The sequence below is a fragment of the Tachyglossus aculeatus genome, chromosome 5 (assembly GCF_015852505.1).
Source record: "Tachyglossus aculeatus isolate mTacAcu1 chromosome 5, mTacAcu1.pri, whole genome shotgun sequence".
In the NCBI taxonomy this organism is placed as follows: Eukaryota; Metazoa; Chordata; class Mammalia; order Monotremata; family Tachyglossidae; genus Tachyglossus; species Tachyglossus aculeatus.
In genome coordinates, this window is record NC_052070.1 from 79,831,643 (window position 1) to 79,975,821 (window position 144,179).

At 44.9% G+C, this 144,179-nt stretch overlaps 2 protein-coding genes and 1 non-coding gene across 4 annotated transcripts; all 3 read right to left on the reverse strand.

Moving 5' to 3' along the window:
• Positions 1-32,781: 32,781 nt before the first annotated feature.
• GINS4 (GINS complex subunit 4) lies at positions 32,782-47,183 on the reverse strand. 2 transcript variants are annotated; one of them, XM_038746576.1, is made up of 8 exons: positions 47,096-47,183; positions 46,015-46,162; positions 42,437-42,523; positions 41,912-42,025; positions 40,180-40,277; positions 39,231-39,319; positions 34,711-34,801; positions 32,782-34,607 (listed from the first exon to the last, which is right to left on the reverse strand). In XM_038746576.1, exons 2-8 carry the CDS (start codon positions 46,114-46,116, stop codon positions 34,511-34,513), a joined length of 678 nt encoding a protein of 225 aa, XP_038602504.1. In that variant the 5' UTR covers positions 46,117-46,162; positions 47,096-47,183; the 3' UTR covers positions 32,782-34,510. The 2 variants fall into 2 exon arrangements, with proteins under 2 accessions (XP_038602504.1, XP_038602507.1); XM_038746579.1 differs by having other exon boundaries at positions 46,015-46,119; positions 47,096-47,146.
• A 13,630-nt stretch (positions 47,184-60,813) lies between these two features.
• GOLGA7 (golgin A7) lies at positions 60,814-96,269 on the reverse strand. The gene is made up of 5 exons (XM_038747005.1): positions 96,129-96,269; positions 79,457-79,609; positions 69,312-69,413; positions 67,834-67,897; positions 60,814-62,240 (listed from the first exon to the last, which is right to left on the reverse strand). Exons 1-4 carry the CDS (start codon positions 96,237-96,239, stop codon positions 67,850-67,852), a joined length of 414 nt encoding a protein of 137 aa, XP_038602933.1. The 5' UTR covers positions 96,240-96,269; the 3' UTR covers positions 60,814-62,240; positions 67,834-67,849.
• On the reverse strand, positions 80,299-80,436 carry LOC119929012. Its single transcript, XR_005451156.1, has one exon. It is a non-coding gene; the product is annotated as a small nucleolar RNA SNORA7 (small nucleolar RNA).
• Positions 96,270-144,179: the final 47,910 nt, after the last annotated feature.

The following is a 144,179-nucleotide window of genomic DNA, read 5'->3' on the forward strand; positions in this document are numbered from 1 at the left end:
AAGGGGGAGACAGAGAACAAAACCAAACGTACTAACGAAATAAAATAAATAGGATAGATATGTACAAGTAAAATAAATAAATAAATAGAGTAATAAATATGTAATTATTAATGATTAATAATAATAGTGATAACGACGTAATTATCCCAAGGCATCATCATTCTATCTTTATAAATTATGTTATATAACTCTTTATGTACTTATTTTGTTAATGAGACACATTTGGCTGTAATTAATCATCATCATCATAATAATAATGGCATTTATCATCATCATCAATCGTATTTATTGAGTGCTTACTATGTGCGGAGCACTGTACTAAGCCCTTGGGAAGTTCAAGTTGGCAACATCTAGAGACAGTCCCTACCCAACAGTGGGCTCACAGTCTAAAAGGGGGAGACAGAGAACAAAACCAAACATACTAACAAAATAAAATAAATAGGATAGATACGTACAAGTAAAATAAATAAATAAACAGAGTAATAAATATGTAATTATTAATGATTAATAATAATAGTGATAACGACGTAATTATCCCAAGGCATCATCATTCTAGCTTGATAAATTATGTTATATGACTTTATGTATTTATTTTGTTAATGAGACACATTTGGCTGTAATTAATCATCACAATAATAATAATAATGGCATTTATCATCATCACCATCAATCGTATCTATTGAGCGCTTACTATGTGCAGGGCACTGTACTAAGCGCTTGGGAAGTACAAATTGGCCACATCTAGAGACAGTCCCTACCCAACAGTGGGCTCACAGTCTAAAAGGGGGAGACAGAGAACAAAACCAAACATACTAACAAAATAAAATAAATAGGATAGATATGTACAAGTAAAATAAATAGAGTAATAAATATGTACAAACATATATACATATATTGAGGAGAGGACTGACAGTAGCCAGAACCGTGGCATTTAGGATTGATAATAATAGTGATTAACGATGTAATTATCCCAAGGCATCATCATTCTAGCTTTATAAATTATTATATGACTCTTTATGTATTTATTTTGTTAATGAGACGCATTTGGCTGTAATTAATCATCATCATCATAATAATAATGGCATTTATAATCATCATCAATTGTATCTATTGAGCGCTTACTATGTGCAGAGCACTGTACTAAGCGCTTGGGAAGTACAAATTGGCAACATCTAGAGACAGTCCCTACCCAACTGTGGGCTCACAGTCTAAAAGGGGATTTTATGAATTTCTGAAGCGCTTACTCTATGCAAAGCACTGTTCTAAGCGCTGGGGAGGTTCCAAGGTGATCAGGTTGTCCCTGGTGGGGCTCCCAGTCTTCATCCCCATTTGACAGATGAGGGAACTGAGGCCCAGAGAAGTGAAGTGACTTGCCCAAAGTCACCCAGCTGGCAATTAGGAGGAGATCATTTCGAATCGCATTATCACAATGCATCGTCATTCTAGATTATACGCATTTAGCTGTGATTCTATGCATTCATCACAACATAATTATAATAAGATCTATTATCACAAGGCATCGTCATTCTAGATTTATAAATTATATTATAGAACTACTTATTTTGTGAATGATTTAGCTGTAATTCTGTGTATTCTGACGACTTGACACGATATAATTATGATGAGATCATTTCGAATCGCATTATCACAATGCATCATCATTCTAGATTATACGCATTTAGCTGTAATTCTATACATTCATAACAACATAATTATAATAAGATCTATTATCACAATGCATCGTCATTCTAGATTTATAAATTATATTATAGAACTATTTATGTATTTACTTTGTTAATGAGATGCATTTAGCTGTCATTCTATGTGTGCTGACGACACGATATAATTATGAGATCATTTCGAATCATATTATCACAATGCATCGTCATTCTAGATTATACGCATTTAGCTGTAATTCTATACACTCATAACATAATTATAATAAGATCTATTATCACAATGCATCATCATTCTAGATTTATAAATTATCTTATAGAACTATTGATGTATTTATTTTGTTAATGATTTAGCTGTAATTCTATGTATTCTGACGACACGATATAATTATGAGATCATTTCGAATCATATTATCACAATGCATCGTCATTCTAGATTATACGCATTTAGCTGTAATTCTATACATTCATAACAACATAATTATAATAATATCTATTATCACAATGCAACATCATTCTAGATTTATAAATTATATTATAGAACTATTTATGTATTTACTTTGTTAATGAGACACATTTAGCTGTCATTCTATGTGTGCTGACGACTTGACACAATATAATTATGAGATCATTTCGAATCACAATGCATCATCATTCTAGATTATATGCATTTAGCTGTGATTCTATGTATTCATCACAACATAATAATAAGATCTATTCTCACAACGCATCATCATTCTAGATTTATAAATTATATTACAGAACTATTGATGTATTTATTTTGTTAATGATTTAGCTGTAATTCTATGTATTCTGACGACTTGACACGATATAATTATGATGAGATCATTTCGAATCATATTATCACAATGCATCATCATTCTAGGTTATACGCATTTAGCTGTAATTCTATACATTCATAACAACATAATTATAATAAGATCTATTATCACAATGCATCATCATTCTAGATTTATAAATTATCTTATAGAACTATTGATGTATTCTTGTTAATGATTTAGCTGTAATTCTATGTATTCTGACGACTTGACAATATAATTAGGATGAGATCATTTTGAATCGTATTATCACAATGCATCGTCATTCTAGATTTATAAATTATGTATGTAATGATACGCATTTAGCTGTAATTCTGTGTATTCTGACGACTTGACATGATATAATTATGATGAGATCATTTCGAATCGTATTATCACAATGCACCATCATTCTAGATTTATAAATTATATTATATAATTATTTATGTATTGTATTTATTTTGTTAATGACACGCAGTTAGCTGTAATTCCATGTATTCTGACGACTTGACGCGATATAATTCTGATGAGATCATTTCGAATCGTATTATCACAATGCATCGTCATTCTAGATTTATAAATTATGTATGTATTATATTTATTCTGTTAATGATACACATTTAGCTGTAATTCTGTGTATTCTGACGGCTTGACACGATATAATTATGATAAGATCATTTCTAATCGTATTATCACAATGCATCATCATTCTAGATTTATAGATTATATAATTATTTATGTATTTATGTGTATTTATTCTGTTAATGATACGCATTTAGCTTTAATTCTACGTATTCTGACCACTTGACACGATATAATTATAAGATCATTTCTAATCGTATTATCACAATGTATCATCATTCTATATTTATAAATATTATATAATTATGTATGTATTATATTTATTTTGTTAATGATACGCATTCATCTTTAATTCTATGTATTCTGACGACTTGACACGATATAATTATGATGAGATCATTTCGAATTGTATTATCACAATGCATCATCATTCTAGATTTGTAAATATTATATAATTATGTATGTATTATATTTATTTTGTTAATGATATGCATTTAGCTGTAATTCTATGTATTCTGATGACTTGACACGATATAATTATGATAAGATCATTTCAAATCGTATTATCACAATGCATCATCATTCTAGATTTATAAATTATATTATATAATTATGTATGTATTATATTTATTTTGTTAATGATACGCATTCATCTTTAATTCTATGTATTCTGACGACTTGACACGATATAATTATGAGATCATTTCGAATTGTATTGTCACAATGCATCATCATTCTAGATTTATATTATATAATTATGTATTATATTTATTTTGTTAATAATATGCATTTAGCTGTAATTCTATGTATTCTGATGACTTGACACGATATAATTATGATGAGATCATTTCGAATCGTATTATCACAATGTATCATCATTCTAGATTTATAAATATTGTATAATTATGTCTGTATTATATTTATTTTGTTGATATGCATTTAGCTGTAATTCTATGTATTCTGACGACTTGACACGATATAATTATGATAAGATCATTTCAGATCATATTATCACGATCATTCTAGATTTATAAATTATATAATTATGTATGTATTATATTTATTTTGTTAGTGATATGCATTTAGCTTTAATTCTATGTATTCTGACGACTTGACACCTGTACACATATTTTGTTCTCTCGTCTGTGTCCCCCTTCTAGACCCTGACCCCGCTGTTGGGTAGGGACCGTCTATGTCGCCAACTTGTACTTCCCAAGCGCTTAGTACAGTGCTCTGCACACAGTAAGCGCTCAATAAATACGATTGAATTGAATGAATGAATCAGAAGGTCATGTGTGAATCCATGTGTGGCCACTGTGTCCACAAGATTTGCTTGGATCCGCTCCAGCACTCAGTCCAGAAACCGGCACACAGTAAGCGCTTAACAAATACAGAGAAGCAGCGTGGCATAGTGGCAAGAGCAATCAATCGTATTTATTAAGCGCTTACTGTGTGCAGAGCACTGTACTAAGCGCTTGGGAAGTCCAAGTTGGCAACAGATAGAGACAGTCCCTACCCAACAGTGGGCTCACAGTCTAAAAGCGCTTACTACGTTCTAAGTGCTAGGGTAGTTACACGGTAATCCAGTTGTCCCACGTGGGGATCACAGTCTTAATCCCCATTTTGCAGATGTGGTGACTGAGGCACAGAGAAGTGACTTGACTTGCCCAAGGCCACATAGCGGACAAGTGGAGGAGCGGGCACTAGAACTCAGGTCCTCTGACTCCCATTTCCACTAAGCCACATTGCTTATCTTCCCCGCAACCGCTTCTACCCGTCTCCCCCTTCTAGACTGTGAGCCCACTGTTGGGTAGGGACCGTCTCTATATGTTGCCATTTATTACTCTATTTATTTTACTTGTACATATCTATTCTAGTTATTTTATTTTGTTAATATGTTTGGTTTTGTTCTCTGTCTCCCCCTTCTAGACTGTGAGCCCACTGTTGGGTAGGGACCGTCTCTATATGTTGCCATTTATTACTCTATTTATTTTACTTATACATATCTATCCTATTTATTTTATTTTGTTAATATGTTTGGTTTTGTTCTCTGTCTCCCCCTTCTAGACTATGAGCCCACTGTTGGGTAGGGACTGTCTCTATATGTTGCCAACTTGGACTTCCCAAGCGCTTAGTCCAGTGCTCCGCACACAGTAAGCGCTCAATAAATACAATTGATTGATTCATTCAGTCCTATTTATTGAGCGCTTACTGTGTGCGGAGCACTGGACTAAGCGCTTGGGAGCAGGCCCTACTGAGAGCTCCCCTCCTCCAGGAGGCCTTCCCAGACTGAGCCCCCTCCTTCCTCTCCCCCTCTGCATCCCCCCTGCCTTACCTCCTTCCCTTCCCCACAGCGCCTGTATATATGTTTGGACATATTTATTACTCTATTTATTTTACTTGTACATATCTATTCTGTTTATTTTATTTTGTTAATATGTTTGGTTTTGTTCTCTGTCTCCCCCTTCTAGACTGTAAGCCCACTGTTGGGTAGGGACTGTCTCTATATGTTGCCAACTTGTACGTTCCCAAGCGCTTAGTCCAGTGCTCTGCACACAGTAAGCGCTCAATAAATACGATTGATTGATTGATTGATTTCCCCCAATCTTCACCCGGCAGAGAATCCTAGTCCAAAACTCTGATAATTACGCATTTTTATTTTTTAAAAACTGATGTTAATACAATGAACTCCATGAACAACACCACCCCAAATTCCAGATGGGTGAATACAACAGAATGGAAGAGAAAGGAAGTTCCAATGCAACAGAATGGCAGAGGAAGGACATTCCAGTTGGCATCAGTAAGGTGTAACTAATTAAACCCCGGAACCTGGAAATGTAGTCTAATGCATCTCCAATCATTAATAATAATAATAATTGGCATTTGTTAAGCGCTTACTATGTGCAAAGCACTGTTCTAAGCGCTGGGGAGGATGCAGGGTGATCAGGTTGTCCCACGTGGGGCTCACAGTCTTAATCCCCATTTTACAGATGAGGTAACTGAGGCCCAGAGAAGTTAAGTGACTTGCCCAAGATCACACAGCAGACACGTGGTGGAGTCGGGATTCGAACCCATGACCTCTGACTCCAAAGCCCGTGCTCTTTCCACTGAGCCACGCTGCTTCATTAGCCTGCGATCGGTATGCGTGCACATTACAACTACAGTTATTATTATTTTTATTATAGTTTGGCACGTTGTCTGTCTCCCCCTTCTAGACTGTGAGCCCGTTGTTGGGTAGGGACTGGTTCTAGATGTTGCCAACTTGTACTTCCCAAGCGCTTAGTCCAGTGCTCTGCACACAGTAAGCGCCCAATAAATACGATTGATTGAATGAATGAATGAACTAGGATTATTTTTCCAGTGGTTGCTAAAACCGCAGATCTTGGCCGGAGATCTTCCTCCACCTTTGTCACCTGTGAGCAAATAGAAATATTTTTTGGAGCGTTCACTCTATTCAGGGAGTGGGAGTAGTAGAGAATTTTAAAATTTGTTGGGTTGAGGGTGCACTTAGTAAACCGCAGATCTTGGCCAGAGATCTTCCTCCGCCTTTGTCACCTGTGAGCAAATAGAAATATTTAATATTTTTTGGAGCGTTCACTCTATTCAGGGAGTGGGAGTAGTAGAGAATTTTAAAATTTGTTGGGTTGGGGGGTGCAGTTAGTAAACCGCAGATCTTGGCCGGAGATCTTCCTCCGCCTTTGTCACCTGTGAGCAAGTAGAAATATTTAATATTTTTTGGAGCGTTCACTCTATTCAGGGAGTGGGAGTAGTAGAGAATTTTAAAATTTGTTGGGTTGGGGGTGCATTGTTAGTAAGCCCCCAAGTATTCAACATTGACGTGGCAATCTTTTAGACTGTGAGCCCATTGTTGGGTAGGGACTGTCTCTATATGTTGCCGATTTGTACTTCCCAAGCGCTTAGTACAGTGCTTTGCACATAGTAAGCGCTCAATAAATACGATTGATGATGATGATGATGATGATGTGGCAAGAAACAAAGCCAATTCATTAACGGTATTTTACTGAGCATTTACTTTGTTAGAACACCTTGGGAGAGTACTCTACAGTACTCTCCCAAGGTGTTCTAACAAAGTAAATGCTCAGTAAAATACCGTACTGTAGACACTACTCCTACCTTCAGGAATTTACAATCTAGGAGGGGGGAGACAGACTAAAAAAACAAGTTACACAGGTAAGGGTGTTCCAGGCCAGAAAGAGCATAGGAGCAAGGAGTCATTGAGAGAGATGGGAGTGAGGCACAGTAAGTAGGATGGTATTAATAATGTTGGTATTTGTTAAGCGCTTACTATGTGCGAAGCACTGTTCTAAGCGCTGGGAGGGGGAATACAAGGTGATGAGGTTGTCCCACTTGGGGCTCACGTTCTTAATCCCCATTTTACAGATGAGGGAACTGACGCACAGAGAAGTGAAGTGACTTGCCCGAGTCACTTCAATCACCGAGTCAATCAATCAATCAATCAATCGTATTTATTGAGCGCTTACTATGTGCAGAGCACTGTACTAAGCGCTTGGGAAGTACAAATTGGCAGCACACAGAGACAGTCCCTACCCAACAGTGGGCTCACAGTCTAAAAGGGGGAGACAGAGAACAGAACCAAACATACCAACAAAATAAAATAAATAGGATAGAAATGTACAAGTAAAATAAATAAATAGAGTAATAAATATGTACAACCATATATACATATATATGACCTCTGACTCCCAAGCCCGCGCTCCGTCCACTGAGCCACGCTGCTTCTCTAGAGGAGCAAAGTGTGCAAGCTGGGTTGTAGAGGGAGAAGTTGGCAGGTAGGTAAGGGGGGAGACAGTTGGTCCAGCTTTAAAATCGATAGTGAAGATTTGCGGCTTGACGTGGTGGTGATGGATGGGCTACCGTGGGAAGCTTTTTGAGGAAGGCGGAGATGCGTGCAGAAAGATGTTTTAGAAAAGTGGCTGGGTAGTGGAATGAAATATGGACTGGAGAGGGGAGAGTCTCGAGGCAGGGAGATGACGAGGAGGCTCATGATAAAGCGAGTTTCGAGGCATTTGCCCCTTTGGTTGGAAACAAGGAAGAGGGGTTCTTTAGGAGCCCCAAACAAACCAACAAAAACTAGCCTTGGTGGCTGTGTTTTAGGATTTTAATTATCTTGTCTACTGATTTCCATCGTGCCTGCCAAAATATCAAGCGAGAGGGGCAGGTGATTGGAAATGTTCTTTTCTGGGACCAGGGGACCACGGGAAAGGCGATGGAGCCAGATGGAGCCAGGATGGGGAAGTGCCCAGGAATGAGCCCCTTCCTTCCTCTCCCCCTCGCCCCGCTCTCCATCCCCCATCTTACCTCCTTCCCTTCCCCACAGCACCTGTATATATGTCTGTACATATTTATTACTCTATTTATTTATTTTACTTGTACATATCTATTCTATTTATTTTATTTTGTTAGTATGTTTGGTTTTGTTCTCTGTCTCCCCCTTTTAGACTGTGAGCCCACTGTTGGGTAGGGACTGTCTCTATATGTTGCCATCTTGTACTTCCCAAGCGCTTAGTACAGTGCTCTGCACACAGTAAGCGCTCAATACGATTGATTGATTGATTGATCATCCTATGTCTTCAGTTCCATGGTTCAGCGGTCCCTTCCACATCCACCTCCAGGTTTTAGAAACCAGTATTCGACCTGTTTTTTCACCCCACAGCTTTTCCTCTCCAACTCCTTTTCCATGTCCTCTCCCTCCATTTACACCAGACCACCACTCTCCCCACCTTCACAGCGTCATGAAGGTCCATCGCATCTCCGCCAAGAGGCATTCCAGGGACTGTCTCTATATGTTGCCAATTTGTACTTCCCAAGCGCTTAGTACAGTGCTCCGCACACAGTAAGCACTCAATAAATGCGATTGATGATGATGATGATTCCGTAACTAAGCCCTCTTTTCCCCGGCTCCCTCCCCCTTCTGCGTCATCTATGCACTTGGATCTGTGACCTTTGGCTATTTGGTATTCATCCCATCCTCAATCCCACATCACTTATGTACCTATCTTTAAATTATATATTATAAATTATTTACGTTAACATCTGCCACCCCCTCTAGTCTGCAAGCCGGTTATAGGCAGGAAACGTGTCTGCTAACTCTGTCGTCTTAATGCTTTTTGATGAATGTTTAGTATATGCAGACCACCGTACTAAAAGCGCTTACTGTCCCCAAGTGCTTAGTACAGTGTGCTACACATAAGTGCTCAATAAATACCATTGATTGATTGATTCCTCTCCTTCTTAACTGGAGCTAGCTTGGCGGATGTGCAGAGTGAGGGCATTTCAGCCCAGGCCAGTCACCCATCCTATCCCCACTTGACAAATGCATCACCCTTCTCACTGTCTCCCTCCGTCCCCAGGCTCTCCACCTTCCAGGCCAAACTTCCTTATGCTGCTCAGATCATTTTTCTAAAACGTCGTTCGGTACGCGTCTGTCTACTCCTCAAATACATCAAATGGCTGCCCATTCCTCATCACAACATAAAGCTGAAATTCCTGAACATTAAAACGTTAAGGGCTTTCTTTTGCTCTCCCTTTCCCTTCGGATTCAACAGAACTCGGCCACCCCTGTTTTCAACGCTGCTGAAAGTCGGGGGTCTTGGGTTCTAATCCTAGCTCCGCCACTGGCCTGCTTTATGACCTTGGGCAAGTCGATTGATCTGTGCCCGTTATTTCATCTGTAAAATGGAGAGAAAAGACCCCTCTTAGACTGTGAGCCTCATGTGGAACAGGAACTGTGTCTAAAATGACTGTACTGTATCTAACCCAAGGTTCAGTGCTGTGCTGGGCACATAGTAAGTGTTTAGCACATATCACAGTTATTGCTATCATTACCCTTCTGCAATTTCCTCCAGGAGGCCTTCCCTGATTCATTCCCAACCTCCTCAATTTACATCTTCCCAAATGCCACTGCAGCACTTCTGAAGACGCACCTATACACTTTTCCCAGACTGAGCCCCCTTTTTCCTCTCCTCCTCCCCTCCCCATCACCACCCCTCCCTCCCTCTGCCCTACCCCCTCCCCTCCCCACAGCACTTGTATATATTTGTACAAATTTATTACTCTATTTTACTTGTATATATTTACTACTGTATTTATTTTACTAATTATGTATATATAGCTATAATTCTATTTATTCTGACTGTTCTGACACCTGTCTACACGTTTTGTTTTGTTGTCTGTCTTCCCCTTCTAGACTGTGAGCCCGTTGGTGGGTAGGGACCGTCTCTATATGTTGCCAACTTGTATTTTCCAAGCGCTTAGTACAGTTCCCTGCACACAGTAAGTGCTCAATAAATACGATTGAATGAATGAATGACCTCTTGCAGCCTTTGTGTACCTATTGCACATACCATGTTACTTGTACATATCTATTCTATTTATTTTATTTTGTATGTTTGGTTTTGTTCTCTGTCTCCCCCTTTTAGACTGTGAGCCCACTGTTGGGTAGGGACTGTCTCTATGTGTTGCCAACTTGTACTTCCCAAGCACTTAGTACAGTGCTTTGCACACAGTAAGCGCTCAATAAATACAATTGATTGATTGATTAAGCATATACAGATATCTGTCTATATAAATATTTCCCCTTTTCTAGCTCCTCATCTGTAATTATTTTCATTTCTGTCTCTCCTGGTAGACTGTAAACTTCTCGGGGGCAGGGATCGCGTCTACTAATCCTTTACTACTCTCTCGAGTGTTTAGGACAGTGCTCTACACTCAGTAGGCACTCATTAAATACCGTTACTGGATTGAACCAAAATGTGAACCAAGTCCATTGGCAGAGAATGCTTCAAAGAATACAGTTGATAGCAGGTGCACCCAAAGGGCCTGGCCGCCTTTGGTGACACACACCTTACCAGCTCCTGTAACAAGGTAACAAAAATAGCACCACCCACATTCACAATGAGCAATGACTCCAGACATTCCTGAGATAATTGTGCGGTTATTTTTCCACGACTACACAAAAATGCTTTTCTCATACAAACAACTGCTCCCACTGAGCAAACTCTGACTACCTCTTGGGTCCAGTGAGAAGTTTGGAGTGGACTTTCCGACTCGGGGGCTTCTTCCCTCACTATTCCATGGGCTTCCCGCACCTCATCCACCCATTCCATTTTCATCCTCCTGGACTTGGGATATCACGAGCCGGGGGGGGGGGGCTCGCCATTTCGCCAGCTGACTGGGCCAACAGCTAATCCCTGGCGGCAGAGCTAACGGGTTTTACTTTCCACGAGAAAAGCTTTCTTAGGAAAGGTGCCTTTCTTGCCCCAGTGGAGTTGGGCTCAAATATTATGAGACTGGGAGAGGGAGGAAACTGAGGTGGTAATTTATTTTAGTAGGAGACTGTAAGCTTATTTTCTTTTATATTTTGATGGTATTTAAGTGCTTACTATGTGCCAAGTACTGTACTAAGTGTTGGGGTAGGTGCAAGATAATCAGTTTGTTGTGGGCAGGAAATGTGTCTACCAACTCTGTTGTACTTGCTCGAGCGCTTACGAGAGTGTTCTGCACACAGTACATGCTCAATAAATACCACTGATTGATTGATTGATTGATTGATAGGAGGTCCTAAACCTAGCAATGACAAAAACCTAAAACTCAATATGTCCAAGACTGAGCTCCTTACCTTCCCTCCCAAACCCCGTCCTCTCCCTGACTTTCCCGTCACTGTAGATGGCACTACCATCCTTCCCGTCTCACAAGCCCGCAAACTTGATGTTGTCCTCGACTCCGTTCTCATTCACCCCACACATCCAATCCGTCACCAAAACCTGCCGGTCTCACTTTCCCAACATCGCCAAGATCTGCCCTTTCCTCTTCATCCAAACCACTATCTTGCTGGTTCAATCTCTTGTCCTATCCCGACTGGATTACTGCATCAGCCTTCTTCCTGATCGCTCATCCTCCTGTCTCTCCCCGCTTCAATCTATACTTCACTCTGCTGCCCAGATTATCTTTGTACAGAAACGCTCTGGGCATGTCACTCCCCTCCTTAAAATTATCCAGTGGTTGCCTGTCAACCTACGAATCAAGCAAAAACTCCTCAATTTCGGTTTCAAGGCTGTCCATCACCTCGCCCCCTCCTACCTCACCTCCCTTCTCTCCTTCTCCAGCCCAGCCCGCACTCTCCGTTCCTCGCCGCTAACCTCCTCACTGGGCCGCGTTCTCGCCTGTCCCGCCATCGACCCCCGGCCCACATCCTTCCCCTGGCCTGGAATGCCCTCCCTCCACACATCCGCCAAACTAGCTCTCTTCCTCCTTTCAAAGCCCTACTGAGAGCTCATCTCCTCCAGGAGGCCTTCCCAGACTGAACCTCCCTTTTCCTCTCCCCTTCCTCCCCTCCCCATCACTCCTACTCCCTCCCTCTGCTCTACCCCCTTCCCCTCCCCACAGCACTGGTCTATATTTGTACATATTTATTACTCTATTTTATTAATGATGTGTATATAGCTATAATTGTACTTATTCTGATGGTATTGACACCAGTTTACTTGTTTTGTTGTCTGTCCCTCTCTTCTAGACTGTGAGCCTGTTGTTGAAGGGACCATCTCTGTATGTTGCTGATTTGTACTTCCCAAGCGCTTAGTACAGTGCTCTGCACCCAGTAAGCGCTCAATAAATACGATTGAATGAATTAATTAATTTACAACGCCCTTGAGACTCTTGTCTCGTTATCTGACCTCATTTTAGCTCTTGTCAGTAGTGACATAGAAACTTAGTAGTTGCTAGAGAGTCAGGATGATCCCTAAAGACATGCTCTGCACACAGTAAGCACTCAATAAATACGATTGATTGATTGACAGTAGACTGGCAGTCAGAAGCACCGCTGACTGACCTCCCAGTAAAAGAAAGGCTGCTGGTAGATACACCAACTGGACAGCCCGTTCTCTCACTCAGAATCCACAAGGGATGCATTCACATGTTCCCCATTTTCACAACTGGCACGCATGGCAGAGCAAGCAGGCCGAGGATCAGAAAGTACCAAATTTTATTAAAGTGTGCACAGATGTGAACGAAAATCACTACTGGCAGGAGACGTTTCTTCCAGAAACATCTGTGCATCACTCCGATCCTCAAACTATTGATGGGCCAGGCACACTCTGACTGTGATTTCCAGTTCTTAGTGCAGTAGTTACCAGCATAAGATGTTACAGAAAAAAATACATTATTTACAGTAAAAATAAATTAGCCTGCGGCATTCTCAGGAGGGACCAAAGGTGGAGGAACAGCTACAACATGCTTTTCAGAAGCAGTAGCGGGAGGTAAATGAACTCTTTGGAGGGGAGAGGAGAAAGAAGAAGAAACACCAGGAAAGAGTTGGATAGGGTGTGAAGTATACCCCTAATGCCCTGTCCCTTTTCCTTGCATCCAGAACCACTATGTGCCAGGCTGTTTACATAGTTAAAATGAAATTTTTATTTGAAGCGTTTCGCCTACCTGCCTCCCCGTCTTCCTCCTGAAATCACTCATAGGCAATAGCAGGAGCGGCACCTCCCAAAAAGCGGCTTAACCTTCGGATGCAACCCTCTATAGCCAAAGCTGGAGAGCTAAATAAATACGATTGAATGAATGAAGAGGACTCGGGCTATTCAGCTGTTGCTAGAGATCCCCTATCAATCATTAGATCAATCAGTGGTATTTATTGAGCATGCAGAGTACTATACTAAGCACCTGGAAAAGCACAATTCGTCAGAGACTCGGGGGCTTCTAAGCACTCTGCCTCTGGGGAGGCAGATCTAAGCATATGACTACTGGAGAACCTGTCACAGATTTCAGGGGTACGTTCAAGTCAGTCCCTATGGGAGGCCTGAAGCAGATTGGCTTTGTATCCTTTAAGCACTAGGATACCCCAGCCACACAGCACTTATTTATATACCTTTATTTTTTTGGTATTTGTTAAGCACTTACTTTGTGCCAGGCACTTTACTGAGTGCTGGGGCAGATACAAACTGATCAGGTTGGACACAGTCCATAACCCCTGTGGGGCTCACGGCTTTAATCCCCATTTTGCAGATGTGATAACGGAGGCACAGAGAAGTGAAGTGACTTGCCCAAGGTCACACAGCAAACCAGTGGCAGAGCTAGGATTAGAATCCAGCTCTTTCTGCACCCAAGTCTGTGCTCTCTCCACTAGGCCACGTTGCTTCTCTTCATGTCCTTATACCCTACTTAGATTCCTTATACTTGACTATTTCTCCTATTTGTAATATATTTTAATGTCTGTCCCCCCCTTGTAGACTATAATAATTATGGTTGTGTCTACCAACTCTGATGAATTGTGCTTTTCCAGGTGCTTAGTACAGTACTCTGCATGCTCAATAAATACCACTGATTGATCTAATGATTGATAGGGGATCTCCAGCAACAGCTGAATAGCCCAAGTCCTCTTCATTCATTCAGTCGTATTTATTGAGTGCTTACTGTGCGCAGAGCACTGTACCAAGTGCTTGGGAAAGTACAATTCATTCATTCAATCAATCATATTTATTGAACGCTTACTGTATGCAGAGCACTGTATTAAGCGCTTGGGAAGTACAAGTTGGCAACACATAGAGACGGTCCCTACCGAACAGTGGGCTCAAAGTCTAGAAATACAACAATAAACAATGATAATCCCTGCCCATAATGAGCTCCCTAGGCAGGGAATAAAAACTCTGCCTCATTTGGCCAATCTGCATGAGTGGTGGGGAGGCAAAGACACCATCCTCTCACACCCGGTTTTTTTAATGGCATTTGTGAACTGCTTACTATTTGCCAGGCACTGTATTGAGCCCTGGGGTAGATATAAGGTGATCAGGTTGCTCATTCATTCACTCAACCCTCTCTTGACCCCACCTCCCCTTCTAGTTATCACCCTATCTCCCTCCTACCATTCATTCCTTTCCAAACTCCTTGAACGAGTCGTCTACACGCACTGCCTCGAATTCCTCAATGCCAACTCTCTCCTCAACCCCCTCCAATCTGGCTTCCGTCCCCTACATTCCACGGAAACTGCCCTCTCCAAGGTCACCAGTGACCTCCTGCTTGCCAAATCCAATGGCTCCTACTCTATCTTAATCCTCCTCGACCTCTCAGCTGCCTTCGACACTGTGTACCGCCCCCTTCTCCTCAACACGCTATCCAACCTTGGCTTCACAGACTCCGTCCTCTCCTGGTTCTCCTCTTATCTCTCTGGCCGTTCATTCTCAGTCTCTTTTGCAGACTCCTCCTCCCCCTCCCATCCCCTCACTGTAGGGGTTCCTCAAGGGTCAGTTCTTGGTCCCCTTCTGTTCTCTATCTACACTCACTCCCTTGGTGAACTCATTCGCTCCCACGGCTTCAACTATCATCTCTACGCTGATGACACCCAAATCTATATCTCTGCCCTGGCTCTCTCTCCCTCCCTTCAGGCTCGTGTCTCCTTCTGCCTTCAAGACATCTCCATCTGGATGTCTGCCCGCCACCTAAAACTCAATATGCCCAAGACTGAACTCCTTATCTTCCCTCCCAAATCCTGCCCTCTCCCTGACTTTCCCATCACTGTTGACGGCACTACCATCCTTCCCGTCTCACAAGCCCGCAACCTTGGTGTCGTCCTCGACTCCGCTCTCTCGTTCACCCCTCACATCCAATCCGTCATCAAAACCCGCCGGTCTCACCTCCGCAACATCGCCAAGATCCGCCCTTTCCTCTCCATCCAAACTGCTACCCTGCAGGTTCAATCTCTCATCCTATCCCGACTGGATTACTGCATCAGCCTCCTCTCTGATCTCCCATCCTCCTGTGTCTCCCCACTTCAATCCATACTTCACGCTGCTGCCCGGATCATCTCTGTGCAGAAACGCTCTGGGCATGTTACTCTCCTCCTCAAAAATCTCCAGTGGCTACCAATCAACCTACGCATCAGGCAAAAACTCCTCACTCTCGGCTTCAAGGCTGTCCATCACCTCACCCCCTCCTACCTCACCTCCCTTCTTCCCTTTTACAGCCCAGCCCGCACCCTCTGCTCCTCTGCTGCTAACCTCCTCACTGTGCCTCGTTCTCGCCTGTCCCGCCATCCTCCCACTGGCCTGGAATGCCCTCCCTCCACACATCCGCCAAGCTAGCTCTCTTCCTCCCTTCAAGGCCCTACCGAGAGCTCACCTCCTCTAGGAGGCCTTCCCAGACTGAGCCCCCTCCTTCCTCTCCCCCTCCTCCCCATCCCCCCCGCCTTACCTCCTTCCCCTCCCCACAGCACCTGTATTTGTTTGTACATATTTATTACTCTATTTTACTTGTACATCTTTACTATTCTATTTATTTTATTTTGTTAATATGTTTTGTTTTGTTGTCTGTCTCCCCCTTGTAGACTGTGAGCCCGCTGCTGGGTAGGGACTGTCTCTATATGTTGCCAACTTGTACTTCCCAAGCGCTTAGTACAGTGCTCTGCACATAGTAAGCGCTCAATTGAATTTAACATTGTCCCATGTTGGGCTCACAGTCTTACTCCCCATTTTATGGATGAGGTAACCGAGAGGCCTGGAGAAGTTAGGTGCCTTGCCCAAGGTCACCCAGCAGGCAAGGCCCTGCTGAGAGCTCACCTCCTTCAGGAGGCCTTCCCAGACTGAGCCCCTTCCTTCCTCTCCCCCTCGTCCCCCTCTCCATCCCCCCCATCTTACGTCCTTCCCTTCCCCACAGCACCTGTATATATGTATATATGTTTGTACATATTTATTACTCTATTTATTTATTTATTCTACTTGTACATATCTATTCTATTTATTTTATTTTGTTAGTATGTTTGGTTTTGTTCTCTGTCTCCCCCTTTTAGACTGTGAGCCCACTGTTGGGTAGGGGCCGTCTCTAGATGTTGCCAATTTGTACTTCCCAAGCGCTTAGTACAGTGCTCTGCACATAGTAAGCGCTCAATAAATACGATTGATGATGATGATGACGAAGTGGCAGAGCCGGGATTAGAACTCAGGTTCTCTGACCGTCGGGTCCGTGTTTTCCAGATGAGGCTGGCCTTGATGGTGCCCTGCGGGACTGGGGATGCCCTCTGGCCCGGGCACACCAAAAGGGCCCCCAAGCCGGCCAGCCAAGGGGCTCCAGTTGATAGTTGCGGCCTTGGTTATTGTCCCAGTAGAGGTCCTGGTTGCATGAGCCCACTGTTGGGTAGGGACTGTCTCTATATGTTGCCAACTTGTACTTCCCAAGCGCTTAGTACAGTGCTCTGCACACAGTAAGCGCTCAATAAATACGATTGACTGATTGATTGATTGAAAGGCGATGCGGAACTGGATGGCGCCTCGTGGGCCGGAGAGTCCGTGGGCCAGGGTCACCCGGAAGGCGGAGGATTTGCGTCTGACGGGGGCAAGGCCGGAGATGCGGGCGGTGCGGGGCGGGTCTCGGCAGGAGGCCCCGGAGCTGAAGGTGACGTGCCCCCCTTACGGCCTTGTGCTTGTCCGGGTCCCGCACGCCCACGGTGCCCTCGCGGGGTCGGTGCCGCGTGGCGCTGCGCTGCAGACCCGCGGCCTGGGCCCGCGGCCCTTTCCGCTCCTCTTCTTGGCAGCCGCCCCCGCGGGGAAAGCGGTGCACGGTCGTCAGCGCCAGCCCCCGCGTGTCCGCGAACACCACGCGCTTTTTGGGCCGCCCGGGCTCGGGGCAGGGGCACATGTCTACGGTGGGCATCGGAAGGCCGGCGGACCTGCGAGGGCTGGAGAGGAGCGGGGAGGGATGGGTGAGTTGGAGGTCCGGGCCTGGGCAGGCCTTCCCAGACTGAACCCCCCCTTTTCCTCTCTTTTACTCGTACATATCTATTCTATTTATTTTATTTTGTTAGTATGTTTGGTTTTGTTCTCCGTCTCCCCCTTCTAGACTGTGAGCCCACTGTTGGGTAGGGACTGTCTCTATATGTTGCCAACTTGGACTTCCCAAGCGCTCTGCACACAGTAAGGGCTCAATAAATACGATTGATTGATTGATGTATATACGTTTGTACATATTTATTACTCTATTTGGTTATTTATTTTACTTGTGCATATCTATTCTATTTATTTTATTTTGTTAGTATGTTTGGTTTTGTTCTCCGTCTCCCCCTTCTAGACTGTGAGCCCACTGTTGGGTAGCGACTGTCTCTAGATGTTGCCAACTTGGACTTCCCAAGCGCTCTGCACACAGTAAGGGCTCAATAAATACGATTGATTGATTTATATATGTTTGTACATATTTATTACTCTATTTAGTTATTTATTTTACTTGTACATATCTATTCTATTTATTTTATCTTGTTAGTATGTTTGGTTTTGTTCTCCGTCTCCCCCTTCTAGACTGTGAGCCCACTGTTGGGTAGCGACTGTCTCTAGATGTTGCCAACTTGGACTTCCCAAGCGCTCTGCACACAGTAAGGGCTCAATAAATACGATTGATTGATTGATGTATATATGTTTGTACATATTTATTACTCTATTTGGTTATTTATTTTACTTGTACATATCTATTCTATTTATTTTATTTTGTTAGTATGTTTGGTTTTTTTCTCTGTCTCCCCCTTTTAGACTGTGAGCCTCTCCTCCTCCTCCCCATTGCCCCGACTCCCTCCCTCTGCCCTACCCCCTTCCCCTCCCCACAGCACTTGTGTATATTTGTACATATTTATTACCTTATTTATTTTTACTAATGATGCCTATGTAGCTATAACTATTCCGATGGTATTGACAACTGTCCCGCTTGTTTTGTTGTCTGTCTCCCCCTTCTAATAATAATAATGATGGCATTTGTTCAGCGCTTACTATGTGCCAAGCACTGTTCTAGACACGGGGTGGGGTGGGTAATACAAGGGAATCAGGTTGTCCCACGTGGGGCTCACAGTCTTAACCCCCATTTTCCAGATGAGGGAATTGGGTACACAGAGAAGTGAAGTGACTTGCTCAAGGTCACACAGCTGACAACTGGTGGAGCCGGAATTAGAATCCATGACCTCTGACTCCCAATCCCACGTTCCTTCCACTAAGCCACGCTGTAATTCTATTTATTCTGATGGTATTGACACCTGTCTACTTGTTTTGTTTTTTTCTCTGTCTCTCCCTTCTAATAATAATCAGTCAATCGTATTTATTGAGCACTTACTGTGTGCAGAGCACTGTACTAAGCGCTTGGGAAGTCTAAGTTGGCAACATATAGATACAGTCCCTACCCAACAGTGGGCTCACAGTCTAGAAGGGGGAGACAGAGGACAAAACCAAACGTATTAACAAAATAAAATAACTAGAATAGATATGTACAAGCAAAATAAATAAATAAATAAATAAATAGAGGAATACATATGTACAAACACATATACATGTATATATACACATATATACATGTATATATACACATATATACATGTATATATACACATATATACACATATACACATGTATACATGTACACATATACACATGTATACATACGCATATATACACATATATACATGTATACACATATATACATGCATATATACACATATATACATGCATATATACACATATATACATGCATGTATACACATATATACATGTATATATACATATATATGCATATATACATATATATAAATATATATACACGTATATATAATAATGATGATGATGGTACTTGTTAAGCGCTTACTATGTGTAAAGCACTGTTCTAAGTGCTGGGGGGATACAAGGTGATCAGGTTGTCCCACTTGGGGCTCATAGTCTTAATCCCAATTTTACAGATGAGGAAACTGAGGCACAGGGAAGTTAAGTGACTTGCCCGAAGTCACATAGCTGAGAAGTGGCAGAGCAGGGATTAGAACCCATGACCTCTGATGCTGCTAGACAAGCAGGATGGCTCAGTGGAAAGAGCCCGGGCTTGGGAGTCAGAGGTCATGGGTTCTAATCCCCTCTCCGCCACCTGTCAGCTGTGGGACTTTGGGCAAGTCGCTTCACTGTGCCTCAGTTCCCTCTTCTGTAAAATGGGGATGAAGACTGTGAACCCCACGTGGAACAACCTGATTACCCTGTATCTACCTCAGCGCTTAGAACAGTGCTTTGCACATAGTAAGCGCTTAACAAATGCCATCATTATTATTGCCACCTGGCTACTTGTTTTGTTGTCTGTCTTCCCGTTCTGTTCATTCAGTCGTATTTATTGAGCGCTTACTGTGTGCAGAGCACTGTACTAAGCGCTTGGGAAGTCCAAGTCGGCAACATATAAAGACAGTACTTACCCAATAAAGGGCTCACACTCTAGAAGGGGGAGACGGACAACAAAACAAGGTTAATTACGGTTATGATGATGATGGCATTTATTAAGCGCTTACTATGTGCAAAGCACTGTTCTAAGCGCTGGGGAGGTTACAAGGTGATCAGGTTGTCCCACGGGGGGCTCACAGTCTTCATCCCCATTTTCCAGATGAGGTAACTGAGGCCCAGAGAAGTGAAGTGACTTGCCCAAAGTCACACAGCTGACAAGTGGCAGAGCTGGGATTTGAACCCATGACCTCTGACTCCAAAGCCCGGGCTCTTTCCACTGAGCCACGCTGCTTCCCCTAATAATCATGTTATCCCACATGATTATGCACGTAAGTGCTGTGTGGCTGAGGGAGGGGGGGGATAAAAGGGGCAAATTCATTCATTCAGTCGTATTTATTGAGCACTTACTGTGTGCAGAGCACTGTACTAAGCGCTTGGGAAGTCCAAGTCGGCAACATAGAGAGGCAGTTCCGACTCAACAACGGGCTCACAGTCTAGAAGGGGGAGACAGACAACAAAACAAAACATGGAGACAGGTGTCCAAATCGTCATAACAAATAGAGTTATAGCTATATGTACATCATTAACAAAATAAATAGAATAGTAAATATGTACAAGTAAAATAGTGTCATAAATCTGTACAAATACTGTGAGCCCATTGTGGGGTAGGGACCATCTCTGTTGCCGACTTGTACTTCCCAAGCGCTTAGGACAGTGCTCTGCACGCAGTAAGCGCTCAATAAATACGATTGAATGAATGAATCATTGACGAAATAAATAGAATGGTAAATATGTACAAGTAAAATAAATAGAGTCATAAATCTGTACAAATACTGTGAGCCCATTGTGGGGTAGGGATCGTCTCTGTTGCCGACTTGTACTTCCCAAGCGCTTAGTATAGTGCTCTGCACACAGTAAGAGCTCAATAAATACGATTGAATGAATGAATCATTGACAAAATAAATAGAATGGTAAATATGTACAGGTAAAGTAAATAGAGTCATAAATCTGTACAAATACTGTGAGCCCGTTGTGGGGTAGGGATCGTCTCTGTTGCCGACTTGTACTTCCCAAGCGCATAGTACAGTGCTCTGCACACAGTAAGCGCTCAATAAATACGATTGAATGAATGAATGAATGAACCCCTGACCTCTGACTTCAAAGCCCGGCCTCTTTCCACTGAGCCACGCTGCTTCTCTGAATTTCATTCATTCATACTCTGCATTCATTCATTCATATTTATTGAGCACTTACTGTGCGCAGAGCACTGTACTAAGCGCTTGGGGAGTACAAGTTGGCAACATATAGAGATGGTCCCTACCCAACAGTGGGCTCACAGTCTAGAAGGGGGAGACAGAGAACAAAACAAAACATATTAACAAAATAAAATAAATAGAATATGTACAAGTAAAATAGAGTAATAAATACGTACAAACATATACAGGTGCTGTGGGGAAGGGAAGGGGGGAAGGCGGGGGGGATGGAGATGGGGAGGAGGGGGAGAGGAAGGAGGGGGCTCAGTCTGCACACAGTAAGTGCTCAATAAGTAAGATTGGATGAATGAATGAACCCATGACCTCTGACTCCAAAGCCCGGGCTCTTTCCACTGAGCCACAATGCTTCTCTGAATTTCATTCATTCATACTCTGCACACAGTAAGTGCTCAATAAATACGATTGAATGAATGAATGAACCCCTGACCTCTGGCTCCAAAGCCGGGGCTCTTTCCACTGGGCCACGCTGCTTCTCTGAATTTCATTCATTCATACTCTGCACACAGTAAGCGCTCAATAAATACGATTGAATGAATGAATGAATGAACCCATGACCTCTGACTCCAAAGCCCGGGCTCTTTCCAGTGGGCCACGCTGCTTCTCTGAATTTCATTCATTCATTCAGTCGTATTTATTGAGTGCTTACTGTGTGCAGGGCACTGTACTAAGCGCTTGGGGAGTACAAGTTGGCAACAGATAGAGACGGTCCCTACCCAACAGCGGGCTCACAGTCTAGAAGGGGGAGACAGAGAACAAAACAAAACATATTAACAAAATAAAATAAATGGAATATGTACAAGTAAAATAAATAAAATAATAAATAAGTACAAACATATATACATGTATACAGGTGCTGTGGGGAAGGGAAGGAGGTAAGGCGAGGGGGATGGAGAGGGGGACGAGGGGGAAAGGAAGGAGGGGGCTCAGTCTGCACACAGTGAGCGCTCAATAAATACGATTGAATGAATGAATGAATGAATGAATGAACCCTGACCTCTGGCTCCAAAGCCCGGGCTCTTTCCACTGAGCCACGCTGCTTCTCTGAATTTCATTCATTCATACTCTGCACACAGTAAGCGTTCAATAAATACAATTGAATAAATGAATGAATGAACCCCTGACCTCTGACTCCAAAGCCGGGGCTCTTTCCACTGAGCCACACTGCTTCTCTGAATTTCATTCATTCATACTTTGCACACAGTAAGCTTTCAATAAATACGATTGAATGAATGAATGAATGAATGAATGAACCCCTGACCTCTGACTCCAAAGCCCGGGCTCTTTCCCCTGAGCCACAATGCTTCTCTGAATTTCATTCTTTCATTCAATCGTATTTATTGAGCGCTTACTGTGTGCAGAGCACTGTACTAAGCGCTTGGGGAGTACAAGTTGGCAACAGATAGAGATGGTCCCTACCCAACAGCGGGCTCACTCTACTTATTTATTACTCTATTTATTTATTTATTTTACTTATACATATCTATTCTATTTATTTTATTTGGTTAATATGTTTGGTTTTGTTCTCTGTATCCCCCTTTTAGATTGTGAGCCCACTGTTGGGTAGGGACTGTCTCTATATGTTGCCAATTTGGACTTCCCAAGCGCTTAGTACAGTGCTCTGCACACAGTAAGCGCTCACTAAATACGATTGCTCTGCACACAGTAAGCACTCACTAAATACGATTGCTCTGCACACAGTAAGCGCTCAATAAATACGATTGTTTGATTGATCGATTCATATTTATTACTCTATTTTACTTGTACATATCTGTTCTATTTATTTTATTTTGTTAATATGTTTGGTTTTGTTCTCTGTCTCCCCCTTCTAGACTGTGAGCCCACTGTTGGGTGGGGGCCGTCTCTATATGTTGCCAACTTGGACTTCCCAAGCGCTTAGTCCAGTGCTCTGCACACAGTAAGCGCTCAATAAATACGATTGCTCTGCACACAGTAAGCGCTCAGTAAATACGATGGTTTGATTTATTGATTCATATTTATTACTCTATTTATTTTACTTGTACCTATCTATTCTATTTATTTTATTTTGTTAATATGTTTGGTTTTGTTCTCTGTCTCCCCCTTCTAGACTGTGAGCCCACTGTTGGGTGGGGGCCGTCTCTATATGTTGCCAACTTGGACTTCCCAAGCGCTTAGTCCAGTGCTCTGCACACAGTAAGCACTCACTAAATACGATTGCTCTGCACACAGTAAGCGCTCAGTAAATACGATGGTTTGATTTATTGATTCATATTTATTACTCTATTTATTTTACTTGTACCTATCTATTCTATTTATTTTATTTTGTTAATATGTTTGGTTTTGTTGTCTGTCTCCCCCTTCTACACTGTGAGCCTACTGTTGGGTAGGGACTGTCTCTATATGTTGCCAATTTGGACTTCCCAAGCGCTTAGTACCGTGCTCTGCACACAGTAAGCGCTCACTAAATACGATTGCTCTGCACACAGTAAGCGCTCAATAAATACGACTGTTTGATTGATTGATTGATTCATATTTATTACTCTATTTTACTTGTACATATCTATTCTATTTATTTTGTTAATATGTTTGGTTTTGTTCTCTGTCTCCCCCTTCTAGACTGTGAGCCCACTGTTGGGTGGGGGCCGTCTCTATATGTTGCCACCTTGGACTTCCCAAGCGCTTAGTCCAGTGCTCTGCACACAGTAAGCGCTCAATAAATACGATTGATTGATTACTGAGAGCTCACCTCCTCCAGGAGGCCTTCCCAGACTGAGCCCCTTCCTTCCTCTCCCCCTCATCCCCCTCTCCATCCCATCTTACCTCCTTCCCTTCCCCACAGCACCTGTATATGTTTGTACATATTTATTACTCTATTTTACCTGTACGTATCTATTCCATTTATTTTATTTTGTTAGTATGTTTGGTTTTGTTCTCTGCCACCCCCTTCTAGACTGTGAGCCCACTGTTGGGTAGGGACTGTCTCTACATGTTGCCAACTTGGACTTCCCAAGCGCTTAGTACAGTGCTCTGCACACAGTAAGTGCTCAATAAATACTATTGATTGATTGATTGATTGATTGATGGGGAGAGGAGGGGGCCAACTGACCTGAGCTGGGCTCCTTCTGCCCAGTGGGGCCTCCGGGATCCGGTCCGATCCGGTCTGATCCAGTCCAGTCCGTCCCGGTGGTCGGGCAAATACACGCGAGGCCCCGCCCCCTCCCGCCAGCCAATCAGCGCCGCCGCCGCCGGCGGCAGCAGCCAATCACAGACAGGCGGGACGGGAGGCCTCCACGTTGCCGGGTAAACCGGCTGCCGTCGTCACTCACTCACTCATTCATAATAATGATGGCATTTGTGAAGCGCTTACTACGTGCCAAGCACTGTTCTAAGCGCTGGGGGGATACAATCAATCAATCGTATTTATTGAGCGCTCACTGTGGGCAGAGCACTGGACTAAGCGCTTGGGAAGTCCAAGTTGGCAACATATAGAGACAGTCAATCAATCAATCAGTCGTATTTATTGAGCGCTCGCTGTGGGCAGAGCACTGGACTAAGCGCTTGGGAAGTCCAAGTTGGCAACATATAGAGACAGTCAATCAATCAATCAATCGTATTTATTGAGCGCTCACTGTGGGCAGAGCACTGGACTAAGCGCTTGGGAAGTCCAAGTTGGCAACATATAGACAGTCAATCAATCAATCAATCGTATTTATTGAGCGCTCACTGTGGGCAGAGCACTGGACTAAGCGCTTGGGAAGTCCAAGTTGGCAACATGTAGAGACAGTCAATCAATCAATCAATCGTATTTATTGAGCGCTCACTGTGGGCAGAGCACTGGACTAAGCGCTTGGGAAGTCCAAGTTGGCAACATGTAGAGACAGTCAATCAATCAATCAATGGTATTTATTGAGCGCTCACTGTGTGCAGAGCACTGGACTAAGCGCTTGGGAAGTCCAAGTTGGCAACATATAGAGACAGTCAATCAATCAATCAATCGTATTTATTGAGCGCTCACTGTGGGCAGAGCACTGGACTAAGCGCTTGGGAAGTCCAAGTTGGCAACATGTAGAGACAGTCAATCAATCAATCAATCGTATTTATTGAGCGCTCACTGTGGGCAGAGCACTGGACTAAGCGCTTGGGAAGTCCAAGTTGGCAACATGTAGAGACAGTCAATCAATCAATCAATGGTATTTATTGAGCGCTCACTGTGTGCAGAGCACTGGACTAAGCGCTTGGGAAGTCCAAGTTGGCAACATATAGAGACAGTCAATCAATCAATCAATCGTATTTATTGAGCGCTCACTGTGGGCAGAGCACTGGACTAAGCGCTTGGGAAGTCCAAGTTGGCAACATGTAGAGACAGTCAATCAATCAATCAATCGTATTTATTGAGCGCTCACTGTGGGCAGAGCACTGGACTAAGCGCTTGGGAAGTCCAAGTTGGCAACATGTAGAGACAGTCAATCAATCAATCAATCGTATTTATTGAGCGCTCACTGTGGGCAGAGCACTGGACTAAGCGCTTGGGAAGTCCAAGTTGGCAACATGTAGAGACAGTCAATCAATCAATCAATCGTATTTATTGAGCGCTCACTGTGGGCAGAGCACTGGACTAAGCGCTTGGGAAGTCCAAGTTGGCAACATATAGAGACAGTCAATCAATCAATCAGTCGTATTTATTGAGCGCTCACTGTGGGCAGAGCACTGGACTAAGCGCTTGGGAAGTACAAGTTGGCAACATATAGAGACAGTCCCTACCCAACGGCGGGCTCACGGTCTAAAAGGGGGAGACAGAGAACAAAACCGAACATACTAACAAAATAAAATAAATAGAATAGATGTGTACAAGGAAAATAAATAGAGTAATAAATATGTACAAACATATATACAGGTGCTGTGGGGAAGGGAAGGGGGTAAGATGAGGGGATGGAGAGCGGGGCGAGAGGGAGAGGAAGGAAGGGGCTCAGTCTGGGAAGACCTCCTGGGGGAGGTGAGTTCTCAGTAGGGCCTTGAAGGGAGGAAGACAAGGTGATCAGGTTGTCCCACTTGGGGCTCACAGTCTTAATGCCTATTTGACAGATGAGGCAACTGAGGCTCAGAGAAGTTAAGCGACTTGCCCAAGGTCACAAAGCAGACATGTGGGGGAGTCGGGATTAGAACCCATGACCTGACTCCAAAATCCGGGCTCTTTCCACTGAGCCCCGCTGCTTATCTGAATGGGGTGGGGAGGGGGCCAACTGACCTGGGCTGGGCTCCTTCTGCCCAGTGGGGCCGCCTGGATCCGGTCCCATCCGGTCCGATCCGGTCCAGTCCATCCCGGGGGTAGATACAAGGTGATCAGGTTATCCCACTTGGGTCTCACAGTCTTAATGCTTATTTGACAGATGAGTCAACTGAGGCTCAGAGTCCCCCCCATCTTACCTCCTTCCCTTCCCCACACCAACTGTATATATGTACATATGTTTGTACATATTTATTACTCTATTTATTTATTTATTTTACTTAATAATAATAATAATAGTGGTATTTGTTAAGCGTTTACTATGTGCCAAGCACTGTTCTAAGCGCTGGGGGGGATACAAGGTGATCAGGTTATCCCACTTGGGTCTCACAGTCTTAATGCCTATTTGACAGATGAGTCAACTGAGGCTCAGAGTCCCCCCCATCTTACCTCCTTCCCTTCCCCACACCACCTGTATATATGTACATATGTTTGTACATATTTATTACTCTATTTTTTTATTTTACTTAATAATAATAATAATAATAGTGGCATTTGTTAAGCGCTTACCATGTGCCAAGCACTGTTCTAAGCGCTGGGGTAGATACAAGGTGATCAGGTTATCCCACTTGGGTCTCACAGTCTTAATGCCTATTTGACAGATGAGTCAACTGAGGCTCAGAGTCCCCCCATCTTACCTGCTTCCCTTCCCCACACCACCTGTATATATGTACATATGTTTGTACATATTTATTACTCTATTTATTTTACTTAATAATAATAATAATAGTGGCATTTGTTAAGCGCTTACTATGTGCCAAGCACTGTTCTGAGCGCTGGGGTAGATACAAGGTAAGCAGGTTGTCCCACATGGGGCTCACAGTCTGAATCCCCATTTTCCGGATGAGGTAACTGAGGCACAGAGAAGGGAAGTGACTTGCCCAAAGTCACACAGCTAAGTGGCGGAGGCAGGATTAGAACCCACGACCTCAGACTCCCAAGCCCGTGCTCTTTCCATTGAGCCACGCTGCTTCTGTAGTTAAGTGACTTACCCTACGTCTCACGGTAGGCACGTGGTAGAGCTGGGATTAGACCTCTAGTCATCATCAGTCGTATTTATTGAGCACTTACTGTGTGCAGAGCACTGTGCTAAGCGCTTGGGAAGTACAAGTTAGAGTACAAGTACAAGTTAGAGGACCTCTAGTCCTCTAACTGCCAGGCCCGTGCTCTTTCCACCAGGCCACACTGCTCCTCAATATCTTCTGGAGTGCTAAGGGTGGTAGTTGAGATGATATGACCTAAGGATGTTGTATTAGGAATTATTTCTTGGAAGAAGTAGGTTTTCTGGGGGGTTTTGAGCACATGGTCTGGTGGATTAGAAGGGGGAAGATGTTCCAGGTGGGCGGAGTGGTGACATTGGGTATTTATTAAATACCTGCTGTGTGCAGAGCAGTGTACTAAGCACTAGGAAAGAGTATGCAAGTGGGAATAATAAAATTGTGAGCCCCCCCCATGGGACAACCTGATCACCTTGTAACCTCCCCCGCACTTAGAACAGTGCTTTGCACATCATCATCATCAATCGTATTTATTGAGCGCTTACTATGTGCAGAGCACTGTACTAAGCGCTTGGGAAGTACAAATTGGCAACATATACAATCCCTACCCAACAGTGGGCTCACAGCCTAATAGGGGGAGCGTATAAGCGCTTAACAAGCGCTTAACAAATAGCATTATTATTATTATTATTATTAATAAAACAGGGACCCTGTCCCTCAAAGGGCCTGCAATGCATTTAGCATCCCAAAGTATTTACTCTAACCCACAAGGACCTCTCACCACAAATTTATCTATAATGCTTTTTAAAACTCGATGTTTTCTGTTTGCATAACTTCCGGTGGTATGGTTATTTCCGTATGCCGATCAGCTGCTGTGTGAATCAATTGATTGTATTTATGGAGCGCTCATTGCGTGCACAGCACTGTACTAAGCGCTTGGGAGCGTACAATATAATGGAGTTAGTGGACATGTTCCCTGCCCACATTGAGTTGGTCCAAGGCTATAGGTCATGAGCACCCCAGTGTCTCCTCACCTCCCCACTCCCCCTGGCCTCTATCTCCACTCTCTTATCAATTAATCATATTTATTGAGCGCTTACTGTGTGCAGAGCACTGCACTAAGCGCTTGGGAAGTACAAGTTGGCAACATATAGAGACAGTCCCTACCCAACAGTGGGCTCACAGTCTAAAAGACTTCTCCGCACTCCCACAAAAGGAGATTTGCTGCTTTCAAAATCTATCCACTCCACCTGTGCCTCTGACCCCAACCCTTCGCAAGGTTTAAAAACACTTGAGCTTCTCTTCTTCCCTTCCTAAATGCCATCTTCAACCATTCACTCTCTGGAGGCTCTTTGCCCATAATCTCCCCTCGCCTAAATACCCATTTCTGAACCCCACTTCACCCTCCAGCAGTAAAAATCCCCATTTTCCTGCTCAGGAAACCGAGACACAGAGAAGTGACTTGCCCAGGGTCAGAGCAGGCAAGTGGCAGAGCCAGGACTAGCAACATCTGGAGAACATTCCCTAATTCCCCAGGTTTTATCCAAAAGATGTAATCAAAGCATGCATTATGAAGGAACTGGGTGTATCTTAGGGAAAAGATGAATTTCGGCTTTTTAAACTATTAAACAGGGAGCTCTTCTCGGCCATCCTGTTTTTATGGGCCGATCATCAGAAAGCTAACGTGGGAACAAGCTGGGAGAGAGCCCGGGGATCGAAAAGGCCTGTTATTAAAATGTGAGCAGCTAACTTTGAAAACAAAATAAGCTGATTTATCATTCTATCCATCACTCTTGTGGCATGAGGGAAGAAAAGAGAGACAGGGATCCTGTTAGATGGCCCATTCCAGAACAAAGGACAGGGTGGTATGTCTGTGGTTGGGGGGAGAGGTGTGTTGTAGGTGTGTGTGTAAAAGTAAGGTTTGTAAGCTGACTAAAAACAGCTTTTCTGTTCAGGTGGATAAAGAGCTGAGGCAGGGTGCAGAGCAACAAGCAAACACCTCTAGGGTACCAACGAATGGGTCCTCGTTCACTGGGGATTTCTGGAAAAAGGGGCCCAAAGGACACGAGTTCACTACAAGGTCACAGCAGCAAATACTTTGCACAAGTGCCAGGGACACAAGCATCCCATCCATTGAACCCTCTTCAGGAAGGGCAGGCCCGGTGAGAGCCACCAACATGTTGGGGAACCCAACGGGGCACTGGGGTGAGAAGTAAATCTTCCTCCTTTTTGGAAGAAGTCTTCTGGAGATGACAACATCCTTCCGAGAAAATGAGGGGGGACGGTCGGGGTTTCAGGCCATGCCCCCTCGCTTACGGCTTTCACCATCCTAAACGTTCTCCTCCTTCGCAGGCCGAACCAGGCGCAAAATGAAGACTGCGAGCTCCAATATCATTTCCGATCTGAGCTGGTTTGAAAAGCAACTTCCCCCTTCGTGTAGCGCCGACATGCTCACGCCTTCCATTTCTGATGAAATTCGCAGGAAACAGAGGCGTCACCAAGGGTGTCTTCAGTGGAAATCTTGGCCACATTGGGCTTTTGGTAGATGTGACAGAGGTCCAAAAGGGCTTGGGGTCACGGAAAACACCGCACCTCTCACCTGTTTACTAAAGCATAAACCTCCCAAAATTCTGGGATGCAATTCCAGGGTCCTCTTGGATGTACTTTTTTTTAAAAAAGTATTTGTTGAGTGCTTACTATGTGCCAGGCACTGTGCTAAGCACTGGGTTAGGTCCAAGCTGATCAGGTTAGACACAGTCCCCGTCCTACATGGGGCTCACTGTCTTTATCCCCATTTTTCAGATGAGGTGACTGAAGCACAGAGAAGTTATACTAGTTCCCCAAGGTCACACAGTAGACAAGTGGCAGAGTCAGGGTTAGAACCCAGGCTGGTGCTCTGTCCACTAAGTCATGCTGCAAGCGCTTAGTACAGTGCTCTGCACACAGTAAGCACTCAATAAATACGATTGATTGATTGATTCATATTTATTGCTTTATTTATTTTACTTGTACATATCTATCCTATTTATTTTATTTTAATATGTTTGGTTTTGTTCTCTGTCTCCCCCTTCTAGACTGTGAGCCCACCGTTGGGTAGGGACTATCTCTATATGTTGCCAACTTGTACTTCCCAAGCGCTTAGTACAGTGCTCTGCACACAGTAAGCGCTCAGTACGATTGATTGATTCATATTTATTACTCTATTTTACTTGTACATATCTCTTCCCCCTCTGTTTTGCTCTCTCTATTTCTATTTATTTTATTAATATGTTTGGTTTTGTTCTCTGTCTCCCCCTTCTAGACTGTGAGCCCACTGTTGGGTAGGGACCGTCTCTATATGTTGCCAACTTGTACTTCCCAAGTGCTTAGTACAGTGCTCTGCACACAGTAAGCGCTCAATAAATACGATTGATTGATTGATCTATCCTATTTATTTTATTTTGTTAATATGTTTGGTTTTGTTGTCTGTCTCCCCCTTCTAGACTGTGAGCCCACTGTTGGGTAGGGACTGTCTATGTTGCCAACTTGTACTTCCTAAGCGCTTAGTACAGTGCTCTGCACACAGTAAGCGCTCAATAAATACGATTGCTCTGCTCTGCTCTCTCAATGACTTGTTCATTTCATTTAGAAGAATCAGGAATAGCCACTTGAGGGAGTGTCTTTAATAACACAGGTGGAAATTACTGAAGAACAAGGAAGGCCTAGAGTGAGAATCATACATATTTAGAGGAAACAGCATTCCAAAACCATGTGATCATTTACATTTGGGTAGAACTACAAATGGTCACCCAGGGAGTGGTGGACTATGCCATCATCTCTGAAAAATGACAAACTTTTTTCAAATTGAAATTTTTTTTTAATTTTAAAGTTTATTCTTAGGGAATTTCTCTGTAGGACAGTGACTCTAAGGGAAAAATCCCAAAGTTTTCCACAGCCGAACGATAACGGAGTGCTCGTTACCATTCATCATCAGTGGTCTTGATTGAGTGCTTAGTATTCATTCAGTCATTCAATCGTATTTAATTGAGCGCTTACTGTGTGCAGAGCACTGTACTACGCTCTTGGGAGAGTACAGTTCAGAATACCTTGGGAGATGGTTTAGCAGGATCCGCTCACGAGCTCTCGTTTCCACAAGTAGCGTGGAGGATTTTTTCTAAACTTTGATTTCATCTGTATTTCCTTCTCACGTTGGCGGTTCCAGGCAAAATCCTAAACCTGCCTTTCTTCCTATTACTTCGTTTGGAACAGCAGGCCCAAAACAGTTACATCATCATGAACTGTGGGAGATAGGGGTGATCGCCCCGGCTCAAGGCTAAAACCTTCAGCAGGTACCACGTTCCCCACCTTTTGTGGCCATTTTCTCCGCTCCTCTCTCATCCCTACACCAATGCCTACTGTTTGCTATCCTGTCTTTCCCCACCGACCAGTGTCAAGGCCAAACTTCCCATCTCTGACCATTTTGATGCTAGCGATGCCTGTCTACTTGTTTGGTTTTGTTGTCTGTCTCCCCCTTCTAGACTGTGAGCCCGTTGTTGGGTAGGGATTGTCTCTATCTGTTACCGGATTGTACTTTCCAAGCACTTAGTACAGTGCTCTGCACACAGTAAGCGCTCAATAAATACGATTGAATGACTGAATGAATGAATCTCTGGGCCCTGATTGGCTACTTCTTATTACATCCCTCGTCAAGTACTTGCTCCCTGCTCTCATACCCAAGCAATAAAAAATCCTGCCCGGCTGCAGCTGCAATGGGGGAAGGATGGAAAGAAAGGTGAGGAGGGAGTCCTGAAGTGGCTTTGATAGAGGGAGAGAGAGAGGGAGAGGGAGAGGGAGAGGGAGAGGGAGAGGGAGAGGGAGAGGGAGAGGGAGAGGGAGAGAGAGAGGGAGAGGGAGAGGGAGAGGGAGAGGGAGAAGGAGAAGAAGGAGAAGGAGAGGGAGAGGGAGAGAGGGAGTGCGCTTACCTAACAGGAGGACAGAGAGGAGCAAAAATGGCCCCGGGAGAGGAGCCACAGGGTCAACTGCATTAGAATTTGGGGCTAGGAGGTGAAGGGAAGTGGCTAAGGTGACTAGGGTGTGGAGTAAGGACAGTCTGACTGGACACAATAAGGGGAGGAAGGAGACAAGAGAAGGTCAAGGAGGAAAAAATATCGTACTTTCCCAAGTGCTTCATACAGCGCTCTGCACACAGTAAGCACTCAATAAACCCAAAATGAAGAAGGGAAAAGAGGATGAAGTCCAATAATGTGGATAGCTGAGTTAACGTCACGCAGACGTGACCTTCGTTTACCCGGTGCATTCAATATTTACACTCAGTCCCATCCGACTGGGGAGAGAATGGGGGTAGAGGGTAAAATGAGAGCCAGGTGTCAGCGCTGCAACTGCAGAATACTAACAGGGATATAAGTGAGCAACTCTTATGATATAGTTCAAATGTGAGAAAATTTCTGATCCCTTTATAATGCCGAGCTGGAATTTCATCCGAGATGACTAAAATTAGTGTGCAGGTTGTCACTTAATCACTTCGTGGGGACAGCTGGTTTCCTCTCTCTCCCTCTGCAGCACTTTCCCGTTCCTCCCCTGCAGCATTCAGCTCATCTCCAGCCCCTTCTGATGAGAGACACAGAATGGGGACTACAGCTCCCCTAAGACATGACAGAGGGAGCAGATGCCGCCTTCCCAGGACCTCGTTGTCCAAGTCCTGCCAGGGACTCGGGGCAGACCGCAGACGAGCGCTCAGCATGGTGCCCCTCGTGAGACTGGTGCCAAGAACCGCACGGGAGCTCCTTCTGCTCCAGAACCGGAACGCTCTACTAGTTCTGTTTTTCTTTTGTGTCCGTTCCCAGCCAAGGGTGACGGAAAGCGAGCTTTGGCTTTTCAGCTGGTCCTTATATTCTGTGCCCCAAATGGAATACCGAGGCCCCGTCTCTAAAACAGCCCCCGTCAGCTTTCCTCATGCTAGATAGATTGCTCCCAGCCCGATCAAACGCTTTCTTCCATCAGTTTCCTTACACGGCCAAATAATATTACTTCCCCGCCACGGGCTGTGGTGCTTTGTACGGCTGTATGCGCAATTGCTTTTTCCATCCTATACGCGCCTTTTGGATTTATCCCTAATGTGCACTATTACAGCAGGAGAACGGGCCCCTGGGGAGCTGCATAGACGCTTCTTCTTTTTGGGGTATTCAGTAGATGAAAGTGCAATGGCACCATCTTCTGACCTTAGACAAAAATGAACATTTAATCCGAACCCGAACCCTGCCCACTTAATCTGCAGCATCAGGAAAGATTGTTTCACTCCGCAGGTTTCCGCGGAGGCAGGTTAGAGGGGGGGAAAAAAAGTCAGTCAACCTTTTCACACCCAAAACAACTTAATGCCCTTGTCACAAGTTGGGACGATTCCTTCTGCCTTCTGGAAACTAGTGATTAAAGTCACCAAACTGGGCTTGACCTTCGAAGTTAAACTGAGCCGAGGCTCTCCTGGAAGTGAAGGGGAGGGGGGGTCTTGGTACACGGGAGCCAGCTGGAGAAGGAAGTTCAAGATTCCCACCCTGGAGTCCTCGGCGATGACCGGTTCTCCGAAACGTCCCCGTGAACGGAGTCCACGTCCGCCCTTCTGCGCCTCCTCAGCCTTGTTCCTTCGGACTTTAAATTAGCTGGACGGCTCCAGAGGCGACCAGAGGCGCGATGGTTTTATATCGGATCAGGTGCTGCGAGCCCTCCTCCAGGTCAATTACATACTCACTGAGAGGAGAACCAAATCTGGGTTAGTTGAGGAAAGGGAAAACTCGTGGGCTTCCTCTATCAGGATAAGCACATCCTCCCACGACAGAAGAGGTTGACCTACCTCTGCTCATCCGTCTCGGGCTCCACTAGAATGTTCTCCTGCCGCTCCTTCACCCTCAGGAACACAAATGAGTCCAAATCGGGTTTGGGAACTGTGAAGAGAGCAGCACGGAAGCAAAGATGATGATGATAATGATAGTATTTGTTAAGCACTTGCTATGTGCCAAGCACTGTTCTAAGCGCTAGGGAGGATACAAGATAATCTATTAATCAATCAATCATTTTTATTGAGTGGCTATTGTGCCGGCACTGTTTTAAGCACCTGAAAAAGTACAATACAACTGAGTTCTTAGGCATAATCCTTGCCCATAAAGAGCTTACAGAGTCAAATCCCAGTCTGAGTTAACCTAATAAATGGCGTTTGACGCGAAATGTGACCCTGTAAATCGTGATGGAATCAGCGCCTAAACTGACACGAAATGTGACCCTGTAAATCGTGATGGAATCGGCACCTAAATCCATGAGACCCCTGTGGGACGAGGGCTTCGTCTGACCTGATTTAACTTGTATCTACCCCAGTGATTAGAACAGTGCTTGGCACGTCGTGAGCGCCTAGCAAGTACTAGAGAAGCAGCAGCGTGGCTCAGCGGAAAGAGCCCGGGCTTTGTAGTCAGAGTTCATGGGTTCGAATCCCGGCTCTACCAATTGTCAGCTGGGTGACTTTGGGCTTCTCTGTGCCTCGGTTCCCTCATCTGTAAAATGGGGAATAGGATTGTGAGCCCCCCGTGGGACAAGCTGATCATCTTGTAACCTCCCCAGCGCTTAGAATAGTGCTCTGCACATAGTAAGCACTTACTTAATAAATGCCATTATTATTATTATTAGGTAATCAGGTTGTCCCACGTGGGGCTCACAGGCTTCATCCCCATTTTACAGATGAGGGAACTGAGGCACGGAGAAGCGAAGTGACTTGCCTGAAGTCACACAGCGGACAAGTGGCAGAGTTGGGTAATGGTATGTGTTAAGTGTTTACTACGTGCCAAGTACCCTTTGCAATGCTGGGGTGCATACAACTTAATCAGGATGGACACCGCCCCGTCCCCCATGGGCCTCACAGTCTAAGTAGACAGGGAAGAGGATTTATTGTAAAAGAGTAGGCGAGTGGGAGTAGAGGTCAACCTACATATTTGTCAGAGCAAACTAAAATAAGAAGGAAAAGCAGTGTTTCGTGGCTAGACCACAGTCCTGCGAGTCGGAAGGACCTGGGTTCTAATCCCGGCTCTGCCACTTGTCTGCTGTATGACCTTGATCACTTCACTCCTGTGGGCCTCAGTTACCTCAACTGTAAAATGGGGATTAAGACTGTGAGCCCCATGTAGGACAGGGGCTGTTTCCAACCCAATTTGCTTGTATCCACCCCAGTGCTTAGTACAGTGCCTGGCGCATAGTAAGTGCTTAAGAAATACCACTATTATTATTATTACTGTTATGTGGGACATGGACTGTGCCCAACCTGTTAACTTGTATCTTCCCCTGTGCTTAGTTCAGTAACCTGGTACACAGTAAGTGCTTAAAAAAAAAAAAAAAGAAAAAATGGAACAGCTGCTGGGGTCAATGGGCCCAGCAGCGTGGGGAGCCCCCAATCCAGAACCAGTCTGGGGTAGAGATGGGAGGAGAGGACAAAAAGAGCATGACCTCCTGCTTGCCAAATCCAACGGCTCATACTCTGTCCTAATCCTCCTCGACCTCTCAGCTGCCTTTGACACTGTGGACCACCCCCTTCTCCTCAACACGTTATCTGACCTTGGCTTCACAGACTCCGTCCTCTCCTGGTTCTCCTCTTATCTCCTCTTATCTCTCCGGTCGTTCTTTCTCAGTCTCTTTTGCAGGCTCCTCCTCCCCCTCCCATCCTCTTACTGTGGGGGTTCCCCAAGGTTCAGTGCTTGGTCCCCTTCTGTTCTCAATATACACTCACTCCCTTGGTGACCTCATTCTCTCCCACGGCTTCAACTATCATCTCTACGCTGATGACACCCAGATCTACATCTCTGCCCCTGCTCTCTTCCCCTACCTCCAGGCTCGCATCTCCTCCTGCCTTCAGGACATCTCCATCTGGATGTCCGCCCGCCACCTAAAGCTCAACATGTCGAAGACTGAGCTCCTTGTCTTCCCTCCCAAACCTTGTCCTCTCCCTGACCTTCCCATCTCTGTTGACGGCACTACCATCCTTCCCGTCTCACAAGCCCGCAACCTTGGTGTCATCCTCGACTCCGCTCTCTCATTCACCCATCACATCCAAGCCGTCACCAAAACCTGCCGGTCTCAGCTCCGCAACATTGCCAAGATCCGCCCTTTCCTCTCCATCCAAACCGCTACCCTGCTCATTCAAGCTCTCATCCTATCCCGTCTGGACTACTGCACTAGCCTTCTCTCTGATCTCCCATCCTCGTGTCTCTCTCCACTTCAATCCATACTTCATGCTGCTGCCCGGATTATCTTTGTCCAGAAACGCTCTGGACATATTACTCCCCTCCTCAAAAACCTCCAATGGCTACCGATCAATCTGCGCATCAAGCAGAAATTCCTCACCCTGGGCTTCAAGGCTCTCCATCACCTCGCCCCCTCCTACCTCACCTCCCTTCTCTCCTTCTACTGCCCAGCCCGCACCCTCCGCTCCTCCACCACTAATCTCCTCACTGTACCTCGCTCTCGCCTGTCCCGCCATCGACCCCCGGCCCACGTCATCCCCCGGGCCTGGAATGCCCTCCCTCTGCCCATCCGCCAAGCTAGCTCTCTTCCTCCCTTCAAGGCCCTGCTGAGAGCTCACCTCCTCCAGGAGGCCTTCCCAGACTGAGCCCCTTCTTTCCTCTCCCCCTCGTCCCCCTCTCCATCCCCCCGTCTTACCTCCTTCCCTTCCCCACAGCACCTGTATATATGTATATATGGTTGTACATATTTATTACTCTATTTATTTATTTATTTATTTATTTTACTTGTACATTTCTATCCTACTTATTTTATTTTGTTGGTATGTTTGGTTCTGTTCTCTGTCTCCCCCTTTTAGACTGTGAGCCCACTGTTGGGTAGGGACTGTCTCTATGTGATGCCAATTTGTACTTCCCAAGCGCTTAGTACAGTGCTCTGCACATAGTAAGCGCTCAATAAATACGATTGATTGATTGATTGATTGATTGAAGTGGACAGAGCACAGTCCTGGGAGTCAGAAGATCATGGGTTCTAATCCTGGCTCTGCCACTTGTCTGCTGTGTGACCCAGGGCAAGTCACTTCACCTCTCTGTGCCTCAGTGACCTCATTTGTAAAATGGGGATTAAGACTGTGAGCCCCATGTGGGACAGTGGACTGTGTCCAACTGGATTTTCTGGTATCCAGCCTAGCACTTAATACAGTGCCTGGCACATAGTAAGTGCTTAACAAATGCCATTATTATATATATACATATTATTTAATATATATATTTATATATGTAAATAAATATATATATATATTTAATACATATATTAAATGGTATTTGTTAAGTGCTTACTACATGTGAAACACTGTTCTAAGCGCTGGGGGATACAAGGTGATCAGGTAGTCCCACGTGGGGCTTACAATCCCCATTTTACAGATGAGGTACCTGAGGCCCAGAGAAGTGAAGTTGCTTGCCCAAAGTCACACAGCTGACAAGTGGCGGAGCCGGGATTAGAACCCGTGACCCCTGACTCCCAACCTCGGGCTCTTTCCACTGAGCCACGCTGCTTCAAAAAATAAATAATGGTATTTGTTAAGCACTTACTATGTGCCAAGTAATGTTCTAAGCGCTGGGCTGGTTACCTATGTGGGTATCACAGTCTTAATCCCCATTTTACAGATGAGGGAACCAAGGCCCAGAGAAGTGAAGTGACATGACAAGTACTTCCCAACATGACATGTACTTCCCAAGCACTTAGTACAGTGCTCTGCACACAGTAAGCGCTCAATACGACTGAATGAATGCCCAGACTGAGCCCCTTCCTTCCTCTCCCCCTTATCCCCCCTCCATCCCCCATCTTACCTCCTTCCCTTCCCCACAGCACCTGTATATATGTATATATGTTTGTACACATTTACTACTCTATTTATTTATTTATTTATTTTACTTGTACCTATCTATTCTATTTATTTTATTTTGTTACTATGCTTGGTTTTGTTCCCTGTCTCCCCCTTTTAGACTGTGAGCCCACTGTTGGGTAGGGACTGTCTCTGTATGTTACCAACTTGTACTTCCCAAGCGCTTAGTACAGGGCTCTGCACACAGTAAGTGCTCAACAAATACGATTGATTGATTGATTGATAGAGTCACACAGCTGATAAGTGGCAGAGCCGGGATTAGAACCTACAACCACTGACTCCCAAGCCCGGGCTCTTTCCACTGAGCCCCAAGCCTGGAAAGCAGCGGTACTTCCCCGGCTCCCGTTCCACAATTACTACAATCATTCCAGCATTTTTGGGAAAGAGAAGGCATCTCGGGTCTACTTCGAAGAAACCCGGAGGATCCCTGGAGAGGCACTCGTCGGTTTCTGGAAGAAGAGTTTGCTCACCTGATCTTAGGAGATCCACCTTCTGCAGGTTAGGAGGCATGTGCTTCAGGGCCACAGTTTTCAGATACGTCTCGGTGTTGGCCATGTACCTGAAACACGCAAGCGCTCACTGACGGGCCACCCTTCCCTCCAACGGAAACCCAGAGTTTCCGTCCTTCCCGTCTCACAAGCCCGCAACCTTGGTGTCATCCTCGACTCCGCTCTCTCCTTCACCCCTCACATCCAAGCCGTCACCAAAACCTGCCGGTCTCAGCTCCGCAACATTGCCAAGATCCGCCCTTTCCTCTCCATCCATACTTGTACTTCCCAAGCGCTTAGTACAGTGCTCTGCACATAGTAAGCGCTCAATAAATACGATTGATGATGATGATGATAAGGCACACGACATGGTCCACCTACTGGCATAGCAATCCATCAATTAATCAATCGTATTTATTGAGTGCTTACAGTGTGCAGAGCACTGTACTAAGCGCTTGTGTTCAGAATCTCTGGAGGTTCACGTTTCTGGCACACAAGGGCCAGGGGTTACGAATGGGACAGAACCAGCCCCTTTCCTTGGGTCGTCTATGCACTTCGATCTGTCACCTTTGGACATTGGATATTCAATATTCACCCCACCCCCAATCCCACCGCACTTATGTACATATCTTTAAATTGCATATTATAAGTTACTTATTTATCCATATTAACGTCGGTCTCCCCCTCTAGACTGTAAACTCGTGGGCGGGGAATGTGTCTGCTAATTCTGCTGCATTGTGCTCTTCCAAATGCTTAGTACAGTGCTTGATAGTGAGTGCTCTTTTAGACTGTGAGCCCACTGTTGGGTAGGGACTGTCTCTATATGTTGCCAACTTGTACTTCCCAAGCGCTTAGTGCAGTGCTCTGCGCACAGTAAGCGCTCAATACGATTGATTAATACTAGTGATCGACTGCTCCCCTTTTTACTCACTCTTTGGCAAAGGCAAACTCTTCTGGGGAGAGGTTGGAAGGCTCTCCCTCTGACCGAGTCTTCTCCTTCTCAAGAACATGAGGGAAAAACTTCTCTATCTGCCACAAAGAGAAGAAAAACCAAAAAAAAAAAAAATAAACTGGAAGTCATAGATGTGCCTTCTTCACACTTAGCCTCCACTTACTTAGAGCCTAGTTTAGGTTTCTAGTAAGTAAAGGTTGGTACTTAGCTGCTAAACACCTTTCCTGTAGTTGGGGGCTGGGATTTTAGAGATTTTCAGGGTCAGGTAAGTAAATGTCGGTACTTAGCTGCTAAATACCTTTCCAGGAGTTTTAGAGATTTTCAGGGTCAGAAAAAATCACTGGAATGGGAGTTGGGGACCTGGGTTCTAATCCCGGCTCTGCCAGTTGCTTGCTGTGTGACCTTGGGCCAATCACTTAACTCCTCTGTGCTTCAGTTCTCTTGTTTTCCCTCCTACTCAGACTGTGAGCCCCAAGGGGAACTGGTACTGTGACCAACCCCAGGGCTCAGAACAGTGTTTGTCACATAGCATGCACTTAACGAATACCATAAAAAGCAAACAAGAAACTCGGACTGTTAATCCAATCCAAACAATGTGCTTTCAGACCACCTTTCTCCAACATCCGAATTCCTCCCATTTGAGTTGCTCTGCGAACCCGATCTTTTCTCTCTGCTCTCTCGAGCCTTCGCTTTCTCCTCCAGGAGTCGAGTTTTCCATTTTCAGCAAATAAAACCCCCTCTACAGCTGCCGGATGCATTGCGTGGTAAAGAGAGCGCTAGCTTGGTGGAGCTGCTCCTCTAGAGAGCCACAGGCACAAAAGAGCTCCTTTTCCCAACACTAATGCGCTGGACAGGGAAGTGGTGATGAAGAGCAGACTTGGCAGCCTACACTGAACTAACAGAGAGGCAGGGGTTAGGGTTACCTCAAAAATTTGGCCCATCCACTTGGAATTTTAGTGAATTCTCTTTCATTTGCCCAAGCCCAAAGCAAAATTTACTAAAATTTCAAGTGGAATTTGCCCATTTCAAAATGGAAAACTGGCAGCCCTCTCCCTCCCCCTCCTCACACAATTAAGGAACTATGCAGCAGACACAAAGGAGCAACAAATCTACACGTATGACTTTCCCCTGGCACGGCAGAGTCTCCACCAATCAAGAATGTTAAGAGCTCCGTTTCCAGACCCTTAGTCAAACCACACTCTGGTCAGGTGTTAGTATTATTGTACTCCAAATCAGACAGCTGCTTCCAGGCTGTTTCTGTTAAAGGGCAGCTGCTTCCAGGCTGTTTCTGTTAAAGGGCCTCCTTGGCAATCAAAATTGGGTAGATCTCCTGTCCGGCTTTTAAACGTTTCCCCCTCTTCCTGCCTCAAAAGAGTTTCTTGACCCTCTCAAATAAAGAAAGGACTCACTGTCTTTTTCTTTTGCCCACACAGCAGAGCTACCCACCAACCTTCGCTCCTTTCCTTTCAAAAAAGCAGGCTATTGTGAAGGCAAAGGCCAGTGGGTCCTTTGCACTGGTGGTCAACAAGACATAAAGGGACTGGTAACTTTCCTTTCTCCCAGCGACATTTTCTGGTCCTAAGGACTGCCAGGGGATCCTGGATAACACTTCAACCGACCTTACCCCATTGCACACAGGCACTTCATCAGTCGTATTTATCAATCGTATTTATTGAGCGCTTACTATGCGCAGAGCACTTCAGTGTCTAACCTTCATCAGCCGGCTCCTCAAGTAACTACTGAGGACATAGCGAATTCTCTCGATCTCCATGTGGTGAATGCTGACCTTCAGGTCTCCCTTCTTGGCTCGTCGGAGATTTGCTTCCTAGAGAGGAGAGACCCACGGTAACACAACCTGACTGTGGAAAACTGGAAGCATATCGGGCTCCATCTGGCCGCTTCTGGCTCGCACATAGCTAAAGCGTCCCAGCTAAGCTAAGCATCTTCCTTCCAAGCTGCAGGGAGACCTTGTTCGGGCAAAGAAAATGGAGATACAGTCCAACGGGAATGGGATGTTAAACAATACAGTCACCCTTCTCAAGGACAGCATACTGATATCAAGTGAGGCGCCTCCCAAATCCGCAGCAAAATACATAAAGGAGCAATGCGAAGGGGGGCTTCTAGAAGACCTCCCGGGGAGGGGAAACAGCAAGTAAAAAACAGAAGGGACAGAAAGCTCTTTTGCCCACCTTAATTTCCGCTCGCTCTCTGCCCTTCCCACACTGCAGGCTCTTACCATGTGATCCAGCTGCTCCATGACACATTCGACGATTTCGGATTTGCTCTCCAGGAGTTCAGGGGAAAATTTTTCGTTCAGCCAGGCCTAAGGGACAAAGCAGGACAATAAGGGAAATCCACTGCAATACCTGGAGAAGAGAGAGCTGGTGTGTCCGCCTGGACAGGAAGAAAGTAAATGCTTCTCTATGAGTTCAAATTGTTTAAAATTTGTTGTGTGGATGCCTGCCAGTGTCCTTTCCTCTTCAGTTTTTGCTGGGAACATTCTGCTGATAGGCTACGTCTGACGTACACCAAAATGGTCACTCCTGCCGGTATTTTTATAGTTGGCAATAGCACCTGGATGCAATAAACACACTTTCACCGGACGCTGTCAGCAGGATTTCTATTTCTAGAAAATGTTTATGCCACATATGCGACATTTTGTGACAGTCTGGTACTTACTACAGTATGACCCTGAATTCATTTTTATAATGCTTGTGCTTCTACACATTTCATAGAAGGAGCTCAAAGTGTTTTACAAGCAGCCTTCCACTTTTTCCTCCAAATACCACCAGGAGCCACCAGCATTGTATTTCCACTTTATTGGGGAGAAAAAACAGAGAGGTTAGACCTACGAATGAGTCAAGGGACATGCTGGAAATACGTTCTCTATTTCGAAATCAGGCTACTTCCCTTAATATATGATACAGTATTTGATGTTAGGAGAATCTACAAGGCGATACGAGGGAGCTAGGAAAGGGGACAACAAAATGAGCTAAAAGAGACAAAGACTAATAAAAAGAGGTCATGGGAGTCGGGACATATGAAAGCATAGAAGTAGAACTAAAAACAGCATTCGCTAGCTTCCACTTAAGGGCTAAAAGGCTGCCCCTTTGAGTCAACCTCTTTCTTAGAGAGTGAGAAGGTGGTGAAGATGCATAGCAGCAGTAGTAATAGTATTTATTAAGGGCTTACTGTGTGTCAAACACTGTACTAAATATGGGGAAAGAATACACAGGTGAGAATGAGATGCAGGCTGGTGTGGCGAGAGGGGTTGTGTGTCTATGTGTGTGTATGTGGGTGTTGTTTACAAGGATGGGAGGCAGGGGCACAGTGGTTCTATCCAAATGACTGATTTCTCCATCAGTACTATTTAGTCCATTAAAGTTGCCCAAAGGCTGCGGTTTTTGCTCTTCTTTTACTGCTTCAACAACCAATTGAGGAGCCTGTCCCGAGTCCCTTGATGCCAGCGGGACTTGGTGATTGGAAGATTTTGAGTTTCATGTCAGGATCTTCAAGAAACAATCAATGGATAGCAGTTTTTTCTCTATTGCAGGCAAGATTCTGGCCTGAGGACTCTTAGAGCCACTGCTGAAGAACATCACCCAAATGACCCCCGGGTCAGGCAGCAGACACGATCTGCGCAGGATACCTGATATGGGAAAAGTGCAGGGAATGGCTCCAAGACATGTACACTGTTTTCGTAGACCTTATGAAAACATATGATCCCATCAGTAGTAGATCTGGACTGTGGAAATCAGTTAAAAGTTCACACTGGCGTGGCTGGCTGGGGTGGAGTTGAGTGCCCTATTCAATCCACTTTCCACTGCTAATAGAAAAGCAGGGATGAGAAGTGGGTCTGGTGTTGTTCAATTTATTCTACCCAGCCAAACTGAAAGATGCAACAAAAAAACCCGCAGACAGGTGTTACAGTACACTTCTGCACTCTGGGAATGTCTTTCAACTCAAAAGACTCTAAGCATCACCCAAAGTCCTAGAAACAGCCATTCAAGAGTTGTTGTACTTAGATGACTGTACCCCCCAAAAAGTGACACAAATTGCTGCCCCGAATCAACCACACATTAAGAGCTGATGGTAAGCCTAAAGAAAAATCAATCAACTAATGCTATTTATTGAGTGCTTAAAGTGCAGAACACTTTACTAAGCACTTAGGAGAGGACAATTCAAGAGTTAGAAGATACGTCCCTGCAAACAGCTGTAAAATCAAGGTACCAGTCAAGTACGTACCACTCAAGCAAACACACAACCTGAAAGTTATACTGCAACACAGAGTTTAAAAAGCTAACAATTCTGCTACCTAGGCAACACACTGACCTACAACATAATTGACAACAAAGTGAAAAAAAAAATCAAGAAGGCCAGGATATTCTTTGGAAGACAGTCGCGGTGTTGGGGGGTCGTATTAGCCTTCAGGCCAAACTAAAGGTCTACAGAACTGCTGCCCCTACAAGTTAACCTCTCTCTTCGACGATGTAAGGTTGGTGAAGATGTGTGTGTCTTTGTAAGTAGTTAGTAGTAATAACGATAGTATTTACTATTAGTATGTAATGCTGTTCACCCTTCTCTATAGCTTCCCGGCTGGACATCCTCCAAAATGCTAAATTCAACTAGTTGAACAGTTCCATCAGCCTAACTTATGGTCTCTACTTAACCTCAAACGGCAAGGCAGGATCACGGACAGTGAGTTTCTAGGACAAAGTGGGTCTCCTGGCACTGAAGCGACGCTCCCCTCGCTAAAGCTATGAAAGGTGGGATATATGAGGAGAAGGCTGACAGCAGGATAACCAACAAACCACTTTAGGGTACCCCGAAATTGGGAAACTAAAAGCGAGGCGCAGCGTGATTTAATGGAAAGAGAATGGGGCCGGGAGCCAGAGGATCTGAGTTCTAATGTGGCTCTGCCACTTGTCTGCTGTGTGACCTTGGGCCAGTCACTTCACTTCTCTGTGTCTCCATTGCCTCAACTGTAAAATGGGGATTCAATACCGATTCTCACTTCTACTTAGACTGTGAACGCCATGTGGGGCAGGGACTGTGACTGGTATCTACCCCGGAGCTTAGAACAGTGCTTGACACCTAGTAAGTGCTTAACAAATACCATAACAGTGATGATAATAATAAACAGATCAATCGGTCATATTTATTCATTCATTCAATCGTATTTATTGAGCACTTACAGTGTGCAGAGCACTGTACCAAGCGCTTGGGAAGTACAAATTGGCAACGTATAGAGGCGGTCCCTACCCAACAATGGGCTCACAGTACTGAGCTCTTATACTAAGAGCTTGGTGGATACTTTCCCTGCCTTCAACGAGCTTACAAACAATAATAAACAGATCAATAAGTCATATTTATTCATTCATTCAATCGTATTTATTGAGCACTTACTGTGTGCAGAGCACTGTACTAAGTGCTTGGGAAGTACAAATTGGCAACGTATAGAGGCGGTCCCTACCCAACAACGGGCTCACAGTACTGGGCACTTACTGTGGGCAGAGCACTGTACTAAGAGCTTGGTGGATACTCTCCCTGCCTTCAACGAGTTTACAGTCTAGAGGGAGCTTAGCTGTATAAACTGTGTGCAGAACACTGTTGTAAGTATGTGGGTGAGCACAACAGGGATAGAAGACAACGTCCCTAGGAGGGCAATCGACTGTTTCCCGTTGCAAGACTGAGGGCTTTGCTCTGCGGAGATTAGTTTCGAACTCTGCACCTCTTACTTCTCTTCCTGCTGTCTCCAGATGCGGATTAAATGCAGATGAGGAAGAGAAGCGGATTTTTCTTGCCTGCGCTTACCTGCTCCAGCTGACCGATGAGCTCTGCAGGAGTCAGCACCACCTCGTCCTCCTCGCTCTCTGCCCTGGAGTCCTGTTCCAAGTGGTGGGAGTCCTCAGCCATCCTCTACGGAGGGGGTGGGAAGGAGGAAAATGTCACTCACCAAAACCTGAAACCCAAGGATCTCATTACAACCAGTGCATATCCTACAAAAAACATAGCATTCCATTAAAAAGCAAGTGTGGCCTACAGGAAGGGACCACAGGACTGGGCGTCAGGAGACCGGGGTTCTAATCCCAACTCAACCACTTGTTTGTTGCAGGACCAGTCATTCAATCATCCATTGCATTTATTGAGCACTCAATGTGTGCAGAGTACTGTACTATGCACTTGGGAGAGTACAGTTTAACAATCAGTCAATCAATCGTATTTATTAAGCGCTTACTGTGTGCAGAGCACTGGACTAAGCGCTTGGGAAGGACAAGCTGGCAACATATAGAGGCAGTCCCTACCCAACAGTGGCCTCACAGTCTAGAAGGGGGAGACAGAGAACAAAACCAAACATACTAACAAAATAAATAGAATAGATATGTACAAGTGAGATAAATAAATAGAGTAATAAATCTGTACAAACATATATACATATATACAGGTGCTGTGGGGAAGGGAAGGAGGTAAGATGGGGGGATGGGGAGGGGGACAGGAAGGAAGGGGCTCAGTATGTCCTCTCCCAAGCGCTTAGTAATAATAATAATGTTGGTGTTTGTTAAGCTCTTACTATGTGCAAAGCACTGTTCTAAGCGTTGGGGCAGATACAGGGTAATCAGGTTGTCCCATGGGGGGCTCACAGTCTTCATCCCCATTTTGCAGATGAGGGAACTGAGGCCCAGGGAAGTGAAGTGACTTCAGTGCTGTGCATGTAGTAAAAGCTCAATAAACACAAATGAATGAATGAAAGGATCCAAGCGCTTAGTCCAGTGCTCTGCACACAGTAAGCGCTCAATAAATACGATTGATTGATTGATTGATTGGTGGCCCGGCCTGGCCTAACCTCAGCCTGACCCCTGACCCTTGACCCTTGACCCCCGGGCCTTCCCTTTACCTGGTCACTCCAGGCTCAGTCCGCTTCCCGCGCCCCCGAAGCGCCCCCATGACGTCATCGCATCACGCGAGCCAATCAGCGAATAGGACACAACCACCAATCCCTGGAGGTGGGGCCTCCTACCCCGGCCCGGCCCACCGTGAGCCCTGCGGGGGGAGAGCTCAAACTCTCTATTGTAACAGCATAGTGGAGAGCCAACGCGATTACCAGATCTGTTGCATAATTCTGCTTTAGTTAATAATTAGTATAGTGATTTGCACATAAAGGCTCAGAAAATCCCAGTGATCGATAGAGAAGGAAATTGGAGCTCTGCGCACCCCTACCCCAATGGTAGCGTCTGCACGCAGTGACGTCAGCCAGTCCATCGGGGACCCATTCTTCCTTGCATTTCCTAGCGGGGCCTGGAGAGGGCGCCCGACTCCCGCGGCTCAGGACGGGAGGAGCCTCTCCCGCACTGCCCCCAGCGGCGAAGACGTGAATTCCGTCTCAGGCCCCTCAAAAATTACTGAAACCTCAGAAAAACGGACGCCTTCAGTGATGAAAATATACCACTTCTACTATCATCATCATCAATCGTATTTATTGAGCGCTTACTGTGTGCAGAGCACTGTACTAAGCGCTTGGGAAGTACAAGTTGGCAACATATAGAGACAGTCCCTACCCAACAGTGGGCTCACAGTCTAAAAGACTACTACTTCTACTACTACTACTACTACTACTACTACTACTATGAGAAGCATAGTGGCTTAGTGGAAATTTCACGGGCTTAGGAGTCAGAGGTCATGGGTTCTAATCCCGGCTCCGCCGCTTAACAGCTGTGTGACTTTGGGCAAGTCACACAATAATAATAAGGGCATTTATTAAGCACTTACTATGTGCAAAGCACTGTTCTAAGCGCTGGGGGGATACAAGGTGATCAGGTTGTCCCACGGGGGGCTCACGGTCAATCCCCATTTTCCAGATGAGGTAACTGAGGCACAGAGAAGTGAAGTGACTTGCCCAAGGTCACACAGCTGACAGTTGGCAGAGCAGGGATTTGAACCCATGACCACTGACTCCAAAGCCCGGGCTCTTTCCACTGAGCCACGCTACTTCTCTGTGCCTCAGTTCCCTCATCTGTAAAATGGGGATTAAGGCTGTGAGCCCCACGTGGGACGACCTGATCGCCTTGCATCCTCCCCAGCGCTTAGAACAGTGCTTTGCACTTAACAAATGCCATCATTATAATTATTGGGAGCCAGAGGATGAGGGTTCTAATTCCACCTGCACCACTTAATCAGCTGTGTGACCTTGGGTAAGTCACTTAACTTCTCTGTGCCTCAGTTCCCTCATCTGGAAAACGGGGATTAAGACTGTGAGCCCCACGTGGTACAACCTGATTACCTCGGGTCTACCCCGGCGCATAGAACAGCGCTTGGCACATAGTAAGCGCTTAACAAATACCATCATTAATAATAATAATAATAATAATATTGGTATTTGTTAAGCGCTTACTATGTGCAAAGCACTGTTCTTCTTCTTATTATTACTACTACTACTCACGGCTTAGTGGAAATTATTATTATTATTATTAAATTATTATTATTAAATTATTATTATTATTATTACTACTACTACTCATGGCTTAGTGGAAAGAGCCCGGGCTTGGGAATCAGAGGTTCATTCATTAGGCCCACTGTTGGGTAGGGACTGTCTCTATATGTTGCCAATTTGTACTTGCCAAGCGCTTAGTACAGTGCTCTGCACCTAGTAAGCGCTCAATAAATACGATTGATGATGATATGTTGCCAACTTGTACTTCCCAAGCGCTTAGTACAGTGCTCTGCACACAGTAAGCGCTCAATAAATACGATTGATTGATTGATTGATTATTCAATCGTATTTATTGAGCGCTTACTGTGTGCAGAGCACTGTACTAGGCGCTTGGGAAGTACAAGTCGGCAACATATTGTTGTGAGTTCTAATCCCGACTCCGCCACTCGTCAGCTGTGTGATTTTGGGCGAGTCACTTAACTTCTCTGTGCCTCAGTTACCTCATCTGTAAAATGGGGATCAAGACTGTGAGTCTCACGTGGGACAACCTGATTACCTTGTATCTACCCCAGCGCTTAGAACAGTGCTTGACATATAGTAAATGCTTAAAAATACCATCATTATTATTATTACTACTATTACCAATAATGATAATAAAAACAAGTAATAATAATTGTGCATTTCTTAAGGGCTTCTATCAATAATTGATATTTATTGGGCGCTTACCGTTGAGTAGAGCAGTGTACTAAGCTCTTGGGTGTGTGCAAAGCAGCATTAGCTTAATTAGCAGACACATGGTCACTGCCCGTTACAAATTTACGATCTAGAGGGAGAGACGGATACTAGATGAAAAGATAGGAATTGATTGATTTGGAATAGATGCAAGATCATCTGATCAGACACAGTTCTTATCTCACACAAGCTCACAGTCTAAGGGGGAGGAAGAACAGGTATTGAATCCCCATACACAGTTGAGGAAACTGAGGCACAGAGATGTCAAATGACTTGCCCAAGGTCACTCAGCAGACAAGTGGTAGAGCTGAGGTTTCCTTTCACTGGAAAGAGCACGGGCTCTGGAGTCAGAGGTCATGGGTTCAAATCCCGGCTCCGCCAACTGTCAGCTGTGTGACTTTGGGCAAGTCACTTAACTTCTCTGTGCCTCAGTTGCCTCATCTGTAAAATGGGGATTAAAACTCTGAACCCCCCATGGGACAACCTGATCACCTTGTAACCTCCCCAGCTCTTAGAACAGTGCTTTGCACATAGTAAGTGCTTAACAAATACCATTATTATTATTATTATTATGCTTTCTTTTTCTTTCTTTTTCTTTCTTTCTTTCTTTCCTACTTTCTTTCTTTCTTTCTTTCTTTCTTTCTTTCTTTCCTTCCTTCCTTCCTTTCTTTTCCTTTCTTTTTCTTTCTTTTTCTTCCTTCCTTCCTTCCTTCCTTCCTCTTTCCTTTCCTTTCCTTTCCTTTCCTTTCCTTTCCTTTCCTTTCCTTTCCTTTCCTTTCCTTTCCTTTCCTTTCCTTTCCTTTCCTTCTCTCTTTCCTTTCCTTTCCTTCTCTCTTTCCTTTCCTTTCCTTTCCTTTCTTTCTCTCTTTTCTTTCCTTTCCTTTCCTCTTTTCTTTTCTTTTCTTTTTTTTTCCTTTTCTTTTCTTTTCTTTTCTTTTCTTTTCTTTTCTTTTCTTTTCTTTTCTTTTCTTTTCTTTTCTTTTCTTCTTTTCTTTCCTTTTCTTTTCTTTCCTTTTCTTTCCTCTCCCCCTCTAGCCTGCGAGCTCATTGGGCTGCAGGGAATGGGTCTGTTTATTGTTATATTGTCCTCTCCCAAGCACTTAGTACAGTGTTTTGCACCCAGTAAGCACTCAGTAAATACGATTGGATGAATGAATGAAACCCTGTCACAGTGTTGTTCTGATATTATACGTATTGACCATTTGGCTTATTGTTTTTGACTTTGTAAAATCCTTGTTGGGTAGGGACTGTCTCTATATGTTGCCAACTTGTACTTCCCAAGCGCTTAGTACCGTGCTCTGCACACAGTAAGCGCTCAATAAATACGATTGATTGATTGATTGATTAAAAGAAACGGTCCCAATTCTCATAAACCTTATACTCAAGCAATGCATAAGCATCCTGGGCATGTCCATAGGGCAAAGTATTTCAAAGTACACAAAACCGAAATGCCTGGTCAGTCTACACCAATGTTGTTGGGCTCGCGTGCTCAGGGGAGCCGTGGGGATACCTAATGGCTTTGGGGGAGCAGCCGCAGGATGCACTTTCCTCCCTCCTGAGCAAGGGATAAATTGCAACCCGTCTCTGCCCTTTTCCTGAGTCAAATTTCACTTTTTGTCCGTTTATGGAAAGGTTGTTCTTTCTGCTTTCCACCTTCCTGTGTCAGTTTCACATCGCAGTGGAGATGGGATAGGGTCTCCCATCTGGAACAACCGACGGGCCTCGGTTTGAGGTTTCAGAATTGGGAATCTGAGCTAAAGAATTGATTGTGGTGCATTCTCTCTTCTCCGCCTGTCCCGATCCCATGGGGATATCAAGCTCAGTGAACGAGTAGAAAGGAGGGATACAACACAACGTGCCAAGTGGTGACATTTGTTAAGCACTTACGATGTGCAAAGTCAGTCGTATTTATTGAGCGCTTACTGTGTGCGGAGAACCGTCCTAAGCGCTTGGGAGAATACCGTATAACAATAAACAGACACATTCCCTGCCCACAACGAGCTTCCAGTCTAGAAGGGGAGAGGAAAGAAGCGCTTAGGAAAGTTCAACGAACCCTCAAGGAGTTTACCATCTCAGTGGATGAGCTCACCGTCCTCTTTTTTGTGTTTTAGATGGTATTTGTTACGTGCTTACTGTGTGCCAGGCACTGTACTCGGCACTGGGGTAGATCTACACTAATCAGGTTGAACACAGTCCATGCCCCACATGGGGCTCACACTCTTAATCCCCATTTTACAGATGGAGTTAACTGAGGCCCAGAGAAGTCAAGTGACTCGCCCAAGGTCACCCAGCAGACAAGTGGCAGAGCTGCGATGAGAATCCAGGCCCTTTTGGACTCGCAGGCCCTTGCTCTCTCCACTAGGCCACACTACTTCTTCTTCAGTTTTCTGAAGTATAAAGAATCCATAAATCAATGGTATTCATTGAGTTCTTCCTGTGGGCAGAACACTATAGTAGGCCCTTAGGAGCATTTAGTAGTTCAGTCAACATTAATAATAATAATAATAATAATGATGATGGCATTTGTTAAATGTGCAAAGCACTGTTCTACGCACTGGGGGGGGGATACAAGGTGATCAGGTTGTCCCACGGGGGGCTCCCAGTGTTCACCCCCATTTTACAGATGAGGGAACTGAGGCTCAGAGAAGTTAAGTGACTTGTCCAAGGAGAATCAGTTGTCAATTACCCCGGCTAATGGAGAGGAGAGGCTGTGTTTGGGCCACACAATGGGAAGTCCAAATCAAGGAGGGTGTTTGAACCTCAACCCTAACCCAGGGAACCTTGGAGGACCCAGTTGGATGACAAAGTTCTCCGACCGCGGCTGCTCGGCACCGCAGAAAGTCGGAGGGAGAGTAGGTTTGTGGCTCCTGAGAGTTTAAAAATCTGCCATGGGTAATCAGGAGCTGACTAGACGCTCTTTAATTAGCTCCTTCCATTTCAGAGATTATGCGATTCCAATTCCAGACAGACTCGTTACTTAGGGACCAACCTTGGAATCCAGAAGTTCACTTGTGTCCTGCTGAAACTTTCAGAGGGGTCCGGCGTGACCTAGAGGAAAGAGCACAGGCCCGGGTGTTAGAGAACCTGGGTTCTCATCTTAGCTCGGCCACTTGTCTGCTGGGCGACCTTAGGCAAGTGACTCAACCTCTCTGTACTTCCGTTTCCTCATCGACAATACTTGTTCTCTCTTCAGCTTAGACTGTGAGCCCCACATGGGACAGGACTGTGACTGTGAGCCCGCTGTTGGGTAGGGACCGTCTCTATATGTTGCCAACTTGTACTTCCCAAGCGCTTAGTACAGTGCTCTGCACACAGTAAGCGCTCAATAAATACGATTGAAAATGATGATGATGACTGCGTCTGAACCAATTAGCTTGTTTCTACCCCCCTACTTAGTAGAGTATTTAGCACATAGTAAGCCCTTTAAAAAACTATCCCTATTATTAGTAGTAGTATTAGTAGTAGTAGTGGTAGAGAAGCAGCGTGGCTCCCATCTTACCTCCTTCCCTTCCCCACAGCACCTGTATATATGTATATATCTTTGTACATATTTATTACTCTATTTATTTATTTATTTAATTTGTACATATCTATTCTATTTATTTTATTTTGTTAGTATGTTTGGTTTTGTTCTCTGTCTCCCCCTTTTAGACTGTGAGCCCACTGTTGGGTAGGGACTGTCTCTATATGTTGCCAATTTGTACTTCCCAAGCGCTTAGTACAGTGCTCTGCACATAGTAAGCGCTCAATAAATACGATTGATGATGATGATGATGATGGAAAGAGCCCGGGCTTGGGAGTCAGAGGTCATGGGTTCAAATCCCAGCTCTGCCACATGTCTGCTGTGTGACCTTGGTCAAGTCACTTAACTTCTCTGAGCCTCAGTTCCCTCATCTGTAAAATGGGGATTAAGACTGTGAGCCCCACGTGGGACAACCTGATCACCTTGTATCCCCCCCCAGCGCTTAGAACAGTGCTTTGCACATAGTAAGCGCTTAACAAATGCCATTATTACATATTACATTATTACATTAGTAGTAGTAGTAATACTAATAATAATATATCTTGTGGGACTAAAGTATAACTTAATACCAAAACATTTCTATTTATGACTTGCTCTTCATCCTGGCATCTAGTTCATACTTTAAATTAAAAAACGCTAAGCTTTTTTTCCTAAGTAGTCTTTGGCAGCTCCTATGTTTCTTATTAGAGCTATAGATGAGGGATTCTCTCCCGCACCGCAGTTTACAAACACGAACGTTTTCTTTCCTACAGGGAGCTTCTATTTCACATAAATCGTGTCAGCTGTCCAAACGGCCTACAGAGAATATCGACCTGGGCTGACACGAGAGCTTTTCCATTTCAAGTGTGAATGAAACTTTGAAAGCCTCCTGGCATTTTGACCGGATCTTAGTGCTTGAACCATTCTCCGGGAAATTCTCGGAAACTATTTTAGCATTCCCACCAGAGAGAGTATAGATCACAATTCATTAATTAAGTCCATAATTCATCCTCGAGACGATCCGGAGGAGCTATGAGATGATGGAATGATGAATTCCACTCCTTGTCACATACGGATATCTGATCATTGTGTCACACTAAATCGGTTAAGGACCGATAATATCACAATCTCTTCTGAGGGGCATCCCAAAGAGAGGGAGACAGTTTTCAGGACTTGTTTCAGAAGAGCTTTACAGTTTAAAATACATTCACACTGCAGTCTTGAGGTCGTGTTAATTGGACCCTGGAGTTGGTATCTCACCAAAACAAGGACCAGAGAAATAGTCTAGTGGTTCGAACATTGGCCAGGGAGCTCTAATCCCAACTCCACCGCTTGTCTGTTGGGTGACCTTGAGCAAGTCACTTCACTTCTCAGTACCTCGGCTGCCATATGGGGGGTTTAGATTGGGAGCCCCATGTGGGACAGGGATCGTGAAGATGTTGATGGTACTTGTTGAGCGCTTACTCTTCTAAGCGCTGGGGAGGTTACAAGGTGATCAGGTTGTCCCGGGGGGCGGCTCACATTTTTAATCCCCATTTTGCAGATGAGGTAACTGAGGCACAGAGGAGTTAAGTGACTTGCCCAAAGTCACACAACTATTTGGCGGAGCCGGGATTTGAACCCATGACCTCTGACTCCAAAGCCCGAGCTCTTTCTACTGAGCCCCGCTGCTTCTCTGGTGCCCAACCTGATTACCTTGTAGCTACCTCAGCGCTTAGTACAGTGTCTGGCACATAGTAAGTGCTCACCAAACACCATTGAAAAAAAAGAAAAAAGAAACCCTAGGTCATGTAATATATTGTGGCTTGTCCTGCTGGGAGCAGCTGCCATTCCTTCTTGGAGCTGCTCCCAGCTCGGAGGAATAGAAGTTGGGTGTGTAGCACGTCCCCTGTTGATGCAGGGATGAGAGGATGAAATGCTCCAGCCAAGTTCTCTTATCTAATTTTAGGTGTTGCTCATATTTACGTTATCAGAAATTCAGTCTGTACCTGAACTCTGCTGCCCGGGGCCATTTTAACCATTCAGGACATGTTTCCCCACTCCTCATGAAACTCCAGTGTTTGCCCCTCCATCATCATCATCATCATCATCATCATCATCATCAATCGTATTTATTGAGCGCTTACTATGTGCAGAGCACTGTACTAAGCGCTTGGGAAGTACAAATTGGCAACATATAGAGACAGTCCCTACCCAACAGTGGTCTCACAGTCTAAAAGGGGGAGACAGAGAACAAAACCAAACATACTAACAAAATAAAATAAATAGGGTAGATATGTACAAGTGAAATAAATAAATAAATAGAGTAATAAATATGTACAACCATATATACATATATACAGGTGCTGTGGGGAAGGGAAGGAGGTAAGATGGGGGGGTTGGAGAGGGGGACGAGGGGGAGAGGAAGGAAGGGGCTCAGTTTGGGAAGGCCTCCTGGAGGAGGTGAAGGCCTCCTGGAGGAGGTGAACCTCCACCTTCACATCAAGCAAAAACTCCTCACCAGTGGTTTTAAAGCACTCTATCACCTCACCTCGCTACTCTCTTATAACAACTCAGCCTGCACACTACACTCCTGTAATGCTAATCTTCTCACTGTGCCTCTATCTTGTCTATCTTGCCACCAAGCCCTTGCCCATGTCCTGCCTCTGGCCCTCCCTCCTCAAATAGAATTACTCTCCCCTCCTTCAAAGCCTTTCTGAAGGCACATCTCCTCCAAGAGGCCTTCCCTAAGCCCTCCTTTCCTCTTCTCCCACTCCCTTCTGCGTCCCCCTTATTCCCTTTGTTCTTTCCCCTTCCCAGTCCCACAACACTTACGTACACATCTGTAACGTATTTATGTCAGTCTGTATCCCCTTCTAGAGTGTAAGCTCTTTGTGGGCAGAGAATGTGTCTCTTTATTGTTGCATTGCATTGTCCCAAGCACTTAGTATAGTGCTGTCCACACGGTAAAGTCTTAATAAATATGATCGAATGGATGAGTGAATGACCTCTGTTCTCCAGTTTGGTTTCCACCTCTGGAAGTTTTGCATAGTTTTATTTACAGGATTCCATCCTCACTCCTGCAGGAAGGAGATTCCTATTCCTCCCCCTTTATTTTTCCAAGATTGTCTTTTGGATTAGAATGACAAGAACTCACTGGCCCAGTGGAGCAAAACACCGTCGCCCCAGCCTATAGGCGTGGATCTTTGGGATGCCGAGGCGATGAGCAAGTGGTGCCTCTGGATACACCTCAAAGGGAAATCCCGGGGTGCTGAAGGATGACTATCTCCTCTCAGTGTTTGGACTAATTTAAAAGCACAGCGTGAGGGTAATGAGCATTGTGTTTCTAGAGATTTCATCCTTAGGAACGTGGTACTTGGATTCTGGTCTTTTGAACTAGCAAACAATCCTTTGGTCTGGCCAAATTCCTCTCCCATCTGCCCGAATTCCTCTTGTTGTCTCAATTGCATCTCCCCTCTCGGCCCTCAGCAAGGGAATAGGATTGCCGTGTAACTGACGCGTTTTCCCTGTAAGGCCAATTCATTCTTGGCACCCTGGGCCCCTTCGGAGCACTTTGGGATCCTTCGTTTGAAAGGCTGCCCATGAGCAAGCCATGTACTTTGGGCGGACCTTTTCGTTTTGTAGAAATTGACTTTCAGAATCCTGCTGATTATATCTTCTTGATTGCAGCTTTCTTCGGGAGGGATTTGGTAAAGTTTCCTGTGGCAAGAGGCTCCACTTCCCTCCCTCTGCTGCAGGGTTGGCTATTCATCCCAGATGATGGAAAGTCTGATGCGCTTACTCCCCTAAGTTCGAACCCTAGTTTTCACTGCCAATTGGAAGAATTCGAAACAAAAGATGTCTTATACATAGCGAAGAACAAAAGACGTCTGTCTGTCAGACTGTGAGCTCCTTGTGGGATTGGGTATGACCTACTTATCTTGTATCTACCCCAGAGCTTAGAACAGTGCAGGACACATAGTAAGCACTTACCCAATGCCAAAGTTATTATTTCTTCAGTCTTAGAGAGGATGAAAATGGACTTTTCATCTCATAAACTGGCATCACAGTAACTTCTCATTTTGTAAAGACAGCTTCTGAATGCTGCTTTTACAATGCGAATGTTTCAGCTGCTTAAGACCCTGGGTATGTTTCACGAGTCAATGAAACATTTGTACATTGTATGACGTGCACAGATGTGCAGAGGGTATGCACTCATTCCTCTAATTGAAAAGAAAATGCCATATTGCATACTTGTTTCTGAACCCCCTATATATCACAGGAACCAAGATTCTAGGATTATGTTGTTTGGCAGTTGGTTGCTCCCAAAAGAGTAATCGCAAAAACGTTTTCAGTACAAATTATTACATTCATTTCCTGATAATAAACTGGTCTGTGAAAATATGAGGTAAGGGAATATGTGCAGGAACAGAAATACGAGTTCAAGGATGGCTCATTTAGAGGCGTAGGTTCTTCAAATTTCAGTCTTTTCAGGTCCTTCTTTATTTTTTTCTGAAAGCTTTGTACCAGAAATGAAAAGACATTTTTTCAAGGCAGCAATCAATCATATTTATTGAGCGCTTACTGTGTGCAGAGCACTGTACTAAGCACTTGGGAAGTACAAGTTGGCAACATATAGACAGTCCCTACCCAACAGTGGGCTCACAGTCTAAAAGTGATTTATAAATCTGTAGATTACAGATCCGACCACCAGATTAGAACAGTGCTTGGCACATACCACTGGCTTAACAAATACCATAATGATTATTATTATTGATAGTAAATCCCACAAGTTCAATGAGTTCCCACTTTCGGTTTAAGTCCAAGTATAAAGTCTGTGAGTGCAAATGCAGCCTGGAATGAACCGAAATCAAAACATCCAATCATGAACTAACGGTTGATTTAGAAATGTGTTTGTAAGCCTTTGCGGCCGATCGCTTTGGGGAATTGTCACGGGATGCTTAGAGCTCAACTCCGGGGAAATGAGTCCAAATTTCTCTGGGCTTCTTGATAGTGCCTTCTTTCTAAAATAATCACGATGGCATTTATTAAGCGCTTACTGTGTGCAAAAAAATGCCCCTAATAATAATAATTGTGGTATGACTGTTACTATGTGCCAAGCACTGTACTAAGCACTGGGGTAAATACAAGGTATTCGGGCAGGCCAGAGTCCCTGTTCCAACCAGGGTTCACAGTCTATCATCATCAATCGTATTTATTGAGCGCTTACTGTGTGCAGAGCACTGTACTAAGCGCTTGGGAAGTACAAATTGGCAACATATAGAGACAGTCCCCGCCCAACAGTGGGCTCACAGTCTATGAGGTGGAAAGGGTAGTGGATCCCTGTTTTACAGATGAGGAAACTGAGGCACAGAGAAGTGAAGTGACTTACCCAGGCTCACACAGGAGACGTGGTGGAGCCGGAATTAGAACCCAGGTTCTCTGTCTCCTAAATCCATGCTCTTTCCAGGCAGTCACGCCTGCTTCCCATCTATGTATCCTGGGCTACTCTTCCCATAGGTCTCCACTGAGTTGTAGTTTGCTTGGAGTTTTTCGGGGGATGATTCCTAATGTCAAAGGAAAAAAGCATTTTAAAGTAGCGGACCCAACCAAGAAGGGGCCGAGAAGGCCACAACCTGTGGCGACCGAGGGATGGGGCAGACCTCGCTCCCCTAGGGGATTATAGACAGGCATCATCAGGAGCCCCTTAGAAGTTTTGGACTTGTTTCCTCAGGGCGAGTTTTAATGATTCCCTAAAGCAACCAGAGTCAAAGACATGAAACATTGCTAAATCATAATCAATCGTATTTATTGAGCGCTTACTGTGTGCAGAGCACTGGACTAAGCGCTTGGGAAGTCCAAGTTGGCAACATATAGAGACGGCCCCTACCCAACAGTGGGCTCACAGTCTAAAAGGGCTCACAGTCGAAATCAAACATTAGTTCGTGTTGGGCCGTTTGGGCTGAGCAAACTCCAGACCACACGCACACTTAATGGAGGTCACGGGCCTGAGGTCATGGGTTCTAATCCCGGCTCCGCCACTTGTCAGCTGTGTGACTTTGGGCAAGTCACTTCACTTCTCTGTGCCTCAGTTACCTCATCTGTAATAATAATAATGTTGGTATTTGTTAAGCGCTTACTATGTGCTGTTCTAAGCGCTGGGGGGATACAAGATGATCAGGTTGTCCCACGGGGGGCTCACTGTCTTAATCCCCATTTTACAGATGAGGTAACTGAGGCCCAGAGAAGTTAAGTGACTTGCCCAAAGTCACGCAGCTGACAAGAGGCAGAGCTGGGATTTGAACCCATGACCTTTGACTCCCAAGCCCGTGCTCTTTTCACTGAGCCGCGCTGCCTCTCTGTAAATGGGGATTAAGACTGTGAGTCCCATGTGGGACAACCTGACCACCTTGTATCCCCCTAGCACTGAGAACAGCTCTTCGCACATAGTAAGCACTTAACAAATGCTATCATCAATCGTATTTATTGAGCGCTTACTATGTGCAGAGCACCATTATCTCTATTAACAGTTATCTCTATTAATAATTATCTCTATTAATAATTAGCAGTTATTGTTATTAACTGCTATCACTATTAACAACTGTGGTATTTGTTAAGCCTTACTGTGGGCCCAGCACTGAACTAAGCGTTGGGGAAGATACAGTATAATGCAAATCAGGCATATCCTCTGTCCCACATGGGGCTTGCAGTTTAAGCAGGGAGAACATACATTGAATCCCCACATTCCAGATGAGGCAACTGAGGCACAGAGAAGTCAAACGACTAGCCCAGGTTCACACAGTCGGCAGGTGGCAGAACCGGCATTGGAACCCAGGTCCTCCGACTCCCAGGGTCCCTTCTCTTTCCAATTACTCCATGCCTAAAGTCACACAGCAGACAAGCGGAAGAGCTGGGATTAGCTCCTTCGAGATCTCAACTTTCTAATAAAGTAAAAAAAAAATGAAGTTCTACTGGGGTTAAGTTCCCAAAAGCAACTCAAAAGATTCAGACACATATTTCTAAAAGAATTTTAATCTTCAACCATAGCACGGCAAGGTGGTAACCCGATAAAGGAGTAACGGTGATCTATTTATGGGATGATGAAAAGGCGAAATGAGCTGACAGACTGATGATCGTTCACCTGAGTCGCTGCTAAGGGAGGCTTGAGGTGCCAGCCCCCCAAGAACCGCATTGCTGTCCCCTCGCTGCGGCCGGCTCCCCCATTCCGGACGGAATGGAAACTTCCCTAGGCCCAGGAACTTCCCTTCCACCCTCCGTCCTCGGTCACCGACGTTTCAGAAGCTGAAAAGCCCGTGTTCTCGTGCCTTCTTGAACATCACTTCCACGCACCACGACTCCGATAGTGCATCTGAATGCCTTTAGGATAAGGACAGACTGTATCTCTAGAGCGGAAGCTCGCTGTGGGCAGGGAATGCGTCTCGTTTATTGTTATACTGCATCCTCCCAAGCACTTAGCACAGTGCTCTGCACACAGTAAGCCCTCGATAAATATGCTTGCCTGACTGACTGAGGACATTTAAAGGGCATGATGATGGACATTTGCAGACTGGAACATAAAAAGGTAACAAGATCCTTAAATGAAAGAGGCAGTAAAAAGGCACAGTATGGGCCTGGCCTTATTTTATTTATGAAAACAGCCTGCCAAAGATATTAATCATCTGCTGCAGCCCTGATTTTTTTTCAACGAACAAACCAATCTATCATTACCAGACCGCTTCCTCTACTTGGGTCGCGGACCACTTTCTAGGCACACAGGAAAGGCCCTCTGATTGCTTGATTAGCTTGGAGTACTGATTAAAATGCAAGAAGGAAGTTTCGGAACCCAAATATGTAATTTTCATGATTAACCAGGAAAATAACAGCGTTGGACAAAACTGCCTATCGGCCAAGGTTACTTAATGCCACGTGCCGCCTATAGCCTTCCCCGCTTCCAAGCATGACACAGAAACAATTTATTTAAGAAAAGTTTTACTAATCCGTGACTATTTCAGCAAGTTATTGCAATGGGTGTGAAAGGCAGGCAGACACACTGTGCTACAGGCTATAGAAAAACAAAAGGGTTTTGTACAGTTAAAATGTTAAACAGGCCTCAGGGATTTCACGATGAAAAAGACTAACCGATCTGTAAAAGAAATGAATCTGGAAGATTAGATCCAGTATTAGCACCTACATCACTGAAAGTAGAACTTGAAGTTTTTCCATCCTCCGAGTAAAATCGTTTTCCAGAAGGACAACGCCGCAAATCATAGTGACGGGGAACTTAGAGCCGCATGCAGCACTGTCACCGAGAACATGCGAGAGTGTGTAAGAACACAACGGAAACAAGTACTGAGATGACTTCAATCTGAGGGCTTATACTCGAAACCAAAGTTTTTTACCCTGAACCGATGGCCAGATAGGTGTGCGTCCTGAATACTGCCTACAATAAAGGTCTTTTGATAAATTCCGCCAGTGGAAATAGTTAAAAATGAGGCTATACGGTATTAAACCTGTAAGTTAAGTTCCTATAAATTATATTTATACTAAAACAAAGAGAGAGTTCACCGGGCTTCTTACACATTCAGAGACGGAGCGGGGACATCTAAATAACGTGACAGTTCAGCATCCACTTTATTGTGCTTACGGATTTTAACGCAACGAGTGACACGACACCCTCCGACATTCACGGAAAGGCAACAATGACGGGACGTTCCTCCACGGAGGTGTGAGGGAATTGGAAATCATATTAAATACTGATTCACTTAGAAGAACTGCTACCTAAGGACAGATAGCATTATGCCGTTTTATTTCCAGGGACCTTTAGGGATCTTGTACACATTCTGAGCCACGACCGACAATCCAGGGAGCTCTTGGAGGCCTGGTGAGGCATCTACGGGTCACGGACGGGGCTGACCTCTCACAAGATGCCATGCCCTGGAGAAAAGGCATTTCCCTTTCTTTGGGGGAATCAGATCACCCAGATTGAACGACATCTGCTTTGCTCCGAAGCCACCCGGTGAAGTTGAAGGCCCAGAGCCAAGAGCGACAGGAGCCGTAATAACCGCGGCGGGCATGAACTGGACTTTGCATTGGACTGATTTATGCAGTTCGTTTTTTTATCAAACCGTTCTGAGTTAAAAAAAAAAAAACAACTGCTTCATTGTCTTTTCTCCGAAATTACTACAAAGGTTACAGTTCTATACGGCTGAAAGACACAATGTGGATGCCGAGGAATTTAGCAGGTCGCTCCGGGGGGAGCGGGACATCCGAAAGTCAGTCCTGGGGGTGGATGGCACCGTGGCGCTGGTAGCGGATCCGAAGGAATGACGCTCTGGAGAGGAGGTAGGGGATGCTCTGCGGTTGCCCATTGGTCAGAGGAGAGTCCTGGGTGGAGGAGGGCTTTGAAAAGAAAAAAAACACAGCTTTTCAGAAAGCGGAAAAAGGCTCCAAATCCTGTTTTGATTTTTGTCTTCCTACCCTATGTGTTCAGCTGGACGGTTTACCTTGAGGAGGTCCTCAGCTCGGCACCCTCAGGCCCAGACCCCATGGAGCACAACAACCTGAAAACTCGGAGGCTGAATTCTCCTAGGGACGCCTAGAAAAGTCATTTACCCTGTTTTAAGAAAGGATCTCAGATTTAAAGGGCAACAGTCTGCACCATATTTGTAAAATACCTTAACTAGTGCTTGAAAAAAACGCAAGAGCAAGCGAAATCACTACAAAATGCTTCTCCGCTTAATTCAAGCCCCCCTTGGAGACCATCCTTAATCTGGTTGGACCAGGAATGTATTCCTCTGAATTCAAAATCACATGAAGGCTTTAGGTGGCAGGAGGGTTGGGGAAGGAGGGATAAGGGCAGGAGATGGAAAGGAGGATTGTGGAAGGGAGTTATGGGCTCATCCCAGCAGCCTGAAAAGTCCTCAGCCCACACAGATATCTGCTCTTGACTGAGGTACCACTCTGAGAACACGGCTGGGCCGAAGAAAAATATTTGCCACTTATGAAACTATCCAGAAGTTCCAAACAAAAATCTTGCCCATTTCAAAAATTTCACAGTTGCTTGAACATTCCGAGATTAGCCTCTTGTGTGTAATTGCTCAAAATCCCACATCACCTCAGAAAAACATTCTATTTAGCAATAATAGCTGCAAAATGAGTCATGACAAATGGATTGTGCCAAGTCAGCGCAGCTGCAATTGATAAAAACAAACTTATTCCACTGGTATGTTGCGAAAACCACACAGGAGGTTCCTGACTGCTCACTTTTACAAATATTGGTTTGGAAATTATAAATCAGAAACTGCAGACAAGTACAACGAAATGTGCCTGAACACTCAGCTACCCGGAGTATTTAATTAGAAATAAATATGATGGAAAGACTCATTTGGGCTTTTTTGCTTCCAAAGACTCATGTGCTGCTCCTACTTTCCGAACAGAGAGATTGAGATAGGTCGGTGTCTATATTTGCTACAGAGTGGAAGGAAACTCTACGCTGTGCTTTCCAAAGGCTCTCGGGACCCAACACCAACGAGGAAAGTGATTTTGATATCTTTTAGACTGTGAGCCCACTGTTAGGTAGGGACTGTCTCTATATGTTGCCAACTTGTACTTCCCAAGCGCTTGGTACAGCGCTCTGCACACAGTAAGCGCTCAATAAATACGATTGATGATGATGATGATTTTGAAGACCTTTATTTAATGAACTCTGTAGTATTTCCTGCCCTTTCCAAAGCACTTGTCAGTGGCAGACACCCGAGAGCTCCAATCGACGGTATTTATTGTTTACTACGTGCAGAGCGCTTGGGAGAGTACAACAGAGTTGGTGGGCACATTCCCTGCCCACAACCATGTGCCAGTGACATCCATGTCGCTGATGATGTTGCTGACAGGGAAAGTGCATCCCTGAGCATGAGTTTCTTTGAGAAATAGTCGGTCCCCTTTTCGAGGCCCTTTGCCATTTGGGCGACCACTACTCAACCATGAACAGGTCAGGAGAGTTAGGTTCCTCTTGACCCCAGGCTACGGGCTGGGGTTGTTTTGCCAACAGTGGTGAGGGTTTACGCTTAGCTATCCCTGCTCCCTCGCCCAGCCCTACTGTGCCCGGCAGAATGTGTTGGGAAACAGCTGGGAAGGAAAATGGAATGTAGTCCGCGAGCATAAAACATAATACCTCCGAGACCCCGTCAGCAGCAGCAGTACTTTCCCAAGCGCTTAGTCTCTGCACACAGTAAGCGCCCAATAAATACCACGGACTGAGCGACTGATCTAAGGCGGGGTCGAGTGTGATAATCAAGAGCAGCTTTTTATAGGGTGGGAGGATCAAAAGCCAAGGGAAAGGGAAAAATAAATAAATAACCCAGAAGACAAAAGTAAAGGAGAGCAGAACAATAAGGTATACATTGGTCCTTCTAGACTGTAAGCTTCTTGTGAGCAGGGAACGTGTCTACCAATTCTGTTGAATTGGACTCTCCCAAATGCTTAGTACAGTGCTCTGCAAATACGGCTGGTTGGCTGATTGTTCTATACCCAAATAGACTGGATCCAGTAATCGACGTAAGCAACAGAAAAGGCACGTGTGGGCAATGGGTGAATGTGCCAGGGGCTAGCGCAGCCTCATCAGACTCCTAGGCACTGGCGGATTTGGGCAGTCTGATCCCAGCAATGATCTGACCATCTGATGTGACCTCCCTAAAATCTCCCCTGCTGCTTTCCAGTCCCTCCCTCCTCCTGTCCCTTCTTCAACTCTCCTTCTTTCCCAGCAGGATCTCAAGAGGAGATGTGCCTCCTCTCAAAATCCACCCCCTCCACCTGCACCGTCAGCCCCATATCAAAGCACTTACCCCCTCGTCTTCCCTGCCTGATTGCCATCTTCAACTGTTCACTCTATAGTGGCTTTTTCCCCACTGCTTTCAAACACGCTCATTTCTCCCCTATCCTAAAAATACTCTCCCTTGACCTCATAGGGCCCTCCAGTTATTGCCCCAACCTATCTTCCTCCTACCACTCCTCTCCAAACTCCTTGAGTGAGTTGTCTACACCTGCTGCCTCAAGTTCCTCTCCATCAATTCTCTCCTTTACCCTCTCCAATCTGGCTTCACTTCAGGATAACTGCCCTCTCAGAGGTCACCAATGATCTCCTTTTTGCCAAATCCAATGACCTCTACTGCATCCTAATCCCCCTCGACCTCTCAACTGCCTTTGCCACTGTCAATGACTTCCTTCTCCTGGAAACATCATCCAACCTTGGTTTCACTGACTCATGTCCTCTCCTGGCCTAGACTGTGAGCCCACTGTTGGGTAGGGACTGTCTCTATAAGTTGCCAGCTTGCACTTCCCAAGCGCTTAGTACAGTGCTCTGCACACAGTAAGCGCTCAATAAATACGATTGACTGATTGATTGATTCTCCTATCTCTCTGGCCGCTTATCCTCACTCTCCTTCGTGCGCTCCTCCTCTGCTTCCTACCCACTAACTGTGGGGTTCACTTCTGAGTCTCCTATTTTCCATTTACACCAACTCCCTTGGAAACTCATTCACTCCCATAGCTTCAACTACCATCTCTATGCAGACAATTCCCAAATCTACATCTCCAGCCCTGATCTCTCTCCCTCCCTCGCAGTCTCCCATTTTCTCCTGCCTTCAGGACATCTCTGCTTGGATGTCCTGTCCCGCCGACACCTCAAACTTAACGTTTGAAACGGAACTCCTCATCTTCCACCCAAGTCCTGTCCTCCCCATAACTTTCCCGTCACTATAGAGTGCACCACCATCCTCCCGGCCTCACAAGCTCTGAACACTGGCATTTATCCTTGATACTTCTCTGTCATTCAGCACTCAATTTCAATCTGTCACCAAATCCCAACAGTTCAACCTCTACAAGGCTAAAATCTGCCCCTTCCTCTCCATCCTAACTGCTGCCATGTTAATCCAAGCGCTTATCCTATCCTGCCTCCATTACTGTATCAGACTCCTTGTCAACCTCCCTGCCTTCTGTCTTCCTCGACTCCAGTCCATACTTCACTCTCCTGCACAGATGAACATTTTTCTACAAAAACGGTCAGTCCATGTTTCCCCATTCCTCAAGAACTGCCAGTGGTTGTCCATCCCCCTCCGCATCAAATAGGAACTCCTTTCCATCAGCTTTAAAGCAATGAATCACCTTTCCCTCGTACCTCGCTCCCCTTCTCCTCCTGTGGAGCTCACTCCCCTAGCCCCCAACCCTTGACCCATCTCCAAGGTACACTTCCTCTATTTCTGCATTTATGCTGCCGAGGGCCGCGGGCAGAAATCCAGTCAACTTGGGCCATTTTAAATCCATCCTTCCTTGTTTTAACTGCCCTCTCAAGCACAGCAACATTACTTCTCTGCCCTCACTGACTCCTATGCCCACTGCCCCCACCTATTATTCCAGACCTTTAACTCCCACCTGAAATGCCCCAACCATCCCCAATGGAAGCAGCGTGGCTCAGTGGAAAGAGCCCGGGCTTTGGAGTCAGAGGTCATGGGTTCAAATCCCGACTCCGCCGCTTGTCAGCTGTGTGACTTTGGGCAAGTCACTTCACTTCTCTGGGTCTCAGTTACCTAATCTGGAAAGTGGGGATGAAGACTGTGAGCCCCACGTGGGACAACCTGATCACCTTGCAATCTCCCCAGTGCTTAGAACAGTGCTTTGCACATAGTAAGTGCTTAACAAATGCTATTATTATTATCCCCAACTCTCCCCCGATAACCCTGCCAACTACTTTGTTCACAGAATTGAAACCAACAGGTATGAACTTCCCGATACTCTCTCACCCCTCGACCTTAACTCTCTCTCTAATCCTTCTCAGCCATCTCTAAAGAGGGGATCTCCTGCCTGATTTCAAATGTGTCTCTGTCTCCCTCTCTCCTCACCTTCTATATAAACATTTGCCCCACTTCTCTCTCCTACCGACTGCAGTCTTCGTCGGTTCCTTCCGCACTGCCTCAAGCCCATTCGGGTTTCCCCTATCCTAAAACAAACAACAAAAAAACCAAGCTTGCCGGGGCCCCACTGCAACATTCAGATTTACCCCTGCCATCTCCCTCCATCCCATTCCTGTCCAAATTCCTTGAACAAGTAGTCTACACCGGCTGCCTCCATTTCCTCTCCTCCACCCAAAACAATTTCTGCCCACCACTCCACTGGGACAACTCACTCCTCTATCACCTATGACGTCCTTAATGCTAAATCCAACAGATGGGTTCTACTTTTACAACACTGTTAAAATCCACCCTTTCCTCTCCGTCCAAACTACTACCACGTTGATCCAAGCACTTATCCTATCTCTCCTGGACTACTGCATCAGCCTCCTTGTTGACCTCCCTGTTTCTCCCCACTCCAGTCCATACTTCACTCTGCTGCAGTTTATTTTTCTAAAAAGGTGTTCAGTCCATGTTTCCCCAAACCTCAAGAACCTCCACTGGATGCCCATTCACTTCTGCATCGAACAGAAACTCCTTACCCTTGGGTTTAAAGCACTACCCTTCTTATCTTACCTTGGTGATTTCCTACAACACTGAACCAGCTACTCACTGAACTTCGAACCCGTATACCTCATTGCTGAACCCTTGCCCGTGTCTCTGGCCAGGTACTCCCTCCCCATTCATAACCGACAGATCATCTTCCCCACCTTCAAAGCTTTATTAAAATCACATGTCCTCCAAGACTAACTGACTAAACCCTCATTTCCCCTACTCCCTCTCCCTTCTGCGTCATCCTAGCACTGGGATTTGTACCCTTCATTCATGCCACCCTCAGCCTCACGGCACTTATGTACCTACCCGTAAGTTACGTTAACGTGATTTATGTTATGTTATGCTATGTTTATGTTAACGCTGATTACAGTCTCCCCCTCTAGACTGTAAGCTCCTTGTGGGAAAGGAACACGTCTATCAACTGTTGAGAGCTGGGATGATAAGCTAGGTGTTTCTTCCACTAGGTCATGAGTACCCAATGTAATATTAATATTTACCTCAGATTCCATAGTTTTATCTTCCACTGTTTATGCCTCTGTCTTCGTAAATGGTAATTTCAATCTACGTGCAACAGCTAAGAAAACACACCACAGAATACAATAGGGCAAGAACGTAACTGATCTTCTAACCTTGGGTGCCAGTGCAAATGATCAGACATAACCATTCACCTTTTCTCATTTCGTTTTCCTGTTAATTTTTATTTTCACCTATTCAATTTTGTGGATTTTTATATTTTGAACTGAAAAAAGGTTTTGATTTTTTTTTCCCCAAGAATGATGGACTTAGCTTCGTATCTTGTTCATTTTTTTGAGATTTTCTCTTCCCACATACTTTTTCTCTTCCCACACCCAAGAAGAATTGTTTTTAATGACACACTTTTGTTCCAATTGTGGAAAAAAAAAATCCAGATTATAAAAATAAGAGTAATGTGGAGTGTCTTCTGGATTACAGTGAAATGGCCAAAATTCTATTATTAAACTGGGGGAAAACCAATCCAGTTATCAAACTTAATTACATTTCAATGATCAAACTCAATGCTGTCTATACTGATAATTCGCCAAAAAACACACACAATAAGTCACGGATAATGAAACTATACAACTGTCAGCTGTAAATGATTTAGGCAATATATCAGACGGAGCCCACAGAACAGCAATTCACGTAGAGGATAAGTCCAACCACACACACTCTGAGTTTTTGCATTTCAAAGGGGCTTCGAGTTCAGAGTTCTCTGCAGATGAAGTGATTTAACTCAAACCACTCTGTTATTACTACAAGGTGCCCTCAGAACCACCAAGACAGATGGTAACCAGAATTTTACAATTTCTAAAGAGACTTGCAAAGCAGTCAGCATATAGCACGAAAGCAACTTGCAGAAAGGAGGGGTTTTGAGAGACCTGTACCATCCACAAAAAAATACCGGGAGCTGGCACGGGAACAAAAATAATGGCCTTTAGAGGATGGTACTGCTATTATCATAAACTTTTTTTTAAAAAAGAATGATTTTGGGAGTGCTATTTTTTTAAGTAATAAGGAATGGCTGTGCTCTCATCTACAGTGTAAGCTCATTCTTTAGATTATGCTCATTTTGGGCAGGGAATGTGCCTACTAATTCTGATATACTCTACTCTCCCAAATGCTTAGTACAGTGCTCTGCACACAATAAGCACTCATTGATCGATGAAGAGGAAACTTTGCCTGACACTTTCTGGTATGAATAGCTACTGTCTCCGCAACAGCCAATGAAATCAGTCCTTTCTAGTTCATCAAAGAGGTAAAATGAATGACCTTGTACAGAAGCACTTTAGAAGTTCTACTAGGACGAAATGTTTCTCCACAAATGCAAAAATCAAAGTTTGACTAGTTCCATAATGTCTGGGAGCTATCAACGGGCAAGCGCCCTGCACTCAGTAAGCGCTCGATAATACGACTGACTGACTGACGGACTGAAACGCAGTTTCGATGGAAAGGATACAACTCTCAGTCCTCGTTCGATGGGGTCTGTCAGGAGTAGGCCCTGGGGAGCGTAGATCTTCTCATTCTGTTCCTGAATGAATTTGGTGATCTTCTTCAGAACCTGCCAGAGACAGAAACCCACAAAGATGTTACGACTCTTCTCCTGCTTCCCGTTTTCAGCAGAAGCGCCTGCTGCCACCTCAAACACTCTAGACTAATTCAATATAATTAACTACAGTGTGACATGCAAGAAAATGAAAGTGCTTGAAAATGAAGTTAAAACTCCCTTCCACATGAGATGCTCTATGGGGTGAAGTCGGGTGAGGTCCTCTTTTCTTCCATCATTTCAGCATGACCTGGTGGATAGTGCATGGATCCGGGAGTTAGAAAGACCTGGGTTCTAGTCCTGGTGCAGCCACTTCTGTGCTGTGTGACCTTGGGCAAGTCACTCCACTTCTCTGTGCCTCATCTACCTCATCTGTACAATGGGGATTAAGACTGTCAGCCCCATGTGCGACAAAGAATGCATCCAACCCGATGAGCTTGTATCTACCCCAGTGCTTAGTACAGTGCCTGGTATGTAGTGAGCTCTTAAATACCATATCAAAAAAAAAAAAAAAGGTAATCTGGAGCTTTTGAAATAGCCCTCATTAGACAAAGGAGAACCTACAGAAAGAAAAGCCTTACTGAAAATGCTTCCCAAGTATAACCTTATTAATGAGATGCCTTTCACAGTCAGGAAAATTTTTTTTACTCTTACTCTTCCCATCTTCTCTGCTTTTCAGTCCCTTCTCATCTTCTGATTTTTTTTCCACTAACCAGTATCGGTTATCCTTCTCTCGCTAATGAGACTGCCAGGTTGGCTAGTAATTAGGTAGCACAGCTGGTCTGGGCTTTGTAAAGCTAGGAAGATCGGTTTCTTTGTAATGCCCGTGATGCTTAATTGCCTAGGAAGGGAGACTCCAGTAACTAGAGCCCTTCCACTAATCCCCAAACTGCTCTGGTCATGATGCCACTCCCTCAGGCACCTTAGCCTTTTTTGGTACGTCTCTATTTGTTGTCGCTTTATTTAACCCAGCTGCATTTGTTATGTATCTAATATCAGATATTTTGCTTGGCTATCCACTCAATTGCCTCTTTATATGATTGTGGAATCCCTTCTTTGGAGGCAGGGACATTGTATGCTTTTTTAAAAAGTATTCCAAGAGATTAGTACAGTGCTCTACATATAGGAAAGGTGCTTGATAAATACTGCTGATGACTAAGAACCGCTTGACCTGTTATAAAGATTTGGGCAAGTGCTCATTTTGGGCTCAAGTCATTGCTGATTCATTCATTCATTCAATCGTATTTATTGAGCGCTTACTGTGTGCAGAGCACTGTACTAAGTGCTTGGGAAATACAAGTTGGCAACATATAGAGACGGTACCTACCCAACAGTGGGCTCACAGTCTAGAAGGGGGAGACAGACAACAAAACAAAACATATTAACAAAATAAAATAGAATAGTAAATATGTACAAGTAAAATAGAGTAATAAATCTGTACAAACATATATACAGGTGCTGTGGGGAGGGGAAGGAGGTAGGGAGGGGGGGATGGGGAGGGGGAGAGGAAGGAGGGGGCTCAGTCTGGGAAGGCCTCCTGGAGGAGGTGAGCTCTCAGTAGGGCCTTGAAGGGAGGAAGAGGGCTAGCTTGGCGGATGGGCAGAGGGAGGGCATTGCAGGCCAGGGGGAGGACGTGGGCCGGGGGTCAATGGCGGGACAGGCGAGAACGAGGCACAGTGAGGAGGTTAGCGGCAGAGGAGCGGAGGGTGCGGGCTGGGCTGCAGAAGGAGAGTAGGGAGGTGAGGTAGGAGGGGACGAGGTGATGGACTGCCTTGAAGCCGAGAGAGAGGAGTTTTTGCCTGATGCATAGGTTGACTGGTAGCCACTGGAGATTTTTGAGGAGGGGAGTAACATGCCCAGAGCGTTTCTGCACAAAGATGATCCGGGCAGCAGCATGAAGTATAGACTGGAGTGGGGAGAGATAGGAGGATGGGAGATCAGAGAGGAGGCTGATGTAGTAATCCAGTCGGGATAGGAAGAGAGATTGAACCATCAGGGTAGCGGTTTGGATGGAGAGGAAAGGGCGGATCTTGGCGATGTTGCGGAGCTGAGACCGGCAGGTTTTGATGACGGATTGCATGTGAGGGGTGAACGAGAGAGCGGCGTCGAGGATGACACCAAGGTTGCGGGCTTGTGAGACGGGAAGGATGGTAGTGCCGTCAACAGTGATGGGAAAGTCAGGGAGAGGGCAGGGTTTGGGAAGGAAGATAAGAGTTCGGTCTTGGACACACTGAGTTTTAGATGGCGGGCAGACATCCAGATGGGAGATGTCTTGAAGGCAGGAGGAGACACGAGCCTGAAGGGAGGGAGAGAGAGCAGGGGCAGAGATGTAGATTTGGGTGTCATCAGCATGGCGATGATAGTTGAAGCCGTGGGAGCGAATGAGTTCACCAAGGGAGTGAGTGTGGATAGACAACGGAAGGGGACCAAGAACTGACCCTTGAGGAACCCCTACAGTAAGGGGATGGGAGGGGGAGGAGGAGCCCGCAAAAGAGACTGAGAGTAAATGGCCGGAGAGATAAGAGCCCGCTGTTGGGTAGGGACCGTCTCTATATGTTGCCAACTTGTACTTCCCAAGTGCTTAGTACAGTGCTCTGCACACAGTAAGCACTCAATAAATACGACTGAATGAATGAATAAGAGGAGAACCAGGAGAGGACAGAGTCTGTGAAGCCAAGGTTCAGACCCAGTGAAGTTAATCCTAAAACAGGATTAATGAAAAATGTCGCATCTGGAAACCTAGGAGACGTACATCTTTCTTGGCTCTACACCTATGGTCTACATTAACTACAGTCCGAGCCAAATATTTTCTGGGGGTTTTCAATTTGGTTTTTAAATCAGATTTCCAAACCTCTCATTCTTTCACAAACTCAGTTCTTCCACAGCACATTCATTATGCATTTTGGATAGAACACTTCTCCCTGTGAAGCACTTGTGATTGGATAGAACGGGGGGCAATATCAGGATAATTCGTTGTATGGGTGCATGTGGCAACAGAGCCGGTGGGCATAAAACCAATTTTCTCCTATGCAGGGTTCATCAGGGATATAATCTCCATTTAAGAGAATTTACACATTTCCACAAATTCACTGTTAGCATCCAATATGACCATATATTTAATACACCTATTTAACACTGCCCCCTACACACCTCAGGCTAGATAAATGTGGTATCCTCTCCATTCTCCTCTTCCTGTAATTTGCTTCCCTGCCTCTCTCTTCTTCTAGTCCTAATCTTTCGATGATCTGTCTTTTTTCCTTGTGTTTTCTGTACCTCTTTGTCCCTGCCCTCTTGTTCCTCTACTCAGATCCTCTTATCTCCTCTTTATGCCCCTCAGTTCCCTTCCTCATCTTCCTTTCAACTTGCCATTGGCTTTTCCTATTTCTGGACTCCCTTCTGACCCGCTCCTCTCTTGTTCCTGTGATTGTCTTTTAGACGTCCCTGGACTTTTTCCTCCTTCTACACGGTCTGTCCTCCTTCCCGTCTTTTCAACTGTCCCATGACAGCAAAAAGGATGAACCCAAATGGGTAGCCCTGTCTGGATGTACCCTAGATTGGCCTGGTGCTCCCTGCTCCTATGGTGGGAATCACACTTCAAGACTACACCTTGGCGACTTGCCCTGAGGCATGGCTGTGGTTTCAATAAATACGATTGATTGATTGATTGACTGATTCAAGCTGATTCCTGCCACGCTGAGCATGGAGACAGCAACCAGTCAAGAACACTGACTTGCTAGAAAGAAGATCCTCCCTGTTGTGGGGGCAGGGGGAGACGGACCTTGCATTTCCAGGGCTTGTAGTGGAACAGAGAGGCAGCGAAACACAGTCCTGAAGAGCCTTAAACAAGGGCTTGAGGAGTCCTATATGTTCCTTGGGCAGATAGACACACCTGCCATGACTGTCTCAGCTTTACAGGCATATCCCTGCTGGTGCACGCACTAGACTGTAAGCTCACTGTGGGAAAGGAATGTGACTACTGCTATACGGTACTCTCCCAAGCCTTAGTACAGTGCTCTGCACACAGTGAGTGCCAATAAATATGACTGACTGGGAAATGGTGACCTGGTAGCACTTTACACATATTGAGGAGAGATCACCCCTAGAGAAAGGAAAGGCAGAAATATTTAAAAACAAATCTACGGATTAAGCAATCTTTTTGAGACCCATTACATACTAACCCCAAGTCACTAGAAAACTTTGTCTAAAACACCTCATCTGGACGGAGATTATATGCAGAAATATAATTCCTCTCGGCCCTGGATAAACATCTTCAGAGATCCACTCTTGGAAGGACAGCTACGGTAAATTAATGAAAGGGCAGATGGATGGCAGGGGACAGAATTTACTCTGAAAAAATATTGGAATAGTTCTATTACCTCTAAAGAGTATTTTTTTTTTTTATTTCATCAAAAGAAAGAGAAAGTTCCTTCAGGTTACACAAACTCCTTCAGACTCCCAGGAACCTTAAAACAAAAACACCTTAAATGCATCGCGTCTTTATGAGAACAGTTCTGCCTTCTATCTTTGCATCAGAGTCTGTCAGTCACTCTCAGATAATGAATGGAAGGAAGCAAACCATAAAGATGCCCAGCTCAGGTCTCTCGAACTCTCCAATTTCCTTCTCAGCCCAGCTGCCAGCAATGGAAACTGGAGACTGTCTCCCCTTGCCCCAATCCATTAGTAGTAGAGGAGACTCTCAGAAAATGCCTGCATGACTGATTTCAAAGAAAGGACTGCTTCAATGCAGCGCTCTCTCTTCCCCTCTTCGGGAAAGGCCTGCTACCAGAAAAAATAACACTCCATTATATTCTAATCAAATTTAACTTTTGTTGGACAACATTTTTATTTAAGCTCTAAGAGCAGTAACAGGAACTTGGACACCAACTCAGAAAGAAGATCATAGTTGTATGTGAAATTCCAAATCCTCTTAGGGCACTACTGTCCCCAGCGAGGTATTTTCCAAACCTCTTAGCAAATGCCAGCAAGCACAAAACATTGCTTTTCCTTTCTTCTAGCCTAATAATAATGATAATAATAGTAATAATAAGTGTGGTATTTGTAAAGCGCTTACTAGGTGCCAGGCACTGTTCTAAGTGCTAGGATAGATACTAGCTAATCGGGTGAGGACACAGTCTATGTGGTCCCACGTGGGGCTCACGGTCTGAATCCCCATTTTCTACGTAGATCTTTTCTATATTCCATAAAGGACGCTGAGCCATTCTCATTTCAAGCAAGAGTTCTGTCAGCTTCACCCACTGATCCCAGGCACAACTTTTGGCCCAACACAGTTAAAATAAGCCACAAGGAAAAACTCCTTTCTTCCAACCTTCAATCTAAATCTCAATCCGTACAATCGTCCTAGAGCTTAATGCCTCTCAATCATACTGAGTCTTGACAGCTACTTCCTTCATCGAGCACTAGTACAGTGCTTTGCACACGGTAAGCGCTTAATAAATGCCATCATTATTAGTAAATTGGGGAAAGACTTCATGACCAAACGACTTCACACACTATAGGGTTTACTTAGTCGCAGGCTCCAGGATCCAGTTCGGCTAGCTCTTCAGCTCTCTCTTACACTTTGCTAGGTCCCCGATAACATCCTATCTACTTGGGCAGGGCAGAAAACAACAAAAGTCAGAGGGCTTCGACAAGCCTGTCTATTCCCCATCACTACAAACACCGGGTTGGCGGCATCAGAAAGAAAACACAGGCCTCTTTTTTTCTTTGGAGTCAATGAATAAATTCCATTGTACCATTAAAAGACGAAAAATACACAAGTGTTCTGGTGGATCTGGAAGGTTCTTTACATGCAGAAGTCAGTGCTTCACAAAGTGTGAGGCGCACGGCATACATTACCCCACTAATTCAAGTTTTCAATCTTCCTTAGACCTCCTTATCTCTTGGGGTCTAAGACTGGCCATTAAACTGGGAAAGGCCATGCTGCTGAGTCTTACTCCCTTTAACGAATCAGGTCAGAAGGAGCTGGGACCTAGAAATTCCCGATCCTTACCCAGGGCAAGTGTTCTCCACTTTCCCCCGCCAATAACAGAAACTCATGTAAAAAGTTTTCTTTTTGTTTTAAAAAGAAAAAAATGCAGTCGCTCCCTAACGAGAATGATCCCACTATCCTTCACGTTCCCACATCCGCTTTCTCCAAACTCATCTTTAAAGCACGGCCTGTCTTTATCTACCTCCCGGAAAAGTTTTATTTGCTGTGAGAGAGAGGCCTAGTGAAATTCCAAGTGGGCTCCTCCCTTTTGTAGCCTCAGGTCCTGAGCCCCTAGGCTTAAGTTGGAAAGGGAAAAGGCCAGGTCTGGCAGCTCCCAGGCCATACGTGGCTCCTGGTTTCTCACGGCAGCTGGGCTCCTACCCAAAGCAAGCCCTGGCCAAACTGGAAATGGCCCAGGCCTCCTTTCCCAGTGGCGTGCTAGACCTAAAAGGCAACTTTGCTGCTCAGGACCCCCGGGGACCCCCCCAAAGAGGGATTCCTGAGCCATTTCTGGTTCCACCCAGCTCACTCCCAGGCAGGCCCAGCGCTCACACTGCCAGATTGAAGCAGCGAGGCCTGGTGGATAGAATATGGGTCTGAGAGGCGGGAGGTAATCCTGGCTCCGCCGCTTACCTGCTGGGTGACCTCGGGCAAGTCTCTGAACTTCTCTGTGCTTCAGTTAGCTCATCTGTAAAATGAGGATTAAAGACTGGGAGCCCCATGTGGGACATGGACTGTGTTCGACTTGATGGGCTTGTATCTACCCCTGTGCTCGGTACAGTGCTTAGCATATAGGAAGTGCTTAATGAATACCATTAAAAAATATAAATAAAAGGGGAAAGGGGGGGTCATGCCCGGTCAGCATGGAGAGGGCGGGCCGAGCCAGATCCCAAACGTCCAGTTCCTGGAGGATGCTGGAGTCAAAGAAGCCGCAGACCCTGAATGGGCCATTTCCGAAACCCTGGAGTGTTCGCCGTTGTCAGCCCTGGGCCTGTAGAACTACTCTCTCCACACAGAGGCTAAAGATATCTGGATAAATAATAAAACACTTTATTGCAACCGGGCAAACTTTACTACCAAGTCCAGAGGAGAGAGTAAAAGGGCTCTATTCATGTTGCCGAAACACCACTAATCATGAATAAAATACTTTGGAGGAATGTGTTTTTCCTTCAGCTTGGCAATATTAGATTATCAGACTTCTTTAAACGCCAATCCATGGATGGCCACGTTAATATCTATAAATGCTTTCAGGGTCCCTTCACGTACTAAAAAGTGTGTGCCAATCTAGTTCAAGAGGCATATTCAAAAAGGGGAACAAACCTGCACTAGGACTTTTAGACTGTGAGCCCACTATTGGGTAGGGACTCTCTCTATATGTTGCCAAATTGTACTTCCCAAGCGCTTAGTACAGTGCTCTGCACACAGTAAGCGCTCAATAAATACGATTGATAATGATGATGAGTAGATAGCAACATGCACTATCTCATATGTATCATGGCACTTAAACGGGAGTGAAAACCGCTTGTCTGGTATCAACTAAAACTGAATCTACTTAAGCTAATTAGTGGAATTTAAGCTACACGATTCTCTCAAAATTTCAAGGAGATTATTTTAAACAGCAGAATGGGTTAAAACACCACTAAGAAAATTCAGACATACTTATTTGTTGCGAAAGAAGCCTTGCAGCCTAGTGAATAAAAGCCTGGGAGTCAGAGGACCTGGGTTCTAATTTCAGCTCCGCCACTTGTCTTCTGTGTGACCTTGGGCAAGTCACTTAGCATCTTTGTGACTCAGTTACCTAATCTGAAAAATGGAGATTAAGACTGTGAGCTCCACCTGGGACATGGACTGTGTCTGGCCTGATTATCTTGTATAATAATAATAATGACGGCATTTGTTAAGTGCTTACTATGTGCAAAGCACTGCTCTAAGCGCTGGGGGGGATACAAGGTGATCAGGTTATCCCACGTGGGGCTCACAGTCTTCATCCCCATTTTACAGATGAGGGAACTGAGGTCCAGAGAAGTGAAGTGACTTGCCCAAGGTCACACATCTGACAAATGGCTGAGTCAGGATACGAACCTATGACCGCTGACTCCCAAGCCTGTGCTCTTTCCACCGAGCCACGCTGCTTCTCTTGTATCTACCCGGGGGCTTAGTACAGTGCTTGGCACATAGAAAGTGCTTAAGAAATCCCGTAGAAAATTACATTTTCAGCCAGTACCTAAAAATCACTCATCATCATCATCAATCGTATTTATTGAGCGCTTACTGTGTGCAGAGCACTGGACTAAGTGCTTGGGAAGTACAAATTGGCAACATATAGAGACAGTCCCTACCCAACAGTGGGCTCACAGTCTAAAAGGGGGAGACAGAGAACAAAACCAAACATACTAACAAAATAAAATAAATAGGATATGTACAAGTAAAATAGAGTAATAAATATGTACAAACATATATACATATATACAGGTGCTGTGGGGAAGGGAAGGAGGTAAGATGGGGGGGATGGAGGGGGGGACGAGGGGGAGAGGAAGGAAGGGGCTCAGTCTGGGAAGGCCTCCTGGAGGAGGTGAGCTCTCAGTAGGGCCTTGAAAACTTCCAAAGGCATTTGACTTCAAGAGGCAGTTTAAGGGAGACTCACACACATTTGACTCAGCTGGGAGAATCTGGAGCGTCCTTACAGCCATTCCCTTTACAAACATTTTAAATTCAGGATTAATAATTTACTCACAATCTGTCAATTACAAAGATTCCCTGCCAACCGCCCTACAAAACAAACACGACTTGGTTTGTGGGTGGTTTTCCCTCCTCTAAACTGTAAGCTCGTGGTGGGTAGGGAATGTCGCTGTTTACTGTTGTGCTACATTTTTCCGAGTGCTTAGTACAGTGCTCTGCACACAGTAAGTGCTCAACAAATATGGCTGAATGAATGAATGAATGAATGAATGGTCGCTCCATCTGGAGTCTCTGTTCCTGAAAGCCAGAGCGGGGCCAGCATCAGATATTCAGCTGCTGGCCCCATTCCAAGTGAGGTCACCAATTACTGCTGCATACGTGACATAACGTAACGACATCATACGCTCCCATGGCCGCCCCTCACTCGAACGGCACGGCAGCTCAGCTCCGAGGCCTTGGCTTATGCCCTCTAAGAGAATGCTTCTGTCACGCCACCAATCAGTAAATCAATGGTATGTACTGAGCGCTTACTGTGTGCCGAACACTTTACCAAGCACTTGGGAGAGTTGGCAGACCGGGTCCCTGCCCATAATGGGCTTACAGTCTTGAGAAGGCCAGGTGGTCACCATCTTTGTGAGGTCCCCTTCTGTGTGGCGACTGCTTACTTCATAATGGGGGCATTTGTTAATCAATCAATCGTATTTATTGAGCGCTTACTGTGTGCAGAGCACTGTACTAAGCGCTTGGGAAGTACAAGTTGGCAACATATAGAGACGGTCCCTACCCAACAGTGGGCTCACAGTCTAGAAGGGGGAGACACTTACTGCGTGCCAAGCACCGGGGGAACTACAAGATAAGCAGGTTGGACATGGCCCCTGGCCATACCGAGCTCACAGTCTTAAGAGGGTGTAGGATTTAAATCCCCATTTTACAGATGAGGACACTGAGGCACAGTGAAATGAAGAGACTTGCCCAAAGTCACCCAGCTAACAAGGAGAGGGCTGGGATTAGAAACCAGGCCCTCTGAATCCCAGGCCCATGATCTTTGCACTAGGCCACGCTGCTTCGCTCAATGCTGCTCCTCTTACCACCTGAAGCCGGTCTCCTTTGCCAGAGCGCTTCTTCATAAAGAAGCGCTTCTTCAAGCGCTTAGTACACTGCTCTGCACACAGTAAGCGCTCAATAAATACGATTGATGATGATGATAAACACTTCAGGTACTAAAAACCAAAAGCAAGCTTGAACGGTGTTCCATCAGAAATGTTTTCGAAGAACCATACAATCACAGAGCTTATTTTTCCCAACGCTCACCTTTAAATTGGCCTCCAGTGGAATATCCCAATACCTTAATTTTCTTAAAAACAGATTTTTGTACCGCAGTGACCCTCACCTTCTCGTAATGCGTTTCCATGCACAGGAAGATGGTATATGCTGTCAAACAAGCTAGGCAGCCCTCAAGATAGGACTGCCCCCCAAGCTTCTCCGCCTCGGCATACAGGTTATTCAGAGTGCGAACGGTTTCTTCAAACTGCTGTCGGTCAATCTGAAGAAATATGAAAAACATATCGGGGAAACAGTTACAACTCACTTCTGTGCAGCGTTGAGTTTCTCTGGAGAGCACCTAGAAGAAAAACTGTTAATCTGAGATCTCAGCTAGCGAGTCTGAATATTGGGAACCAGCCTAGTGATCCTTCAATCCCTCCCCCTCTGATCCCTGCCCAATGACAGTAGGCATTTCTACGGCCTCAGGCGGAAGCTTTTTTGCCCTTTACATCTGCTTTTTAAGGTCTTCCATTGATTTACAGTCATTTGTATTTGCTGAGCACGTACTGTGTGCGGAGCACTGTACTAAGCACTTGGGAGAGTACAACATAACACTATAAGATATATTCCCAGCCCACGAGCTCACAAGAGAAGATTATTCTTTTTTCAGAGTCACTGACGAAGTTAGATTTTTTTAAAAAAATGGTATTAAGTGCTTACTATACGCCAGACATGGTTCTACGCACTTGGGTCTTGTCTTTTGTTGTTAAGTCGCTTCCTACCCAAAGCGACTCCACGGACACGTCTCCCCCAGAACAACCCACCCCCATCTGCAGCCGTTTTGGTACCACACAGTTTTCCTGTTAGAAGTACGAAGTGGTTTACCATTGCCTTCTTCCGTGCAGTAAACGTGAGTCTTTGCTCTTGACTCTCTCCCATGCCGCTGCTACCCAACATAGGTGAGTTTTGACTTCGAGCAGATTGCCTTCCACTCACTAGCCACTACCCAAGCTAGGAATGGAATGGGTATGCCTCTGCTTGACTCTCCCTCCCACAGCCGAGACTGGTAGAATACTGGAAACTCTCCAGGTACAATCTTGAGAGGGGAAGATACGGGTTAATCAGGTGAGATACAGCCCCTATCCCACATGGGGCTCACAGTCAAGTAAAAGAACAGGCATCGAATGTCTATTTTGCAGTTGAGGAAACTGAGGCACAGAGAAGTTAGGTGCCTCTCCCAAGGTAACACAGCAGCCGAGTGGTGGAGCCTGGACTAGGACCCAGGTCCTCGGTTTATTCTATAGCCATACTGCTTCTAATTCTTGCGGTCCTTCAAGTTAGTCCTATAGGCACTACTGATAAAAAAAATCATCTGTCCCTGCCTCTGACCACCCTGTTCTCAATCAATCATATTTATTGAGCATTTACTGTGTGCACAGCACTGTACTGAGTGCTTGGGAGAGTACAACAGAACACAGTTGGGAGACACAATTCCCTGCTCACAATAAGGTTACAGTCTAGAGGGGAGGCAGACATTAATGTACATAACTAATTATGGATATGTATATAAGTGCTTTGGAGCTGAGAGGGGTAAATAAGAGGTGAAAATCCCAGTGCAAGGGCGAGGCATATGAGAGTAGGAAAAGAGGAAGTGAGGGTTCAGTCCGGGAAGGCCTCTTCCAAATGCTCTTGGCCATTTTTGGGATCAAATCCCAAATCAATCAATCAGTGGTATTTTTGGAGAGCTTACTGCACTCCTCACTTTTGATTTCAAGGCACTTCATCAATCCCCCTCGGCCTACACCAGTTTAGTCTTTAGCCCATTCCCTCTGTCCAATCTAAGGAAAGGTCCCAACCCGTGTCAGGAGTAAAATCGAATCCAACTCTCCCAAACCCACCCCCGCTTCTCTCCCCTGGCTTCTCAAAATCCACTTTCTCTGTGGAGACTTCTCAAACGTGGAACCCTGCACAGGAAAAAAAAAGCAAACCCACAAAAAACAATTCAGAATTCATCCTTTTAAACTTCAAGATCCCCAAAGGACTTCTGAACACTCTGTTCTGTTGGAGGCTGCCCAGGATTTTGCGGCCATTCAGTCAGCCAGGGAATTTCATAGTGCCCTAGTGACCTGAGAGAGTTAACAGAGCTCCTGGAGTAATCCAGGCACTGGGAGAAAGTGGCTCTAAACGTCGATGGTGATTCTCTCTCAAATTCAGGTTTCAAACTAGTATAAGTTTTTTTCCGCCCCTACTGAACTTACGCAAGAAGAAGCACGCATTAAATGCTATCCGGTAAATCAGTGTCTGAAAAAGTCAATATCAAGAATTACCTCTTCAGATAAATGGACAATGTTCCATTTTTTTTTTATATAAACTTTCCCTAAATTGTCTTGTCTTATCATCATCAATCGTATTTATTGAGCGCTTACTGTGTGCAGAGCACTGTACTAAGCGCTTGGGAAGTACAAATTGGCAACATATAGAGACAGTCCCTACCCAACAGTGGGCTCACAGTCTAAAAGGGGGAGACAAAACCAAACATACTAACAAAATAAAATAAATAGAATAGATATGTACAAGTAAAATAAATACATAAATTATGCCGAGTCGTCTCCGACACATAGCGGCGCCACGGATACACCTCTCCCAGAACGCCTCACCTCCATCTGCCATCGTTCTAGGAAGTGTATCCACTGAGTTTTCTTGGACAAAATACGGAATTGGTTTACCATTGCCTCCTTCCCCGCGGTAAACTTGAGTCTCTGCACCTCGACTCTCTCCCGTGCCGCTGCTACCCAGCCCTGGTGAGTTTTAACTTGTAGTAGATTCCCTTCCACTCGCTAGCCACTGCCCAAGCGGGGAATGGAATGGATATGCCTCTGCTTGATTCTTCTTCCCATAGTCAAGACTGGTAGAGTATCGGAAACTCTCCAGGAGTTACCCTGAGAGGGGTCCCCCAAATTAGCTGGCTTAAAAACATAAAGCAAACATCAAAACCCTTAAGATCTCTCGCTCAGTGTCACTAAACGTAAGTTAAATGCAAATCTAGTGTCATGCTGCGGTTGCACTAGGACTGATGAAAAGGAGGGAGGCAGTAATACATGCATCTGAAAAAAAAACACAACCCATTAACAATGGATGGGTAATAATAAGGAATGGAAAAATAAAGAGTAAGAATTAAGTCGTAGTTGTGCTCTAGTGGAGGAAAAAAAGTCACACGATAGAGATATTTTACTACTTATGTCTAGGTTCCCTCTAAAGGAGTTTATGTTGGTTTGTGCAGTGTCAGAGCTACAAGAGAAGAAGTGAGGAAGGCGCCAGGTAGAAATCTGAATTAAGCAAGACTGAGAAACTTCACAGCACATACCTTCAATGATATATTATAAAGTATTTATTTACATTAACATCTGTCTCCCCCTCCAGACCGTAAACTCGTTGTGGGCAGGGGACGTGTCTGCCGACTCTGTTGTGTTAGACGCTACCGAGTGCTTGGTACAGTGCTCTGCACATAGCAAGCACTCAATAAATACTACTGAGTGAACGAATGAAATAGGAACCACATACGTGGTTGAGCTGATGATGGGATGATAGCAAGCACTCAATAAATACTACTGAGTGAATGAATGAAATAGGAACCACATATGTGGTTGAGCTGATGATGTGATGCAAAGCAAAAAAAAAACGAGGTACTGCATCCTGAGGCATTTAAGAATCCAATGATCTATCTAGATCAAATATTTGGAAAAAATGATTTTTTTTTACTGTGTTTGGAAAGTCATTTTATATATTTCAAATTGTATATGTTTCCCCCGTCCCTATCCAGTACCAAACCAGATTTTGCCTAACCACGACAAAGTCATTCTCTAAGAATTTCTCCAGAAACAATGAAATTCTCAATTATCAAAGTGATATTAACTTTCCAAAGATGGGGGGAAAGTTAACTGATACTGAAAGAAGGAATGCTTCCTCATTCAAAAATTACAAATGTGTTTCTCTAATCTATGAAAATCAAATTCTTTACATTATGCTTACAAGTAGGCCGGAATCCCACATGTTATTTTTTTCCTACATTCCTCTGCCAATTTTGCTGCTTTTTCAGAAGGCAATGACTGCTGAAGAGCAATCAGTGGAATTTTTGGTACAGACATGACAACAACAAAGACAGAAGTCCTTCAATCCCGAGCAAATTAGGGAAAATTTAAAACCTGCAAATTTTCATTTCGTCTTGACACATAAAACACCATCAAAATCTCCTAAAATGTCTGTTTAAAGACTGAGCTAGTATTGTTACGCAAACATTAGAAGAAAAAAAAACCCAAGGCCACCCTTCGGAAGCACTATGCCCCCCATTTCATATTCAGTACTACAAACAGATCCAGGCTACGTGAAGTTAAAGGATTTAAAAGGACTCCAGAATTTTTAAACATTACTTTTTACAGGAATAGGAGAGTTCACTAGACTTTGTGGCTGCAATCAACCTATCAAACGAAGGGTCTGCCACCCAGAGAGACCTGTAAAGTTTAATTCTGATCTTGTGTAAGCACTTCCTAAGGGCTACAAGCAGCATACAGGCCTAGGAAGTCACCAGAACCTAAATTTTAATCCCGGCTCCGCCACTTGTCGGCTGTGTGACCTTGGGCAAGCTTTTTTTTATTTCCAGATGGTATTTGTTAAGCCCCTACTATGTGCCAGGCACTGTACTAGACTGTAGACTTGTCAGATTGGACACAGTCCCTGGCCTGCAAGGGGCTTAGTTTGAATCGCCATTTTACAGAGGAGGTAACTGAAGCACAGACAAGTTAAGCGACTTGCCCAAGGTCACACAGCAGACAAGTGTCCACCTGTCTACGTGTTTTGTTTTGTTGTCTGTCTCCCCCTTCTACACTTTGAACCCGCTGTTGGCTAGGGATCATCTCTATATGTTGCCGACTTGGACTTCCCAAGCGCTTAGTCCAGTGCTCTGCGCACAGTAAGCGCTCAATAAATACAATTGAGTGAATGAACGAAAGTGGTGGAGCCGGGATTAGAACTCAGGTCCTTCTGACGCCCAGGCCTGTGCTCTATCCACTGGGCCACGCTGCTTCTCACGTAACTTCTCTATGGCTCGGTCCATCTCACGGAGATTAAAACTGTAAGCCCCATGGTGGGACGGGTCTGTGTCCTACCCGATTAGCTTGGCTCTACCCCAGTGCTTAGTATGTTGCCTGGCACAATATACACGCTTAACATATATATCATAAAAAAAGTTGATTCCAAAAGTTTGATTTTGAAAGCTGTCAATACGAGACTTGTGACAGAGAAAAAGGAAGGCGTTTCTTCTGCATACTGAAAGTAAAACTGAAATTGAAGGTACATAAATAAGCCACAGTGGATTCACCAAAAGAAGGCTAAAAAACCCAAACAGTCTTCCCACTTTAACGTTAAGTGAAATACATTCAATTTCCTTTAATTACAGGCCTCCCAGTTACCAAACTCCACCGTCTACTTAACCGATCTCTCCCCAATCTCTCTCCATCAAAAGGTAATGCACAACCCTTCAACAGGCAGAAGGTTGGGGGAAAAGTTTAGCTAACCCAGCGCTTGCCAGCATTACTCTAAACCTCATCAGCTAATAGGTCTTCCATAGACTTACACAAGAAAAAACCACCTTCAGTATGTATACGGCATTTCATAAACACCAGTTGGTCAAAAAAGACCTCTATTAAGTGGGAATTACATCTATTTTGTAGAAGAAACAGGCTCTGAGTGCATTTCATAAACACCAGTTAGTCAAAAAAAGACCTCTATTAAGTGGGAATTACGTCTATTTTGTAGAAGAAACAGGTTCTGAGTTAATTTGCTCAAGGCCACAGAGCAAGTGCAAAATGGGGCCAAAATGATAATTGAGGGTTGGTTGGCTTCCCGCCTTTACTGGGGAGGCTGGGCCATACTGGAACACTAATTAAACCTTGAACCACTCCAAGTGACTTCAAAGAACTGCTTCATATAATAATAATAATAATAATAATAATAATAATAATAATAATAATAATAGCATTTATTAAGCGCTTACTATGTGCAAAGCACCGTTCTAAGCACTGGGGAGGCTACAAGGTGATCAGGTTGTCCCACGGGGGGCTCACAGGCTTCATCCCCATTTTACAGATGAGGGAACTGAGGCCCGGAGAAGGGAAGTGACTTGCCCAAAGTCACACGGCTAACAATTGGCGTATTGCTCAAGCATCGTCCAATCTACACCCACTTATCCCCTGACAAACATCCCAGCAGCCTCACGCTTAGGTCGCTCAGGTCCCGTCGAACCACTACCGCGGGCCTCGGATGCCCCTGTCAATCGATGGTACTTACCGAGCGCTTACAATAATAATAATAATAATAATAATGACGGCATTTGTTAAGCGCTTACTATGTGCAAAGCACTGTTCTAAGTGCTGGGGGGAGGGATACGAGGTGATCAGGTTGTCCCGCGTGGGGCTCACAGTCATCACCATTTTACGGATGAGGGAACTGAGGCTCCGAGAAGTTACGTGACTTGCCCAAGGTCACACAGCGGACATGTGGCGGAGTCGGGATTCGAACCCGTGACCTCCGACTCCAAAGCCCGGGCTCTTTCCACTGAGCCACGCGTGCTAGCCGCCTGGGAGGGTACGATGTCGGAGACTCTTGTAAACCTCCTACAAGAGTCCACACACGGGGCTGCTCTCCTTATTGGGATATCCCAGGATGAGAAACTATGCTCTGCTAGGTCAGCTGGTAGACTGGAAGCTCGCTGCGGGCAGGCGATATGTCTGTCTTTATTGTTACGGTGTACTCTCCCCGGCGCTTAGTAGAGTGCTGTGCACACAGTACGCGCTCAACAAATACGACTGAGCAGGCAGAACGGGTCTACCAGTTCTATTGGATGGCATTTCCCCCAAATGCTTAGTACAGTGCTCCGCGTACAGATAAGTGCTCAATCAATCAATCAATCAATTGTATTTATTGAGCACTTACTGTGTGCAGAGCACTGTACTAAGCGCTTGGGAAGAACAAGTTGGCAACATATAAAGACAGTCCCTACCCAACAGTGGGCTCACAGTCTAAAAGGGGGACACAGAGAACAAAACCAAATATAGTAACAAAATAAAATAAATAGAATAGATAGGTACAAGTAAAATAAAGAAATAAATAGAGTAATAAATATGTACAAACATATATACAGGTGCTGTGGGGAAGGGAAGGAGGTAAGATGGGGGGGGATGGAGAGGGGGACGAGGGGGAGAGGAAGGAAGGGGCTGATAAATAAAACTGATAGGTCAGAGGCAAGACCAGCGTGGCTCTGTGGAAAGAGCCCGGGCTTGGGAGTCAGAGGTCATGGGTTCTAATCCCGGCTCCGCCGCTTGTCAGCTGGGTGAGTTTGGGCAAGTCACTTCACCGGGCCTCAGTTTCCTCATTATCATCATGATCATCATCATCAATCGTATTTATTGAGCGCTTACTGTGTGCAGAGCACTGTACTAAGCGCTTGGGAAGTACAAGTTGGTAACATATAGAGATAGTCCCTACCCAGCAGCGGAGTTACAGTCTAAAAGGAGGAGACATCTGTCAAATGGGGATGAAGACTGTCAAGACCCTCATCTGTCAAATGGGGATGAAGACTGCGAGCCCCATGTGGGACAACCCCATCATCATCATCATCATCATCATCAATCATATTTATTGAGCACTTACTGTGTGCAGAGCACTGTACTAAGTGCTTGGGAAGTCCAAGTTGGCAACATATAGAGACAGTCCCTACCCAACAGTGGGCTCACAGTCTAAAAGGGGGAGACGGAGAACAAACCAAACATACTAACAAAATAAAATAAACCCGATCACCTTGTATCCCCCCCCAAGCACATAGAACGGTGCTTGGCACATAGTAAGCGCTTAGCAAATACCATCCTTATTATGGTATTATTAGTTCAGTGCTCAAGCGCTCAATAAATACGATTGAATGATGATGATGTGAGTAGTCTCCCTCCTCCACAAGGGTTCCCCCCCTTTTTTTATTTTTTAATGGTATTTATTAAGCAGAAGCAGCGTGGCTCAATGGAAAGAGCCTGGGCTTGGGAGTGAGAGGTCACGGGTTCAAATCCCGGCCCTGCCAACTGTCAGCTGTGCGGCTTTGGGTAAGTCTCTTCACTTCTCTGGGCCTCAGTTACCTCATCTGTAAAATGGGGATTAAGACTGTGAGCCCCCCGTGGGACAACCTGATCACCTTGTAACCTCCCCTGCACTTAGAACAGTGGTTTGCTTAGTAAGCGCTTAATAAATGCTCTCATTATTATTATTACTTGGCACACAGTAAGAGCTTAATAAATGCCATTATTATTATTATTATTCTCTCATCGGTAAAATGGGGATGAAGACTGTGAGTCCCACGGGAGACAACTTGATTACCTTGTATCTACCCAGTGCTTAGAACAGTACTTTGCACATAGTAAGCACTTAATAAATGCCATTATTATTATTATTATTATTATTCTCTCATCTGTAAAATGGGGATGAAGACTGTGGGCCCCACGTGGGCCAACTTGATTTATTAAGAGCTTAATAAATGCCATTATTATTATTATTATTATTCTCTCATCGGTAAAATGGGGATGAAGACTGTGGGCCCCACGTGGGACAACTTGATTACCTTGTATCCACCCCAGCACTTAGAACAGTGCCTCACACACAGTAAGCGCTTAACAAATACCATTATGATTATCATTATTATTCTTTGAGCCTCAGTTCCCTCAACTGTAAAATGGGGATGAAGACTGGGAGCCCCACGGGGGACAACCTGATGACCTTGTATCTCCCTCAGTGCCTAGAACAGTGCCTGGCACATAGTAAGCGCTAAATAAATGCCATCATTATTATTATTATTCTCTCCTCTGTAAAATGGGGATGAAGACTGTGCGCCCCATGGGTGACAACTTGATCACCTTGTAACCTCCCCAGCGTCTAGAACAGTGCTTGGCACATAGTAAGTGCTAAATACCATTATCATTATTATTACTTTCTCACCTGTAAAATGGGGATGAAGACTGGGAGCCCCCAGTGGGGCAAATTGATTACCTTTTAACCACCCCAGCGCTTGGAACAGTGCCTGGCACATAGTAAGCACTTAATAAATACATTATCACTATTATTCTCTCCTTTGTAAAATAGGGATGAAGACTGGGAGCCCCCCGTGGGACAACCTGATTACCTTTTACGCAACCCAGCGCTAAGAACAGTGCTTGGCACATAGTAAGCGCTAAATAAATACCATTATCATCATTATTATTCTCTCCTCTGTAAAATGGAGGTGAAGGCCGGGAGCCCCAAGGGGGACAATTTGATTACCCTTTAACCACCCCAGCGCTTAGAACAGTGCTTGACACATAGTAAGCGCTAAATAAATACTATTATTATTATTATTATTACTATTATTCTCTCATCTGTAAAATGGGGCTGAAGACTGGGAGCCCCAAGGGGGACAACTTGATTACCTTTTACCCATCCCAGCGCTTAGAACAGTGCCTGGCACATAGTAAGCGCTTAATACCATTATCATTATTGTTATTATCTCATCTGTAAAATGGGGATGAAGACTGGGAGCCCCTAGGGGGACAACTTGATTACCTTTTATCCACCCCAGCGCTTAGAATAATGCTTGGGACACAGTAAGCGCTTAATAAATACCATTATTATCATTATTATTCTCTCCTCTGTAAAATGGGGATGAAGGCCGGGAGCCCCAAGGGGGACAACTTGATTACCTTGTATCCACCCCAGGGCTTGGAACAGTGCTTGGCACATAGTAGGCGCTTAATAAATACCATTATTATCATTATTATTCTCTCATCTGTAAAATGGGGGTGAAGGCCGGAAGCCCCAAGGGGGACAACCTGATTATCTTTTATCCACCCCAGCGCTTGGAACAGTGCCTGGAACATAGTAAGCGCTAAATAAATACTATTATTATTATTATTACTATTATTCTCTCATCTGTAAAATGGGGATGAAGACTGGGAGCCCCAAGGGGGACAACTTGATTACCTTTTATCCACCTCAGCGCTTAGAACAGTGTTTGGCACATAGTAAGCGCTTAATAAATACCATTATTATCATTATTATTCTCTCCTCTGTAAAATGGGGGTGAAGGCTGGGAGCCCCCCGTGGGACAACTTGATTACCTTTTATCCACCCCAGAGCTTGGAACAGTGCTTGGCACGTAGTAAGCGCTTAATAAAATACCATTATCATTATTATTATTCTCTCCTCTGTAAAATGGGGGTGAAGGCCAGGGGCCCCAAGGGGGACAACTTGATTACCTTTTACCCACTCCAGCACTTGGAACAGTGCCTGGAACATAGTAAGCGCTTAATAAATACCATTATCATCATTATTATTCTCTCCTCTGTAAAATGGGGGTGAAGGCCGGGAGCCCCAAGGGGGACAACTTGATTACCTTTTATGCAGGCCAGCGCTTGGAACAGTGCTTGGCACATAGTAAGCGCTTAATAAATACCATTCTTATCATTATTACTCTGTCCTCTGTAAAATGGGGGTAAAGGCCGGGAGCCCCAAGGGGGACAACTTGATTACCTTTTATCCACCCCAGCGCTTAGAACAGTGCTTGCCACACAGTAAGCGCTAAATACCATTATCATTATTACTATTCTCTCATCTGTAAAATGGGGGTGAAGACTGGGAGCCCCAAGGGGGCCAACTTGATTACCTTTTACCCACCCCAGTGCTTGGAACAGTGCTTGGCACATAGTAAGCTCTTAATAAACACCATTATCATCATTATTATTCTCTCCTCTGTAAAATGGGGATGAAGACTGGGAGCCCCAAAGGGGGACAACTTGATTACCTTTTATCCACCTCAGCGCTTAGAACAGTGTTTGGCACATAGTAAGCGCTTAATAAACACCATTATCATCATTATCATTCTCTCCTCTGTAAAATGGGGATGAAGACCGGGAGCCCCAAGGGGGACAACTTGATTACCTTTTACGAAACCCAGCGCTTCGAACAGTGCCTGGCACATAGTAAGCGCTTAATAAACACATTATTATTATTATTATTCTCTCCTCTGTAAAATGGGGGTGAAGGCCGGGAACCCCAAGGGGGACAACTTGGTTACCTTGTATCTCCCCCAGCACTTGGAACAGTAATTGCCACATAGTAAGCGCTTAATAAATACCATTATTATCATTATTACTCTGTCCTCTGTAAAATGGGGGTGAAGGCCGGGAGCCCCAATGGGGACAACTTGATTATCTTTTATCCACCCCAGCGCTTGGAACAGTGCCTGGAACATAGTAAGCGCTAAATAAATACTATTATTATTATTATTCTCTCATCTGTAAAATGGGGATGAAGACTGGGAACCCCAAGGGGGACAACTTGATTACCTTTTATGCAACCCAGCGCTCAGAAGTGCTTGGCACATAGTAAGCGCTTAATAAATACCATTATTATCATTATTATTCTCTCCTCTGTAAAATGGGGGTGAAGGCCGGGAGCCCCAAGGGGGCCAACTTGATTACCTTTTACCCACCCCAGCGCTTGGAACAGTGCTTGGCACATAGTAAGCGCTTAATAAATACTATTATCATTATTATTATTCTCTCCTCTGTAAAATGGGGGTGAAGGCCGGGAGCCCCCAGTGGGACAACTTGATTACTTTTTATGCAACCCAGAGCTTAGAACAGTGCCTGGCACATAGTAAGCGCTAAATAAATACCATTATCATTATTGTTACTCTCTCCTCTGTAAAATGGGGGTGAGGGCCGGGAGCCCCAAGGGGGACAACTTGATTACCTTTTATCCACCCCAGTGCTTAGAACAGTGCCTGGCACATAGTAAGTGCTTAATAAATACCATTATCATTATTATTATTCTCTTTGTAAAAATGGGGATGAAGACTGGGAGCTCCAAGGGGGCCAACTTGATTACCTTTTACGAAACCCAGCGCTTCGAACAGTGCCTGGCACATAGTAAGCGCTTAATAAATACCATTATCATCATTATTATTCTCTCCTCTGTAAAATGGGGGTGAGGGCCGGGAGCCCCAAGGGGGACAACTTGATTATCTTTTATCCACCCCAGCGCTTGGAACAGTGCTTGGCACATAGTAAGCACTTAATAAATACCATTACCATCATTATTATTCTCTCCTCTGTAAAATGGGGGTGAGGGCCGGAAGCCCCAAGGGGGACAACTTGATTATCTTTTATCCACCCCAGCGCTTGGAACTGTGCTTGGCACATAGTAAGCGCTTAATAAACACCATTACCATCATTATTATTCTCTCCTCTGTAAAATGGGGGTGAAGGCCGGGAGCCCCAAGGGGGACAACTTGATTACCTTTTATCCACCTCAGCGCTTAGAACAGTGCCTGGCACATAGTACGCGCTTAATAAATACCATTATCATCATTATTATTCTCTCCTCTGTAAAACGGGGCTGAAGACTGGGAGCCCCAAGGGGGACAACTTGATTACCTTTTACCCACCTCAGCGCTTAGAACAGTGTTTGGCACATAGTAAGCGCTTAATAAACACCATTATCATCACTATCATTCTCTCCTCTGTAAAATGGGGATGAAGACCGGGAGCCCCAAGGGGGACAACTTGATTACCTTTTACCCACCTCAGCGCTTAGAACTGTGCTTGGCACATAGTAAGCGCTTAATCAACACCATTACCATCATTATTATTCTCTCCTCTGTAAAATGGGGGTGAAGGCCGGGAGCCCCAAGGGGGACAACTTGATTACCTTTTACCCACCTCAGCGCTTAAAACAGTGCCTGGCACATAGTAAGCGCTTAACAAACACCATTATTATCATTATTATTCTCTCCTCTGTAAAATGGGGGTGAAGGCCGGGAGCCCCAAGGGGGACAACTTGATTACCTTTTACCCACCTCAGCGCTTAAAACAGTGCCTGGCACATAGTAAGCGCTTAACAAACACCATTATTATCATTATTATTCTCTCCTCTGTAAAATGGGGGGGGAAGGCCGGGAGCCCCAAGGGGGACAACTTGATTACCTTTTATCCACCTCAGCGCTTCGAACAGTGCCTGGCACATAGTAAGCGCTTAATAAACACCATTATCATCATTATCATTCTCTCCTCTGTAAAATGGGGATGAAGGCCGGGAGCCCCGAGGGGGACAACTTGATTACCTTTTACCCACCTCAGCGCTTAGAACAGTGTTTGGCACATAGTAAGTGCTAAATAAACACTATTATTATTATTATTATTATTATTATTCTGTCCTGTAAAATGGGGATAAAGACTGGGAGCCCCAAGGGGGACAACTTGATTACCTTTTACCCACCTCAGCGCTTAGAACAGTGCCTGACACATAGGAAGCTCTTAATAAACACCATTATCATCATTATTATTCTCTCCTCTGTAAAATGGGGATGAAGAACTGGGAGCCCCCCGTGGGACAATTTGATTACCTTTTATCCACCCCAGAGCTTGGAACAGTGCATGGCACATAGTAAGCGCTTAATCAACACCATTATCATCATTATTATTCTCTCCTCTGTAAAATGGGGTTGAAGACTGGGAGCCCCGAGGGGGGCAACTTGATTACCTTTTACCCACCTCAGCGCTTAGAACAGTGCCTGGCACATAGTAAGCGCTTAATAAATACCATTATCATCATTATTATTCTCTCCTCTGTAAAACGGGGCTGAAGACTGGGAGCCCCAAGGGGGACAACGTGATTACCTTTTACCCACCTCAGCGCTTAGAACAGTGCCTGACACATAGGAAGCTCTTAATAAACACCATTATCATCATTATTATTCTCTCCTCTGTAAAATGGGGATGAAGAACTGGGAGCCCCCCGTGGGACAATTTGATTACCTTTTATCCACCCCAGAGCTTGGAACAGTGCATGGCACATAGTAAGCGCTTAATCAACACCATTATCATCATTATTATTCTCTCCTCTGTAAAATGGGGTTGAAGACTGGGAGCCCCGAGGGGGGCAACTTGATTACCTTTTACCCACCTCAGCGCTTAGAACAGTGCCTGGCACATAGTAAGCGCTTAATAAATACCATTATCATCATTATTATTCTCTCCTCTGTAAAACGGGGCTGAAGACTGGGAGCCCCAAGGGGGACAACGTGATTACCTTTTACCCACCTCAGCGCTTAGAACAGTGCCTGACACATAGGAAGCTCTTAATAAACACCATTATCATCATTATTATTCTCTCCTCTGTAAAATGGGGATGAAGACCGGGAGCCCCAAGGGGGACAACTTGATTACCTTTTATCCACCTCAGCGCTTAGAACAGTGCCTGGCACATAGTACGCGCTTAATAAATACCATTATCATCATTATTATTCTCTCCTCTGTAAAACGGGGCTGAAGACTGGGAGCCCCAAGGGGGACAACTTGATTACCTTTTACCCACCTCAGCGCTTAGAACAGTGTTTGGCACATAGTAAGCGCTTAATAAACACCATTATCATCACTATCATTCTCTCCTCTGTAAAATGGGGATGAAGACCGGGAGCCCCAAGGGGGACAACTTGATTACCTTTTACCCACCTCAGCGCTTAGAACTGTGCTTGGCACATAGTAAGCGCTTAATCAACACCATTACCATCATTATTATTCTCTCCTCTGTAAAATGGGGGTGAAGGCCGGGAGCCCCAAGGGGGACAACTTGATTACCTTTTACCCACCTCAGCGCTTAAAACAGTGCCTGGCACATAGTAAGCGCTTAACAAACACCATTATTATCATTATTATTCTCTCCTCTGTAAAATGGGGGTGAAGGCCGGGAGCCCCAAGGGGGACAACTTGATTACCTTTTATCCACCTCAGCGCTTCGAACAGTGCCTGGCACATAGTAAGCGCTTAATAAATACCATTATCATCATTATTATTCTCTCCTCTGTAAAACGGGGTTGAAGACTGGGAGCCCCAAGGGGGCCAACTTGATTACCTTTTACCCACCTCAGCGCTTAGAACAGTGTTTGGCACATAGTAAGCGCTTAATAAACACCATTATCATCATTATCATTCTCTCCTCTGTAAAATGGGGATGAAGACCGGGAGCCCCAAGGGGGACAACTTGATTACCTTTTACCCACCTCAGCGCTTAGAACTGTGCTTGGCACATAGTAAGCGCTTAATCAACACCATTACCATCATTATTATTCTCTCCTCTGTAAAATGGGGGTGAAGGCCGGGAGCCCCAAGGGGGACAACTTGATTACCTTTTACCCACCTCAGCGCTTAGAACAGTGCCTGGCACATAGTAAGCGCTTAATAAACACCATTATCATCATCATTATTCTCTCCTCTGTAAAATGGGGGGGAAGGCCGGGAGCCCCAAGGGGGACAACTTGATTACCTTTTATCCACCTCAGCGCTTAGAACAGTGTTTGGCACATAGTAAGCGCTTAATAAACACCATTATCATCATCATTATTCTCTCCTCTGTAAAATGGGGGTGAAGACCGGGAGCCCCAAGGGGGCCAACTTGATTAACTTTTACCCACCCCAGCGCTTGGAACAGTGTTTGGCACATAGTAAGCGCTAAATAAACACTATTATTATTATTATTATTCTCTCATCTGTAAAATGGGGATGAAGACCGGGAGCCCCAAGGGGGCCAACTTGATTACCTTTTACCCACCTCAGCGCTTGGAACAGTGCCTGGCACATAGTAAGCGCTTAACAAACACCATTATTATCATTATTATTCTCTCCTCTGTAAAATGGGGGTGAAGGCCGGGAGCCCCAAGGGGGACAACTTGATTACCTTTTACCCACCTCAGCGCTTAGAACAGTGCCTGGCACATAGTAAGCGCTTAATAAACACCATTATCATCATCATTATTCTCTCCTCTGTAAAATGGGGGGGAAGGCCGGGAGCCCCAAGGGGGACAACTTGATTACCTTTTATCCACCTCAGCGCTTAGAACAGTGTTTGGCACATAGTAAGCGCTTAATAAACACCATTATCATCATCATTATTCTCTCCTCTGTAAAATGGGGATGAAGACCGGGAGCCCCAAGGGGGCCAACTTGATTACCTTTTACCCACCTCAGCGCTTAGAACAGTGCTTGGCACATAGTAAGCGCTTAATAAACACCATTACCATCATTATTATTCTCTCCTCTGTAAAATGGGGATGAAGACCGGGAGCCCCAAGGGGGCCAACTTGATTACCTTTTACCCACCTCAGCGCTTAGAACAGTGTTTGGCACATAGTAAGCGCTTAATAAATACCATTATCATCATTATCATTCTCTCCTCTGTAAAATGGGGATGAAGGCCGGGAGCCCCGAGGGGGCCAACTTGATTACCTTTTACCCACCTCAGCGCTTAGAACAGTGTTTGGCACATAGTAAGCGCTTAATAAACACCATTATCATCATTATCATTCTCTCCTCTGTAAAATGGGGGGGAAGGCCGGGAGCCCCAAGGGGGACAACTTGATTACCTTTTACCCACCTCAGCGCTTAGAACAGTGCCTGGCACATAGTAAGCGCTTAACAAACACCATTATTATCATTATTATTCTCTCCTCTGTACAATAGGGATGAAGACTGGGAGCCCCAAGGGGGACAACTTGATTGCCTCGTATCTCCCCCAGCACTTGGCGCAGTGCTTGGCGCACAGTAAGCGCTTAACCGACGCCATCACCACCATGACGACGCGTGTCGTGAGGGCCCTGTGGAGCCCCCGGCCGTGTGGTGGTGGTGGCGGTTGTGTCCCCCCCCCCCCCACCTCCGTCCCCCCCGACCCCCCCGTACCCGGTTGTCCAGCTCCGGGGGGAACTTGGTCTGGAACTGGCAGCGGGTGCCGCCGCTGTAGTCCCGCTGGACGAAGACCTTGGCGGCCACGGGCGCCTGCTGCGGCCTCATGGCGGGGCCCCACAGGGACCCGGGGACCCCCCGACGACGCTCACCGCCCCCGCCCTCACTTACGGCCGCTGCAAAACCGGCCCCCCTCCCCCCACCACGCCGTAAAGCGAACCCGGAGTTGCCCGGGGCGACGGGGGCGGGGCCGAGACCGGGCTCCGGCGCTCGGCCTTATCATTCGTCCAATCGTATTCATTCATTCATTCGCTCGTTCATTCATTCACTGCCTCGTTCGTTCGTTCGTCAATTAATTCACTCACTCATTCATTCGCTCGTTTGCTCATTCATTCGTTCCCTCAGTCATTCATTCGTTCGTTCATTCCTTCGTTCGTTCATTCCTTCGCTCATTCATTCATTCATTCGTTCGTTCTTTCATTCGCTCATTCATTCGTTCATTCGTTCGCTCATTCATTCGTTCATTCGTTCGCTCATTCATTCATTCATTCGTTCATTCGTTCGTTCATTCATTAATTCGTTCATTCCTTCGTTCATTCGTTCATTCATTCGTTCATTCCTTCACTCATTCATTCATTCATTCGTTCGTTCATTCATTCATTAGTTCATTCATTCATTCGCTCATTCATTCGTTCATTCGTTCGTTCATTCATTCGTTCATTCGCTCATTCATTCCCTCATTCATTCATTCGTTCATTCGTTCGCTCATTCATTCGTTCATTCATTCGCTCATTCATTCATTCATTCATTCGCTCATTCATTCATTCATTCGCTCATTCATTCACTCATTAGCTCATTCATTCGTTCATTCATTCGTTCATTCATTCGTTCATTCATTCATTCATTCGCTCATTCATTCATTCATTCGCTCATTCATTCACTCATTAGCTCATTCATTCGTTCATTCATTCGTTCATTCGTTCATTCATTCATTCATTCATTCGCTCATTCATTCATTCATTCGCTCATTCATTCATTCACTCATTAGCTCATTCATTCGTTCATTCTTTTAGACGCCCTTTTAGACTGTGAGCCCACTGTTGGGTAGGGACTGTCTCTATGTGTTGCCAATTTGTACTTCCCAAGAGCTTAGTACAGTGCTCTGCACATAGTAAGCGCTCAATAAATACAAATGACTGATTGATTGATTCATTCGTTCACTCGTTCATTCACTCATTCATTCATTCATTCGTTCGTTCACTCATTCGTTCATTCATTCATTCGTTCGTTCGTTCACTAGTTCGTTCATTCATTCATTCGTTCCTTCGTTCGTTCATTCATTCGTTCATTCATTTATTCATTCTTTCATTCGTTCTCTCGTTCATTCATTCATTTGTTCGTTCGTTCGTTCATTCGTTCAACTGCTTGGGCTTAAGCAGTGTGGCGTAGTGGAAAGAGCCTGGTCTTGGGAGTCAGAGGTCATGGGTTCTAATTCAGGCTCCACTGCTTGTCAGCTGTGTGACCTTGGGCAAGTCACTTAACTTCTCTGTGCCTCAGTTACCTCAGCTGGAAAATGTTGATTAAGACTGTGAGCCCCATGTGGGACAACCTGAATACCTTGTATCTACACCAGTGCTTAGAACAGTGCTTGGCACATAGTAAGTGCTTAACAAATACCAACATTATTATTATTATTATTATTCATTCAGTCGTATGTATTGAGTGCTTACTATGCGCAGAGCACTGTACTAAGCGCTTGGGAAAGTACAATTTGGCAACAGATTATAGTGCTCTGGACACAGTAAGCGCTCAATAATCCTTTCTTCTGCTAAGGGCCTCCTCTTTCGTTCATTCGATCGTATTTATTGAGCACTGATTGTGTGCAGAGCACTGTACTAAGCACTTGGGAAGTACAGATCTGCAACAGATAGAGACGGTCCCTACCCAACTAAGCACTCAATAATCCTTTCTTCCGCTAAGGGCCTCCTCTTTCATTCATTCAATCGTATTTATTGAGCACTTATTGTGTGCAGAGCACTGTAATAAGCACTTGGGAAGTACAAACAGGCAACAGATAGAGACGGTCCCTACCCAACTAAGCACTCAATAATCCTTTCTTCTGCTAAGGGCCTCCTCTTTCATTCATTCAATCGTATTTATTGAGCACTTATTGTGTGCAGAGCCTGTACTAAGCACTTGGGAAGTACAGATCTGCAACAGATAGAGACGGTCCCTACCCAACTAAGCACTCAATAATCCTTTCTTCTGCTAAGGGCCTCCTCTTTCATTCATTCAATCGTATTTATTGAGCACTTATTGTGTGCAGAGCACAGTAATAAGCACTTGGGAAGTACAAATCGGCAACAGATAAAGACGGTCCCTACCCAACTAAGCGCTCAATAATCCTTTCTTCTGCTAGGGATCTCCTCCTCCAGGTTTATCACCAGTGGTATTTATTGAGCGCTTACTGTGTGCATCATACTGAACTGTACTTAGCGCTTGGGAAGAGTGCAATACAACGTGAAATACACATTCCCTGCCCACAATGAGCATACAGTCTAAAAGGTTCCCAAGAAAACCACGTTAGCCGTGGCACAGCCATCTTCTAGTAATAATAATAATGATGGTATTTGTTAAGCGCTTACTATGTCTCAAGCGCTATTCTAAGTGCTGGGGTAGATACAAGGTAATCAGACTGTCCCATGTGGGGCTCACAATCTTCCTCCCCATTTTACAGATGAGGTAACTGAGGCGCAGAGAAGTGAAGTGACTTGCCCAAAGTCACACAGCGGACAAGCGGTGGAGCCGGGATTAGAACCCACAACCTCTGATTCCCAAGCCTGAGCTCTTTCCACTGAGCCACACTGCATCTCTAGCCATGGTCCGTCGCTAATCTCTAACAGATGGTGAGAGAAAGGTGGGAGGTCGGACGGACTGGCGAAGCTCGGGCTTTCTCCTGGTCACTCCAGGCTATTTTGACTATAAGTGCTTAAAAAATATAATAATAATTATTAGTAACAACAATAATAATGGTATTTATTAGGCACTTACTGTGTGCCAGGCACTGTATTAAATAAACACTGGTGTGATACAAGCAAATCGGTTGGACACAGTCCCTGTCCCACGTGGGGCTCACAGTCTCAGTCCCCAGTGTGAGCCCACTCTTGGGTAGGGACTGTCTCTATATGTTGCCAACTTGTACTTCCCAAGCGCTTAGTACAGTGCTCTGCACACAGTAAGCGCTCAATAAATACGATTGATGATTGATGACGATGATGATGAGGACACTGAGGCTCAGAGAAGCGAAATGAAGCCCCTGCTCTTTCCACTAAGCCACGTGAATCATCATCATCAATCGTATTTATTGAGCGCTTACTATGTGTAGAGCACTGTACTAAGCGCTTGGGAAGTACAAATTGGCAACATATAGAGACAGTCCCTACCCAACAGTGGAGAATCACGGATGGGCCAAGCTTCGGGTCCCCTGTACCTGCGACTACAGTGCTGTGCACATAGTAAGCGCTCAATAAATACGATTGATGACTATAGAATCTGTGCTCCGGCAAGGGGAGCCCTGATCCCCACTCCACACGGAGCACAGGCCTGGGAGCCGGAAGGTCATGGGTTCTAATCCCGACTCTGCCACTTGTCTGCTGTGTGATCTTGGGCAAGTCGCTTCACTTCTCTGGGCCTCAATTACCTCATCAGTAAAATGGGGATTAAAAGCGTGAGCCCCATGGGGGACAACCTGATTACCTTGTACCTACCCCAGCGCTTAGAACAGTGCATGGCACATAGTAAGCATTTAATAAATACCATTATTATTATTATTATTGCGGATTCCTCCCCCTTTCTCCACTTTCCACCAATAAAAAATCTAAGGAGTTTGGCCCCACGTATGGTGTTAAACCTGATATGGAAAACCTCATCCATCTGCTTTTGCCTGGGCCTTGACATCCCAAAGGCTGAGGGGTTGATATGGGGGTGGGGGGCATCCTGGATTTGTGACCCTTGGCCTCTTGATGTTTGCCCCCACCTCCAAACCCACTGCATTTCTGCATGTATCTTTAAATTATATATTGTAAATTACTTCTTTATTCATATATATATATGTATATATGTTTGTACATATTTATTATTCTATTTATTTATTTATTTTACTTGCACATATCTGTTCTATTTATTTTATTTTGTTTATATGTTTGGTTTTGTTCTCTGTCTCCCCCTTCTAGACTGTGAGCCCACTGTTGGGTAGGGACTGTCTCTATATGTTGCCAACTTGGACTTCCCAAGCGCTTAGTACAGTGCTCTGCACACAGTAAACACTCAATAAATATGACTGATGATGATATGTTTGTACATATTTATTACTCTATTTATTTATTTATTTTACTTGTACTTATCTATTCTATTTATTTTATTTTGTTAATATGTTTGGTTTTGTTCTCTGTCTCCCCCTTCTAGACTGTGAGCCCACTGTTGGGTAGGGACTGTCTCTGTATGTTGCCAACTTGGACTTCCCAAGTGCTTAGTACAGTGCTGTGCACACAGTAAGCACTCAATAAATACGATTGATGATGATATGTTTGTACATATTTATTACTCTATTTATTTATTTATTTTACTTGTACATATCTATTCTATTTATTTTATCTTGTTAATACGTTCGGTTTTGTTCTCTGTCTACCCCTTCTAGACTGTGAGCCCACTGTTGGGTAGGGACTGTCTCTATATGTTGCCAACTTGGACTTCCCAAGCGCTTAGTACAGTGCTCTGCACACAGTAAGCGCTCAATAAATACGATTGATTGATTGATTGATTGATATGAATATCTGTTTCCTCCTCTAGACGGCAAGCTTGTTATAGGCAAGGAACGGGTCTGCGGGTTGTATCGTACTCTCCCAAGCGCTTAGTGTGTAGTATTCTGCATATAGTAAGTGTTCAATAAAATCCACTGATTGACTGAATGAATAATAATAATAATGGTATTTATTAAGCGCTTATTATGTGCAAAGCACTGTTCTAAGCGCTGGATTGATCCCTCCTCTACTCAGGGACTAGGGAAAAGGTAGGGTTGGAGGAGATCCAACTTCTCAGTAGGCAAGACACAACCTCGTCATCAATGGAAAGCCATGTGACCTAGTGAAAAGCGCCCAGGCCTTCGAGTCATAGGACCTGAGTTCTACTCCCAGCTCCTCCACTTGTCATTCATTCATTCAATCTTATTTATTGAGCGCTTACTCTGTGCAGAGCACTGTACTAAGCGCTTGGGAAGTCTGCTGCCTGACCTTGGGTGAGTCACTTCACTTCTCTTGGCCTCAGTTACCTCATCTGTAAACTGGGGATTAAGACTGTGAGCCCTATGTGGGACAGGGACTGTGTCCAACCAGACTATCTTATATCTACCCCATCACTTAAAACAGTGCCTGGCACATATTAAGTGATTAAAAAAACATAAAAAAATGAGTCAGTGATATTATTGAGTCTTTACTTTGTGCAGTGTACTGTATTAAATGCTTGGGAAAGTACGATACAATAGAGTGGGTAGACATGATCCCTGCCCACGTGGGGATTACAGGAGATAAACCCGAAGAGGGCAGACTTCCTCAAGAGCCCCTGGAAAATGCCCAAATCAATCAATCAATCAATCGTATTTATTGAGCGCTTACTGTGTGCAGAGCACTGTACTAAGCGCTTGGGAAGTCCAAGTTGGCAAGATATAGAGACAGTCCCTACCCAACAGTGGGCTCACAGTCTAAAAGGGGGAGACAGAGAACAAAACCAAACATACTAACAAAATAAAATAAATAGAATAGATATGTACAAGTAAAATAAATAAATAGAGCAATAAATATGTACAAACATATATACATAGATACAGGTGCTGTGGGGAAGGGAAGGAGGTAAGATGGGGGGGAATGGAGAGGGGGACGAGGGGGAGAGGAGGGAAGGGGATCAGTCTGGGAAGGCCTCCTGCCCTCTGGGATATCCTGATGCTAAGCAGGAGAGAAACAATCTCCCCAAACCTGTAGGGCAAGTCTCTTCCCTCCCACCCCATTACCTTCTTCAGATCCCTTTTCAGGAATCCTTCCCACTTGGATGCCACACAACACCCCCAGAGTTGTCCCCTAATGGAGTCAGTCCATGATGGGACTATTTTTTGATTTCTCTTTTTTCTCCCCTATTTTCTTTTGACCCACTCCCTTCTCCACTCCAACCCTCCTTTTGTGTGTGATGCGTGTCTTGGCAGTCAACCGGGTAAAGATCACGTCTGACCAGTCAGTCAGACAACAAATATTTACTGAAGACCACAGGGTGAATAGCATTATCCTAGGCATCAGAACCTGTGTTTTCTATGGCATCTGCAACTCTCAGATATCACATTTTTTAAGTAAAATAACAATAGTAAGAATGTCAATACTAATAAATAAGGTTGCTAAAGCATTCACTCTATCAGCCTGCCCTAATCTTGGTCTTGTCAAAACCCTTTCTTAAAGCTAACGTGAGCTAATACGGAACATTTTTTATGGTGTTTGTTAAGCACTTACTATGCCAGGCGCTGTACTTGAGGTAGATACAAGTTAATCAGGTTGGACACAGTCCATGCTCCACATGGAGCTGACGGTCTTAATTCCCGTTTTTATAGATGAGGTAACTGAGGCCCAGAGAAGTCAGGTGACTTAGCCAAAGTCACACAGGAGGTCAGTGGCTGAGCTGATTTTCAAACCCGGATTTCCTGATTCCCACTTCTGCGCTCTTCCCATTAGGCCACACTGATACTTCTCCCATGATGGACACTAATAATGCAATCTTCAGAACCAGTTTCAAGATGCAGAACTACAGTTTGCCCGGATCAATCCGTCAGTGGAATTTATCAAGTGCTTTACTGTGGACAGAGCCCAGTACTAAACGCTTGGGAGAGTACAATGTAATGGAATTGGCCGTTATGATCCCTGCCCTCAAGGAGTTTACTAATAGGGATGTCAGAAATTAAAGCAAACTATTGATAGGGGAAACTACAGATCAGAAGCATATGTATAAAAGTGATGCGGGTCTGAGGGTGGGGAGAGTATCGATGTGCTTAAGGGGTCCAGACCTAAATGCGTAAGTGAAGCAGAAGGGAGGTTGAATGGGGCGGGTAGATGAGGAGTTAGGGAAATTCTCTTGGAGGGGATGTCATTTTAGGAGGGCTTTGACGGTTGGAAGAGTGGTGGTCTGTTGGATATGAAGGGGGACAAAGCTCCAGGTTAGAGGCAGGACGTGGGTGAGGGGTCAGCGGTGATGTATCGTGAATAGGTTGGTGTTAGAGGAACAAAGTGAAAATGCTAGATTGTAGTGGGAAATCAGTGAGGTACATTCGAAGGGGGCAAAGTGATTGAGTGCTCTAAAGACAAAGACAAAGGAGTTTCTGTTTGATGTGAAGGCGGATGGACAACCACTGGCGGGTTTTGAGCAGTAGGGAGTCCTGGACTGAACTAATCTAAAAACTAATCTAACCTAAAACACGAGCCAGGCAGCAGAGTGAAGCATGGACCGAAGAAGGGAGAGGCAGGTGGCAGAGAAGTCAGTCAGGAGACTGATGCAGGGTTCAAGTGCTTGGATTAGTGTGGTATGAAAATTCTAGGGGTGTTGTGAAGATATAGCTGACAGGATTTGATGACACACTGACCATACAGGTTGAATGAGAGAGATTAATCAGGGATAATGCCAAGGTTTCAGGCTTGTGAGACAGGGAGGGTCATGCTGTCTACAGTGATGGGAAAGTCGTCGGGGTGGACAGGGTTTGGATGGAAAGATGAACCAATTTTATCACCAAGATACTTGTTCAGATTCCCTTGTACCTGCCGGTACTTCTTGTCTTCGATCAACTGTGTCTTTGCAGTCTGGAGTTGGGAACAGACTCGTCTTCATTGCTTGAATTGCTCATTTATAGGGTGAGACGCAATCGTAGGGTGAACTATGTGCTAAGCAAACAGCAATGTTATAATTGTTTTAAAGCATTCATCCGCAGTCCCAGTTTCCGAAGCTTGCTAACAGCTCTTGAAATGCCTCTTCTGCATTTTAGGGCAATAATTAGCATACCTGAGATTACAGCATCTGTTTCCTTCCCATTTAAATTCCACTTCAGAGAGCAATCAACTGTACGTTCCCATTTTAGGGAGAAGGCTGCACAGATGTTTGGGTGTGAGGCAGCTCCGTCGGATGCTTTGCTGTGGGTAAGATCTACTTTCTTTTGTGAGTTTGTTCTTTTTTCATCGCAAAGAAAGGCAAATGGACTTGATGGGTGGCCTGTCTGCTTTTTTTGGATGTTCTTCTCACCTTCCTAATCTCATTCCTTCCTCCTGCTCTGATCCTTGGAGACTTCCACCTCCGCATAGATGATCCCATTGGCCAGCTCCGGCCCTTCGCGTCCTTTTCCTCCTCAATTCCTCTGACCTCTTGTTCCACCTCTCCACAGCCACCCAGTGTGACCTGAACACGTGCTATGGCTAATCATCCTGAAACGCCTCGTCTCTAACCTCATCAAGTCCGATTTGCCACTTCCTGACCACGATGGAACCTGCCACCGCCACCTCATCCCTACCTCCACACCCCCGCCCCTTGAATCCGGAAGCACCACGGCATAGTGGAGAGGGCACCGACCTGGCAGTTAGAAGGTCATGGGTTCTAATCCCAAATCCACCCCTTGTCTGCTGTGCGACCTTGGGGAAGTCACTTGACTTCTCTGTGCCTCAGTTCCCTCATCTGTAAAACGGGGATTAAGACTGTGAGCCCCATGTGCTCCCTCCTACTTAGATGGGTCCCACATGGGAGCTTATTATCTCATACCTACTACAGAGCTCGGGATATAGTAAGTGCCTAACAAATACCACAATTAATATTATTACTTCCCTGACGTGAGATTTTCACTCCCCACATTCCATCAATCAACCAATCGTTTTATTGAGTGCTTACTTTAGGCAGAGCACTGCAGTATACAAAGTATATAGTATTATATATAATTATAGTATTATATATATTTTTGTATAGTATAGTATTATACATAGTATAGTATATATAGTATTATATAGTATAGTAATATATATTTATATATAGCACAGTATATACTGTATTATATATAGTATTGTATATATATTATATACATTGTAGCTAGACAGAGAAGCAGCATATCTCAGTGGAAAGAGCACGGGCTTTGGAGTCAGAGGTCATGGGTTCAAATCCTGGCTCTACCAATTGTCAGCTGTGTGACTTTGGGCAAGTCACTTAACTTCTCTGTGCCTCAGTTACCTCATCTATAAAATGGGGATTAAGACCGTGAGCCCTCCTTGGGACAAGCTGATCACCTCATAACCTCCCCAGCACTTAGAACAGTGCTATGCACCTAGTAAGTGCTTAATAAATGCCATTATCATTATTATTATTATTAAGCACTCGGGTGAGTACAATATAACAGAATTAGCAGACACGTTCCCTGCCCACAACGAGTTTACAGTCTAGAGGCCATGGGACTTAGGCTGTGTTGGTGCACTCTCTCTACTCCCAGTTTTGGTTAATTTCCATTCTGAAGATGAAGAACACTCACTAAAGGTCCACCTCACTATCTTCTACTTGAAGTGTCTCCAAGGACCTTCTCTTCTCCAGATAAAATAACTTCAATTTCTTTTGCACATGTAATTGATTTCATGTCTCTTTATCTTCTGCATCTTGTATTTTGAAATACTTTTTTCATGGGTTTCTTCTTACCCTCAATGTAATGAGCTCCTCAGGGGAGCATCTTGTTTTTCCTCTGTAACTCCCCCAGCTGCTTAAACAGTGCTCAGCACTCGGTGGGAGTTCCGACAATGCTGATGATGTCGATAAGGACGATAACTGATCCTCATTTTTATTGTTATTCATTGCACCGCTCCAGTTTCTTCACATTCCTCTTAAAATTAACAGCTCAGCTAGAGTTGCCATCATTCTCATACTGGCTCAGACAGTAGAGAGTCAAAAGTACCTGCCAATGTCTGGAGAGACCTGGAGAAGTCTGGGGAATTTGGCAGAGACTCTGTATCAGGCAAACAGCAAACATAATCCTACATAATTTATGTCTCCGGGTTTAAGGATGCCAAGAGGGACCTGGAAGCAGGAGTCAGAATATTCTTTGATCCACTGGGAAATCTTTTCAGATCAACAGACCAAGAGCATCACGAAAAGTCATTCACCCAACCCCCTTTTCCCAGAGCGCTGATATTCAGAGCTTCATATTAAGTGGCTTCTTCTACATGTAATTTAAGTTAGTGTCTACCTCCCTCCCTAGATTATAGCCTACCCGAGGGCAGGGATCATGTCTACTAACTCGATTGTACTCTCTGAAGTGCTTAGTAGAGTGCTCTGCACAGAGTAAGCACTCAGTAAACATTATTGATTGATTAATTGATTCAGGATTGATTTGAAATCTGTTGCTGGCTGATGACTGTGTTCTTGGGGCATAAACACAAGAGGAAAGGCACACGGGTGAAACAGTGTGCCCTAACGGATAGAGCATGGGCCTGGGAGAAAGAAGAACCTGAGTTCTAATCCTAGCTCTGCCATTTGTCTGCTGTGTGACCTTGGGCAAGTCACTTCATTTCTCTGTGCTTCATTTACCTCATTTGTAAAATGGGGATTAACACTGTGAACCCCATGTGGGACAGGGGCTGTGTCCAACCTGATTATCTTGACCCCAGAGTTTAGTAGAGTGCCTGGAACATATTAAGCACTTAACAAGGGGGCAGAAGGGGGGAATCCCAACTCTGTTACATTATCCTCTCCAAAGTGCTTAATACAATGCTCTTCAAAAAGTTTCCGTGCTCTTCTAGACTGTGAGCCCACTGTTGGGTAGGGACTGTCTCTATATGTTGCCAACTTGTACTTCCCAAGCGCTTAGTACAGTGCTCTGCACACAGTAAGCACTCAATAAATATGATTGATTGATTGATTGTAAATATCACTGATTCGTTGATTGATTGATTATTCTCCCTTCTACTTAGACTGTTACCCCCTTGTAGGGCAGGGTCTAGCTCTCTCCTGACTATCTTGTCTCTGCTCAAGGGCTTAATGCAGTGCTTAAACATGAAATAATAATAATTGTGATATTAAGTGCTTACTATAGCAAGCACTTCGGTAAACACCAGAGTTGATACAATATAAACAGATAGGACACAGTCCCTGTCCCACAGAGGGCTCCCATTCTAAGTATGGGGTCACGCCACAATTATCATTATTAACTAGGATTTTCAATCAATCTTCAGCCAGCCACGCAGCATGTAGTAATGGAAAGAGCATGGGTTTGGGAGTCAGAGGACTTGGATTCTAGTCCCAGCTCCGTCACTTGTCTTTTGTGTGACCTTGGGCAATTCACTTAACTTGTCGGTTCCTCAGTTATCTGTAAAATGGGGATTAAGACTGTGAGTCATATGTGGGACATGGACTGTGCCTGACCTTGTATCCATTCCAGTGCTTAGTACTGTGTCTGGCACATAGTACTTAACAAATGCGATTTTAAAGAAAAAGTGCCAGTAGAGGCTATTGCATTTTTTTGAGGGCCACGTTATGCAGAGCATTGCATTAAGAAAAAAGGAAAGAATTTAGAACGCAAGGACAAGGTAGAACAGGCACAAATACACAAGCGTACAAATGGGCAAAAACACACGTAACTGGACTTACAGGACACAGTCAGTAGTCAGTCAGTAAGAACAAATTCAGAAACAAAGGTGTGCATCTATATTATAGATAGATCTCTACGTTAGAGTTATATAAGTGCGTGCTTAGGTAGTGGCAGGAGGAAGAGGTGGGCTTTCAGGAGCATCCCTTCAAAGCCCTACTGAGAGCTCACCTCCTCCAGGAGGCCTTCCCAGACTGAGCCCCCTCCTTCGTCTCCCCCTCTTCCCCCTCCCCATCCCCCCCCGCCTTACCTCCTTCCCCTCCCCATGGCACCTGTATATATGTATATATGTTTGTACGTATTTATTACTCTATTTATTTATTTATTTATTTTATTTGTACATATTTATTCTATTTATTTTATTTTGTTAGTAAGTCCTCAATAAATACAATTGAATGAATCTAAAGAGAGAAATAATAACTGTGGAAGATATAAGATAATCAGGTCCCATGTGGAGCTCACAGTCTAAGTAGGAGGGAGGACATGTATTACTGAATCCCCATTTTGCAGTTGAGGGAACTAAGACACAGAGAAGTTAAGTGATTTACCCAAGGTCATCCAGCAGTAAGCAGCAATGCTGGGATTAGCACCCAAGTCCTCTGCCTCCCAGTCCCGTTCTCTTTCCACTAGGCCCGTTCTCTCTCCAAGCTTCCCTGGAAGCTTGGGGAAACAGAGATGGGGGACATTCCTGGGAGGGGAAATAGCTGGAACCATTGCGGTCTAGAAGAGTTGTGCAGGGCAAAGTGAGCAGATTAGCAGAGAGAATGAACGAAGATGTAGTAGAAGATGAGGGCATTTGGGAAAGGTGGAGCAAGTAGGCTTCTGAGTAGGGGCAAAAGGTAATCAGATGGATCCTCAGGCCAGACAATATTCTTTCTTTTTCTACTTTGTGTTCCTATTACAGGTGGCTTGCTTAGGCTCTAATAATCAGGTGTCTTGTTTTTCATTTTCTGTTTTATTTAAATGGAGGTTAAACCAAAGTAGTAAAGTCTTCTGTTATCGGCCTTCTTCCCCATCTGTCAAGGGGCTGGTGTTTTATTTGTTTCTCCTCTGGGCTAGGTCTAAGCAGCTAGGTCATCTCACATTTGGTACCACAGCAAAATAGCACCAGGATCCAGTAACTCTTAGGTCCCAGATAATAATAATAATGATGATGGCATTTGTTAAGCACTTACTATGTGCAAAGCACCGTTCTAAGCGCTGGGGAGGATACAAGGTGATCAGATTGTCCCACGTGGGGCTCACAGTCTTCATCCCCGTTCTCCAGATGAGGTAACTGAGGCACAGAGAAGTTAAGTGACTTGCCCAAAGTCACACCGCTGACCATTGACAGAGCTGGGATTTGAACCCATGACCTCTGACTCCCAAATCCATGCTCTTTCCATTGAGCCACGCTGCTTCCCAATATTTTGTACATTTTTGAGGCCCCAGACACCCAGGGGGAGGGAATGAAATGGTTGGAGTTTAGGCTTGAGAATCACCTTCAACTCCTACCTTGTGTTTCTCAAATTGGAAAGGCTTTCCTTAAATGACGTGGGGAGACTGAGTCAGAATCATCAACTAGGTCATGGAATTCTCCAGGAGACTAGGGCGGCCAGAACCCCGGGGCTTCTAAATGATCATTCCCAAACCAGTTCTGTGTTATGTAATACATCCTGTCGGGCGAGATCCATGGGCGTGGACTATCAGCCCTTGTTGGCGCGAGCCCTTTGAGGAAGAACAGAGTGCTGAGCTTTGATTAATCTGTCCCAAGGGTATCCAGCCGAAATCATTTCCCCTGAATTGTTTTTCCATGTTTTCCAGAATTTCGTACCACTTCAATTTGTTATTAACATTGACTTTTCCCAAAGATGGGTCCCCTCTACTCTAGGTGGCTTATTTGCCACATTGTGGCCCAGTGGATAGAGCCCGGGCCCGGGAATCCGAAGGACCTGGATACTAATCCCAGTTGTCCGTCTCCCCCCTTCTAGACTGTGAGCCCATTTTGGGTAGGGATCATCTCTGTTTGTTGCCGAATTGTACTTTCCAAGCGCTTAGTGCAGTGCTCTGCACACAGTAAGCGCTCAATAAATACGACTGACTGAATGAATGAATGCTGTGTGACCTTGGGCAAGTCACTACCTTCTCTGTGCCTCAGTTCCCTCATCTCTAAAATGGGGATTAAGGCTGTGAGCCCTGTGTAGGACAGGAACTGTGTCCAACGTGATTATCTTATATAATAATGATAACAATAATGATGGTATTTATTAAGCGCTTACTATGTACAAAACACTGTTCTAAGCACTGGGGAGGTTACAAGGTGATCAGGCTGTCCCACAGGGGGCTCACAGTCTTCATCCCCATTTTACAGATGAGGTAACTGAGGCACAGAGAAGTTAAGTGACTTGCCCAAGGTCACACAGCATTCATTCATTCATTCAATTGTATTTATTGAGCGCTTACTGTGTGCAGAGCACTTAACTAAGCACTTGGAAAGTACAATTCGGCAACAAATAGAGACAATCCCCACCCAAAATGGGCTCACAGTCTAGAAGGGGGGAGACGGACAACAAAACAAAACAAGTAGACAGGCAGGAAAGTGGTGGAGCTTAGAACATTGCCTGGCATATGGTAAGCACATACCATTTTTACTATTATTATTATTATTACATCTCCTTCCCTCCCTCTTGGAAGGTTCTCCACCTCCAGCATCTGTTTCTCTTCCTGCCTCACTTCTCCTTCTTCAACCGACACTTCCGAGGAAGAAGAGAACCTAGCACCTTTTTTTAAGGAAAAAACATAGCCCGATGGGATGGAAACCTGGACAAAGCCATAGACTATGGCTCTGGGCTGCTCGGAACAGGAACAAAGGAAGGAAGAAAGCATTGGTTCAGTACTGTTCAGCCCCAGGAAGAATAAAAATATTTGTTTTGCTCAGAGACAGCAAAGAGTGTTAATTTCATTGTGTTTTCTTAAAAATTTGAGACGGTGAGAACAGATGGGCCTTTGCTCATGCATTATTCTGAGTTTATTTTGCTGATAAATGTATTATCATTGCCAGACCAATTAACCTTTGACCTCTAGAATCCTGCCTCTATTAGAAGCAAGGAAAGTCAGAAGTTAGTTTAAGGAAATATTAGGTCTGCCGGTACTTCGTAAACTCAACTGCACCAAAATCTAGTTTCTTTTCTCCATTTCCAACTGTCAGAGCCTTTTTTTTCACGGTATCTCATAAAGATACGTGTGAATTAAAAGTGTGCAAATGGTTTCATTCTTATTACAACTCTTTTTCTTAATAGCTTCCTTGCGTTAAGAGAGTGGTATGTCCCAGTGGAATAAGCATGGACATGAGAGTCAGAGTTCCCGGGTTCTAATCCCAGAACCACCACTTCCCTGCTGGGTGACCTAGTGCGAGTCTCTTATATTCTCTGTGCCTCAGTTTTCTCATCCTCAACAGTGGGGAACCCCATGAGTGGCTGATATCCTGATGAATACAAGTGACTGGCAAATTAATAGAGCAGAAATAGATGATTGCATTTAGGTTACAAGCTCCATGAGTTTGCCAGACATCTGCTCATGGTCATCAGATCGTCTTCTGCCACCCAAATAAGAGAAAGGAAACAAGGATGCAGTAGGCACGTCTGAGCAAGGGTATCATCTAGACCATCATCTGGAGTGATGCTGGAAAAACGGATGGATCGCTACTGCCAGGTGAAGTGCGTAGAGGTGTTGTACACAGTGCTTTGCACATAGTAAGTGCTTAATAAATGCCATTATTATTATTATTATTATTATTATACATGTTTGTTGGCAGGAGGATCCTCAGCCCCATGGCCCAGTGAGCTCAGCTCCTCCACTATAATGGCTTTTGGCCCTCACAGGATTCACAAGAACTGCTGGATCCTTATAGTCAGCCAAAACGGTGGATTAAGCACCGAGTACTGAGGGGAGTTATTAAGAAAGTAAAAGGGAGCCCCAAGCCCTACAGTGCCTTGTGGCTCAATGAGGGAAACAGGACAAAAACAAGGAGCGTGGTCTAGTGGATAGACAGCACAGGCCTGGGAGTTAGAAGGACCCGGGTTCTAATAGTGGCTCTGCCACTTGTCTGCTGTGTGACCTTAGCAAGTCACTCAACTTCTCTGTGCTTCCGTTACCTCATCTGCAAAATGGGGATTCATGCTGTGAGCTCTGTGTGGGGCACGGACTGTTTCCTACCTGATTAGCTTGCATCTCCCCCAGGACTTAGAACAGTGCTCGACACATAGTAAGCATTCAACAAATGCCATCATTATTAAGTACGCAATTATGCAAATGAAGAAAAGACACAGACCCACTTGCCGTTCAAAGAAGGGAGCCATATCCAGAAAAACAGCCATTGGTGCTGGCCACTGAGCAAAGGAAGTCCTCCTGCCCACTTCATTCATTCAGTCATTCATTCAATTACCTGTATATATGTATATATGTATATATGTATATGTATATGTATATATGTATATATATGTATATATATATGTATATATATATATGTATACCTGTATATATGTATATATGGTTGTACATATTTATTACTCTATTTATTTATTTATTTATCTATTTTACTTGTACATTTCTATCCTACTTATTTTATTTTGTTGGTATGTTTGGTTCTGTTCTCTGTCTCCCCCTTTTAGACTGTGAGCCCACTGTTGGGTAGGGACTGTCTCTATGTGATGCCAATTTGTACTTCCCAAGCACTTAGTACAGTGCTCTGCACATAGTAAGCGCTCAATAAATACGATTGATTGATTGATTGATTGATTCAATCCTATTTATTGAGCACTTACTGTGTGCAGAGCACTATACTAAGCACTTGGGAGAGTACAGTACAATAAATAAACATATTCCTTTCCCACAATGAGCTTACAGTCTAGAGGGACTTCATCCTTTCCCACCTCCTCTCAGTGGCCTCCAGAAGCTCACGGGGAGCCCACTATGAGCTCAGCACCTGTTCAAAGTTTGGGGAAACTGACTCTAAGGTGGGTGAAGTTGGGGTGTTGGTGAACTGGTGGGGTTCCCAAACATTCTGCCGTAGCATTCTATCATCTGTAGGATTTTCCAAGGGATTTTCCGCGCCATTGGAGATATCTCTTCCAATGTACAACTGGTTACCCCTTGGTTAGGTACCAATCAGGGAGCATATATTTATTAAAGCACCCACTGGAGCATAGGCCTGTAATAGGTGCTTGTGTTCTAAGGGACATTTCTCTATCTTTCCTTCTCTTTTCTTTTCTTCTTTCCTCCTTCCCTCCTTTTCTTTTCTGTTTCTCCCTCTCTCTTCCCCTTTCCTCTCTCTCTTTCATCCTCTCTCTCTCTTCCTCTCTGTCTCTCTCCCTTCCCCTCTCTCTCACTTACTCCCTCTTTCCTTCCCTTTATTTCCTTCATTTTTTTTCCTCTTTTCTCTCTTTCCTTAATTTCTTCCCACAGGTCCAAGTATACTAATATGATTTAAAGCGTTTCAAATTAAACCCAATTTTAGAATCATTTACATATTTAACACCATTTCACAATATTGCACCCCAAAGCAAAACTTAACTTCTCCGTGCCTCAAGTGCCTCATCTGTAAAATGGGGACAAAGACTGTGAGCTCTATGTGGGACAGGGACTGTATCCAACCTGATTGCCTTGTGTCTACCCCAGTGCTCAGAACAGTACTCCACACATAGTAAATGCTTAACAAATACCATAATAATAATAATACTAATAATTTTGTTAGGGTGAGTCACAAATTCTCTGTGCCTCCTTAAATTAACTAAACATAATAAAAATTATTATTATTATTATTATCACAGAGCCTACTGCCTGGGAGAGAACAGGGTAAAATAAACTCAGCACCAGATTCTGAAGGACTTCACATTCAGGTTTTGCTGGACTAATGGGAAAAGGGAATTCTGGCAAATCGAGCCCTCCATAAAATCCTCTGAGGTTCAGATTTGAAAGCTGTTAGTAAGAGCATCTGGGCTGATGGCCATTCTCTTGAGGGGGCCTTAAGAGAACAGGATAACTTAAACCATAAAGAGACACGCCATAACTTTAGCGATCAAAGTTAACACTTCGTATTAAACACAGCAGCCAATGGGTAGGCAGTTCAAATGTCAGAGCCGGAGTGGTTTATGACTCACATACGGGGGGAAGACGGCCAACTGTATTCCCTGAAGCTTCGGAGTGGTGATTGAGGGCAACCCCGTGGAGATGACTTTGTAGGAGTCCAAGCGGGAGGTCAAAATCCAAAGGAATGACTGCATTTTTGAGTGAGTTCTAAATGGAGATGAGAAAGCCACAGCTGAAACCTGAAGTCCTCATTTATTCATGCACTTGATCATTCATTCATTCAATGGTATTGCTTTCATTCAGTAGGACTGGGGGTGGAGCATTCTACTGGGAGGATTGGGAGAGAAAATAAAGGTGACTGGCCAGACACAGATAGTATTCAGAGGGCCAGAAGAGAATCCCAGGGACCTAAATGAACTGATTTTAGGCACATTCTCTGTGAATCATTCCTTTCTTAAATGTACAGCTTGGCCTGTGAACAGAAAGCAGCAGTTAACAGAACTGAAGTCGAAATGAATAGATGGGTCGATTGCATTTTGTTCTGGGATTCTCCAGGAGAGATGGATGTTGCTAATTCAATCAATCAATCAATCGATGGTATATATTGTGGCCCAGTGGGAAGAGCACAGGCTTGGGAGTCAGAGGTCATGGGTTCTAATGCCGGTTCTGCCACTTGTCAGCTGTGTGACTTTGGGCAAGTCACTTAACTTCTCTGTGCCTCAGTCACCTCATCTGGAAAATGGGGATTAAGACTGTGAGCCCCACGTAAGACAACCTGATCACCTTATATCTCCCCCCCCAGTGCTTAGAACAGTGCTTGGCACATAGTAAGCACTTAACAAATGTTATTATTATTATTATTATTATTATTATTATATATTGAGCACTAGCTAGGCACAAGCATTTGGAAGAGTACAGTGCAACAGAATTAGCAGACACATTCCCCGCCCAAAATAAGTTTACAGACTAGCGAACGAATCAAAGGAAGCTAAATGAATGGAAGTTTCGAAGGCTGTGGTTTTAAATCTTGGGTTTTCCCAACTGTCAAATCAGGGATTAGGAAAGACATGGCTGGTGAAGACTGGACTGGTTTATTCAGCGCTTAGAACAGTGCTTGGCACATAGTAAGCGCTTAACAAATACCATCATTGTTATTATTATTATGCTTACTGAGGCTGCCACTTTTCTCAGTATTGGAAAGAGTACAGAGCTGGGAGGAGAGGGCAGGAGGTTAATGGATCTTACCCGGTTCCTCTCCTTGTCCAGGGAAAGAATGGAAAATGGAAAGTAGGTTCAGATGGGGAAGCAGCAACTGTAGCCGCTTGAGTGTCTTATTGTTGTATGGAACTCTCCCAAGTGCTTAGTACGGTGCTCTGCACACAGCAAACGCTCAATAAATTCAATTGACTACTGACTTCAGCCTCCACATAGACCGGTACTGACGGTTTTCATAAATACTGGACCAGGAGACCAGTGTGATGTCACATGGTTACAACAGGCACTCAGCACCATGCGATGCCTCATGTGCTATTTTGTGGGAGTGCTCTGATTTGGTGTGACCCAAGAATGTTTCTCCAGGGGAACCCCTGAACCCTTCACTTTCTCCAGAACTCCAAAATGCTCCTTCCTGGTCTGTGTGAACTTTGGCACCACATCCAAACCATGGATACCCCCTAGAGCCCCTTCTGTAGATTTAAGCTCCTTGTGGGCAGGGATCATGTCTACCAATTCTACTGCATTGTACTCTCCCACGCAGCCTGTACACAGTAAATGCTCAATAAATGCCATTGATTGAGTGACTGACTGCTGGTTTGGTGAACTCGGCAGCAGGAGCTGTGATGGATGGAGGATTTGTGTGGATAATAATAATAAAAAAAACTAACATAAAAGCACATATTCCATATCAGTGCTGGATTGGGAGCAGGCCAGCTGAAAACTGGACTGTCTCGTATGAAACTAATTGAATGGTCACTCTACCTCCACAGCCACTAGAGGTTTTTTTTAAAAAAATTGTATTTGTTGAGCGCTTACTCTGTGTCAAGCAGTTTTAAATGTTGGGATAGATACAAGAAAATCAGGTTGGACACAGTTTCTCTCCCACATGGGGCTCACAATCTAAGTCAGAGAGGATTCAATCCCCATTTTAGAGATGAGGCAACTGAGGCACAAAGTAGCTAAGTGACTTGCCCGAGGTCAAATAGCAGACAAGCAGCTGAGCAGGGATTAGAACACAGGTCCTCTGATTCCCAGATCCATGCTCTTTCTACCAGGCTAAATTTACATCAAGGAGTTAGACTATAAGCTGGTAGTGGGCAGAATGTGTCCGTTACATTGTTACAGTACACAGTTAGTTAGTACAGTGCTCTGCACACAGTAAGTGCTCAATAAATATGATTGATTGACTGAATGTCATCATGATGGCAGTGAGAGGAGCCTGGTGGCATCTGGGGTGCTGAATAAGGTTGTGGATGTTGAAGGAAGGTCTCCATCTCCAGACTTTGCGTTAATGTCGGTTGGGAGACAGACTTTTCAAGAGTGACAGTCAGAAAGTACCGAGGCTCTGGGAGTCTTCCCCTTGGAAGAATGAAGTGAGGGTCTTCTCTTTCTCATGGAAGGCCCAGACTCAACTCATCCATTTCAGCTTTGAGGCGTGATGGAAAGGGGTCAAGTGCCCCCGGTTGGAAATATCTTTAGTAACAGGAAATTGCATTTTCAGAGAGATAGCTTAGTCCGTAGGTTGTTTATAGTTTGGGAAGATCCATATGCTGCAGATAAATGGAATCTGGATTTAATGACACTATTTAGAAACATTTTAGCTAAACGAAAATGGGAGGCAAGAGTCAGTGTGCTCCCTCCCCCGGGGAAAGGGAAGTGGAATGCTTCTGTTTAGTATAACAAGTGTTAACATGGCCTCCTCGAGACCTCTGAAAGGGGACAGCGCCCTTTCAACAAACCAAAGCACAAGAAAAACAGCGGGGAAGGATGTAAACAGTCTAAAACTCAAGATTTTTATCTGTCAAGTGGTGGTACTGTAAAAATAAACTCCTCCCAGTTAGGGCCCGGGGGCCTGGGCTGTGTCAGATTCATCAATGAACATTTTCATATGTCACACAAAAAGAGAATGGATGTTTGTGCAAGAGCAAATGCTTTTTGCTTTCATTTGTGTCCCTGGAAGGTCAGAAAGCCTCGCTCTCACTGTGCTGGGAGCCTATTTCTGCTGGGCCTTCTTATTGGACTTAATTAGGGAATAAAAGAGCAAATCCTCTAAATCCTCTATTAAGGGAAACAAATTAAAGTTTATGGAGGCAGAATTACCTTATGAGCTGAGTGGGCTCAGGTAGACAAATTCTCATTTCAGCTCTGTCTGCCTGTGTTATGACTTTCTGAACATAGATGTTTACTATTTACTGTGAACTCACGGTTTTCTAGGCACCGTATAGAAAAGCATACTGAATAGATCATAGTCCTGGCAGTCAGAAGGTCTAATCTCAGCTCTGCCTCTTGTCTGCTGTGTGGCCTTGGGCAAGTCACTTCACTTCTCTGTGCCTCATTTACATCATCTGTAAAATGGAGATTAAGATTTTGAGCCCCATGTAGGACATGGACTGTGTCAAATGTGATTAGCTTCCATCTACGCCAGCACTTAGTAGAGTACCTGGCAGATAGTAAGTACTGAACTAATACAGTAAAATATAATAATAACAATAATAATAATAATACCATACAACAGCGTTAGTATACATGTTCCTTGCCCACAGTGAGTTTACAATCTAGAGGGGAACTTCCTGTAGGAAGTTCCAATAATGAAGAAAATAGTAATGATGACATTTAAGTGCTTACTATATGTCAAGCACTGTGCTAAGTGCTGGAGTAGATTAAACGTTACGAGATCGAACACAGTCCCTGCCCCAAATGGGACTCCCAACCCGTCTCACCCCTACTTTACAGAAGAGGAAACGGTAGCTCAGAGAGGTTAAAGGACTTACCCAAGGTCACACAGCAGGCCACTGACGGATCTGAGATTCAAATCCCGGCTCTGCCAATTGTCAGATGTTTTACTTTGGGCAAGTCACTTAACTTCTTTGTGCCTCAGTTACCTCATCTGTAAAATGGGGATTAAGACTGTGAGCCCTCCGTGGGACAACCTGATAACCTTGTAACCTCCCCAGCATTTAGAACAGTGCTTTACACATAGTAAGCGCTTAATAAATGCCATTAAAAAAAAAAAGCCTGGGTCTTGGGAATCTCAGGCCTGTGCTTCTTCCACTAGACCACACTACCTCTTTCCTAACAAAAGAAGTAGCATACCCCAGTGACTAAGGAGGCCGTTCAGGCACCATGTATAAAAGGGTCACACAAATACGCAGCTGTAGTTTCTTTAGCTTAGTGTGCCTTTTGTTTTGGTCTGAGTGAAAGAAGGTTGAGAGGACCAGGCCCAGAGGGACCCTGAAAAATGCCAGTTGTCTGGGGTTTTCCACCAGCTTCGGAGCGGGCATTATGACTACAGATGCATTTCTCTCCAGGGGCTTTTATATGTCTACGTCGAAGCATGTGCTTTGGGACGGGGGAGGAGGGGTGATAAATAATTTGGTTACCCCACTCTTTGCGGCCAGCCAATGTCTAGCGCCTAACAGAAACTCTGATGGGACCCCCGTATAGTAACAGTAATGGGAGTTATCAAGCCCCTGCTGAGTTCAATGAACTGGATTAAGGGCTTGAGAAATTACAACAGAAGCAAAAATTACAAGAGAAGCAGCATGGCCTAGTGAATGGAGCATGGGCCTGGGAATCAGAAGGATCTGAGTTCTAATCCCAGCTCTGCCACCTGTCTGCTGTGTGCCCTTGGGCAAGTCACTTAACTTCTCCGGGCCTCTGTTACCTCATCTGTAAAATGGGGATGAAGACTGTGAGCCCCATGTGGATCATAAATTGCATCCAATCTGATCATCCTGCATCTATCGCAGGGCTTAGTGCAGTGCCTGGCACATAGTAAGTGCTTAACAAATGTCATAAAAAAGAAAGAAAAAACAAAAGTCTTTCAAAATAATAATAATGGTACTTGTTAAGTGCTTCTAAGCTCTGGGATGGATACAAGTTAATCAGGTCCCTGATTAACATAGTGGGACATAGTCCCTGTCCCACATGATGCTCACACTCTTCATCCCCATTTTACAGATGAGGTAACTGAGGCCCAGAAAAGTTAAGTGACTTGCCCAAGGTCACAAAGCAGACAAGAGGAGCAGCGTGGCTCAGTAGAAAAAGCACGGGCTTGGTAGTCAGAGGTCATAGATTCTAATCCCAGCTCCGCCACTCGTCAGCTGTGTGACTTTGGACAAGTCACTTTACTTCTCTGTACTTCAGTCACCTCATCTGTAAAATGGGAATTAAGATTGTGAGCCCCACATGGGACACCCTGATTACCTTGTATCTACCCCAGCACTTAGAGCAGTGCTTGGCAAATAGTAAGTGCTTAATAATAATAATAATAATAATAATGGCATTTATTAAGCACTTACTATGTGCAAAGCACTGTTCCAAGCGCTGGGGAGGTTACCAAGTGATCAGGTTGTCCCACGGGGGGCTCACAGTCTTAATCCCCATTTTGCAAAAGAGGTAACTGAGGCCCAGAGAAGTTAAGTGACTTGCCCAAAGTCACACAGCTGACAATTGGCAGAGCTGGCATTTGAACCCTTGATCTCTGACTCCAAAGCCTGCGCTCTTTCCACTGAGCCACGCTGCTTCTCCAAAACCAACATTATTATTATTATTGTTATTATTATTATTATTATGTGGCAGAGCAGGGATTAGAACCCAGGTCCTTTTGACTCCCAGGTTGGTGATCTATCCACTAAGCCACACTGCTTCCCAAAGGACGTAATGGAGCTAATGGACAGATGCTTTCAAGTGTCCAGGAGCCCCACATTAGTAATCTCAATTAGGAGCTCAGCCCATTGAAGATAATAAGGAATGTGTTTGTGATGGGCTAAATCTCATTTCCCTTTCCTCCTTGGTTACTGACCCTACCCTGGCCTGAGTGGCTTCAGGACGGTCCCCGGAGTCCAGTTAGGCAGACGGCAGGATGGAGAGGCATGGAAGAGCAGCCTGCGTCTCCCAGCCTCAGTAGGGAATCACTCTCCTCTCAGCCTAGGCAGGACACATCCATGAAGAAGCAATCCCAGAGACAGATCAACTGCCCAAATACGAGGCCTTTAGATGAATGAGCGCAACTGTAAAGAACAATCTCGGTTAGCAATTCATCATCATCATCAATCGTATTTATTGAGCACTTACTATGTGCAGAGCACTGTACTAAGCGCTTGGGAAGTACAAATTGGCAACATATAGAGACAGTCCCTACCCAACAGTGGGCTCACAGTCTATATGTGCTCATGTAATGTCTAAAACAGGAATGCACACAGCTATGGACACATTTATGGACAACAGAGTAAAATGCTGGGAAGTTAGTACAAAAGAAACCAACATTTTTATTTCAGGAGGATGGAGAGGGGAAGGTGTAGAACTGTGTCAAAGATCAGATTTGTCATGAGCAGCAATGGACAGATTGATGGGAAATGGCTAAGAATGAGGATGGAAGCCAAAGCAGGGTCTTAAAGCTGATTAAATTGCAATTTGCTACCTAAGGGCTTAGTAATACTGACAATCCAAAAGAACTCTGCATTCGCCATTTTCCATAACTCTTTGCAGGGAAATATGTGCTTCAGACACCAGCATCAGCATTTTTCATTGTTGAAATGGTGCCCAGGTGAAGACCTCATTTACTGGATGTGAACTTATCCTGGGTGTGGGGGTGTGAGGGGGTGTGTGGGTGTGTGCACGCGCTCGGTGGTGGGGTGGAATTTGCAAATGTACACGTGTGCTTGGACTCATGCTAAAAGGTGACAAGCACCATGGGGTTTGGTCAAGGCAATTTGCACATTGATATTGGGACTGACTTCCCTTCTGCTCTAGCATCATCACATCCTCCCATCCCAGGAGTCTAGGGAGAGGAATTTCTGCTATTAAATGGTAAGGAGGAGAACCACAGATTTTTCCATTTTCCTCTCAGTTGGGTGGTTGGCCTAAGGAAGCCCCAATACCTGGGTGATGTGACAGAGATCCAAAGTCGGCTAGCCTGGAGCCACGTGGCCCACTGGCTACAGCACAGGCCTGAGAGTCAGGAGGACCTGAGTTCTAATCTGGGTTCCACCATGTCTGCTGTGCAACCTTGAACTAGTCACTTCACTTCTGTGGGCTTCAGTTACCTCCATTGTAAAATGGAGATTAAGACTGTGAGTCCTATGTTGGGCAGGGACTGCATCCAACCTGATTTGCTTGAATCTACCCCAGCACTTAGAACAGTTCTTCATACATAGTCAGCGCGTAACAAATACCATTCATTCAATCGTATTTATTGAGCACTTACTGTGTGCAGAGCACTGTACTAAGCACTTGGTAAATACAAATCGGCAACATATAGAGACGTTCCCCACCCAACTGGCTCACAGTCTAGAAAGGGGAGACAGACAACAAAACAAAACAAGTAGACAGGTGTCAATCGGGTTGGACACAGTCCCTGTCCCACCTGGGGCTCACGATCTCAATCCCCATTTTACAGGTGAGGTAACTGAGGCACGGAGAATTTAAGTGATTTGCCCAAGGTCACACAGCAGACAAATAGACACACTCTCTGCCCACAACAAGCTTAGAGTCTAGCGGGGAAGACATTAATATAAATAAATGACAGATCCCCTCCCCACAGCACTTGTATATATTTGTACAGATTTATTACTCTATTTATTTTACTTGTACATATTTACTACTCTATTTATTTTGTTAATGATGTGCGTAGAGCTATAATTCTATTTATTCTGACAGTTCTGACACCTGTCTACATGTTTTGTTTTGTTTTGTTGTCTGTCACCCCCTTCTAGACTGTGTGCCTGTTGTCGGGTAGGGACCATCTCTATATCTTGCTGACTTGGACTTCCCAAGCGCTTAGTACAGTGCTCTGCACACAGTACGTGCTCAATAAATACGATTGAATGAATGAATATGGACATAAGTGCTGTGTTATTACTATTGACACATCTGCACAGGTGTTGGAGGATCAAAGCAATGGACCTTTTTATCGCTCCAGAGTCAGGAGGTAAAACAGGGCAGAGGCTGGGATTCAACTTGATTTTCACGTTGGCTTCCTCCCCAACCAGAAATTGCCTTCTGGAAACGGCAAATGGCAAACCCCACCTGCTGAATCTGACTTACTATGGCTCATCGTTGATAAACCTAACGGCAAGGGACTCAGGCTGAGGCCGCCTTGGTGCCTTATGGATGAAAATGGCCAAGGAGACTTGAGTCCGATGGTGGGACTTAGCAGCTTAGCTAGCCAAGCCCCTGGATGGCCTCCCAGGGCTTTGGTCACGTTCCACGGTTAGGTCATTTCTCTCTCAGCAGGCACATTCTTCTAGACCATGGATCCTGACTGTGAAGATTCATTTTACGCAAAGGCTCCGCCAGCCAAAGCATTTTTCCACAGAGCTTATCAGTGAGAGCAACCAGGGGCCCGACCTGAAGGGAACGAATGATTAGTGAAGATTGATTGTGCACAGAAGCAAAGACTGGGGGGGGGCTGGGGAGAGGGCAGAGCCAGTGGCCATTTATGACTGACTCAGTTTTTCTCCTGTTCTGAACACAGCTGTGGTTGATAGGTTCATCTCAGCAGCAGAAGACACTTCGGGGAGCCGGGGGACGCAGTGAAAAGAGGGCGGGCCCGGGAGTCAGAGGACACAGATTCTAATCCCAGCTCTGGCACTCACCTTCTGTTTGCACTGGAGCAAGTCATTTAACTTCCCTGGGCCTCGGTATCCTCATCTGTAAAATGGGGATGCAATACCCAGTCTCTTTCCCCTTTATCATCATCATCAATCGTATTTATTGAGCGCTTACTATGTGCAGAGCACTTTACTAAGCGCTTGGGAAGTACAAATTGGCAGCATATAGAGACAGTCCCTACCCAACAGTGGGCTCACAGTCTAAAAGACTGTCAGCTTCGTGTGGGACAGGGCCTGTGTCAGACTTGATTATCTTGTATCTACTCCAGCGCTCAGCACGTGCCTGGCACATAATAAGTGCTTCACAAATACCACAATTATTATTTTTTTATTGGAGATGGGCTTTATTATCCTCAAGCTTCACCAAAGTGCTCCACTCATCAGATAGGTTCCTGCAGCAGAGGTACTTTCATTCCTTCAATCAATCTTATTTATTGAGCACTTACTGTGTGCGGAGCACTGTAGTAAGCACGTGGGAGAGTATGATATAACAGTAGACACCAAGGGCAAAAGGGGGAGCAAACTTAGCTTTAGAAGGAGGTTGATCTAAAACCAGAAAACACTGGTTTTAGAGAGTGGAAATCAAAACCCAAGAACCTTATGGTCCAGTAAAATTAGAATTCGCTTGAAAAGCAGCATACTGCAGCAGACACAGGGGTGTAAGTAGGATGAGATTGAACACTTCTTCAAAATTTCTGCATTTCCCAGCTTAATATGGGAGAAATTGGGATTCCTCAATGGACAGAGATCTTCAATTCCCTGGGCTTCTATAGGATTGTCACATATTAAACCACCCGATCCATGCAAACAGGAGGCTCACTGTGATTTCTGTCTCCTCCACTTGTACCTTGCTCTCTCTAACTCTTTTGTTAGAAGCAGAAAAGCTGTAGCCTAAATTAGTTCTTGCATTCCTGCAGTGTGGCCCAGTGGAAAGAGCCCAGTCCTGGGAGTCAGAGGATCTGGGTTCTAATCCCTGTTCTGCCACCAGTCTGCTGTGTGACCTTGGGCAAATCACTTTACTTCTCCATGCCTCAGTTCCCTCTTCTGCAAAACCTGTTCTCCCTCCTACTTAGACTGTGAGCCAGCCCCATGTGGGACCTGATTATCTTGTATTTATCCTAGCACTTGAGCAGGGCTTGGCACATAGTGAAGGCTTAAAAATACCAGAATTATTATTATCACTATTATTATTACCCAGCCGTCTGACCAGGCCTCTGTTTGCACTCCCAAGTGTTTAGCAGAGTGCATACCTTCTGCGTTGCCCTTGCATTTGGATTTGTTCCAGTTATTCACCGCTCACTCAGCTCCTCAGCACTTATGTCCATATATGAGCCATATATGAGCCATATATGAGCCCGTTGTTGGGTAGGGATTGTCTCTAACTGTTGCTGAATTGTACTTTCCAAGAGCTTAATACAGTGCTCTGCACACAGTAAACTCTCAATAAATACGATTGAATGAATGAATCCACAATTTATTTATTTATATTAATGCTTATCTCCACCTATAATAATAATTATGGTATCTGTTAAGCGCTTACTATGTCCCAGGCACTGTACTAAGTGCTGGGGTGGATTCAAGCAAATCGGGGTTGGACACAGTCCATATCCCACCTGGGGCTCACTATCTCAATTCCCACTTTACAGATGAGGTAACTGAGGCCCAGAGAAATGAAGTGACTTGCCCAAGGTCACAGACCAGACAAGTGGCAGATTCGGGATTAGAACCCATGACCTTCTGACTCCAAGGCCAGTGTTCTATCCGCTATACCAAGCTCACTGTGGGCAGGGAACATGTGCCAACTCTGTTATATTGTACTCTCCCAAGTGCTTTGCACACAATAGGTGCTCAGCAAATACGATTGATTGACTGATTGATTGATAATGCTCTGCATAGTCAGTGCTTGATAAATACAATTGATGGATTAATTGATTGATAATGTTCTGCATAAAGTCAGTGCTCGATAAATACAATTGATGGATTAATTGATTGATAGTGCTCTGCACAAAGTCAGTGCTTAATAAATACTATTGATTGATTGCTGCAGTCACCTTTAGATAGAGGGGGTGAATGTCAAATGATGGAGGGTGTTAGGGTAGTAGAAGTAGTTGTAATGGAAGTAGTAGTATTTACTGAGCACTATGAGCAATGCACTGTGCTAAGCACTTGGGAAGCTCCAAACTTCCGAACTGTGCTCCCTGTGCTCCCTGACTATAAGAAACTTACCCTCTAACACGGAAGATGGGTCTAGTGCTAATAAAGTATTTAAGTGCCAGAGATGGCTGTGGGTGTAACACAAATGGTAGTTCCTGGAAATAAATGATTTCCACTTGCTCAGAGTACCCAGCAGGGAGCTCTTAGGAAGCCAAGTGGGTTCACCATGTTCATTTCTCCCAAGAGAGCACTGGTTTCAGCAAACACTTAGCTCTTCAACTCCATAGGTTTTTGCCCGGCCAGATCTCTCGCTCCTTACTTAGAAAGGGAGAAGCAGGCTTTGTGTTTCGGAAGTAAAATCTTGTCCTCCTGTCTTCTCCTGTCCCTTCGATTTCAGAGATTTCAGTGCAGCCCAAAGGTATCAACCCCAGGTACTTCTTGGTCTGGCACCACCAGAAGGGGAAAAGTTGGGAGCCCCAGGATGAAGGGTGTATCAATCACTATGGCGTTTCTGTTGCTACAAGATGAAATGGAAGTCCCGGAATATCTCTCCTGACAGTGGCCAGCTCAAGGGTTTCCATTTCCTAGGTGGCAGGGAAAAACATAAACAGAGGGGAAAATTAGGGAAGTTAAAGGGGAAAAATTTATCTCCTTAGGAGGCCATTGTGAGGGATTTTTTGAGCTAGAGGGGAGAATTGAGCAAGTTATTTCAGCGGCCTCTCTCAGGGTCGCACCTGGAGAATTTCTAGTACTCTACCAGTCTCGACAATGGGAGGGAGAGTCAAGCAGAGGCATACCCACAGAGAAAGGGATGGATGTTGTGGATGGACGGACTGATCAATGCATGCATGAGGCAGTGGATGGGGCAGTGGGGTGGTGCAGTGGGGTGACTGGGAAGATCAAGGAGGTCTGGGGGAGGGAAGGAAAGGGCTGGGGAGAGTCCGATAAAATAATAAAACAGGCACATTCCCTGCCCACATCATTCGGCCAGTAGAAGCAGTGTAGCTTAGTGGAAAGAGCACGGACTTGGGAGTCGGAGGTCATGGGTTCTAATCCCGGCTCCACCACTTGTCAGCTGTGTGACTTTGGGCAAATCACTTCACTTCTCCGTGCCTCAGTTACCTCATCTGTAAAATGGGAATTGAGACTGTGAGCCCCACGTGGGATAACGTGATCACCTTGTATCTATCTCAGTGCTTAGAACAGTGCTTGGCACATAGTAAGCTCTTAACAAATACCATCACTATTATTATTATTATTATTATTGTTATTACCCATTCCATTCCTAGCTTGGGCTGCGGCTTGTGAGTGGAGGGCAATGTGCTACAAGTAAAAACTCACCTGTGCTGGACAGCAGCGGCATGGGAGAGAGTCGAGGGCAGAGACTCAAGTTTACTGCATGGAAGGAGGCAATGGTAAACCACTTCTGTATTTTTACCAAGAAAAGTCTATGGATCCACTACCAGAACGATTGCAGATGGAGGTGAGGCGTTTTAGGAGAGATGTGTCCATGACGTTGCTATGGGTCAGAGATGATTTGACAGCATCAGACATGATGAGAATGCTTGAAAGCTCCTTTGCGCTTCCCACCTGCCTACAAATTCCCATTCCTACTACCAGTGGACGTTATTTCTAAGCGAAATTTTTGCTTGTTCTAACTTCTTTAAGTTACATAATTAAAAAAACAAGTGAAGGAAAATTAAGATACAGTTGCTTCAAAGCCTAAAGAGTCACAATTTCTGATTTTCCCCCTTTTCCACAGAGTTCCACTGTAAATTAATCCTTCCAGACTGTAAGCTCGTTGTGGGCAGGGAATGCTATACTGTTGTGGTTGGTATACTTTCCCAAGCGCTTAGTACAGTGCTTTATACACAGTAAGTGCTCAATAAATATGATTGATTGATTATACAGGGCCCAGTTCAAAATCCAACCAATGGAATCTTGCAATGCTGCTTTGAGCTCTGATGGTGGCTGGGAACTCAGACATTTCACTAAGTCTAAAACTATCTAGCCCTTAATTTGTCAATCTGCAAAATGGGTGAATGATTCTGTGCATCTCTCACTCTCCCAGGTAAAGAGTAGGAGCAGCAGAAGCAACAGCCCAAGGGGGTGTTTTCTTTCATTTTTTTAAGATTAACAGTACAGATAGCATTCAGACAGTGCAGTCTGCCGTGCTGGAAGTGGGTGCAGTTGATGGAAAGGCACCACCGATAGGAAAGAAATAAAATCCCATTTCATCTGGCTTCATTTTACTGCTCAAATAGGGGAAGAAAATCCTCACCCTCACCAAGAAGGTTTTAATAAAAGCACAATTTATTACAATCCATTGTTCTCGGAACGTCACAGTGGAAATTAGAGACTTTCCTGTTCCAGATTCATGTCTTTAGGACATTTTTTGGAGCAGGGCTGAGTGACTGATTATCTAGGAGCTCCCCTCTTAATTGCAGTATTTGTTCTCATAACCACAACCTGTTCTCATTGCAGACTCAATGCAAAGCTAGTTATTGTATCAATTACCTGCTACTTCTCATCGGTTTTCTCTCAGTAGTAGACTGAGGAAGCCAAAGGCCATTCTAAATGGAGTAAGCACAGTTGGCTTCGAGGGTGCCTGCTTTAGGGGAACCTGACTCCTTATTGGGATTCAGTTTCCAGAAACCATGCCCCACATTTGCTTTTAACAAATGAATTATATGACTGATTCAGAGGGACTTGGGTAGGAGTGAACTGAGTGAACTGTGCCCTGAGGATAAGGCTTTGAACCACTACAAATGGCAATTCAGGTCTTCCTAAATTTGTAAAATGGTTGAGGGTAGGGATCACTTCTACCCTCACTACTGTATTGTTCTCTCCTAAGCACTCAATAAATAGCATTGATTGAAAAGCTCATCCTCTAAATCTGTAAGTCAGTCCTCTAATTTTTCATAATGGTACTTATTAAATACTCACTGCACTGCCAAGCACTGTTCTAAGGGTTGGAGTAGATACAAGTTAATCAGGTTGGACACAGTCCCTGTCCCACATGGGGCTCACAGTCTCAAAACCCATTTTTTTTTTTTTTACAGATAAGGGAACTAAGGCTCAGAAAAATGAAGTGACTTGCCCAAGGTCATACAGCAGACATGTGGCAGAGCTGGGATTAGAACCCATGACCTTCTGAGTCCCAAGCCTGGGCTTTAGTCACTAGGCCATGCAGCTTACATGCTGCTCTTGACTGTAAGCTCACTGTGGGCAGGGAATGTGTCTGTTTATTGTCATATTGTATTCTCCCAAGAGCTTAGTGCAGTGCTCTGCACACAGTAAGTGCTCAATAAATACGATTGAATGAATGGATTGATTTGGATTATGTTGGGAGGCAGGCCCAGGACTGTTAAATCACACAATCTCAGCACCCCTACTGCCATTAGGGTGGCCTTAGTTGACTTTTCCTAATACTCATCGTCCCTTTGTTCCACCTGAAAGTAACAGGCATACATCACATTGTGTGTACGTGATATAAGATAATAATAATAATAGTATTTGTTAAGTGCTTACTATGTGCCAAGCACTGTTCTAAGCACTGAGGTAGATATAAGGTAATCAGGTTGTCCAATGTGGGGCTCACAGTTTTAATCCCCATTTTACAGATGAGGTAACTGAGGCACAGAGAAGTAAAGTGAGCTGCCCCAAAGTCAAGCAGGGATTAGAACCTACAACCTCTGACTCCCAAGCCTGTGCTCTTGCCACTAAGTCACGCTGCTTCTCCGGTACTTCTTCACATCACAAGATGATGTTATGACACTATATGGAACCGTGTGAGGTATTCAAAGAATCTAGAGCATGTTTGAGCCCTCGCTCCTGCTCCAGAGCCGATGTGTTCCCTTTCCAGGTCTTTTAAAACCTAGGAAACGTCTTTGAGCCCTGGAACTCAGGGGCAGGAACAAAGGTGCAGAGAGGATGGATCTCTAAAATAATAATAATGATATTTGTTAAGCATCTATGTGTCAGGGAATGTGTCCTTTTATTGTATTGTACTCTCCCAAGTGCTTAGTACAGTGCACTGCACACGGTAAGTGCTCAGTAAATACGATTGAATGAATAAATGAAGGAATGTGTCAAGCAGTGTTCTAAGCGCTGGGGTAGATACAAGTTAATCAGTTTGGGCACAGTCCCTGTCTCACATCCTTAAAACCCATTTTACAGATGCGGTAACTGAGGCACAGAGAGATTAAGTGACTTTTCCAAGGCCCCAGAGCAGACAAGTGGTGGAGCTGGAATTAGAACCCAGGTCCTTCTGACTCCCGGGTCTGTGGTCTATCCACTTAGGCCATGCTGCTTCCCTAAAATATAAACACGGGACATGAAGTCTGCCATATCTGCACCAGGCAAAGGAACAGGATAGCAGAAAACCAGACTATCTGGTATAAAATGGGACAAATGGCCATCCTAGCTGCCATCTTTGAGGAAAGGATAACGCTGTTGTCTGCCACCACCAGTTCACTCTCCTATTTTGGGGCATTAACTGCCTCACTCTGCAGGCGAGCAGTGACACTGAATAATAATAATAATAATTTTGGTATTTGTTAAGTGCTTACTATGTGCACAGCACTGTTCTGAAAAAATGACTGAAAAAAAGAAGCTGAGGATCAGAGGGTGGAGCAAGTGACCACGGCTATATCACAGAGGAAAAAACCACCTAGCCATGGGCATGGTCCTACTGCAGAGAGAGGAACCACGGGGAGGGACGGTTCTGGAAGTGGGGACGGAGTCGGAAGAGTCGGAAAGGTCTGGAGGTTCGGAAGCCAAACTTTCTGCTGCATAAGGGAAGACATGGGAGACACCTGAAGCAGACCAGCTGCTTTTGCTTAACTCGGAGCTCTGTGACTGCTTTTAATAATCAGGCTGCAATTATACCACCGTTCCAACTTTCTAATGCTGCCAAGGGTACACTCGGTACGAAAGGAGGATACAGCCACCTCCGTGTTATACCTACCTAGTTCAACTCCCGAACGGTCAAGTGCCAAGTCGTGGAGAGCAGACACGCCAGGAAGAGAAGCATCCTTCATGAAGTATATATTTCCATGTTGCACCAGCAAGTGTTCCACCATTGATCCAATGGAATGTTGGATGTCGTTCCTCCAGTGGAATGAACATATTTCTCTTGATTTGAGCACTGTTGACATTTTCATCAGCGGTGGAGGCTATAAAAGCCGCATCTTGGCAACCCATAAGGTGAAATTTTACTCAAGCATTGCTCCAGGCGGCAGCTCTGAGGCTCTGGGTCGATTCTTTTCATCAGAGACTCAGAAACACCGTGATTAAGGAGAATAATTCTTTCCAGTTATGGAGAAGAGGCACAACAATGAGATTTATTTTTGTGTTTTAGTGTTTATGTGAGTTCTTGTTTTTGACCCAGAGGATTGTTTGAACCATTCTCTGATGTGTTTCCGACGTGGGGCTCACTTCACCCTCAGGAGCTTTGTGAGAAAGCGACACTGGCCCTTTCATCATAAGGGCTTTCTTGATCCATAGATGGGTCAATCACGGTATTAATTTCATACTGAAACCTCAAATATGGATGACAAGCTCTCCAAGCCAACATTAATCAATGCTTAGGATCCTTTTCCCTGTAAGCTGCTGGTCCCTCAGTGAATCTTTTGAGGTTGATGGTAAAAGCTGCACCTAGATGAATAACAAATGATGGACTGTGAGCCCACCTTTTAGACTGTAAGCCCACTGTTGGGTAGGGACTGTCTCTATATGCTGCCAACTTGTACTTCCCAAGTGCTTAGTACAGTGCTCTGCACACAGTAAGTGCTCAATAAATACGATTGATGATGATGAAGGTATTTGTTAATCACTTACTATGTGTCAGGCATTGTTCTAAGTGCTGGGGTTGATACAGATTAATGAGGTTGGAAAAAATCCCTGTCCCACAGGGGGCTCACAGTTTTCATCCCCATTTTACAGATGAGGTAACTGAGGCCCAGAGAAGCAGAATGACTTGCCTAAGGTCACACAGCAGACGAGTGGCGGAACTGGGATTAGAACACAGGTCCTTCTGACTCCCCAATCTGTGCTCTATCCACTAGGCAATGCTGCTTCCTGGATTATGAGGCTTGTTTCACCAGCCAAATATCAACCAATCAATGGTATTTGAGTGCTTACTAAGTGCAGAGCACTGCACTAATGACTTGGGAGAGTACAGAATAAGTAGGCACGTTCCTTGCCCACTAGGCGCTTACAGTCTTGAGATGCTTTCTGTGACAATATGAAAATGGTGGCCGAGTATGAAGGAGAATGATCTCCAATCTCCATACAGACTATAGCAAAGTTTCCCTACCGAGTTGATTGGTTTTACCAAGTGAAGAAGCTCACAGAGCAATGGTCCTAGTGCTGCGGTGTAGGAGAAGGCATGGAAGTCCACGGTGACTCATTGTAGAGATTCCGGGAGGGCCCAGAATGACTGCATAGAGGAAACAGGGCCTAAGGCTAAGAGCACTGGAGTGGGGCTCAGGAGATCTGGGTTCTAGTCCCAGCTCCATCACTGGCCTTCTGTATGACCTTGGGAAAGTTGCTTAATCTCTCTGGGTCTCATTTTCTTCATCTGTAACATGGAGATAAAATAGAGGGGAGCTTCATATGTGACAGGGACTAGATCCAATCCGCTTCCCTTGCTTCCCCACCCTAGCGTTTAGTACAGCGCCTGGTACGAAGTAAGTGCTTAACAAATAGCATCATTATTATTATTTCAATCAATCAATTGTATTTAGTGAACGCTTACGGTGTGCAGAACGCTGTACTAAGATCTTGGGAGAGTACAATTTAACAATTCAGCAGAGCTGTTACATACGTTCCCAATATAATGATGTCCTATTACCCTGAGACTGACCGCTGCCCTGAGAGACTTCAGGGAAACTTTTCTTTTGAGATTGAAGAAGATCATGAAAAGCTTTTGATCTTGTCTGCTGTGTAGTTAATTCTCATGTTGGGAGTCAGTATAAGAGAGTTTGGGAGATTTGGCCCATCTGTGCTCTGGAGTAGCTTGGTTGACTTAAGGTTGGGAGGTGGATTCCATTGGTGACCCTACTTTTGAACCTGCTTTTAACTTCTGGAAAATCTCCTTTTATCCCGAAGCTCATCCTGCTTAGCATCAGGCCAGAAGTGAATTTTTGGGAAAATTTATTTAACATGCAGAGATCTTATATTAAAATCTACAGTATTTCCTTTCAGGAAAGTGGCTTTGTTCCTTTTTTTTTTTTTTGTACTGTTGCTCTTTAGTAGTCTCTAAAAATCCTGTTTTGTTGTTGTTCATTTGAAACTGGGGCTTTAGATCAGGGGAGTCTAAAAGTGATGGATAGGATGGTTATAATTTGTGACGAGGTAACTTTGAGGTAGTTATTCACAAATGTAGAAAAAAAGATTCTTGCTCTTGTGTACTTACATGGGAAGGAGACTGTAAGCTCCTTGTGGGCAGGGATTGAGTCTACCAATTCTGTTGTATTGTGCTTTCCCAAGTGCTTAATGTAGTGCACTGCACACAGTAAGCGCTCAGTAAGTACCATTTATCGATGGGAATCCTATGAATCCTATAAATCCTATGAAGAGCTGTTGTGTCCCACTAACCCATGTTAGGCCAACACTGAGCATCTTCTTATTTACTCAGGGTTCGGAGCAAGGAAGGATCAACTTAGAGTCAGTGAGGAGAGAGGTGGGTGGAAGTAAAGGAATTTCTGTTCTTCAAACCGACCTCCCTCACTCTCCGGTCCCATGTTCACACTGGCATTTCTGAGTCTCAGTTTCTCAGCCAAGCTGGCCCTGGCTTTGGAGGCAATTTGTCCAGTGCCTTTATAGAAGCTTTTCTTATTTTCCCCGCTTTTTGTCTGTAACTTGCAGAAGTCAGGTGAGAAGATAGGGATGAGGTCATGGGCCTGGCAGCTGTAAGGAAGGGAAGAGTACAGGACGTTAGTTTAAAGTCAATTGCAGAGTAAGTGGAAGGAAAAGAGCAGGAACCGTCTTGGAACTGTCCAGAACAGGGATCAGGAGTCAAAGGAAGCAGTGAGGCTTAGTGGAAAGAGCAAGGTCCTAGGAATCAGAGGACCTGGGTTCTGGTCCTTTTAGACTGTGAGCCCACTGTTGGGTAGGGACTGTCTCTATATGTTGCCAACTTGTACTTCCCAAGTGCTTAGTACAGTGCTCTGCACACAGTAAGCGCTCAATAAATACGATTGATGATGATGATGGTCCCAGCTCTGCCACTTGTCTGCTGTGTGACCTTGGGCAAGTCACTTAATTTCTCTGTGCCTCCATTACACAGTACAGTATGCAGCGCTCAGGAAAGGCTGGGGGGCACGGAGGGCCGCGCCGCCCCAACCAGCCGGGTGGTGTGCCCCTTCCGGGGGGCACGGCCCCTGCCTGACCACTCGCCAGAGGATGGGGCAGGCATAGCCCACCGACTGCTGGGAGCCAGGTGGACCAGCGTCTTCTTCAGGCTCCCTTCTAACCGCTTGCCACAGGACGAGCCAGCCCCTCCCCATCCCCTCGCCTTACCTCCCCTCCCCACAGCACCTGTATATATGTGTATATATATACATACATAAATATAAATACGATTGAATGAATGAATGAATTACCACATCTGTAAAATAGGGATTAAGACTGTGCATGTGCACTCCACGTGGGGAAGGGACTATGTCCAATCTGATTAGCCTGTATCTGTCCCCGTAGAGACAAAGACAATTTAATTTTTTTAAAGGAAGACATCCTCATCTTTGGAAACATCTTCTCTGTTTTGCTTTAGTCCCTTAGGCCTCCCCCATTCAACTGTAAATTCTTCAACAGGCACAGTTTCTTATTCTTCTTTGGCTAACTCCCTTCAGCACCTAATATGGTGTTCAGTGCAAATTAAGGCCTCAGTAAATCCTGGTGATGATAATGATGATCCTTTCCAGCTGTCACTTTACAGAGTCAGCCTTGGAGTTGCCACAGTAAAATGGAATGATGGAATCCAGGTGGATTGAATCAATCAATCAATCAAACAAACAAACCTATTTATTGAGTTCTTACTGTGTGCAGAGCACTGCACTAAGTGCTTCAGAGGTTACAGTATAAGAGAGGTTCTAGACATATGCCCTTCCCACAAGGAGCTTACCGTCTAAAGGAGAGAGAGATTAAAGTAAATTTCAGCTATGTACGTAAGTGATGTGGGCTGCGGGTGGAGTGAATAAAGGGTACAATTCTAAGCACAAGGGTGATGCAGAAGGGAAAGGGAGAAGAGGAAATGAGGGCTCTGAAAGTGGGGAGAATGATGGCATGTGCAATATGCAGGGGAGAGAGTTGCAGGCCAAAAACAGGATGACGACAAGAGACGGCAGTGAGGTAGATGAGATCAAAGTACAGTGAGTAGGTTAGCAATAACGGAACAGAGTGAACATGCTAGGTTGTAGAAGGAAATCAGGGTGGCTTAGTGGATCAGGCAGAAACTCCTCACCCTGGGCTTCAAGGCTGTCCATCACCTCGCCCCCTCCTACCTCACCTCCCTTCTCTCCTTCTCCAGCCCAGCCTGCACCCTCCACTCCTCTGCCACTAATCTCCTCACTGTGCCTAGTTCTCGCCTGTCCCACCGTCAACCCCCAGCCTATGTCCTCCCCCTGGCCTGGAATGCCCTCCCTCCACACATCCTCCAAGCTAGCTCTCTTCCTCCCTTCAAAGCCTTACTGAGAACTCACCTCCTCCAGGAGGCCTTCCCACACTGAGCCCCCTCCTTCCTCTCCCCCTACTTCCCCTCCCCATCCCCCCGCCTTACCTCCTTCCCCTCCCCACAGCACCTGTATATGTGTTTGTACATATTTATTACTCTATTTATTTTATTTGTACATGTTTATTCTCTTTATTTTATTTGGTTTATATGTTTTGTTTTGTTGTCTGTCTCCCCCTTCTAGACTGTGAGCCCGCTGTTGGGTAGGGACCATCTCTATATGTGCAAACTTGTACTTCCCAAGTGCTTAGTACAGTGCTCTGCACACAGTAAGCGTTCAATAAATACGATTGAATTAATGAATGAATGGATAGAGCATGAGCCTGGGAGTCGGAATGGTCTATTTTCTAATCCCGGCTCCACCATGTGTCTGCCGCGTGACCTTGGGCAAGTCACTTTACTTTTTTGGGCCTCAGTTCCCTCATCTGTAAAGTGGGGATTAAGAGTGTGAGCCCCATGTGGAACAAAGGCTGTGTTCTACCTGATTCACTTGTCACATGGTAAGCATTTAACAAGTACCATAATAATAATTATTAGCCAGGTAAAATAAGAGGGGGCAAGATGATTGAGTACTTTAAAGCCAGTGGTAAGGAGTTTCTGTTTGATGTAGAGATGGTTGGGTAATCACTGGGAGTTCGGGAGGAGTGGGAAGATGTGGACTGAATGGTATTTCAGAAAAACGACGTGGACGGCAGAGTGAAGTATGCCTTGGAGTGGGGAGAGACAGGAGTCAGGGAGGTCAGCAAGGAGGATGATGGTTTTGAGTCAAGCTGGGATAGGATAAGTGCTTGGATCAACATTGTAGCAGTTCGAATGCAGAGGAAAGGGTGGGTTTTAGCAATGCTGTGAAAGCAGAACTGACGAAGAAAAAGAGAAAGATACGAGAAGGGTTATGTGATGCCATCTTTGGGGTTGGCCCTCCATACTGTTACTTGAATCCACCAGGAAATCAATATCGATTAATAACAAATATGGTATTTGTTATAATTATGGGATCTGCTAAGCACTTACTAAGTACCAAGCACTGTTCTAAGTGCTCGGGTAGATTGAAGGTTATCAGTTTGGACACAGTCCATGTTCCGCATGGAGCTTACAAGTCTAGGTAGGATGGAGTAGGATTTAACCGCTGTTTTACAGATGAGGAAATTGAGGCCCAGAGAAACCCAATTACCTATCCAAGGTCACAGAGCAAAACCATCTCCTTAAGATTGTAAGCTCATTGTGGGTAGGGAATGTGTCTGGTGTTATATTGTACTCTCCCGAGTGCTTAGTACAGTGCTCAGCACACAGTAAGTGCTCAATAAATACGATTGGCTAATTGATTGGAGAGTGGGGCAGTTTGTGCTGAAATAGAGAGCCATTGCTGTCATTCCCGGTTGATCTGCTCTCTCTGCCAATCTGCAAATAGTGGTGATTTGATTGTCTCCCTGAAAATGCCAAAGGGAACGGGCCCATTGCTTCACCAGGGAATTTGGGGAGTTTTCTAATAGCCTGTGGTCCCTATTCTTTCAAACAACTTTCTATTTCTCCCCTCATCTCCTGAATCAACTTCACTTTTGTGGAGAAGAGGTTTCTGAAATTTTATAGAGCAGCAATAAACCGTTATTATTGATTAAATAAGACGGTGCTGTAAAAAAAGAGAGAGAGGAGAATTTGCTACAGATGTTATCTATTTCAAGGGCATATGAAATTCCAGATGTCGGTAGTAAAATGTGGCCTCTAATTCATGTTGTTAGAGGCAGAAAATGCTTCTGGCGGAGGAATCTGGTCTCACTTTTCTGTGTGAAGACCTGCCGGCCCACCTGCGGTCAGGTGAAAGAGTTAACGGCAAGAGATTTTCTGCTTTCCATTCAGGACATATGGCTGTGGTCACGTGAAATCAAATGAATCCCCTTTCTAGGAAAGGGGGAAGAAAAACGGTCCGGGAGGAGCGTTCCCTCTGGGATTGTGTCAATAGTCTTGGGCTCAGCCCCTGCTGGGCCGACGTGGGTAACAAAATGGGGATTGGAAAGAACAATCTGAAAGCTTAAGAAGTGTTTTCAAGAATGTTGTTCACCAGTGACCCAGCAGTTCCTGAATCATTTCTTCCTCCTGAGGCTGAAAACCAAAACTTCTGCAGACAGAGAGAAGGAAGCTGATGTCCTTTCAAACCCAGCCCATTTAAAAATAGCTTCGGAGGAAAACAACGGGAGGTTGGCAGTCCCTGCCAACAGAGGGACCCGAGGTAAGCCCACGGCTGTGGCGCCTGTGGTGCCATAAATTGACTTTCCCACCTTCTAGTATATCCATCATCATCATCATCATCAATTGTATTTATTGAGTGCTTACTATGTGCAGAGCACTGTACTAAGTGCTTGGGAAGTACAAATTGGCAATATATAGAGACAGTCCCTACCCAACAGTGGGCTCACAGTCTAAAAGGGGAGACAGAGAACAAAACCAAACATACTAACGAAATAAAATAAATAGAATAGATATGTACAAGTAAAATAAATAAATAAATAGAGTAATAAATATGTACAAACATATATATATATATATATATATATATATATATACAGGTGTTTTGGGGTAGGGAAGAAGGTAAGATGGGGGGATGGAGAGGGCGACGAGGGGGAGAGGAAGGAAGGGGCTCAGTCTGGGAAGGCCTCCTGGAGGAGGTGAGCTCTCAGCAGGGCCTTGAAGGGAGGAAGAGAGCTAGCTTGGCGGAGGGGCAGAGGGAGGGCATTCCAGGCCAGGGGGATGACGTGGGCCGGGGGTCGATGGCGGGACAGGCGAGAACGAGGTACGGTGAGGAGATTAGCGACAGAGGAGCGGAGGGTGCGGGCTGGGCTGTAGAAGGAGAGTAGGGAGGTGAGGTAGGAGGGGGCGAGGGGATGGAGAGACTTGAAGCCCAGGGTGAGGAGCTTCTGCCTGATGCGCAGATTGATTGGTAGCCACTGGTGATTTTTGAGGAGGGGAGTAATATGCCCAGAGCGTTTCTGGGCACTAATCCGCCACACTCATATCCCTATATCCCTAAGCCGCCACACTCACTGTGGCCTTGAAGAAAGATCACGGGCATGGGAATCAGAGGACCTGGTTTCTAAACTTGACTTTGCCGCTTGCCTGCTGAAGAACGTGGACAAGTCGACTTAACTCCTCTGGGCCTCAGTTTTCTCATCTGTAAAATGGGAATTCAAAACCTGTTCTCCCTCCTACCAGGACTGTGATTCCCCAGGTGGGACAGGTTTGTACAGTGCTTAGCTCATGGTAAGTGCTTAACAAATGCCGCAATTATTGTTATTATTATTAATAATAATGGCATTTATTAAGCACTGACTATGTGCAAGGCACTGTTCTAAGCTCTGGGAAGGATACAAGGTGATCAGGTTGCCCCACAGGGGGCTCACAGACTTAATCCCCATTTTACAGATGAGGTAACTGAGGCACAGAGAAGTTAAGTGATATGCCCAAAGTCACAAAGCTGACAACTGGTGGAGCTGGGATGAGAACCCATGACCTCTGACTCCAAAGCCGGTGCTCTTTCCACTGAGCCACGCTGCTTCTCTATTAGTCATGCCTCTCTGATCTGCAGCACTCTCTTCTGAGCTATGGAGACAGGACCACCCTACGGACTATAAGCTCGTTGTGGGCAGGGAATGTGTCTGCTCATGGTTATTTTATTTTGTTAATAGGTTATGTTTTGTTGTCTGTCTCCCCCTTCTAGACTGTGAGCCCACTGTTGGGTAGGGACCGTCTCCATATGTTGTCAACTTGTACTTCCCAAGAGCTTAGTACAGTGCTCTGCACACAGTAAGCACTCAATAAATATGATAATGAATGAATGTTATAGTGTACTCTCCCAAGCGATTAGTACTGCGCATTGCACATAGTAAGCACTCAATAAACGCGGTTGAATCAAAGAATGGATCAGCGCTTAGAACAGTTCTTGGCACATAGTAAGCACTTAACAAATACCATCATTATTATTGGGGAGCAGCGTGGATCAGTGGAAAGAGCACGGGCTTTGGAGTCAGAAGTCACGGGTTCGAATCCCGACCCCACCACATGTCTGCTGTGGGACCTTGGGCGAGTCACTTAACTTCTCTGAGCCTGTTACCTCATCTGTAAAATGGGGATTAAGACTGTGAGCCCCACGTGGGACAGCTTGATCACCTTGTATCCCCCCAGCGCTTAGAAGAGTGCTCTGCACATAGTAAGTGCTTAATAAATGCTATTATTATTATTATTATTATTATTATTATTATGTGCATTTTGACATTTCAGAGGTTTGAGTCCGCTATCTGGCTCTATGCTGCCTCCTTCTGGCCAACTTTAATATGACCTGCTTGGGCCTGCTTCCAACTCCCTGCCCCTGGCCGAGCCGACGTAGGCGAAGTTCCTTTGGGGAAACATTTGATCAGGGTGCGAGAATCAATCAATCAATCGTATTTATTGAGCGCTTACTGTGTGCTGAGCACTGTACAAAGCGCTTGGGAAGTACAAGTTGGCAACATATAGAGACAGTCCCAACCCAACAGTGGGCTCACAGTCTAAAAGGGGGAGACAGAGAACAAAACCAACCATACTAACAAAATAAAATTAATAGAATAGATATGTACAAGTAAAATAAATAGAGTAATAAATATGTACAAACATATACACAGGTGCTGTGGGGAAGGGAAGGAGGTAAGATGGGGAGGATGGAGAGGGGGACGAGCGGGCGAGGAAGGAAGGGGCTCAGTCTGGAAAGGCCTCCTGGAGAAGGTGAGCTCTCAGTAGGGCCTTGAAGGGAGGAAGAGAACCACTCGCCAGGTGTCCGACACATATCCTTCTCACAGGTCCTGCTAAGAAAAGTCAGCTCCGCTGTCATGGAATTCAGGTGCCTTCTTCCTGTAAGTGCTATCTAATCTTAAGTTGCCAATTTGTACTTCCCAAGCGCTTGGTACAGTGCGCTGCACACAGTAAGCACTCAATAAATACGATCGAATGAATGAATGAATAATGGGAAGGATGGGACATTGTGCAGTTCATGGTAGAGCCGGATGGGGTCTTCGAAGCACAGACCTCACTCAGTTTTGAAATGTCATTTTTCTACTTTGTTTATGCAGGACCCAGACCATACCCCTCCGTAAAGTACTTGGGAGTTGTATACAGACTAATGGAAAAGCATCTTGAATAAGTCCCCACAATCTGCTCAGAAAAGTGAATGCTGGCAGGGTAGCACGGCTGAGCAATTTCAGGCAGGGAGGGAGGCTGAGAGGGGATGGGAAGTGATGGAATATTGGAAAGGTGGCCTTAGTAGAAAGAACACAGGCCTGAGAGTCAGGAAACCTCATTTATAATCCCAGTTCTTCTCTTTGCCCGGTGGGTGATAGTGGGCAAGTTACTTGCCCTCCTAAGTGGCCTCTGCTCCCTTCACTCCAGAGAAACTGCCATCTCAAAAGTCACCAATGATCTCCTTCTTGCCAAATCCAAGGGCCTCTACTTCATTCGAATCCTCCTCGACCTCTCAGCTGCTTTCAGCACTGTAGACCACCCCCTTCCCCTGGAAATATTATCCAACCTTGGCTTCACTGACACTGTCCTCTTCTGGTTCTCCTCCTACCTCTCTGGTTTCTCAGTCTCTTTCATGGGCTCCTCCTCTGCCTCCCACCCACTAACTGTGGGAGTCTATCAAGGCTCAGTTCGTGTTCCCCTTCTATTCTCCATCTACACCCACTCCCTTAGAGAACTCATTCCCTACCATGACTTCAACTACCATCTCTATGTGGATGATTACCAAATCTACATCTTTCTCCTTCTCTGCAGTCTCACATTTCCTCCTGCCTTTAGGATATCTCTACTTGAATGTTCCACCAACACCTCAAACTTAACATACCCAACACAGAACTCCTTATCTTCCTACTCAAATCTTGTCCTCCCCTTGACTTTCCCATTGTTGTAGACAGCACCGTCATCATAATAATAATAATGACGATGGCATTTATTAAGCACTTACTATGTGCAAAGCACTGTTCTAAGCCCTGGGGAGGTTCCAAGGTGATCAGGTTGTCCCATGGGAGGCTCACAATCTTAATCCCCATTTTCCAGATGAGGGAACCGAGGCCCGGAGAAGTTAAGTGACTTGCCCAAAGTCACACAGCTGACAATTGGCAGAGCCGGGATTAGAATCCATGACCTCCGACTCCAAAGCCCGTGCTCTTTCCACTGAACCACGCTGCCTCATTCTCCCCTGTCTCACAAGCTCACATATTTGGAGTTATTCTCAACTCCTCATTCAACCACATTTTCAGTCTGTCACCCAATCCAATTGGTTCAGTCTTCACAATGTCACTAAAATCTGACCTTTCCTCTCTATCCAAACTGCTACCATGTCAATCCAAGCACTCATCCTTTTGCGCCTTGATTTTTAGCCTCCTTGCTGTCCTCCCTGCCTCCTGTCTCTCCCAACTCCAGTCCATACTTCTCTCCGTTGCTTAGATCATTTTTCTGCACAGCTGTTCGGCCCATGTTACCCAACTCCTCCAGAATGTCCAGTGGCTGCCCGTCCACCACTACATCAAATAGAAACTCCTTCCCAGAGGCCTTAAAGCACTGTCACCTTGCCTCTTCCTATTTTACCTCATTGATTTCGTACTACAACCCAGCTCGCAGACTTTGCCCCTCTAATGCCAACCTATTCGCTGTATCTCAATCTCGCCTATCTTGCCACCAACCTCTTGCCCACATGCTACCCTGGCCTGCTCTTCCTCTTCATATCCCACAGACAATCACTCTCCCTACTTTCAAAACTTCATTAACAGCACATCTCCTCCAAGAGGTTTTCTAGCACTAAGCCCTCATTTGCTCTTCTCCCATTTCCTCTCTGTTGCCGTTGCACTTGGAGTGGCACATTTTATTCATCCCTCCCTCAGTCCCACAGCACTTAGGTACATATCCATTATTTATGGATTTATTTATTTATTTATATTAATGTCTGTCTCCCCTTCCAGATTGTGTTTGTTATGGGCAGGGGACATATCTACCAACTCTGTTATTGTACTCTCCCACCAAATGCTAGTACAGTGCTCTGCATACAGTAAGTGCTCAATAAATATGATTGCTCGATTGGCTTAATTTCTCTGTGTCTCAGTTTTATCATCTGGAAAATGGGGATTCAAAACTTGTTCTCCCTCCTACTTAGGCTGTGAACGCTTTGTGGGACAGGCGCTGGGTTGTACCTGATTATCTTGCATCCACTCCAGTGCTTAGTGCGATTCCTGGTACACAGTTTTTGCTTAAAAGTGTCAAAATTTGTATCGTTATTAGGGGAAACACTGACCCATCACAATTTACCTGTAGTACTAGGAAGTGGGGTAATTTCCCTGGACTCTTTGCAAATTGGTTTCTGAGCCACTGCTACCAGTTTCCCCATCCCAATAATATTAATAATAATTATTATTATTATGGTACTTGTTAAGTGCTTACTATGTGCCAGCCACTGTACTAAGCACTGGAATGGATACAAGCAAATCAGGTTGGACACGGTCCCTGTCCCACATAGGGCTCATAATCTCAATCCCCACTTTACAGATAAGGTAATTGAGGCACAGAGAAGTGAAGTGACTTGCCCAAGGTCACACAGCAGACAAGTGTCAGAGATGGGTTTAGAACCCATGACCCTCTGACGCCTGGGCTCTATCCACTACTCCATACAAAGTGTTTGTTGCAGGGGGTGGGGATTTATATCGAGAAACCTAATCCACTCCCTGCACAGTTTTACTGGGACTACATGTTCCCAAAATGCTTGGGATATAGATGCAAATTCCTTCTCCATCCCTAACTCATCCCACCCTCCCCCCGCCCACCAATTCCCCCTCCCCTACCATTCGCCACCCCTATTCTGACTCTCCCTCTCTGGACCCGGCATCACCCTGGAAACAGTTCCGCTTGGAGATGTCTCCGAGGAGCAGCAAGCCCCACAGCATTTGGGAAGTGTGCCTGGGAAACTGGTTAACACCACACTACAGCTGTTTTCCATGTTTGTCAAACCCAGTGGGGTCATTCAGGAATGCAGGCTTTTCCACTAATTACTGCTCCGAAGAGCCCACGATCACAGGATACACCGACAGAGGAAGAGAAAGGGCTCCCAGGCAGGGTGGTTGCTCTGGTCAACAACCCGAATGTAGCCCTTTCACAGGGGCTGAAGAGAAAAGGACAGGGAGGAGGCAGGGCAGGTGGAAATGGGGCCGGACTAGGGTTCAGGAGAGATGGATTCTAGTCCTGGATCTGCCGCTGACTTGCGGTAGACTGACGAAAACCTTAAAACGCTTACAACTTTCCATGGCGCTTATTTACATATTTTACATGCCCTATTACTTAGGCCCTAGCTCAAGTACCTAGTCTTTTCCTTCTTCTTCCCAGCTGTAATTTATTTTAGAGTCTGATTCCCCCACTAGATTGCAAAATCCTTGAGGGCAAGGCTCTTGTCCTCATTCTATTGTCTCCCAGGTGCTTAGTGTAGTGCTCTGCACACAGTAGGTGCTCAGGATATATTTCCCTTATTAGTCATTCATTCAATCGTATTTATTGAGCGCTTACTGTGTGCAGAGCACTGTACTAAGCGCTTAGGAAGTACAAATCATCATCATCATCATCAATCGTATTTATTGAGCGCTTACTATGTGCAGAGCACTGTACTAAGCGCTTGGGAAGTACAAATTGGCAACATATAGAGACAGTCCCTACCCAACAGTGGGCTCACAGTCTAAAAGGGGGAGACAGAGAACAAAACCAAACATACTAACAAAATAAAATAAATAGAATAGATATGTACAAGTAGAATAAATAAATAAATAAATAGAGTAATAAATATGTACAAACACATATACATATATACAGGTGCTGTGGGGAAGGGAAGGCGGTAAGAAAATTGGCAATATATAGAGACGGTCCCTACCCAACAACAGGCTCGCAGTCTAGAAATTAGCCATACTCACTGAGCTCTCACGGTATGCAGAGTACTTCATCAAGTGCTTGGAAAAGTACAGTGTAACAGAGTTGGTAGGCATGTCCCTTGCTCACAATGAGCTTACAGTCTAGAGGTTTTAACAGACTGATTGATTGAATGCCTTATTTGGGACTTTCTCTTGCTTAGCTTCTAGGGATGGAAGCACTATGGGGATGCTTAATGTTGCCAAAGTTGGTACTGTTGCCAACTTGTACTTCCCAAGCGCTTAGTACAGTGCTCTGCACACAGTAAGTGCTCAATAAATATAATTGATTGATTGATTAATGTGGGGAAACTAAATACCTGCCCCTGATGGCTCAAGCCATTGACTAAGATTTCAGTCTATGAGGAAATGCTAGAGGAGCAAATCTTTTGAGCTCTTGCCGGGGTCAAGTGACTGTGACCCGCCAGGAGACAAAAAAAAAAAAAAAGGGAATCAGACATCAGTTTAGGCATATTTGAGTTCCTCTGGTTCAGGTAGGCTCTTTAAGATGCTATGTCTTTCATTCATTCATTCATTCAATCGTATTTATTGAGCACTTACTGTGTGCAGAGCACTGTACTAAGCACTTGGGTAGTACAAGTTGGCAACATATAGAGACGGTCC

Excerpts from the sequence above, each read along its gene's own strand:
- GOLGA7 (XM_038747005.1), bottom strand. The coding sequence starts at position 96,239 with ATGAGGCCGCAGCAGGCGCCCGTGGCCGCCAAGGTCTTCGTCCAGCGG. Across the intron at positions 79,610-96,128 it reads CCCCGGAGCTGGACAACCGG|ATTGACCGACAGCAGTTTGA; the intron begins GTACGGGGGGGT and ends ATATTTCTTCAG. Across the intron at positions 69,414-79,456 it reads TGGAAACGCATTACGAGAAG|GTTCTGAAGAAGATCACCAA; the intron begins GTGAGGGTCACT and ends TGTCTCTGGCAG.
- GINS4 (XM_038746576.1), bottom strand. The coding sequence starts at position 46,116 with ATGGCTGAGGACTCCCACCACTTGGAACAGGACTCCAGGGCAGAGAGC. Across the intron at positions 42,026-42,436 it reads TGGAGCAGCTGGATCACATG|GAAGCAAATCTCCGACGAGC; the intron begins GTAAGAGCCTGC and ends TCTCCTCTCTAG. Across the intron at positions 34,608-34,710 it reads CCCGAGACGGATGAGCAGAG|TGAGTATGTAATTGACCTGG; the intron begins GTAGGTCAACCT and ends TTCTCCTCTCAG.